The sequence below is a fragment of the Ostrea edulis genome, chromosome 4, assembly GCF_947568905.1.
Source record: "Ostrea edulis chromosome 4, xbOstEdul1.1, whole genome shotgun sequence".
NCBI classification, from domain to species: Eukaryota; Metazoa; Mollusca; class Bivalvia; order Ostreida; family Ostreidae; genus Ostrea; species Ostrea edulis.
In genome coordinates, this window is record NC_079167.1 from 83,329,643 (window position 1) to 83,473,821 (window position 144,179).

The window sequence follows — 144,179 nt, forward strand, 5'->3', positions numbered from 1 at the left end:
ATACACTACACTCAAGCTTACACTCTGTATGACACCACGTCACAAGATGGCAATTTAAATGTTTTGTGAAATTATCTGTATCGATCGATGTGTTTGTCTATCATCGTAGCTCAGTGGTTAAAGCATTGGGCTGGTGAACCGTAGATCTCGAGTTCAAATCCCGCAAAGTATTTTGTTCATATGTGTTGAAATAATTTGTTTTGAAAATCATGTTTTTATCCAAAGAAGATGGGTTTAAAATTGAAAAATACATATATTTAAAGTGTACCAGGACCTTCATCGTCTGCAATACACACTTACGGATGTACCAGGACCACTTGTCTTCTGCAATACACCCCTCACTTATACCACTGCTAAATAACCAGGGTGTACAAGGACCTAATATTCTGCAATACACCAACCACCCTTACAATATGGTCGCATCCAGCGCACAATTATTCCAGAATCAAAATATATGGAACCAAATATACAGTTTTTGTTCTGACCATGAATGAGTATATCTCGAGCATCCCTAAACAAAAGCACGTCTTTCACATAGGCCTTATAATAACGATCGTGATCGAACAACATGGGCCAAAAAGTGGCGGAAGTGTACCATGTGCTTAGCAGCTATCGACATTTTAACAACGTAAAAGGAGTTTTTTTTTTTTTTTACCGAGGCAGCTGCCTCGGTTGCCTCAATGGAAGCTACGCCACTGATCAGCGGAGAAAGGGCCAAACATGGAACTTACAAATTCGAAAAATTCTACTGTAATCTCCCAATCGCCATGATCAATAAATTTGCTAATATAGTCTGCTTTATCGTCGAGAACTTGGTCTTGATAATCAAATAATAATCCGGAATCCCACGATTCCCATTTGGCAATTTCAAGAGAAGAAAAACTTGTCATTGTATTGCATACATATTATTCATCACGGGCGTCATGAAAATAAGTTTTCCCACCACTCGTGCCCGTTCCCTTGTGGTTACGTTTGGAAATTGACTGATTGTTCTTTGTAAACAACTAAAGGTATCGTCTATTCGTCTATCTGGAGTTGAAATGGAAAATAGCCTTGAATTCCATGTAATACCTAACCATTCAATGACTTGAGTTGGTTTAAATTCTGATTTTTCAAAATTGACCAAGAGTCCAGCATCTGACAACGTTTCTTGGATGAAAGTAGAGTCTAAAATACATTGACTCTCCGTAGAAGCAAACACCAAACCGTCATCTAAATATAATACGATCCTGATGCCACTTTTCCTCAAGAACTTTACAACTGTTTCTTTTAAAAAGCATTTAGTAAAAAATAAACGGAGCAGATGAAAGGCGAAAAGGAAGAGCAGTATAGCAATAATATTTGTGATTCCACTGAAATCCAAAATAAGTCTGATAATTTTTAGCTATATCTATGTGATGATATCCTGATTTTAGATCGAATTTGATGCAAACACAATATTTTTCGAAGTAATCTAGTGCTGTCGTCCAGTCTTCAAACTTTACACATTTATTTAACCTACTAAGATCAAGAATCAACCTCATTTTGGTCCTGTTTTCGGCGACACTCGAAGGACTGCAATTAAATGGCTGAAATGGAACTTATATTATACACCCTTTATTCAATAAGTCCGAAATTTCGGATGCAACAAATTTTGTGCTATGAATAGCTGACCTAATTTTCCTGAAAGAATTTAACCTGACCAGCAATGGTAGAATAGCCAGTACAACCTGTATACTTTATAGTCGGTTAAAAAGCTCTACAGAGCTTGTGTTTGACATGTTGAATGTATATAGTGCCGACTTTAAATAAAATTTACTTTACTTTACTTTATCAATGACTTTGTGGTTTGTTTTTTGGACAGTTGGTTTTCCAGTGTCCAGTAGCGAAACAGCTGAAGCAAACGTCACTGGGTTGTGGTTGACGCCTTGTGGGTTTGCCACGAAAGAGCTGTTGCTGGTATGAAAATGCTGTGCACAGTAGAATAAGGCCCAGAAGAAGCAAGTTGGGCTACCGAGCCTGCTGCCACCGCTGGTTGGGCTTTGTAGTTTCCATACGGATAAAAGCGCTTGTTCTGTCCTGCTTTTGTTTGAGGGCGCGGTTTTCAGCACTTCGGATTTTCTTTTCGTCATCCGAATTGTCCGCTATTTCTCTTGATTGATACTCGTTAACCATTCTTCAGCCTGCTGGGGAGGAATCAGCTATTCTAAAGTGTTTCTGTTGGGTTTTCAGTTTCCTTCTTAAATCGCCTATAATAGTCACCGACTCGCTGTCATTATTATCGAACGCTCTGAATTCTAATTTGTCCAAACTGTCAAGTATTTCTGCGTTGAAATCGTATTGTGCGCGATTCCCTTCGGATTTGATTTTAAGTTTCTTTGCGATAGATTCGGTTCGCTCCAATTTAAGCTGACCTGACAGATTTTGAAATTAAGTTTGTAAAACCCCCGTAACGAGCTTGACAATGTCTGAAATTTCTATTGAAGGGTTACCAAGAGTTTCTGCAGGCACTGTGTTGCTGTCGTTGTTCTCCAATAGGGACATATTTCATCCTCAGAATCGCCCATGACAGGTAGACTAGTAAAAGCGTCCGGACTGCACGAGAAAGAGCCTTCGAATGGCTTTACCTGTATGAAATACCTTACACGGGCCCTAACACCCCGTGCTATGAATATTAATGTCACCTGACTAGGTGACAATGCTAACAACCAATAGATGTTAGGAAATGATAAACACGTACACGTGTTTGGGTATCTTGAATAAATACATACATTAACGTGCCATTTACAGAGTATCTGCAACAGTTACTTCCCCTTGCTCTTTCACTTTTCTGGCGGGAAATTCAAAACTGCCAAATGGATCACAGATATGGAAGGTGAAGATAACAAACAGTTATCAATTTCATAACTCTTATAAGGAATACAAAATAATGATTCGGGCAAACAGGGACCTCTGGACATACCAGAGGTGGGATAAGGTGCTTAGAAGGAGTGAGCATCCCTTATCAACTGGTTACGCCCACCATGAACCCTGTCCCCCCCCCCTCTCTCTCTCTATATATATATATATATGAGTCCCATTGCTGGAAATATTGTTGATAAAACAAAAACAAAATGTCATCTTTTAACAATTCGATTAGGTCTACTTGACATTTGGACCAACCCTCCCTTTCAAGTTTGATATGACTGGATTATATCCCTAGTGCTTGGGTTTTGACATGTAGATAGTAGGCATCCTCCCTGGACCAATTGCCCCCCCCCCCCCCCCCCCCCCCCCGGTTATGAGCTTGTTGCTTTCCTCACGCAACCATTCACCCTCTCCTTCCCTGGTCATGGCTTCTGACCACTCAGTCCCCTTCCTGGTTAAGTTTCAGGACCACACCCCCTCCCCCAATTACGGGTCTGGACCACTTGTCCCCACAACCACACCCTTAATAGGCCTGCATGAATAGGCTAGCTAGCTCTTTCAAGATCCATAATTTCATGATGCTTCAAATGACTTATACTGACATTAAGATGAAGAACAATGATATTGAAATGTATACATTTAATCAATAATTTTATCAAACAATCAACATACTATAATTTCACTGTAACAATTTATAATGTATTGCACTGGTGTTTCAACATGTAACTTCAAAATAGACATCATTAACATGTATTCAATAATTACACAACCACCTCAACTGAACCAAATCCCAAGGAGACAGTCTTAATTTGTTGATTTACAGATCTGCTGACCTAAGTTTTTTTTTTTACTTTATTAAAAAATAAAATTGAAAAATTAATTTTAGAAGCTTACATTCATTTACAGCTTTGGTAAGAGATGAAGTGTTTATGTCCATCATCATTTGTACTAAACAGATGTGATGTCACAAGCAGATGTGATGTCACAAGCAGATGTGATGCCACAAGCAGATGTGATGTCACAAGCAGATGTGATGCCACAAGCAGATGTGATGTCACAAGCAGATGTGAGGCATTTCAACGCAGGCTTTTTTGGCTCCTGCAGTAAAATCTAGGTACTCTCTTAACAAAAAAAATATGTAATTCATGATATTTATGCATATTCTGATCGATATCACAAAACATATTAAGTAAACATAATGTTTAATTCATAGTTCTTAAAAACAAATTGCATCATATTTCTGTTTTTATTTTATTCTGACAGACTAACTCTAATAATAAAAATATCTGTAAACCAACAAGCTAAAACAACTCTCAGAGGCCTAAGCATGCTGTCTACCGAGACCTAAATAGTTGTAAGCTCTGTAAATATGGCACTTCTGTAAGTCAACAATACAAGGCCTAGATTAGCATATTGTCTGTTTCTTCTCAGTGACCCTCCAATTTGAACTGAGAGTGAGCAAGTATATAGGCAACAAAAATTATAATTAATGTAAAATAGAGACATTCAAAGACTATATCAATGATGGACTATACATTAAAACTGGAACCAGTTCACCGAGGGGAAAAGAACCCAGCCATGTTTAAATTGAGGCACTAGAAAAGGTAACATACATACAAGTACAGGTAATATAAATTCAGCCCCAACAAACAGAACACGGCATGTTTTAACTACAGTTCTGAGATACTAGTGAGTTCAAAATAAAGCAACAATCAATGTCCACACAAAAGCATGAATATTAACTTCCACTAAACAACTTTATATCATCTAATATCTACGACATTTTATCATCTACTGTGAACCTTGCACACTTCCACGCATACAGACACAAACAAAAGGGGGTTATCATTAATGTACTTGTACACATGAAAAATAATATATACAGAGACAAAAAATATACAGTATGTGCAAGCAAATGTTTGTGTATCTGATGCTGGAAAATCAAATCAAAATAAATACTAAAATTATGTAATCTAATAATATCTACATTCACCAATGTTTTGTTGTAATAAACTTTTTGCTGTTTCAATGTACAATTTGTATTTGTATTTTCAATGGAAACAATGTCCTTCCAACATGACATAAAAACTTTTTGATGTTTGTATTCTGGGTTATAACAACAACTGAAACCTGATTGTAATGTTTTATATCCTCCTAATACTAACATCCAAGACATTTATTCATCAATTAAATCAACAAAAAACACACCATCACTATATAAAACACCAATTTCAATGTGAAGGTTTAAATAAGATCCTCAAAAAGTCACAAGAGCACAAACAAAATATCACATGTAAAGAGAATGTAAATTTCATAACGCACATCATTCACTCAGTTTTTCATCATGCTACACTCATATCAGCAAAAATTTTAAATATAATCTAATCATTCAAAGATTTTAAAACGTGGAATGAATCAATGTTACTCCAGGGACATTTAACAATATACATATAGCACCCATATAAATACTTGTCTGGAAAATATCTTTGTTTGAGCATAGAATACTGTGAAATCATTAAGTCTTGTGGGGGCTTAATTTTTGTGGGTTTATCCTTGTCCCATTATTTTAAACCACAACAAAATATACAATGCTTCAATGTAGAGAAACCACAGCCTTAAAATTACACCCAAACAAAATGATGAAATTTCCACAATCCATGAAAATTGGCCCCCACAAATTTAAATGATTTCCACAGTTTACAATAAAACAATACAAGTCCTGTCCTTACAAGCCCCGTTTCTGTATTTTAACATTATAAGCCCTGTATCTGTATTTTAACATTACAAGTCCTGTTTCTGTATTTTAACATTACAAGTCCTGTATCTGTATTTTAACATTATAAGTCCTGTTTCTGTATTTTAACATTTTAAGTCCTGTTTCTGTATTTTAACATTACAAGCCCTGTTTCTGTATTTTAACATTATAAGTCCTGTTTCTGTATTTTAACATTACAAGTCCTGTTTCTGTATTTTAACATTACAAGTCCTGTTCCTGTATTTTAACATTATAAGTCCTGTTTCTGTATTTTAACATTACAAGCCCTGTTTCTGTATTTTAACATTACAAGTCCTGTTTCTGTATTTTAACATTATAAGCCCTGTTTCTGTATTTTGACATTACAAGCCCTGTTTCTGTATTTTGACTTTGCCGCTATTCATAAAATGTCTACTATTGAAATAATCCAACAAATTGTGAAAATATTTGATCAAAGGCTGCAATAATTTATGAGAGAACTAATCCATGCATTGTCCATTGATGACAATCAACAAATAAAGTAACTGGTACTACCATTCAACAACACTTAGGAATGTTTAAATTCTCAACAAATAAGAACTCTGGACAGCTTTGGACATTTTCACCAAAAATATTACTACTAAGATAAAAAAAATTGTCTCTGCCTTATACTCAACTGAGTGTAACTGTGGAAGAATAAAGTTTCATCATGAAAGTATACACTTAGTTTTGCTCATTCAGAAATATATGAGCATAATAAAAGAATTACAGTGTTTTAGATTTTTTCTCTTAATCCAAAGAATTTTTATGAAAAGGGCCACAGTGGGACTTTAAAACATCCAGCATGTTTAATTAATGGGTCCTGATGAGAGGGCGTTGGAAAACCTTGAAAATCGGTAAGGCACAAAATGTCGCCGGCGTTTGATACAAATAATGCCAACAACAATGAAAAGAATGAAAACAACAGCACCCAGTCCTACAATGATGTACATATACATCTTGCCCACCGGCTTTCTGTGTCTCTGAGCTGGAGTTGTCTTAGGTAGTGCAGTGGTCTTAGAAGTATCAGAAGAGCGACAGAGGTTAAAGTCCAGCTTCTCCAGCTCCGTGATGGAGCAGACGTGCGTCAACTCACACTGAGAGTCACACACCGGCTTCAACGTCTGGCTCACTGAGTTATAAACCAAGTATTTAGAAAACAATGCAGAGTTGTCTCCTTGGAATGAAAGGGCCAAGTCATGGAGGGACTTAGGATTCAGGTCAGGGAGGTGATAGACATCCTTAGCATCGTACTCCAATGTCCAGTTAACGTTCCCGCCACTCCGGATCAGCTGTGCCAGGTTTAGATAATACTGTCGATAGTTGAGGATGGTGCCGTCTCTCTTGTTGTACTCATACAGACGGATGGAGGGATTGTTGGCACCCACTCCAGGCAGACTACTGTTCCAGGGGGTCACAGCGGGGGCCAGGAACAGGGTACCCACAGGGGAACCTAAAAACAATAATGTTAAAATACTACAATCCAGCTCAGTTATAGCACGGATACTTGACAAGACTGCACCACAGGGGAACCTAAAAACAATAATTTTGAAATACTACAATCCAGCTCAGTTATAGCATGAACACTCGACATGACTGAATTTCAGTTACAGAGACAATGTCTGGACGAGAATTTCACAGTTACACAGACAATGTCTGTATGAGAATTTCACAGTTACAGAGACAATGCCTGGACGAGAATTTCAGTTACACAGACAATGTCTGGACGAGAATTTCACAGTTAACATAGACAATGCCTGTATGAGAATTTCACAGTTACACAGACAATGTCTGGACGATAATTTCACAGTTACACAGACAATGTCTGGAAGAGAATTTCACAGTTACAGAGACAATGCCTGGACAAGAATTTCAGTTAACACAGACAATGCCTGGACGAGAATTTCACAGTTACACAGACAATGCCTGGACGAGAATTTCACATTTACAGAGACAATGTCTGGACGAGAATTTCACAGTTACACAGACAATGCCTGTATGAGAATTTCACAGTTACACAGACAATGCCTGTATGAGAATTTCAGTTACACAGACAATGCCTGTATGAGAATTTCACAGTTACACAGACAATGCCTGTATGAGAATTTCAGTTACACAGACAATGCCTGGACGATAATTTCACAGTTACAGACACAATGCCTGGACGAGAATTTCACAGTTTTCTTCCATTGTCTTTGTTCCACTGGCCTTGGTTTGAGATGATGATATGCATGTACATGCCACAAGAAAACTTTGTGTATAGTATGATTGTGTAAGGTCTCTCTGTTCTAAAGACAACTGCAAGAACAATAACTTGACACATTTTCCCAATGACCTTCAGAACATGACCTTACATCAAAAATGTGACCTTATTCCAAAATGTGATCTAATTCCAAAGTGTGACCTTGTTCCGAACAATGGGACAAACCCTCCAGTCATCAATCTTCATTTCGTATATAACTGTATATAATGTGCCTAAGCTACGGACATTTGGCATGTCTTTATTTTCCAGGTAACCTTGACCTTAAGCAAATGATCAAGTGTAACAGGATCCCTTCATGGAAGTCTGCACTTTAAATCACTACTCATCATCACCACCATCCTCTTTTCCAGAAACCTAGAGTTATGCAAATTCATTAGGGTAAAGGTCATGGCATACCCTTACTTCCTGTCAGTTTGAATATCTAAAGTTGCTTTGTTGTTGAGTCATACAGATAAAAGGAAGGACAGAGATAGGAGGATTTCTACATACTTCCCTAACCTTTGTTTGCAGCGCATATGATTACATTCATATAGATCTGCAAGAACTCTTCTCCCTGAAATATTTCTATTTTTCCCCTGAAATCCAGTGTATGGGTAACAGCAAACACAAATGTTTTATCATAATGGATTTATATGTATTACATTTAATATTTTACAATAGTGTTTCTTTTGCCATAAAGTAAAAAATGTTTAAACATTTCATTTTGAGCAAAAGCTTGTAAAAAATATCTCGTATCTAATTTTTTCATCCTGCAACTGGTAACTACTCTATTGATCCCAAAATGGTAACGTAATAAACTAACATGAATTTACCTTCCAGTCGAATTCATTTTACCTGTTGAAATTACCTACCTGTTGAATCTTTCAGTATTCTGAAACTGTCTGTATGTTCATGTCCATAAATCTGAGCTGCTATGATATCCGAGAAAGTCTTTAAGATGTTGACATATCGAGTGTTGAATTTGTCATAAAACCACATTAATAATGTGTACTTCTCAAACAGACCTGGGGGGACGTGGGACAGAATGATCACCTGTGGAAAGGAAACAGTGACAAACAATTAATGAAAGGCCTCCACATCAATTCCCAGTCAAAACTTTCTTGATAACAGAATAAAAGCATGCTTTCCTCTTTGACAACATCATTTCTATATAGATATCCATGGAGATATTTATCCAGTTGATAAAGGGAGACAACACTTCAGAACATTGATATTGTAGCATTGATTACTAGGATACATATTACATCTATAATGTATTTAGCAATAAACACAACATATTACATCTATTATGTATTTAGCAATAAACAAAACTTTTTTACATGCACAATACAGAGCTGGCAGTCTGATTAAACCCCCCTCCTCCTCACAGACGAGTGTAAGGAGGAAGGGGGGGGGGGGGGGGGGTAATCAGACTGCAGAGCTGGGTTTTGTAAGTCTTCTACCCCAATTTTCACTGAGTTTTGACTGAAATTTTATTGAAAGATAAAGGTTTTCTTCTTCTCTGTACCTTGAGAACTTTTAATTCATGCCCTGTTACAGGTCTCCCAGGTAATTCATGCCCTGTTACAGGTCTCCCTCGTAATTCATGCCCTGTTGTACTTTGAGAACTTTTAATCCATGCCCTGTTGTACTGACCTTTTCTTTAGCTGTCTTTGCTGCTGTCAGAGTAGCCGTCAACCACTGGAACTGGCCAGCTGGGTCTTCAGCTTTACTGGTCAGTTTGTCCTGAGAGTAATACAGATTGGTGTTCAGCCCAATGACCCTCAGACCACGGTGAATCGCAGTAGTGTAATAGCCACCTATACAAAAATAAATAAAGTCTACCAAATTGCAAGATGTCATTTTAAGCCAGATAATTACTCTTTGACTCAAACATTGGAAGTTTTTAAAATAAAAATTTAATATATATTAATCACTTGATTATTTTCAAACCACTGAAATTTGCATGTCACTGTCATGTTATTTAAGAAGTCACCTACCAGTCAAAAACTGCTTTGCTGTATCATTGGAGAGAAGCTGATCAAAGTGAGCACCATGGAGAATGCTCCTATAATAGTTAGAGTCTGGTGCGGAGGGATATGCATCTTCAGGGTATTCATCATGATTACCAAGGACTGGAAATATGGTGATGTTCGGGAATACCGAGCGGAGATGTTGGGAGACGTTCCCGATGTTTTGTACCACCTTCTCGATGTTCAGTGTACTGTCATCAACATGTGGCACACTGTCCCTAAAGAATCACAAAAATGTTGGGAAAAGCAGTTAGTCTATAGTGGTTTACAATTCTTGATAAACACATAGGATATTTTAAAAGTAAGGGGATTCCATTGAATTAACAATAACATGAGCTCCACCTGGTGGGACATATCCCCTCACAACGAGTATCTACAAGCTTTTTATATGAAGTCCCATGGTGACCTTGACCCCCAAATCAATAGGGTTCTTCCTCTTCGGATGAGACCGCGAAAAACCAAGGTCCCATGTCACAGCAGGTGTGGCACGATAAAGATCCCTCCCTGCTCAAAGGCCATAAGTGCCGAGCATAGGCCTAAATTTTGCAGCCCTTCACCGGCATTGGTGACGACTCCATATTAGTGAAATATTCTCGAGTGGGACATTAAACAACATTCAATCAATCAATCTTCCTCTCTTGAATACAAAGCTACATGTTAAGTATCATCAATAGAGTAAACAAGAGGCCCATGGGCCACATCGCTCACCTGAGTCACCTTGGCTCATATTGAAAGATTTTTCCTATATATTCGCATGTAAAATTTGATCCCTATTGTGACCCCAACCTACTCCCGGGGGCCATGCTTTTTACAAATTGAATCTGCACTATGTCATGAAGCTTTCATGTAAATGTTAACTTTTCTGGCCCAGTGATTTTTCAGAAGAAGATTTTTAATGATTTTCCCTATATATTTGTTTGTAAAATTTTGATTCCCTACTGTGGCCCTATCTTACCCCCGCATACCATGATTTTTACAAACTTCAATCTGCATTATGTAAGGAAGCTTTTGTAGAAATGTAAACTTCTTTAGCCCAATGTTCTTAAGAAATTTTTTTTTTAAAACTTCAATCTGCACTATGTAAGGAAGTTTTTGTACAAATGTAAACTTCTTTAGCCCAATGTTCTTAAGGAGAAAATTTTTAAAGATTTTTTTTCTATTTATTAGTTATGCAAAACTTTGATCCCCTATTATGGCCTCATCCTAACCCAGGGGTCATGAGTTTAACAAACTTGAATCTGCACTAAGTCAGGAAGCTTTCATGAAAATATTAGCTTTTCTGGCTCAGTTGTTGTTGAGAAGAATATTTTTCAAGATTTTCCTTATATATTTGTATGTAAAACTTTGATCCCCTATTGTCGCCTCATCTTACCCTCCGGGAGCCATGATTTTGAATCTGCACTATGTCAGGAAGCTTTCATGTAAATTTCCACTTTCCTGGCTCAGTAGTTTTTGAGAAGAAGATTTTTAAAGATTTTTCCTATATATTTGTATGTAAAACTTTGATCCCTTATTGTGGCCCCATCCTACCCCCCAAGGGCCATGATTTTAACAAACTTGAATCTGAACTATGTCAGGAAGCTTTTATGTAAATCTCAGCTTTTCTGGCTCAGTGGTTCTTGAGAAGATTTTTAAATGACCCCACCCTATTTTTGTGATTATCTCCCCTTTGAAGGGGACATGGCTCTTCATTTGAACAAACTTGAAAGCCCTTCACCCAAGGATGCGTTTGGCCAAGTTTGGTTATAATTGGCCCAGTGGTTCTGGAGAAGAAGTAAAAAATGTAAAAAGTTTACAGACAGACGACAGACAACATGCGATCAGAAAAGCTCACTGGAGCTTTCAGTTCAGGTGAGCTAAAAATATGGTCTGCAGAGCAACTACAAACTTTTTCTATAGAGTCTCATAGTGACCTTGACCTTTGAATCCTAAAATCAATAAGGTTCTTCCTCTCTTGATAACAGAGCTACATGTGAAGTATCATATCAAATGAGAAAAAAAATATGACTTGTTTGTGTTTACAAACCTTTTCTATGAAGTCCTGTAATGACCTTGACCTTTTAATATCAATTTCAATAGAGTTCTTCTCTTGATAACAAAGCAAACATGTAAAGTATCAAATCGACTGAACATAAAAAGGAGTCTGTTGAGTATCTATACATTCTCTGTGCGACACATTCTCACCCACACATCAACAGTCTCGTTACTTTATCCCCGCTCACAAGGAAATGCAAGAGGATATTCATTGTCTTTATAAGTTTATGAAGAAAGAGTTTAAGATATATGTATTTCCTTAATCTATTCATGTGCAGGAAATGATTTTAGCAGTCCTGGTAACATTATCACCAGTAATCAAAGGGCTCCATCAAATGAACATTAACTGCTTTATAATACATCTTATAAGTTTATCAAGATAAAATCGTTGCATTTTCCTTAATCTTTTCATGAGCAGGAAATGATTTTAACAATTCAATAACCTAGTAATTTGAGGGCTTGATCATATTTGCAAAATAAGGGTTTCCAATCTGAAGTTCGGATCAGAAATCCTTGGCTTGAGAAGAGATTAAGAATAAGTTTTTATGAAAAGTTTAGAAATTAATAGAAGAATTTTGCAAGCCAGTGATATCTATACTGCACGATTGCATTGGAATAGTTCTAGAACACACCTTTTAACCACTGATGATGAAAAATTATAGATTTTTGAGCCAACAGATCGTGGAAGTCTTGTGCAAAGCACTTTTCATATTTTTTTTATATACTTACATTTTCTTTAATTCCTACAAATCAGATCTAGTTTATTTATTTCATAACAAATAGAATTTCATGCTGAGCTTCATTTACTCACTCCAATCATGTAAAATACATGCAAAATAAACTTTATCATTATACCTCAGAATGTTTTTGCTATATAAATGTTAGGTGAATAAATTTGCTATTTCTTCTGGATAACGCTAGCCGTGAAATAGTTTCTGAACTATCTCACCCTAGGGAAATAGTCTTGAAACTATTTACCGGATGCTTTATTTTCCCGTGTTTTCTTTTCTGTGACGTCAAAGTCTGATAGTTTACCACTCCGATCACCTTGGTCGATTCCATCTAGGCTAATGCTGAATGTTAGTTTAGTTCACTTTGGTATGTCTGACAAGTAAAGTCTACTTCGGTATAATAAAACACCTATTTGCTGACTATTCGGACAATAGCAAGTTTATTATCCCCCTCTACAGCAACTATTTCCCTCGGCTGCATCTTGGGAAATAGTTGCTGTCTTGAGGGACAATAAACTTGCTATATTGTCCTCATAGCCGGTCAATAGGTGTATAACATGGTAATCTCAGTAGTGAACACTAACTGGGGGGTATCAGACTGAAATAAATCTGTAGATTGTCACCTAAATTTGCTGAGGTAGCAGGTTTGTCAAAATATCTGTCTATAATTAGGCTAATTTCTGAATAAGAAATATAATAGGTCTCCATGGTAACACTAACCCTGTCCACAGAATGAAGTCGGGGTCAGGGTGGATGTGTTTCATGGCTGCAGTGGCTGACTGAATCAGTTGCCATGGTGAATCGCAGTGATAGTTTCCATAGATACTGTTGCTATAACTGCCTTTTGACATGAAATGACACATTTTCGACGGGTCCCCTTTTGTGCTGTAGTTGGCATCATAATGAAAGTCCGTCACTTGCCAAAAGTAACCTGAAATACAATCAGCAAGTTGTATTGTTATGATTCAATTCTGTAGGGTTATTTGTGAGAACAGTGAGGGGACATGTCAATTAATGTATTAAATTAAAACTCGCAGCTATAATCAGATATGTCATCTTACATTAAAACATTTAACAGGTTGGGAACACTTCCCCTATAGCGAGATATTCTCGCTATCCCTCTTTAGCAAGAAATAAACATTACCACAAACAGGTGTTTTTGCGTCTATATTGAAAATAATGTCAAATCCCGTGAAACGCTGAATAAGTGCGAAACACACTCAACATGATGCAAATTGTTTCTATGAAATTGTCAACATAGTCATGGAATTGCATGTCAAAGTTGCTGCGTAAGAGGGAAGCAGTCTGAAATCCAAAACACATCGTGAGTGTTTTTGTTCTGATTAATATATTTGCAGAAGTATCACACATTTTAGCACTTTTTCTTCTTTTCACGTGAAACACGAAGAGATGTATTCCAGTCCACGGGTGTTTTTCTCCGTTGTACGGGATATATTTATTCTCGCTAGAGAGGGATAATCGCGTTTTAGCGAGAATATCTCGCTATAGGGGAAGTGTTCCCAACCTGTAAAAATGAAAACACAAATAGAAAATTGTCACTAGCGCTCGCATTATTAGCTCGCTATACGTACCTGTATCCACAATGGCGGTACATACTTCAACGACAGTTCCCACAAATAACACACTCCTGAGGAGGTTCATTCTTTGCTAAGTTAAGTTACTGCTGCAGCTAATCCTTTGGTTCAAAGATTCTACTTTCACATTCCGTCACTCAGAATGAAAACAAAGTTCAAGGTACAACAGAAGAGTTCTTCAAGGGGCAAAAACTGCTGGAAGGTTTTATGTAGAGTTGTCGTTCGCTTGTGTGAACGTGAAATTAATTTTTTATTATAAATTTCAAGCCAGAATTAATTTATTCAGGTGTCTGTCAAAAAAAAAATAAAAATCCAAATTTTAAAAATTATTATAATGAATTTAATAACATGATTTTCTTCATTAGACCAATGTGTAAAAACAAATAAATTAAATAATTTTTAATTTTATATTGCAAGAATATTTGAAATTTACATTACCAAAAGCTTACAGATCTCTACTCACTAAACTATGACTAAGTGCACACATCCTCAGTATTGAGGTTGGGAGATACTGTACACCTCCAATTCCAAGATCTAATAGATTTTGCAAATTCTGCTTGAATGAGGTTGAGGATGAGAAACACTTCCTACTATTTTGTACAAAATACGATCACTTAACGAAAAAATACTCAGAACATTTGGGTGATTTGAATGCAAATTCCATTAAAAAGTCTCATGAATCCTGAAAATTACACATTCACAAAACATTTTTGTCAATATTTGAATGAGTGTTTTAATCCAAGGTACACTGAATTGATAAATCAGGACAAATGTGTATTATGTTTTATATATATACTAGTATATGATGTTAATTTATGATGTTCGCCTCAAGTTTGATAATTTAAAATCGTCAATGAAGCATTTGAATTTGAATTTATAATCTGAATGCCAAATTTATAGTTTGTAACTACATAATTGTATATCAATCATTTGAAATAATAGCTGTGAAGTAACATATATGTAACAAGAATTATAAGGGAGAAAATGCGATGGACCAGACTGCATTATCTGAACCTGGGCCCCGTGAATCTCAAGTCAGGTGAGTCAAGTCAACCAATTAAGCTTATTATTATCTGGTCATCTAACCGCTACATGTACATTCCTCCCTCCTTACATTGCCTTCATCCTTAAAGACACAACCCAGATCCCTTTTGCCCCTTGCAGGACTTCTACCTGCAAGTCCAGGGGTGGTCAACAACACCAAATGTAACAGGATGGGAGAAAGTGCATCAGACCAGACCAGGATTCAAACCCGGGCCCCCTGAATCTAGTCAGGTGCTCTACCAACTGATAAGAGCCATCTGACCGCCAGTGATTGAACCTATCTGACTGCTAAACATAATTAATAACTTGTTGAAATGTTACTTGGGAAGTTTTATCATTACTATATAGCAAATTGCCTCTTTGTTCATTTGTACAGATAAAAGGTTAAGATCACTAGAAGGGAAATTCCTTTCAGGTGTAGCGGTCAGCCAGGTTTGATCGCTGGTGCATGGCCAGTTAGCTCATTGGTAGAGCACCTGACTAGAGATTCGGGGGTCCTGGGTTCAAATCCCGGTCTGGTCCATTGCATTGTCTCCCTTCCTGTTACATTTGGAGCCGTCGACCAGCCCCTGGAACTGACAGGTGAAAATGCCTGCCAGGGGATTAAGACCCTGGGTTGATGTCTTCAAGTGTGAAGATATTTAAGGAGGGAGGAATGCAGCGGTCAGCCGGGTTCGATCGCCGGTGGCCAGTTAGCTCAGTTGGTAGAGCACCCGACTAGATTCAGGAGTCCCGGGTTCAAATCCCGGTCTGGTCCGTTGCATTTTCTCCCTTCCTGTTACACAGGTAATATATAACTAAATTTCTAAGTTAATTCTTGTCAAACTTTTAAGTATCGTACTTTACAAAAAAATCAGTTTACAAAGTTTGCGAAGTTCAGCATCACTGAAATGGGGATTTCCAAATTCTATTTGTCCATGATTTTGGTTAAAATTTCCTTGTTCTGTCAATTAAAATATTAGAAATGAAATCTTGTATAAAGATTGGATCCCTATATTTGTTTTTAAGAAGTTGAACTCCTAGGAGATGCAAATGAGTATGTATGTTGCCATATAACATCCGACTTGAAGTGGAGTAACCATATTAATACCATCTGCGGGAAACCTAATAAGACCTAAGGCTTTCTCTGTCGAAACTCAAGTTTGATAAATTTGCTTACATATCTTTTTAAAAGAAGGAATGTACAGGTAAAAGGTTACTGGATATCAAAGGACTAGGTCACTTTGATACATGTATGTAGTGCAAAGTGTCTAAGTAACATTTAACCATCCTTGTATTGTATAAATTCAAGTTTGTTCACAGCATTGCCCCTGAAGCCATGTACTAAAGTTAATATATTCCTTTCATTAAAAATACAACCCCTCAGGTGACTAATCCAATGGGCCTCTCGTTCCACTTCGTCTTTTGTCCACGAAGCATTGGGTAATGATTCAGCATGTAATCATTAGTTACTGATCATACACTGTATATTTGGAATTATAGCTGAAAAGGATTTAATGAACTTAAATTTTGTGAAATAACAAAGGACCCAAGTTTGGTTTAACTGACTAACAAGGAATCCATTGCTACACAAACAACCTGTTCAGCAGAAACCACAACACAATACATGTATCACACAAACTCAATTCAGTGGTAAAGAAAACAAAAGTCTTGATATGCATCAAATTTATTGGCATTTCAATTATTCACACATGACTGATTTTGTAAATGTTTGATGAGATTCAACTCAGATTATATATATATATATATATTCACTTGTAACAGAGGGATCATGGTATCTGGTACATTAATACTGACCCATAATTTGAAAACCAGCACAAACTACCGAGAGAGAAACACAATGCTTCCAGGAGAGCGCCTTTCCCAGTTAAGATAAAATATTTCTCTATAACATACTTTCATGAGAACATAGATGTTGTCTTTAGCACTTCAAATTGGAAAGATTCCTAGAAAAATGGTTTGTACACAAATTTTCACAGCCTGGAATTCTGGGATATTGATCCTATAAACTGATATGGCTTCATATTATGCTGAGCAAATGACGAATGAAATTGATCGTTCCTTTGTCTTCTCCTCGGAGGATCATCGCATGTAGACCAGCATAAGACTAGGGTTTTCTAAATATGACTTCCACAAGTTGGAGAAGCGGGCCATTGTTGCGCCCTCTATGATCCGGTGATCAGCGGACCAACTCACACACATGAGCTGTTTTTTGATGATGTTGCCCTGGTCATCAAAACGAGGTAAAGTCTAAAAGATCAAAACAACAGAGTACAGGAATCGGCATGTAAAGGCCACCAGAATAAATGATATGGTTTTCTTTAAAAACTAAGTTAAATGGAGAGAAAAAAATTCTTGACACTAGGATGATAAATTCTTTTGATGTGTATCTATTTATCAATTAATCTAAAGATATAAAGTACCAGAAGTTATGTTGATTCTCACAAAGAAAAGATTAGCAAAAGATGTAGAACTATTATATCTGTATATCAGATCCCAAATATCAAATTCTTTTACTTTTAATATTAAGAACTGTGAAAACCAAACAAATATTTAATTTTCAGGGTACATTTTTCATTTGAACAACTTTATAAAATAGCCTACCGTATGTAATATAAATTGTAGAATTTTGTTAAGTTGGTCTTATCATGTGCATGTCTCTACAGCTTTGTAGTAGCTTTTTTGGAATTTTTGTTAGAGTAAAAGATTGATCATTCTGTATTTTGTGAGAACATGGAATTTTTGTTAGAGTAAAAGATTGATCATTCTGTATTTTGTGAGGACATGGAATTTTTGTTAGAGTAAAAGATTGATCATTCTGTATTTTGTGAGGACATGGAATTTTTGTTAGAGTAAAAGATTGATCATTCTGTACATGTATTTTGTGAGGACTAACCTGAAGCTTTCCGAAGGCTCCAATGGCCACCTCCGGTGGTAATATCACAGGTCTAGCATACGTTCCTCCTATCTGTAAAACACAGATAGAAACCCAAGAAATGAACACAGAAAGCTTTATATATATAACTCTAAATGGTCTGACACTCCAAAGTTCAATGGTGCAGGGTAGAGTAACGTTTGTGACGTCATGTTATTATGACGTCATGTTTGTTTTGAGTGCAACTCTGAGCAAGCTCCAAGAATACTCAAAAAATCTTGAGCATGTACTCCATTTAAGCATGAGAATAATTTTGTAAAAGTTTTATAACCTTTGCTTTTGAGTATGAGTAGGATTTAGAGCATGGAGTTTGAGTTTGAGTATGAAAATGTGGTCAAAAAAGTTTTATAACTTTTATAACAGGCACGAGAGATTTAAGATTTACATGGACGATAGCAAGGGCATGGTATTGTGAGAACGGCAAAACACTTCGACCAAACATGCTGTAATATTCATTATCATTAAATTTTATTATTTGTAATGTACATGTAATAAATTCCTGGGGGGAGGGGGTAATGCTATAATGCAAACCATTCTATGCGATTTCGCGTTCGAAAATTTTGTGTTTATTAACATGACTACTAAATGGTAATGAAATAAGTGTTTATTATCAAACTATTTTGCATTGATATTTTGGTGAAACAACACACGGTTGGTAGTCTGTACCGAAACACTGTGTGCATTCAGTTTTGCAAACCAACGGACTTTGGCGTGTCACTCCATCGCACTTTGGTGTGCAACACTTTGGCATATTATTGAGTACCATTGGACTTTGGTGCATTTGTCTCACACCATCACACTTTGGCGTGTCACACCATCGCAATTTGGCGTATGAGTGTGAACCATCGCATGTCACACCATCGGGGTTTGGCGCAGACCATCACACTTTGGCGTGACCATTGCACTTTAGAGTCCCGTCGCACTTTGGAGTCCTACATATCTCTTATATATATATATATACTAACCAAAACACACAATGTATACAGGGACAAATATTGAGTTCCTCCCCATCACACTGCAGTAACCAAATAACCAGATTTTCCAGTCTACAGGTAGGAGAGATAAGATGAGTTCCACCAGATTTTGAAAGTTAAAACATGCAATACTTGCCTACCCCACCCCTACCCCCTAAACTCAAGACTTGGGTACATCAGGGAATAAATACATGGACAAGAAGATTTCAACAAGTACTCTTTCTAAACAAAACATGTATATGACCTTTGAACTCTGTTATACTCACCACTCCAATATTTGACAAAGAGAATGTGCCTCCTGTCATCTCAGCATTGGTCAGTTTTCCTGCTGCCCCCTGGGATTGAAGGCGATTGAGCTCTATAGCGATGTCGTAAATACTCAGGGATTGGACGTTCTTTACACTGGGGACTACCAAACCTTCCGGCGTATCCATGGCAATCCCAATATTATGTGCTGCCTGCAGAATTTAAATTTAAGTCAAGTAAATGAATTACAATCCCTTGAGCAAAAACATATAAATTTAAGAACTTTCCCCAAAACTTCTACAGAAGATTTTATATACATGTATATACATTTATTTTTTTTTACCTTATATGTAATATTTTCACAGTCTGTATCCACAATAGAGTTTAGGATAGGAAATTCTGACAAAGCTAATGATACAGCCTGCAAACAAAAACAACAAAGATAAAAATAGTCAAACAAATGATCAGAGGTCAAACATGGTAAAATTCAGGTCAAACATGTAGTCAGATTCAGGTCACATAGAGTCAGATTCAGGTCACATAGAGTCAGATTCAGGTCACATGTAGTCAGATTCAGGTCACATAGAGTCAGATTCAGGTCACATAGAGTCAGATTCAGGTCACATGTAGTCAGATTCAGGTCACATAGAGTCAGATTCAGGTCACATGTAGTCAGATTCAGGTCACATGTAGTCAGATTCAGGTCACATAGAGTCAGATTCAGGTCACATAGAGTCAGATTCAGGTCAAATGTGGTCAAATTCTGGTCAAACACAGTAAGTCTGATTAAGGAGGAACAACTTATCGTCATTCTACTGGACTTCCTTTCAAGACACAAATGCATGACTAAGCATCAGCCATATATTCTTTGAACTTTTAAAGTTTGTTACCTGTATCTGACTAATTCTGAGAAACTGAATTTCTGTATGTCACAAATTCGCATTCCACAGAGGTTTTATTTCTTCTCTGTGACCTTTTACTAAAACTTTGAATTTTCACTAAATGTTTACGTCATGTTTAAGTAAATTCTAACTTTTAACCAGTCACAAACTGATGGGCATATGTTAATTTTGAGCCCTGTATTTAAGGTAACATTGTCAATATCAGTCAAACTGGTCAAAAGAATCAATTATTTTATATTACAATAATTTCCAAAATATTACACTCCTTTAAACTGTTTTTATTACAGCAAAATATTTTCTAATTTTACAGATTTAATAAATGTGTCATGGAACTAAGTACATACCTTAATGATGACAGGCATGTACGAGAAGCGGATCTCAGACTTGTCCATGACACTTCTTATGTCATTACGGAGATCTACGAGTTTGGTCATATCGACTTCGTCGTTGTAGCCGAATGTCGGAATGTGTGCAGCCTCGGTCATTGTTTTCACCATGGCTTTTCGGATTCCCCTGATCACCTCCGTTCGATCGGTTCCTAAAGCGACAGTCTCCCTTTTGACTGGTGAGGGTACAGGAGAGGGCTTCTGGACTGGGGGTGACGTTGATGGAGCCTTTTTCTCCACTGCAATTCAACAAAAGCAACTTTAATATTTATGTACACATACTTAGGACACATAAACTTTCTTGCAAGTGTTTTTTTATCATACAAATTTTCATGGAATTTGAAAACAGATATGTTGGGGAAAAGTGCATATTTTTAAACTGAATTCCTCACTGCAAACATTGAGCATATTGCAGACATGATTTAATTGTTACTTCATTTGTATTTCTCAGAGATTGATACATGGAAAGAAAAGATGACAGATAATAAATTGTATCATTTCTGACATCAAAATATTTTCATGGGTTGGTCACAAAAGCATACCTGGCTTTGGAGGTTGTGTTGTCTGCTGGCCTTTGATGTAATTTAAGATGTCTTCTTTTAAAACCCGGCCATCTTTACCAGAACTGGGTACCTGTTTAAGGTCGATCTGTCAAAACAAATGATCAAAAAATTTACATATTGTTAACTTAATCAGTCAAAACATAGAATAGAAAGGCTTGGAGCTAAATAAGATATCTAGACAAAGTATAGATGAATTAAAATGAGAAATTGTGACACCAAACTGCTTATGATCCATCTATAATACTGAAACACATATCAAATATCATTCTTAATGCTTAACATAATTTAGAAACTGGCAAAATACACCATCTGTGTTTGTTACACCTAGATCTCTACATGCCAGTTACTGGGAGAAATTTTTCTTTTCATGGGTCAAAAATTATGAAGTAAAACTACTGTAGAATCACTCTGTATTAAGGTCAATAAATATTGTAGATTCATTTTGTATTAAAAGTCAAATTTTCATCTGAGAAAATGAAGCACTTTAATTCATGGGGATTCATGTAATTGATGAGATGCTATCCCTGTTGTTTGTTTTTGTTTGTGGATATTAAAATCCATACCTTAAACTAAGTTCTTTACATCAATATGGTTACACGGAGTCTTGATTGTGAGTCACTTTTTTCTGCTTGATTTGAATTTGTAAGTAACCACAAAAACAATAAGTACCCCAAAAAACTGAATAGTCCACGATTTTATTTTATCTACCTTGTTTTCCATGGCTATTCTCCTGACAGCAGGTGTGGCCAAGACATTCTGACCTTTCAACTTGTGACCTATGAACTCATCCTCTGATGAAGACGTGTCAGTATCACCCGACTCCGAACTTGAACTTGAACTGGCTGAAAATGAAAAAAGGTTGTATATAAAAAGTAAACGCTGATAATTTGTTGCTATCAATCTCTCACTGTCAGTATTGTTTGTTCGTCTGCTTTCTTCCTTACTGCAAATTTTTATGAAACTTCAAACATCTATGTTTAATGTATAGACCCACATAGGTGCCATGACAATTTGATGTTGATCTCACACAAATTCCACACAATAATTTCACAGAATTCCACATAATGAATCGATTAGACAAATTCTGGTGTGCAGTCTCACCCTTAATTAACAGTAGAAAGTAAGTTTGAGTACATTAAAATCCATGTAACTAAAATTTGTGAAATATAGGGCACTGCAAATCATTTATATTGCTTGAGACACTTTATATTTTGCTTTGTCTGATTTCTCAGTAAGACATCATAACGAATGTTACCTTATGGCAACAACAAACATAAATGAATCATCAATATTGCCTCTAAAAATGAATTACATTACATAGATATTTAAAAATACTGTTCAATTACATTTTATAGATATCTAATAATAATGTTAAAAATCATGTTTCATAGATATCTACAAATATTGTTAAAGTTCATTTTATAGATATCTAAATATATTATTAAATTGCATTTTATAGATATCTACAAATATTGTTAAAGTACATTTTATAGATATCTAAATATATTATTAAATTGCATTTTATAGATATCTACAAATATTGTTAAAGTACATTTTATAGATATCTAAATATATTATTAAATTGCATTTTATAGATATCTACAAATATTGTTAAAGTACATTTTATAGATATCAAAATATATTATTAAATTGCATTTTATAGATATCTACAAATATTGTTAAAGTTCATTTTATAGATATCTAAATATATTATTAAATTGCATTTTATAGATATCTACAAATATTGTTAAAGTACATTTTATAGATATCTAAATACATGCATATATTAAATTGCATTTTATAGATATCTACAAATATTGTTAAAGTACATTTTATAGATATCTACAAATATTGCTGAATTACACTAGATCAATATCTGATTACTAACATGAAGATCCATCGCTGACTTCGATGTCTACTAGTGGCTGTCCAACTAGGGCAATATCATCAACTTCATAGTAGATTCGCCGGACATATCCATCGTATCGACTTGTGATTGTCACTGAAGCTTTGTCACTCTGGACCTCGCAGATATTATCGAACTGATTGACATGATCCCCGACAGTCACAAACCTGAAGCAGGCCAATATAAAAGTAAACATAAGGTAACAAGGAAATCTACTGTATCACAAACCTGAAGCAGGCTAATATAAAAGTAAACGTAATGTAACAAGTAAATCTATCACAAACCTGAAGCAGGCCAATACAAAAGAAAACGTAACGCAAAATGTAAATCTATCCTGCTTGCAGAATCTCTTGTATGAAATTAATACAAATAAATTTATTTAGATCATAATTTAATCAATACATCATCATGATGAAACTGAACAATTTCATAGCTACAAATAGTTTTGGAACGGAAAAACAACCAATCTAATTAAAATCAGATCCTAAAATACGCTCACAATCGCTACAATAGGATCTGACATAACCCCATAGGTCATGTCTGCATGACCTTTCGCTTGGAATATTCATGAGAAGAACTATCAGCCAGTCAGATTGCGCCATACAGACAATGATGGCTATTTAGGCGGTTCCCGGCAACTCGTAAATAAGTTGCAGTAATCTCTCTCACGAAGTTTATTCCACATATTTATAAAATTGTAAATTCTCACATAAGAAATTTTAAACTTTCTCAATAATGCCTAATCTATTCCGTTCATACAAACAACAAAACGAACGATATAAAATACACCCAAATGAAATTAATTGTGAATTGCGATTCATGCATAAATAGGGATGGGTACAATTTGAATAGTTTTCAAGATGGTTGACTTGATTAACACGAGGAATACAACGCCAGTCGACGTAAACAGTGCATTGTGATGTCACATCTAGCGACGATGTGTTTTCTTTCAAACCAAACAATTGCAGCCATTTTCCTTGAATTGTGAACACCAACAATTTCAAAGGCGACACGCTATTTGGCTAACATAAAGTTCACATGATTCCTAGTGGGGTTATGTCAGATCTTCTTACACAGAGTATACAATGCGGATCTAAGAAGTATGATTTCAATTAAATTGGAAAAACAGGTCTATGAGCCTCACTGTTCACCTGATAGCTGCACTTTCACATGTAAAATACTTTAAATTCCTATTGTAATCTAAAATCTAAATGTATTCATTTATAATTTTTAAAGAAAATGGGGTCTAGTTAAACAAAAACAATAGTACATGTACAGTATAATTTATCAGACCTAGCACACTTTATCAGACTGTAATATTTTCTATACTTTGAAATAAAGAAAACAAACCAACATGAATGACTTGCACTTGGTAGTTTTACTTCGACAACACCTGAACCAAAACCACTTTATACTTGTATTACATGATTGCTGGAGAAAAATCCATGTAAAAGTTAGTGATAAAACGATTGTTACCGACAATCAATTGAATTGATCGTATTTGGCTCGTGCGGGGAAGAGCCAGAGTGGACTCCACATTGAAAAGTGGGAATTCAGTGACACCAGCTAGTGTGTATGCTGCACATATCCATAAAACTAAATAGAAATAACCCCAAATTAATAAACGTTTATTAACTACATGTAAATACCGATTATATAGATCATTGATCGATACAATTCTTCCGATTTTTCAGCACTACTAACATTTATTTTATTCATTTTCTTTTCATTAGTGTCCTTATGCTACCACCATAACCCTGGGGCCATGCTGTGACCATAAAAGCATACAAAAGTCCCTAGATTACTGTTTTTAAGTGGTAATATTTTGTTCCAGTTTTTTTCTTCTCCAGATCAAGTTTTCTAGTATTAGAATGTCATTTTCAGTTATTTTTAATATAATAATGAAAAGAATCTGAATATAACAACTGTTACATGGATTTTTCTCCAGCAATCATGTAAAACAAGTATTAACTGGTTTTGGTTCAGCTGCTATAATATAAATGTAGCCCCATTCTAGCTCTGAAGTCATTTCTTTTAAAACAAAACGTAATCTACTAACACCACACGAGGATTCTTCCATATTGATTTGACAAACTATCTGTACCCTTGTGATTCTAAGAAATTTCCATATATTTTTAGGAAAACCTTTGAACCTCTATTGAGGCCCTACCCTAGAACCCTGGATTGTGGTTTGAAGAGACCTTAATTCTTTATTTTTAGAAGCTTTCATGCAAGATTTGTTTTGAGTGAAATTTAGAAGATTTGGAGGTGCTTTTCCACCATATTTTCATTACTTTTTAAAAAAAAAATTCATCTCCCTTTGGAATGGAGACTAGTTCAATATGAACCCTCTTTACCAAAGACTGATTCCTGCTTAGCTTGGTTGAAATTGGCAAAGTGGTTCTAAAGTCTAGGAAAAGGTGTAAAACAAAGTTTACAAATGACATGCTGCTAGATGACAAACACACAAACGCTGATCAGAAAAGCTCTGACACTTGAGATTTCAGCTCGAGTAAGCTAATAAATATTGATCTAATGAAAATTTTCACATATGCTTTAAACGCCTCTAGTTTAGAAGATTTCCTGAAATTGACCAAACTGAGCTACAATCAGTATAATACTGACCATTCCTTGATGTGGACCTCTCTAATGCCCTCCCCAATGTCCGATAGGTTGAACTGTTCAATGTTTCCAAACACCACTGTCAAATAAAAAACATGAACTTTATGATTATCTGTCCATGGTCAATATCGGGATCCAGTTATTGTAATTAGATTATCTGCCCAAGGTCAATATCGGGATCCAGTTATTGTAATTAGATTATCTGCCCATGGTCAATATCGGGATCCACGAACTCTCATACCCAACGCTCCAACGTTGCTTGACAATGTCTCACATAATGAATGGTAATGCTATGCATTACTGCAAGAACAGGACAGATGGGCTCGAAAATTCTAAATTCAAAAGGGGCATAACGCCCAGAAAAATTATTGAATCAGAATTTCCTGAGAATATGCACATCTACACAGTGTGTCCTTATTAACTACAAAGTTTCACAAAATTCTGTTGAGCGGTCTCAGAGGAGTTGCGCTGACAAGAAAGGGATTGACGGGTCAAAAACATTATACCCTCAGCAACTTTGTTGCGTGGGGTATAATTAGATTATCCGCCCACGGTTATCACAAAAATATTGATGATGTTAGGAATTCAAATTAAATAAATGTTTATTCGGTATATACATACATACAAATATACATACATAGATACCAAGGATAACCCATGATATTTCCAATGGGGTCCTTTGATGCACGGATGTTTGTGCTAGAGGGTCATTTATGTGGGAGGAAACCAGAGTACCCGGAGGAAACTCATGTATCCGAGCGGGCGACCACCATACCCTCTCACATACAACCACTGCCTATCATGGGGATCGAACTCGGGTCACAGCGGTGAGAAGCGAGAGTGCTAGAGCGCTACCTCTGTGCTACCCGGACATCAAAATGACAAAAAGTACGATATCAGAGTTCTGAGTGACTTTTACAATATAGTTTAGTATTGTGCATGTTTTGTATGCATCTTTAAATATCCACTCGAATTACAGACCTTGAAAAGCAATTAATAAGAACCATACATTATTTGGGGTGGGTGGGGGGGGGGGGGGGGGGGGTGGGGGGTGGGGGGTGGTGTTTACATTCAATGTGCACAAGATGAAATGTTATGCCCCATCTGTGGCAGAGTCTATTTGTGGCAAATTCAACTTTTAATTAACCTTGACCATTCGGTTTGAAATTTAGTGTGAGATCTTCATCCTGTATATTCAAAAGTTATGACAAAGATAAAACATGTTAACGTTGCAGGAGAAACAGACGGACAAAAAGCAGGCCTCGATCCTTGATCTTAGAGGCATAACTTGATAAGCTTATCTTGGACATCCCTCTTATAAAATCCTGTATGTCATTCTTATTGAAATGACCTTGAACACCCCTCTTATAAAATCCTGTATGTCATTCTTATTGAAGTGACCTTGAACACCCCTCTTATAAAATCCTGTATGTCATTCTTATTGAAATGACCTTGAACACCCCTCTTATAAAATCCTGTATGTCATTCTTATTGAAATGACCTTGAACACCCCTCTTATAAAATCCTGTATGTCATTCTTATTGAAGTGACCTTGAACACTCCTCTTATAAAATCCTGTATGTCATTCTCATTGAAATGACCTTAAACACCCCTCTAATAAAATCCTGTATGTCATTCTTATTGAAGTGACCTTGAACATCCCTCTTATAAAATCCTGTATGTCATTCTTATTGAAGTGACCTTGAACATCCCTCTTATAAAATCCTGTATGTCATTCTTATTGAAGTGACCTTGAACACCCCTCTTATAAAATCCTGTATGTCATTCTTATTGAAGTGACCTTGAACATCCCTCTTATAAAATCCTGTATGTCATTCTTATTGAAGTGACCTTGAACACCCCTCTTATAAAATCCTGTATGTCATTCTTATTGAAATGACCTTGAACATCCCTCTTATAAAATCCTGTATGTCATTCTTATTGAAGTGACCTTGAACATCCCTCTTATAAAATCCTGTATGTCATTCTTATTGAAGTGACCTTGAACATCCCTCTTTTAAAATCCTGTATGTCATTCTTATTGAAATGACCTTGCACATTTCTATAATAGAATCCTGATTATCATGGTACAACTTTATAACCTGAGACAGCAATACCTAAACTGGAATGGAACTGCCTGGCATTCCATGTCGATTGCTCATGTTTTGGTCGAGCCCACTTTCTGTTTACTACAGTTCTAAGTTGTCTCCCTTGAACCTGTCAAGAAAATGAAAGTATAGTAGCATGGGAACTCCTTTTCATTACAGTTTGGACATTTTTTTTAATCAAAAAATGGTATACACACAAATATAACAAGGACACTGACACAAACAGGTAATATAATTTCTGGGGACTAGCAAAATTCTACCTAGCCAAAATTCAAAGAAATGAACAATTACACAAGAAATGCAGAGCACTTATGAGAAAATGCAATAATACATGCCCTGCCAAAGATCATTTCTTTAAACATAAAAAGTAGACTAATGATTACAGGGTTTTTTTAAGGTCTTGAATTCAAGGGCCAGGGCCTTTCCAATTGGGAAAAATAGCGACATTTGCTTGAAATTGGGGAAAATGTTTCATGCAAAGAAATAAGGAAAAACCCAATTCAGAGTGCTTTAAGGTATAATTGGGCTCCTTCTGACTTTCATTTTGGTCAAAGCTTACCTCATTCCAATAAGCAGAGGTCAAAAAATTAGGTTTACTTAAGAATTTTGAAGCAAAAGTTGTAATCTGTGGGCCTGTGAAGAAGATTTATGAACGATTTGGCTACTCTGCTTGATTTGTTTTCATTGTTTGGGAATTTCAAAGCAAAAATTGGGAAAAATACCTGCATTTTAGCATTTGGAATGGGGCCTTATTTCGGCCCCCTACAGACCCTAAAAAAATCCCTGGATTAAAGCAACATTATGCCAGCATGTGATAATTAAATCTTGGATACATGTTAACTGCACATGAAGTATACCTGAAAAATTCTCATTATCAAATCATGAAATAACTATTGCTTTACACACAAGAAGAGATTTACTCGGAATCAGCAATCTGCATTTTTTTTCTTCCTTTGATTCCTTGCACAGTTGCGAAGGTTTGAAATGTCTCCAACCTGTTTAACTAGAAATTACTACTTATATTGAGTTCAGCAACCAGTGCAAAGCATTGGTTCATACTGCAAGCTCCAATGCGGAAAAAGTCAGAACTGTAACCAAAAAAAAAGTCACAATTCTAGAAGTCCCTCATCAAAAATGGCTGAGTTCTCTCAAAGTCACATCTCCTAGATCTCAGGTTATGAATTTCAATTTCATCCTAAGCACACCAGAATATCAGTAAAACTGATAAATGCTCCCTGACAAGTATGTAACCAATGAACTACTTGTGGTCATACGAAGAATTACTTGATAAAGACACATTTCTACTTGTAAAGAAAATGTTTAGTGCTCAAACATGTAAACTTGTAAAGGAAACATTTTAAAGTGCTCAAACATGTAAACTTGTAAAGGAAACATGTTTCTAAAAGTTTGTTCAGCAAATGATTAGTGCTCAGACTTATGATTGCAGGCTTCTAAATAAAAAAAAATTGAAATGGAAGCCTTTATGCATACACAAGCAATTATTTTGAGTGACCTTGACCTTTCAAAACTGTCTTATACAAGCCAAAAGATGAGTGACCTTCACCTGTCAAAAATGACCTTGAGTGACCTTTGTTTAAAAAAGTTATTCACACAAAGATTAACAACTGTTGAAATAAAAAAAAAATTCAAATACAAAGTACTTGTTCTGGGTGACCTTGACCTTTACAAAATGACCTTTATCCACAGGTCATACACACAATGATGAATAACTGCTGAAGTATTGTTGAAACAAGGTTTTATCAGTATATACAGATATTTACTGTTTTCTTTTAAATCAAATATCCTATGTTCGGCATACATATATGCGTGGGGTATCATGGAAGGTCATAATACAACTTATGGGCAGCTTAAGTACAAAGTGCCTATTTGTATGCACTTAGAAATGTAAAATACTACATGCTACTTCATCATTTTAATTTTGGACCCCTAAAAAATACATGGGGGTGGAACCCACTAGGCACTTCAATTCCATGTGGAAAAGTTCTGGATCCGCTCAAATATCTGTAGTTGCGCTTGCTCTAACGGTATCTCTGTCAATATTGAGCATATTATTCAACTGTGAGAGCAATTTGCACAACAATAGGTTCTGAATAAACTCGGATTTAATTAAAGGTGATGTCGTACCTGGATATCTTCAGTTTAAACTTTATATTTGACAAACTAAATAATAAACTCTCTGCATATCTAATATTTAGTATATCGCTGTTTTGTCTCTTGCATAATTTTTATAAATAGTCAAACAAATAGCATATTTGTTCAGCATCTGCAACCATGTCACTTTCCCAAACTTACAATGCATCGACCTTGTTGAATACATTTTCTGTACAATCTCCTTGAAACTAGAGAGGATGCCATTGATGTAGTCTCGTTCAACCAGACGCTCGGAGATTTACGGTTGAGCGTCTGGTTGATCGAGACTTACGAAAGCCGATAGGTGCTAGAATATAGTTAACTAGCGGCCGCTACTTATTCTATCTGGTGGCTGCCAATTAAAAAACGCTTTAGTTCGTACTGCTGAGTGATTATTTATTAAAGATCTAGAATAGTACGCAGACATGTAGTATCGGTTGTTTTTTTTTTTTTTTAAGTATAGGGACAGTTGGGTGAGAAATTGTCTTCTACAAGCAGAAAAGTATGGAGCGCCAAATTAACATAAACTCAAATAATTGAAGAAATCCTCAATTATTTGAAGATATCATTAATTCATTTGATGCGCGCAACAATTTAATTAAAGATATCTTCAAATAATTATTGATATCTTCAATTCTGAATTATTGCGCGCATTAATTGTTCCCTTTAAAAGAATTGATGGCGCATTAATTCCTTATACAAAAACATTGTAAATAATTAAAGATATCCTCAATTGAATTAAAGAGATCATCAAATTATTTAGGCTATATCGAGCTCTAAATTAATTATTGCGAGCAATATTTCTACGAAATTGATGCTCTCATCAATTGAATTGAAGAGAACAATAATTGAATTGCTTCCATTAATTGAATTGATGCGCGCATCAATTGAATTGAAGAGGACAATAATTGAATTAATGCGAGCATGAAATCAATTATTGCTCTCATTAATTGAATTGAAGCGCGCATTAATTCAATTTATGAGAGCAATAATTCAATTGATGAGATTAATAATTGAATTGAAGCGCGCATTAATTCATTTGATGAGAGCAATAACTGATTTAATGCGTGCATTAATTCAGTTAAAGAGAGCAATAATTGAATTGATGATATCTTGAAATAATTGAAGGTATCTTCAATTATTTGAGTTTATGTTAATTTGGCGCGCCATAGAAAAGGAACCTTAAAAAACCTTCTCTTTTGCCCAAACTTCATACTCCAAAATTGGAGGGAGGGGTGCTCCGTTCGTCCTTCAATTCATCAGTTCATCCATTATTACATTTCTACCATTAATTACTACATGTACCACCAAAATAGTGGGATGGAGGCCAATCCTCCAAATATGTCTTATTTTACATGTATGTGAAAATACCCAAGTTTGCATGTGAAAATCACAGGCACCTGAAGTGTGGATAGCTTGTATAGATCTTATGTACATACCACCACCCTCTTCTAGAATGAAATCAATTGTATACAGAACCAATAATTTATCTAAAATGTTCTTTCCCCACCCATCATCCCCATAAGTCGTTCTGAATAGTCAGTTTCTACCTTCTGTAAGCTTTTGAGATGACCACTTGTGAGATACTAATGTATGGATGCGACTATTCAGAACGACTTATGAGGGTGATCGGTGGGGAAATAACATATTTTGGATAAATTACTGGTTCTGTATAGGAATAATTTCATTCTAGATGGGGGTATGCACATAAGATCTATACAAGCTATCCACGTTTTTGAACAGGTGCCTGTGGTGAAAATAACGGAAAATAAACGTTATCAAAAAAGTGGAGGGGCAGTCTGATTAAAACCAGCCCCCCTTCTCCTATCGTCGTCACGACGATAGGAGAAAGGGAGCTGGTTTTAATCAGACTGGTGGAGGGGCAACCCCCAGTAGTTCTACGTGCATGTTACGTTGGTATATTTTTAAGTACACTTGAAGATTTTCTCGTGCGCGAATCTGTCAACATTTGATATCATGAATATCTAAATAACTATGTAAATTAACACCACAATCGACAAACAATAATATTGAGAGAGAGAGAGAGAGAGAGAGAGAGAGAGGTTGAACAACTGACGGCCGCCAGATAAATTAAGTGGCGGCCGCCAGTTGATCTATATATAGTGACCGCCAGATAAAGTGGCGACCGCTAAATAAATCAACTGGCGATAGACAGATAAGTGAAAGGTGAATATAACGAACAGTTATCAATCTCATAACTCTTATAAGCAATATAAAATAAAGAGTTTGGCAAACACGGACCCCTGGATATACCAGAGGTGGGATCAAGTGCCTAAGGGGGGGGGGGGGGTAAGCATCCCCTGTCGACCGGTCACACCCGCCGTGAGCCCTTTATCTTGATCAGGCAAACGGAGTTATCGGTAGTCAAAATCAGTGTACCAAGAACGACCTAACAATCGATATGAAAGAAATCAGATAGCACTTGACCCAATGATAGGTTGTATTGGCAAACTAACTAGATTGTTATAACGACCATAGAATTTACGAAATGCTGACTTTAAAAGAGACTGTTAATTTGAAACCCCTGCACCATCAACTTGTTTGTCAGTAGCCTGACTCGACTAAAAAACTGATCATACGCAGAACAAGTTCTTGCGTATCGAATCAGTTGAGAGATATAAACACCATATGCAAGTGATAATGGAATATTGCTGCATAAATATTGGAAGTTGACGATGGAGAAGCTAAAATCACCCCGTTTATCATAAAGTTTAGTTATTAGTTTGCCGTTGATATATATTTTTAATAAAATATCTAAGTATGAAGCAGAAGCGGACGACTCTGTGGCGTCTTTTATTTCGAGTTCACAGGGATATATGCATCAAATCGACATATGAATGAAAATGATTATTGTTAATAGATAAAACGTCGTCGATATATCTAAATGTAGAATTGAAGGCCAGCAGCAAGATACTTTTTCTTTTCACGTAGATTTTAAAAATAAATTCTGCTTCATAAGAATATAAAAACAGGTCAGTTAACAAAGGAGCATAATTCGTGCCCATGGAAATTCCAACAGACTGTTGGAAGACCTGATCACCAAAGACTACGAAGATATTGTCAATGACGAACTCCATCATATTTTTTATTTCAACTTCAGAGTACTTGTGCGTGGAACCAGAGTGGTGTTTAACAAAGTAATATTTTGGATGACTGGTCAATAGATCTATATATGGATATTTCCGTTTTCCATTTTTGTTGAAGAAGCAATTGTCTATGATGTCAAAAAGTCTAGTCTTTAATTTATCGTGAGGAATGGCCGTGCAAAGTGTTGAAAAGTCATACGTATTGATGTTGTTGATTTGAGATAAATTTTGCGATTTCAATTTTACTAAAAGTTCTTTAGAATCTTTTAGAATCCACATTTATTTACACCGCTAGTGGCACAATGCGTTTGAAGTTTTTCCTTCACAGCTGTTAATATTTTCGTGAGGAGCAAAGATAGAGGCTTGGTAGGACACTTACTGGATCAAGCAATGTATCTTTGTTTGTAAAGGTTTTTCTTAATGAAGTTTAGAAATCCAGCATAGGTACGGTAACTCATATTTACCCTACCCATTGACTGGAATATTTTTAATGTGTCTGAAACCTTTCTTTTATTTCTTTGAGCCAACTGACTCGTCAGAGTAACAACTGAACACAGTAATAATTATAGGTAATTCAGAGAGAGAGAGAGAGAGAGAGAGAGAGAGAGAGAGAGAGAGAGAGAGAGAGAGAGAGAGAGAGAGAACGTACATAGTAAACATATAAAACATTAAACATCAATGTGACACTCAAAAATTACCCAATTTCAACAGGTCGCTGACAGAACTAGTAGTTAATAATTGAATTAATTTAAAAACATTTGGTCTAGAATAATAATACTTTTTAAAAAAGTCCTGAACTGAATCATGGTTTTGAAGAATTTATTTTTTTTAAGGGCAGTTGGAGTATAAGTATGATAACAAAAAGTGGAATTAATGTCAAGTTGGTTTAAAATACAAGTCGTAATAATGAGTCGTACAAACAAAGACAAAGTTGTTACAAGCTTTGTCAGCTGAAACCAAAACATATTCCTCGTGTAATTTAACCAATCTAATTCTTTTATCACTTCTGGTTCACTAAACATAATGATAGATGGTACATACTTTTGTTTTGATGTGTCTAATGCGGGATTTTAATATTCCTCTTACACTTTTAATCAATTCTGACAATGTATCAATTCCTGGCACCCATTGGCTTCCGTACATTGATCCTTTTTTTTTTTCATTTGAGGGACACTAAAATTCAAAATCGTTTTTAAACTTAGTTTGTAGTATATCCCCACTGTGTATATATATATCGCATCTAAGAAATAAAAAATTGTATTTCTGCTGCTTTATCATATAGATGAAATAAAATAGATAAAGTTCTCCTGGAACAAAGTTTTATGTTACTATATGTAGCCAGCTATCCAAAACTGCACTTGACAATTCCATAAAGTTAATTAAAAAATTGTATTGACATTAGTGTGACATATATGTCAGATACACTTATTTATATAGCCTGTCCGTGTCGTTCATGTTATTGGATATACTTGAGGTAAATTAGTGCAACCCAAGGGGTAGATAACTCTAATGTTTACACACATGGAGTTTCCAGGATGATATCAAAACTAGCAGCTGTTAATACGAATGCCATGTCGTCCAAACTGAACAATCTTTTGACTTATTCCAACTTTGTGCATGCTGTGTCGGGAGCCGCAGTAAGTGTTGCTTCCTTGCAGACTTGCAACCTTATGATTATGTAAACACCTGTAGTTAAAATTATTCTCTCTAAAACTCGTTAGAGAAGTGGGATATGTACGTCTACATCTACGAAGATGAAAGATGTGCCTGTCCATCTCACCTAAGAGAATATATAGTTTAGATATGCACATTTACTATATACATGTATTGTGAAAATTTTCAATTTATTTATTGATTCACCAAGCATGTTGGCATACATGCAATTGAGATATGTAATTATTAAAAATTTATAATAATAAACTAGATACATTACTGTTCATATACAGGGTACATATCTTATATGTAAACATATTTATATATATTTGACATGTACATGTGACGTTAAACTGTATACACATATCCAATTGCAATTTGATATTACATATTATCATATAACATTATAAATAGCACTTTACTTAAATTTGTTATATACTGTGAGAGTGGTTGTTTATTTACAACTCTTGTTGACATGTATATATAGTGCTGTTTGTTATTACATGTATTTTCCTTGCAGGGCAGTGTGATTGCAATGAGTGTATTTTACCCTTTGGAAACTGTTAGAACAAGATTACAAGGTAAATCATATCTGGGTGTTCATACCGTCATGCTAGATAGATATTCTATCATTACAGTGATAACGTCCCACAGACCCACTGGTTTAACTGTGGTGAGGGCCTGTTCCGAGACACGAGCAAGGTTTAATTTTGTATTAGCCATGTGGGTAATAATGCCTTAATTAGTTTAAAATTCAGGTGACCACATTAACCACAGATGAACTTGCTTGCCCACTGCTTAAATACATACAGGTGAGGTTTGGAAACTTGACGATTCTGTTAGATTTGCTGGTAAAAAAATCATTGTTCCACAAAACTCAATTCAAAAATAGCCTGTTGCATTGTCCAGCACAACACATGAGCATTATAAATATAGAATTCCTTAGCTCATCCGTTCTTGTTTTCAAAAGCCAAATAATTTTGTTCACACCTCTCAATTCAGAATTTTGTATTAATCTGCCAATTCTTAATTGGAAATGAAATACTTTTATTGTATTTTACTTAAGTAATTCTGCCTGTTATTTATTTGTTCCACTTACAGTTTTTCACAAATGCTGACTTGACATAATCATCTAGCAATTGGGACATGCACCATCATTAATTTTTACAAAAATACTCACTAATGGCCAAGTACCTATGATTGAATCATCTAGTAACCAAAGCAAATGTACTATACCATTGATTTAAAAACATTTTGTGGAGTGTATGGTTGAAGTTATAGAATTTGTGTCCAATTCCAGTTGTTCATTAATGCCAATAAAATGTGTTCAAATGAATTAAAAGCATGATTTTATTGTCTTGAACATTTTTATATTGATAGCTTCATCTATCTATAATGTTTCTGTCTTCTTTCAATCTGACACCATTCTTCAAATGCATACCATGTTCTCTATCCTTAAAAAATCATTCAAATACTTTATGTCAACATGAAAATTAATTTTAGTTCAAGCACCTAATTTTGTATTTATATTTTTATCATCAATCTATATATGATATATATGCTATCTATCTATCTTGTGTATTTTATTTCTTGACAGTACATGTTGGTCGACAACCCAAACACACACCAATGGAAGCCATGGATATTGTTAAAGATGAAGGCATGTAAGTTCTACAGTCTACAATTATTAACTTTTGATGAAGTCTACTCCTGACTATACAGACTTGGTTAAGTCCTACAGTTTACAATTATTAACTTTTGATGAGGTCCACTAGTGACTATAGTATACAGACTTGGTTAAGCTTGACCGAGGCTGTAGGCCGAGATCAACCAATATCCAGTCAGGTCCTTATAGTCACAAGTAAACCAAATCAAAATTCAAAATCTGCTTCATTGGATGATTAGGGATTTTACAGCAGTTTTCACATTCTTTTTTATTCGTTCAACAAATGAAAAAAAAAACGTGCATGATAAAACCTAAAAACTGCATATAACAGTAATAAAATTGTAGCAGTTGGCCTGACTAGAGATTCAGGGGCCTGGATTCGAATCCCAGGGCTTGAAGCTAACTTTTTATGTCACCAGTCCAGCTGGACTGATGGGGTATAATTTCAACCAGTCCACAGAAAAAATTTACCAGTCCAACAAGTTTTCCAGAAATACTTAAACATATTTCGTTAATGTTACTAAAATGAAATTTAACTCAGTATGCCTCAGACAATATTGTAACACTTAAATGTGGGATTTATATTTACAAATCAGATTTGTCTGATATCTACAGATCGAAGCATGCCAAGTGTGTGTATAAAATTTCATAAGTATATTTTCCAAAATGATGCTTTAGAAAAATAACCAGTCCCATTGGACTGACTAAAACAAATGTCAATCAGTCCGCCAGACTTTTAACCAGTCACAGACTGACGGGCATATGTTAATTTCGAGCCCTGAATCCCAGTCTGGCCCATTGCATTTTCTCCCTTCCTGTTACATTTAGTGCTGTTGACCACCTCTGGACTTCAGGTGAAAGTCCTGCCAGGGGCAAAAAGAATCTGGGTTGTGTCTTCGAGGGCGAATTTAAGGAGGGAGGAATGTAGCAGTCAGCTGGGTTCGATCACTGGTAGCCAGATAGCTCAGTTGGTTGAGCACCTAACTAGAGATTCATGGAGTCTGGGTTCAAATCCCGGTCTGGTCCATTGCATTTTCCCCCTTCCTGTTACAAAATGTATTCTCAATATTTTACATTGTAGTTGATAGTGATTTGATTGAATAATTTAATTAGTAATATTGTAATACACTGTGTTTAGTGAAGCCATTGATTGCTTTGAATTTGACTTATCAATGCATGCTTTAAAATGTGCAATTTGATTGTTGAATAAAAATGTCAGCAAATGTATGGTTGGTCAGGAGGGAAATCCTGAATAAACTTCCCAATGATAATATTGAGGTGAACTCACTCTGAGGTACACATCACAGAAGATCATCTATACCAATCAGAAAGCATAAAAATTCATAATCATTTAATAAAACAAATTGTAGATTTCTGTACTCATCATATACATCTTTTATCATTGTTGAGCGAAATGTGTTAATTTGTCAAAATAATTTGTAAGGTACACAGTGTTGACTTTTATAATCTAATAGTTCTCACTTGCTTTAGATCCTCACTGTATCAGGGCCTGTTTCCTGTGCTGGTCACACTCTGCTGTTCAAACTTTGTGTACTTTTACACTTACAATGGTCTTAAAACATCTCTACTGGAGGAAGGAAGCAAGCCCGGGCCAGTGAAGGACCTCCTAATGGCGTTTGTATCAGGTATGATTGGTGAACCCGGTAAACAGGGGTCTTATGTTGCTAGGTGTTACATGTCAATTTTAAGATACCAGTGGAAATTCAACAATGCCTTATTGGAATTGACGTAATATTCCAAAACAGTCAATGATATTTCATTTTTCTGGAAAAATACAAAGCATCATAAAAATATTGCTTATCAAAATTTTGAAGAAATTATCCATCTGACATCTTTTGAATGGAAGTGAAGTAAAATTACCTTTGTGACGCCTTATTCTCATTAAGGTCAAATTTAAATTCTGCAAAGTTACAGTTATTTTTCCTTTTATGATTTTTAAATTAAAAATGAAATATTATTCAGAATTCATTAATAGTATAGGAGTCTGAAGGTATTCCACATGAAAGCAGATTTATGTGAGATTTTTATGCTTATGTGATTAAAATTTACCTCTCTTTAAGTCTCTTACCTTCATACACTTTGTAAAGTTAAACTTAAATGTTCACTAGGATACCAGGTAACCATTTCATTAGGATAATTATACCAGGTAACCATTTCAGGTGTCATCAATGTTCTGGTCACAAATCCGCTCTGGGTTGTCAATACAAGGATCAAACTCCAGGGACTCAAATGTGGTACTGCCAACTTTAAATCTACACCCACTTCTGGCTACAAGGGAATTATGGGTAGAATTTTGCTTTTGTATCTATTTAGAACTGTGAATTAGTATTAGTGAAATTTATGGAAATTTTCTTAAAATGATATTCCAGAATTCTGGACATTCATCTCGCAGAATTAAAAAACTACTCTTACAAAGAAGTTATCCTATGGAATTAATTGAAAACGGAATTAAAAAAGCAAAATCACATAAAAGAAAGAACCCCCGTTACAGTGGAAAATAATTCCATTAATTGTGTCATGAAATATGTTTCAACACAACCCTAAAAATCCGAAAGTTTTTCAAATGATCAAAAATAACTTTTCCATCTTAGAAGCCAACCCAAACATGAAAAAAGTTTTAGAAGAACCCAAATCATCAAAAGTAAATGACAAAGTCCTTCACTTACCAGTGCCTGTTTTATCAGTGATACTAAAGAAACTCCTATCATCAAAAATGTTTTTTGCTTTAACAACCAAGAAATGCAGTTTGAATCACGGTAATATATGAACAAAGCAAAATTCTCGAGCATGCGCAGAAGGGTTAATTTATTCCTGGCATGGCATGTGACGAACTAACCCTTCTGCGCAGACAGTTTAGTTGCAGAAGGGTTAGTTTATGCCTGGCATGGCATGGAACGGACTGGAACTGCGCATGTCGTCACTACATGAAAACAGAGAAATGAACTAGCCCCCATACCCCAACATTTCATTTGTCTAACAGACATGATGAAACACAACTTGTTAACAATAAAATAAAACAAAGAATCAAATAAACACCGAAAACCATTAATAAGATTACATTCAAAGCTTATAAAGCGTAAAACAGTAAAAAAAACAAAGAATCAAATAGACACTGAAAACCATTAATAAGATTACATTCAAAGCTTATAAAGCGTAAAACAGTAAAAAAAAAAACAAAGAATCAAATAGACACTGAAAACCATTAATAAGATTACATTCAAAGCTTATAAAGCGTAAAACAGTAAAAAAAAACAAAGAATCAAATAGACACTGAAAACCATTAATAAGATTACATTCAAAGCTTATAAAGCGTAAAACAATAAAAAAAAAACAAAGAATCAAATAGACACTGAAACCATTAATAAGATTACATTCAAAGCTTATAAAGCGTAAAACAGTAAAAAAAAACCCAAAAATTTCTAATTATTCCGAACTTAAATAACACCCTGTTTTACAGTAAAAACGCCAATGACATGTGTTAGTTCCAACTTATTTGTGTAATTACCTGCACCAGATGCAGCGAAAATTACATCGGTCAGACAGGAGACACCTTAATAAGACACTGCATGACCGTTTACCGACAGCAGATCCGAGAACCTAAATATCAGTGTAACCATGTAAGCGAACGCATCAGAAATTGCGCCAAAAACATTAATCCAAATTTTATTGTTTTTCTAATTTATAAATTCTACAAAGACACAGCACAAAAAGAATATTAAACAAAGAAAAACTATTCATTCAAAAATATAATCCATATTTAAATTCTACATAAGTTATTGATTTAGTTTTATGAATTATAAGTTTTTTTATTTCCCAGCATTTATGTAATATTACAATTTTCCCATATTATTTTACAGCCGTTATATTATGACTTCATAGTGAACTCTACTATAGCGTAACAATTTATTGGGGCTTTTTGATATCATTTTACAATCATTGTGTACACATGTAACTGAGTAATATTTATATACTCCCAAATAATTGATGAAACTTGTCAAATATACTCAATCGGCTTTGTGATATTTTTGATATATATATTTACAGTGTATCATAGACTTGGTAATGATTATGCAGATTTTTCACTGCATGATACGGGTGATGTCACAATAGCCGATATAAATGACCGGTCCGAAAACTTATATCACATATCAGACTGGCGTGCAAAAATGCATAAAAAGACGGTAATTACATATTCGCTGATCATAACAATCAACGTATCAATGTTTTTACCATAATGGTAAATCAATGTTTTTACTGTAGTACATTTGTAAATCAATATATGAGAGTTTTTTACCATAGTTAATTATAATTGATATATCAAAGTTTTTACACGTACCATAGTTAATCAATGTATCAGAGATTTACCATTATAGTGATCCAATGTACCAAAGTATTTATTAGAGTAAAGCATTGTATCAAGGTTTTATCACTGAAAAGTACTGTATCAAATATTCCTTGATCTGCCTTTAAAATGCACAAACGTAACCGGGACCCGCGTGCGATAACAAGAATATTACTTTATAAAATTAGCTTTTGGACTCCATATCAAATTTTAAAAAAAACCACATATACATAAAAGATACTACTAGTATCCTGTATCAGATTTAAAAAAAAAAACACATAAAAAATACTATTCCGTTCGTATAAAATATTTAAGCATGAAAAAGTGCAGCATATGATAAAATTAAATAGAATATTACATGTACATGCTACAATCCATATCATATGTCATATCAGCCATCAGGCCCCATATCAATCCTCGGGCCTTTGGCCCTCAGGCTGAACTTTCTTTTTCAAACAAGAAGTGAGATGGTTGTTTCAAATGATCGCAGTGAATCCATTTAAATAGAGTTGAATATGTATGTATGATTACAGATGGTCTCTGGAAGATCATATCACAAGAGGGTGTGTCTTCCCTGTGGAATGGAACCTCAGCATCCGTCATGTTAGCATCTAATCCCTCCATACAGTTCATGGTTTATGAGACGGTGAAAAGATACTTTCAGCAATTTTTCAAATCAAAAGTAAGTGGTTATATTCCCTGTTCAAAGTCATCAAGTCATATTAAAGTGATAAATAGTTACTCCAAAAAATAAAATTACATGTATGATCGATGTATGACACAATATATCTGAAATTTTGGTTACAAATATAATATGGTTTTATATTCAACAGGAACTCAGTGGATTTTTATACTTCATCATTGGAGCAATATCAAAAATGGTTGCCACTGTAGCTACATACCCCTTGCAAATTCTACAGTCTCGCTTTAGAGTAAGTGTCAATTCTACAGTCTCGCTTTAGAGTAAGTGTCAATTCTACAGTCTCGCTTTAGAGTAAGTGTCAATTTTACAGTTTCGCTTTAGAGTAAGTGTCAATTCTACAGTCTTGCTTTAGAGTGTCAATTCTACAGTCTCGCTTTAGAGTAAGTGTCAATTCTACAGTCTTGCTTTAGAGTGTCAATTCTACAGTCTCGCTTTAGAGTAAGTGTCAATTCTACAGTCTCGCTTTAGAGTGTCAATTCTACAGTCTCGCTTTAGAGTAAGTGTCAATTCTACAGTTTCACTTTAGAGTAAGTGTCAATTCTACAATCTCACTTTAGAGTGTCAATTCTAGTCTCACTTTAGAGTGTCAATTCTACAGTCTCACTTTAGAGTGTCAATTCTACAGTCTCGCTTTAGAGTGTCAATTCTACAGTCTCACTTTAGAGTAAGTGTCAATTCTACAGTCTCGCTTTAGAGTGTCAATTCTACAGTCTCGCTTTAGAGTGTCAATTCTACAGTTTCACTTTAGAGTAAGTGTCAATTCTACAGTCTCGCTTTAGAGTGTCAATTCTAGTCTCACTATAGAGTGTCAATTCTACAGTCTCGCTTTAGAGAGTCAATTCTACATTCTCGCTTTAGAGTGTCAATTCGACAGTCTCACTTTAGAGTAAGTGTCAATTCTACAGTCTCGTTTTAGAGTGTCAATTCTACAGTCTCGCTTTAGAGTGTCAATTCTACAGTCTCGCTTTAGAGTAAGTGTCAATTTTACAGTCTCACTTTAGAGTAAGTGTCAATTCTACAGTCTCACTTTAGAGTAAGTGTCAATTCTACAATCTCACTTTAGAGTGTCAATTCTAGTCTCACTTTAGAGTGTCAATTCTACAGTCTCGCTTTAGAGTAAGTGTCAATTCTACTGTCTCGCTTTAGAGTGTCAATTCTACTGTCTCGCTTTAGAGTGTCATTCTAGTCTCACTATAGAGTGTCAATTCTACAGTCTCGCTTTAGAGTGTCAATTCTACAGTCTCGCTTTAGAGTGTCAATTCTACAGTCTCACTTTAGAGTAAGTGTCAATTCTACAGTCTCGCTTTAGAGTGTCAATTCTACAGTCTCGCTTTAGAGTGTCAATTCTACAGTCTCGCTTTAGAGTAAGTGTCAATTTTACAGTCTTGCTTTAGAGTAAGTGTCAATTCTACAGTCTCGCTTTAGAGTGTCAATTCTACAATCTCGCTTTAGGGTAAGTGTCAATTCTGCAGTCGCTTTAGAGTAAGTGTCAATCTTACAGCCTGCTTTAGAGTAAGTGTCAATTCTACAGTGTCACTTTAGAGTGTCAATTCTACAGTCTCGCTTTAGAGTGTCAATTCTACAGTCTCGCTTTATAGTTAGAGTAAGTGTCAATTCTACAGTCTCGCTTTAGATTAAGTGTCATTTCTACAGTCTCGCTTTAGAGTAAGTGTCAATTCTACAGTCTCGCTTTAGAGTGTCAATTCTACAGTCTCGCTTTAGAGTAAGTGTCAATTCTACAGTCTCGCTTTAGAGTAAGTGTCAATTCTACAATCTCGCTTTAGAGTAAGTGTCAATTCTACAGTCTCGCTTTAGAGTGTCAATTCTAGTCTCACTATAGAGTGTCAATTCTACAGTCTCGCTTTAGAGTGTCAATTCTACAGTCTCACTTTAGAGTAAGTGTCAATTCTACAATCTCGCTTTAGAGTGTCAATTCTACAGTCTCGCTTTAAAGTGTCAATTCTACAGTCTCACTTTAGAGTAAGTGTCAATTCTACAGTCTCGCTTTAGAGTGTCAATTCTAGTCTCACTATAGAGTGTCAATTCTACTGTCTCGCTTTAGAGTGTCAATTCTACAGTTTCGCTTTAGAGTGTCAATTCTACAGTCTCACTTTAGAGTAAGTGTCAATTCTACAGTCTCACTTTAGAGTGTCAATTCTACAGTTTCGCTTTATAGTGTCAATTCTACAGTCTCGCTTTAGAGTAAGTGTCAATTCTACAGTCTCACTTTAGAGTAAGTGTCAATTCTACAGTCTCACTTTAGAGTAAGTGTCAATTCTACAATCTCACTTTAGAGTGTCAATTCTAGTCTCACTTTAGAGTGTCAATTCTACAGTCTCGCTTTAGAGTAAGTGTCAATTCTACTGTCTCGCTTTAGAGTGTCAATTCTACTGTCTCGCTTTAGAGTGTCAATTCTAGTCTCACTATAGAGTGTCAATTCTACAGTCTCGCTTTAGAGTGTCAATTCTACAGTCTCGCTTTAGAGTGTCAATTCTACAGTCTCACTTTAGAGTAAGTGTCAATTCTACAGTCTCGCTTTAGAGTGTCAATTCTACAGTCTCACTTTAGAGTGTCAATTCTACAGTCTCGCTTTAGAGTAAGTGTCAATTTTACAGTCTCACTTTAGAGTAAGTGTCAATTCTGTGGTCTCGCTTTAGAGTAAGTGTCAATTCTACAGTCTCGCTTTAGAGTGTCAATTCTACAATCTCGCTTTAGAGTAAGTGTCAATTCTGCAGTCGCTTTAGAGTAAGTGTCAATCTTACAGCCTGCTTTAGAGTAAGTGTCAATTCTACAGTGTCACTTTAGAGTGTCAATTCTACAGTCTCGCTTTAGAGTGTCAATTCTACAGTCTCGCTTTATAGTTAGAGTAAGTGTCAATTCTACAGTCTCGCTTTAGATTAAGTGTCAATTCTACAGTCTCGCTTTAGAGTAAGTGTCAATTTTACAGTCTCGCTTTAGAGTGTCAATTCTGCAGTCTCGCTTTAGAGTAAGTGTCAATTCTACAATCTCGCTTTAGAGTAAGTGTCAATTCTACAATCTCGCTTTAGAGTAAGTGTCAATTCTACAGTCTCGCTTTAGAGTGTCAATTCTGCAGTCTCGCTTTAGAGTAAGTGTCAATTCTACAATCTCGCTTTAGAGTAAGTGTCAATTCTACAATCTCGCTTTAGAGTAAGTGTCAATTCTACAGTCTCGCTTTAGAGTGTCAATTCTACTGTCTCGCTTTAGAGTGTCATTCTAGTCTCACTATAGAGTGTCAATTCTACAGTCTCGCTTTAGAGTGTCAATTCTACAGTCTCGCTTTAGAGTGTCAATTCTAGTCTCACTATAGAGTGTCAATTCTACAGTCTCGCTTTAGAGTGTCAATTCTACAGCCTCACTTTAGAGTAAGTGTCAATTCTACAATCTCGCTTTAGAGTGTCAATTCTACAGTCTCGCTTTAAAGTGTCAATTCTACAGTCTCACTTTAGAGTAAGTGTCAATTCTACAGTCTCGCTTTAGAGTGTCAATTCTAGTCTCACTATAGAGTGTCAATTCTACTGTCTCGCTTTAGAGTGTCAATTCTACAGTTTCGCTTTAGAGTGTCAATTCTACAGTCTCACTTTAGAGTAAGTGTCAATTCTACAGTCTCACTTTAGAGTGTCAATTCTACAGTTTCGCTTTATAGTGTCAATTCTACAGTCTCGCTTTAGAGTAAGTGTCAATTCTACAGTCTCACTTTAGAGTAAGTGTCAATTCTACAGTCTCACTTTAGAGTAAGTGTCAATTCTACAATCTCACTTTAGAGTGTCAATTCTAGTCTCACTTTAGAGTGTCAATTCTACAGTCTCGCTTTAGAGTAAGTGTCAATTCTACTGTCTCGCTTTAGAGTGTCAATTCTACTGTCTCGCTTTAGAGTGTCAATTCTAGTCTCACTATAGAGTGTCAATTCTACAGTCTCGCTTTAGAGTGTCAATTCTACAGTCTCGCTTTAGAGTGTCAATTCTACAGTCTCACTTTAGAGTAAGTGTCAGTTCTACAGTCTCGCTTTAGAGTGTCAATTCTACAGTCTCACTTTAGAGTGTCAATTCTACAGTCTCGCTTTAGAGTAAGTGTCAATTTTACAGTCTCACTTTAGAGTAAGTGTCAATTCTGTGGTCTCGCTTTAGAGTAAGTGTCAATTCTACAGTCTCGCTTTAGAGTGTCAATTCTACAATCTCGCTTTAGAGTAAGTGTCAATTCTGCAGTCGCTTTAGAGTAAGTGTCAATCTTACAGCCTGCTTTAGAGTAAGTGTCAATTCTACAGTGTCACTTTAGAGTGTCAATTCTACAGTCTCGCTTTAGAGTGTCAATTCTACAGTCTCGCTTTATAGTTAGAGTAAGTGTCAATTCTACAGTCTCGCTTTAGATTAAGTGTCAATTCTACAGTCTCGCTTTAGAGTAAGTGTCAATTTTACAGTCTCACTTTAGAGTGTCAATTCTGCAGTCTCGCTTTAGAGTAAGTGTCAATTCTACAATCTCGCTTTAGAGTAAGTGTCAATTCTACAATCTCGCTTTAGAGTAAGTGTCAATTCTACAGTCTCGCTTTAGAGTGTCAATTCTGCAGTCTCGCTTTAGAGTAAGTGTCAATTCTACAATCTCGCTTTAGAGTAAGTGTCAATTCTACAGTCTCGCTTTAGAGTGTCAATTCTACAGTCTCGCTTTAGAGTAAGTGTCAATTCTACAGTCTCGCTTTAGAGTAAGTGTCAATTCTACAGACTCACTTTAGAGTAAGTGTCAATTCTACAATCTCACTTTAGAGTAAGTGTCAATTCTGTGGTCTCGCTTTAGAGTAAGTGTCAATTCTACAGTCTCGCTTTAGAGTGTCAATTCTACAATCTCGCTTTAGAGTAAGTGTCAATTCTGCAGTCGCTTTAGAGTAAGTGTCAATCTTACAGCCTGCTTTAGAGTAAGTGTCAATTCTACAGTGTCACTTTAGAGTGTCAATTCTACAGTCTCGCTTTAGAGTGTCAATTCTACAGTCTCGCTTTATAGTTAGAGTAAGTGTCAATTCTACAGTCTCGCTTTAGATTAAGTGTCAATTCTACAGTCTCGCTTTAGAGTAAGTGTCAATTTTACAGTCTCGCTTTAGAGTGTCAATTCTGCAGTCTCGCTTTAGAGTAAGTGTCAATTCTACAATCTCGCTTTAGAGTAAGTGTCAATTCTACAATCTCGCTTTAGAGTAAGTGTCAATTCTACAGTCTCGCTTTAGAGTGTCAATTCTGCAGTCTCGCTTTAGAGTAAGTGTCAATTCTACAATCTCGCTTTAGAGTAAGTGTCAATTCTACAGTCTCGCTTTAGAGTGTCAATTCTACAGTCTCGCTTTAGAGTAAGTGTCAATTCTACAGTCTCGCTTTAGAGTAAGTGTCAATTCTTCAGACTCACTTTAGAGTAAGTGTCAATTCTACAATCTCGCTTTAGAGTGTCAATTCTGCAGTCTGGCTTTAGAGTGTCAATTCTACAGTCTCACTTTAGAGTAAGTGTCAATTTTTCAGTCTTGCTTTAGAGTAAGTGTCAATTCTACAGTCTCGTTTTAGAGTGTCAATTCTACAGTCTCGCTTTAGAGTGTCAATTCTACAGTCTCGCTTTAGAGTAAGTGTCAATTCTACAGTCTCGCTTTAGAGTAAGTGTCAATTCTACAGTCTCGCTTTAGAGTGTCAATTCTACAGTCTCGCTTTAGAGTAAGTGTCAATTCTACAGTCTCGCTTTAGAGTAAGTGTCAATTCTTCAGTCTCACTTTAGAGTAAATGTCAATTCTACAATCTCGCTTTTGAGTGTCAATTCTGCAGTCTGGCTTTAGAGTGTCAATTCTACAGTCTCGCTTTAGAGTAAGTGTCAATTCTACAGTCTCGCTTTAGAGTAAGTGTCAATTCTACAGTCTCGCTTTAGAGTGTCAATTCTACAGTCTCGCTTTAGTGTAAGTGTCAATTCTACAGTCTCGCTTTAGAGTAAGTGTCAATTCTACAGTCTCACTTTAGAGTAAATGTCAATTCTACAATCTCGCTTTAGAGTGTCAATTCTGCAGTCTGGCTTTAGAGTGTCAATTCTACAGTCTCGCTTTAGAGTGTCAATTCTACAGTCTCGCTTTTGAGTGTCAATTCTACAATCTCGCTTTAGAGTAAGTGTCATTACATTTAATATGGAATTGGACTTTCGTGAACTGTGATGAATATTTTGTAAGAATTTGTTAAAACAGTATATAATTTCAGTAGTTAAGAAATTTAAAAGTTTAGGATATACATGTATAAAAGGTGACTGCCATTTTGTTAGCTGTAAAGTCTTTTGGTTTTGTTTCATTGAAGGCTGGATCCAAAAAGTCTGATGATTCCAAGAAAATCACTCAAAGTTTGTTGAATATAATCAGGTCAGGAAAGCAATCTTTTATCGCAATTCACCTTTGAATTAGAACGCTTTACCCGGTATAGTATTGCGTTGTGTGACGACACAATTGAATGAGACGATTGAACAGTTTGAATGACATGTTTGATGTAATACAGCAAGAGTTTTCATTGGCCGATTACAGCCCGCCCACTTTCTCGAGCGGATTCAGTGTAGCTGGAGAACGGTACATAGCTCTCTGAAAAGATCCACCTCTTATAAAAACCTTCGATTTACGGGTCACAAAAAGCTGCGGACGGTTGAGGCCTAAAATCGGTGTATTCTTGTGTTGCTGTCTCATAAACTCAATATAAAAAAATCTTAACATATTTTCCTACTATATACTTGCGTCCAAACATACCTTCAAATATTTATTAAAGCCACACACCACCCGAAAACTCGCAGCTTCAAATGATTTCGTTTGTTGGCGTAGCCATGTTAGGTAGCTGGTCAATTCGAACTCTTGCTATTGGTATCTATTCATAAAATCGGTTGTAAGTTATGTATTCGCTCTTCATTTATTATCAACACGAATAATTAATAGAAATTAAAACATTTTTGTACCAGTTTTTGTAAAGGTAAAATAAGCTCTAGATGAACGAAAATGCTACATAAGGACATTAGATGGAGACCGGTCGGCGCGGCCGCTCATGACTAATGAAAGCCGCACTACCGTGAGTTTAGCTATTTGAATAATTATCATTTAATAGGACTGGGGTGGTATATTATTTAAACAATTTAGCTAAAATATTTGTGGGGTATTAGTACACATCTAGACGCTATTGTGCCAATATGGAAATGAACCGGGATTTCGAATTGACTGGCTACCTAGCAAAGCTACGTCTACGAACGAAATCATCAAAAGCTGTGATCGAGTTTTTGGGTCGTATGGGGCTTTAATAAATATTTGAAGGTATGTTTGGACACAAGTATAGTATGAAAATATGTTATGATTTTTTTTATATTAAATTTATGAGACAGCAACACAAGAATACAACTTTTTCTCTTTCTTCCTTTGAAGTTTTTTTTTCATCTAGCATCTGGCCGTCATGTTTTCAAATGCTGACTACTCCCGTATAAGGGAATTTGGGCGGACTTATACATATGGACCAATAAGATTTCTGTTGCATTTCGCAATTGTATTACAAACAGATTCAATTGTGTCGTCACACAACGCAATACTATATCGGCCAAAGCGTTCTAATTCAAAGGTGAATTGCGATAAGAAGAAGAATTACATGTATTCATGTAAACTTTGAAAAAGTTTTTTCTTCTTCAGAATTTAATATATGATGTAGGAACCTGATTAATAATGAATCCACTCAGGTGAAAATACCAAAGGAAAACATTTAGATATATAGAATAAACCCCATGCTCTTTAATCTTAACACTGGAGTTTTTTTACACAGGAGTGAAGGCTTCTTGGGATTGTATAGAGGTATGGAGGCTAAGCTTGTACAAACCGTACTGACAGCAGCCCTGATGTTTCTCTGTTACGAGAAAATAGCTGCCTTCATCTTCAGAATCATGGGACTTCAGATGTGATCATTGTGCCACAGTTAAATGGATACCGGTTTATGATGTTGTTTTAGAGATATTTAGTTGCCATGCGTTGATACATATTTTATTTTTCTACTGATGTGCTATTCATTTTGTTGAAAATGATGAAGACCTTTGTGTACTATCTCCTGTAAACATTGTTTAGTTTTCATTATGTCATCAGCGTAGCTATATAGATATTGTCGTATTAGCGCTTTCCTCTGGAATTGCGGGTTCAATTCCTACTATAGCTACGGTAAATTACTTTTGACTTGACACTGATGGAGAGGAGACATTATCAGTTATTCTTCCTTGTACAGAGGTCTCCCTTGTACAGAGATTCTTCCTTGTAGGAGTGGTTCCATTCCCACTGTGGGACATGGAGACCGATCCTACCAATGAAACTATATAACAGACGTGCCTTGTCTTAACAGGTGTGTAATGTAGCAAAGTTTCGAATTCAGTAACATTTGGTGCCAGAAACAAACAACAAATCTTGGTCGTGGAAAGATTTTGTTAAAGTTAGTTGAATTTATGATGTAGGAACTAAATTGATAAATTAACGGGGCCAAGGAAGAGCCCTGTAGTAGCCAATTTGTCTGTTGAAATAACTTACATACTCTGAATTCAGTATGTATGCAATTGATGGTCAGAGAAAGACACCAATAAATTTTACCTTTCTTCTAGCTTCACTATGACTTTATCATTAATTTTCTGATCAAAAGTTGTCTGTCATTGTTATAAACTTTTCACATTTTCAATATCTTCTCACAAGGCTGATTTCTATCAAACTTAATACAAAGCATTCTTAGGTGAAGTGGATTCAAGTTTGTTCAAATGAACCTGGTCGTACTCCCTTTTAAGGGGACATAGTACTATGACGTAGTACAATGTGGAGTAGTTGTAGGTGTGTGATGTAGTACAATTATAAAGTAGTTTAGGAGCATGACATAGTACACTTTAGAATAGTTGTAGGTTTATGGCATAGTTCACTATAGATTAGTTGTAGATATATAACATAGTACAATAATAGAATATTTGTAGAGAAGACATATATGTATAAGAAATAAAGTTCGCGTTTTTGTGTGTTAAAGCTACGAGGTGGAGAACTGTTGTTTTGAATTATAAAAGCCGAGGAGTTATATTTCAAAGAACATACACGAAAACCAGAACTTTATTTCTATTCTACTACAGCTCAGAACTATACAGCCGATCATTTTCATATATATAGATACGAATTAGGTCATTGAGTGACGTGGCAGTTTCCGAAACGGCCTACATTGTTTTTTGTTGACGAAAAAGGTGAGATGGTAGGGGTATTCTAAATCTATTTTGAAAAAAAGTATTTCAGGTATTTAGTTTGATGTTAACGGATTCTTATCAACTGTTTTGAATACACAGTTCAAGAAAAACGCGTCTGTGCATCGCCATGTGTACATGTGTATCGCTCTCGGAGGTTTATACTGAATGACAAATGTTCTTCAGTCAATTATGAATTTGTTTTCAAATATATATTGATAGATTTTAATGATTATAAAATTGAATTATCAGTCATCGATATAACTGTTGTGTTCGCAAAATACGAAGTGCAAGCGAGATGAGTATCAATATTCTCATAATCAGTTGTTATGTTTGAAGGTATATCGCAGAATAATGACCGCGGCATTCCTTTGATCTTTGCAGTGACCGTGGTAGAGTGTAGAGTAATTGTAGATCTATGATGTACATTATAGAGCAGGTGTAGGTGTATGACACTACAACAGAGTTGTAGATGTAGGACATATAGTTCATTTTAGGTACATGTATATAACATAGTTCACACTATAGATTAATTGTAGGTGTGTGGCATAGTACAATATACATGTAGAATCGTTGTAGGTGTATTATATAAACAATGATTTCTTGCAAAATTCAGGTTTAGGGGGAGTGATCAAGGATTATAATATATAGACAGTGATGTGCAGTATCAAAGTTCATATCATTGATTCAGATATGTTATTGAACTTTTTCATGTGACCTCATAATGCAAACCTATTTTCATGCTGAAAGTCAAGATGTCGGCACTGGCTTATGTAACAGACTGGTTTGTTCCAGCTTGTGGATGGAAGATGAGGAGAAACTGATTCTTTATAATTATGAAACCGCACACAACTCGGGCATATGTCAATTCATAATGTCATCTTGTTGAAATCAATACATGTATAAAGCTAGAGACAGTTGTTGACTCCGATCCTGATTATGCGCAAAAGGCCTGAAGCTGATAAATCAGCTTAATTCCGCAAATTAACAATCTGTTCATAAATATTGATGAAGTGTAAATATTTCCAGAAATCCCACGCCCATCTGAGATACAAATGGGAGTTCTCTGTCAACCTTCGGCCAAGTGACATCACTTTGTTTTAAAAAATGTGACAATGGAATGAGTTAAATCTCTAAGTACCACGTGTTGCACTTGGCTGTACCGCTATTATCGGGCTCATAACTTTTTAGACCTTCTTAGCACGTTTGATTTTCTTTTGAGAAAGTGGTGCACTGAAAAGAATGAGCCATGAGTGATCAGTTTGGTGATTTGCTGGATGGTGACGTCTCCCAACGTTTAAAACTTTGTACCCCAGGAGAACCGGAGGCGGACTCCAGTGATGTTCTTAAAATTCTACAGTTTTTTCTAGCACCAGATCTACCTGAAATCCCTTCATGGGAACAAGGGCTAAAAATCGCGTTCTATATCCCACCTATTTTAGTAGATGTTGTGGGAAATAGTTTGGTTATCCTCATTGTGGCTTTGAACAAGAAGATGAGAACGACCACAAACTTACTGATTTTGAATCTCAGTGTGTCCGACATAATGGTGGCCTGTTTTTGTATGTGGATTCACTTGGCCACACAACTTCAGCAGGGGAATCTGTGGCCCTTTGGCGCGTTTCTGTGTAAAGTGACGTCTTTTGTTCAAGGTAATTTCTATTCAAATAATTGTTCTTAGAATAAATCGAAGAAAAAACCTGTTACATGATTATTATGATTAGCCAAAATTATACACTATTATGTATAGCATAGAGGCATTTTCAGGGTTTTGGTTGGGGTTTTTTTTTGTTTTGTTTTTTTGGATTTAAATTTTTATTTTTGTTGTTGTTGGTTGGACAATATTTATTTGAAAATTCAGCACAATGCAGTATAGTCATTAAGCATAATACTGAGTGAATTCAACACAATGCAGTATAGTCATTAAGCATAATACTGAATGAATTCAGCACAATGCAGTATAGTCATTAAGCATAATACTGAGTGAATTCAACACAATGCAGTATAGTCATTAAGCATAATACTGAGTGAATTCAACACAATGCGGTATAGTCATTAAGCATAATACTGAGTGAATTCAACACAATGCAGTATAGTCATTAAGCATAATACCGAGTGAATTCAACACAATGCAGTATAGTCATTAAGCTTAATACTGAGTGAATTCAACACAATGTACTTATCATAACAACATACAAGAGAGAGAGAGAGAGAGAGAGAAAATGTTTCAGCTTTAGCCCAGTGACAAATAATGACAAATTCATTGAATGCCCCTGGCTATTTGACAGAACTTCATTAACACAAAATGTCCATATTTCTAGAAAAGACACCCCCATCAACTGATCTTAATTATTGTCATTTCACTTTTCTATTCATCAATAACCATTTGATGCGCTCACTTGGAACACTTTACAAAGTACTTGGGGATCAAAGTGGGCACATCTAAGGCTATATATATAGTTTAAGACTGCAATAGACCTGGTCGGAGCACCGCTGATTGACGAAACCACTTCGATACTCGTATATGCATGTATTTTCATTCACTAAATGTCTTCGTGTACTAAACCTTTCTTGTTTCATCGTTTTCATTTCTCGATAAAGGCACTGTGACGCATAAGTTACCGTTCAACTTGATATAACCCATTCTTATGTGTATAAAAACAAAATCATTTCTATTACAAAATATAGATTTAAAGCAATTGTTTAGATTATTTGTATAAAAATAACCTAGATTTTATCCCTTAATTCCATATTATTCCCCAAAGAATAAAATGTTCTACATCTTATAACTGAACTAAACAGTTCGTGTGACCTGTATGCGTAGAATTATATTTTCATCGACATCGCATGAAACCATCGATATTTTTTACTCAATCTATAGCAGGTGCATGTCATGCTGTGAATTTATTTACTTGGTGAATGGAAAAAGTACGAAAGCCTTGTGAGATCAAAGTGAACGTTTTTTTTTTTTTTAAAATAAGTGACCAGATAAAATATGAGATAAAAAGTCGTTAAATGAGATAAAAAGTCGCTATTATGAGGTAAAAAGTCGTTATTACAAGATAAAAAATCGTATTAACGAGATAAAAAGTCGATGTCAAGAGTTTAGAAAGTTTTAATAGAGAAGATAGAGAGATATGACGTCAGTAATGCGGTAAAGTCTTCACGAAGAAGCTTTGGTACCATCGTCGGAAACCCGAGATCGGGCGCATTCCTTGGGAGGTCGAAATTAATCAAAACTGCAACATGATCTAGAGTGACCCACACAGAAACTACATACTTGTAGCAAGTTTCAGCTTGCCTATATGCAAGTACGCAACTGCATACACATCATTTGCAGAGAGAGAGAGAGAGAGAGAGAGAGAGAGAGAGAGCAATTCGAAGAAAATATCTCTGCCGTTAGTGCAACCGACCGTGGATTTCCGACGATGCTTTGAAATAAACACTATATTAAAGTTGGGTTCTTTCTGGTTTCTCGAAAATAACGATAAAATCATGGATTGGCATTGCAGTGGGTCGGTCGGCTAATTTTTTATCCATGACTTCAAATCACTACCTGACTTCAAATCACTACCTTCATAAATGTTTGAATGCATTATGATATAACGGAAGAATATTGCAGAATTCCAAAAGTGTTTCCTAAACGTTTTCATAATCGGTTTTCCAAATGTAGCGCACATTACATATAACTAGTTCTAACTGTCATGGGGATTGTTACGGATGTTTTCCAAACGCCCCCCTCTCTTAAAAAGTGCTGCCATTGTACGTTAGCACAACCAATCGCCTTACATTCTAAGTGACTGTAGTACATCTACCTATGATACCAATTCCATTCCATTTTTCTCATTCATAATAGGTTATTTGAGATTATTGACATTTCTGTCAATGGGATGGATGAATGTCAGTTACTGTACCTATACTGGATTCCTAAACTTCACAAAAATCCTTACAAATAAAGATACATTACGGGATCCAGTAAATGTTCTACCAAGCCCCTATCCTTGCTCCTCGCGAAAATATTAACAGCTGTGGAGGAGAAACTTCAAACGTTTGCCAGAGGTGGTGGAAATCAAATGTGGATTCTAAAAAATTCTAAAGTTTTTTTTTTTTTTTTTTTATAAATTTGAAATCGCCAAACTTTTTTCAAATCAACAACATCAAAACGTATGACTTTTCAACACTTTACACGACCATACCTCACGATGAATTAAGGACTCGACTTTTTGACATCGTAGACAGTTGCTTCTTCAACAACAACAAAAATGGAAAAGAAAATATTCGTATATATCTAGTGATCTGTCATCCAAAAAATTACTTTGTTAAACACTATTCTGATTCCACGCACAAGTACTCTGAAATTGAAATAAAAAATATGCTGGAGTTCCTCATTGACAATATCTTCGTAGTCTTTGTTGAGTCTGTTGGAATTCATATGGGCATGAATTGTGCTCCTTTGTGAACTGACCTGTTTTTATATTCTTATGAGTTTCCTCAAAAGCTTCTTCATGAAAAGAAAAGGCATCTTGCTGTGACCTTCAACTCGACATTTAGATATATCGACGACGTCTTATCTATTAACAATAATTATTTTCATCCCTATGTCGATTCTATATATCCTTGTGAACTCGAGATAAAAAAAATAAACACCCCAGAGTTTCGTACTTACATGTAGATATTTTATTAAATATGAATATTAACGGCAAACTAACAACTCAACTTTATGACAAACTGGATGATTTCAGCTTCTTCATCGTCAACTTCCCACATTTATGTAGCAATATGCTTATATCTCTCAACTGATTCGATACGCAAGAGCTTGTTCTGCGTATGATCAGTTTTTAAATCGAGGCAGGCTATTGAGAAACACGTTGATGGTGAAGGGGTTTCAACAGTCTCGTTTAAATTCAGCATTTCGCAAATTCTATTGTCGTTATAATGATCTAGTTTGCCAATACAACCTATCATTGGGTCAAATGCTGTGTGGCGTGTTTCATACCGATTGTTAGGCCGTTCTTGGCACACTGATTTTGACTACGGATAACTCTGTTTACCTGATCAAGACATAGGGCTCGCGATGAGTATGACTGGTCGACAGGGGATGCCTACTCCTCCTATGTACCTGATCCCACCTCTGGTATGTCCAGGGGTCCGTGTTTGTCCAACTCTTTATTTTGCATTCCTTATCGATCGAGTTATGGGATTGATCAGTGTTCATTATCTTTACCTTTCATTGGCCAATCAAAACTACCCAATCATAATTGAACGCACATGCTTGCGCGTGTGCAAAAGTGATTTTGACAATGTCACTAAGTAGAGAGTCCAAACATTTATCTGCCAACTTAATTTCAAAACATTCCGCTGAAATCTCAAAATGTTATAAATCAATACCTTTCTAAAGAAGTGAAAAATTACAATACACGCGCATTCACGCGCACGCAAAGATTTTGAACCATTCTCTGACATGACACCATTAATTAGGCATTCATAGTGTAAACCTACAGCGGAAAAAATCATTTTGTTTTAGTTAAAAAGTCAAGGCCATTTAAGTACCATAATGAAAGAAAAGCAATACACAGACCTATAATTCAGCACTTTTGTTGATGTCATTCAACAGGCATTTGTATAATACACCTACAGTATGAATTTCATAATATTTGCGTCATATAGGCACCTGATCCCACCTCTGATATATCCAGGGGTCCGTGTTTACCCAACTTTCTGGTTTTGAGATTGATCACTATAAGAAAGATTGGGTGATTTTAAAATCGTTCATAACGACTTTTGATCTCGTAATTACGACTTTGTATCTCGTAATTACGACTTTGTATCTCGTTATTACGACTTTGTATCTCGTTAGTACGACTTTTGATCTCGTAATAACGACATTTTATTTGTATCATTTTTTTTTAGCGCTTTCAAATTGACCTCACAAGGCTTTCGTAAAAACGAATACGATTTGTCATTTAAATTTCATAATACCCACTCGCTGATGCCTATTCGGACCATTTCTTCACAGACACTCTACGTTTTAAATTTCTATGATAAAAAAAAGTATTCCTATAAACAAACTGTGAATAGTTTGTTTATAGAAATATATTTTTTATTATAGATATTTAAAACGTCGAGTGCCTGTGCATTTCTTACATGTATATGCTGAATTTAATTATACATAAAGGCTCTAGGGGTAAAGGAACTAAACAGCAGGCTCGTGTTCTATGTGCAACGCTTATACCCAAAATACATATATATCCATAATACATATATATCCATAAGTAAGAAGTTTTACCAGTCACCAACAGTATACATTGTATATATGTGTTATTTAAGACATGACTATGTTCTCTGTCCAGTTACGTTTCTGACGTCCAGTGTGTTGACGCTGACCATTATTTCCCTGGACAGTATATTTGTTAATTAAGACCTATGTTCTCTGTCCAGTTACGTCTCTGACATCCAGTGTGATGACGCTGACCATTATTTCCCTGGACACTATATTTGTTATTTAAGACCTATGTTCTCTGTCCAGTTACGTCTTTGACATCCAGTGTGCTGAGGCTGACCATTATTTCCCTGGACAGTATATTTGCTAATTAAGACCTATGTTCTCTGTCCAGTTACGTCTCTGACATCCAGTGTGATGACGCTGACCATTATTTCCCTGGACAGTATATTTGTTAATTAAGACCTATGTTCTCTGTCCAGTTACGTCTCTGACATCCAGTGTGATGACGCTGACCATTATTTCCCTGGACACTATATTTGTTATGTAAGACCTATGTTCTCTGTCCAGTTACGTCTCTGACATCCAGTGTGCTGACGCTGACCATTATTTCCCTGGAGCGATTTCTGGCGATAGTGTTCCCACTACGACAAAAAATGTCCCACAGAGCAGTGATAGTGGCCATCACGTGTACATGGATAGTTTCAGCAGGAACGGCCTTCCCTTACCTACTGGTGAAGAAACAGACAGAGCACCAATTCAAAGATGTATTACGATCGCGATGCAGGGAAAAGTGGCCATCTTATAACACTGGACTGGGCGAAGATGGGTATGGTTTATATCAAATATTATCACAAGTAATTACATTTACCAAAAATAAAATGGAAACACTCTTATATCGTGTGTTTTCATGATTGGTGAAATAGAACGACCACAAGACTGAGCATTTATACATTGAAATATTTTTGCTTTTAAAATCTTCTAAAGAAAAAGGTTGTAATGGTCAACAATAGACTACAATTTGTCAAAATACTATTCATTCATGTAATGTAATGCAGACTTAAATGTGGTCCAGGGTTCAAATGATTTCTATCTATCTATCTATCTATCTATCTATCTATCTATCTATCCATCTATCTTTCTTTCTTTCTTTAAAGAAAAGACAACAACTGAACTTTAAAAAAAAACTCAAGCTATTGTCTAAATTAAAGGCACTTAAAGGATATATCGCATATGTTTCCAAAGTATACAAATTTATATACATGGCTTTCTTATGCAATAGTTAGTGCGCCGAAATATTGCGATAACTATTCACACCCCCCAAAAAAAATGATAGACGGGTTACGGAAATCGTTGACCTTCTTTGACCTTTCGTTGAGCTTTCAAGTTAAGATTTTTGTAATTGCTATATAATTTAACTAGTTTTATAGTATCTTTATTTCTTATTTTAAGAACTTCTAGTATTCATTTAATCCACATGTCACAGAAGATATAAATGTTTGTTAGGCATACTAGAAACTGGGTAGAACTCTCATTGGTCCGAGACAAAAACAAAATTGTGCCTATCATCTTCAAAATATTCTTTTTGAAGTAATGATTGATTTCAGTTTTAACAAGTGCGCACGAAAATTTCTCTTACTCTTCTCTTATAATGATTTTCTCCGGTTTTTTTTCAGAAGCAAATATTTTGCAGATCCTCTGTCTGTCTGTCTGTCTGTCTCTCTCTGACTGGCAAGTGATTAGATTTTAAAACGTTCAAGGTTGCAGGACTTGACATTAGTGTGGTACCATGTCTCTTGATAGCAGTTTATGGATATCAAAGCTGCTCTAATATGCACACTGTTAACAAATTATGTTTTTTCTCACATTATCACCAGTGTGAGATCGACTTTTCTCACATTATCACCAGTGTGAGATCGACTTTACCCATGTGAGACAGCCATGTGAGATTTTTCTGTCTCACACTGCTGTGACGTCATTTGATTGTGACGTCATATATTTTCTATGATTTACGTTACACGGTGAAGATTTACGTTACACAGTGAAGTAAAAATATTTTGCATTGTTATCTTTAAATTTTAATGTAGTATAGCTTTCTGGTGGACAACCTTGGGTTTTTTAGTTTACACTTACAGTGTAAACCATTTTCGGGTATGATCTTTCTGCCTATCTAATTAGTTTTTGCATCGAAGTTCAAATGAGGATTTTGATAATCTAAAATTTTCTGAAAGCTCCTAATTTTATGCACTAAACTGTAGTTAAAATGTGAGAAAAATAATCCTTCATTATTTACTCATGTGGGATAGGGAAATTCCACCTCTGGAACAAGATTCGCTGTCTAGGACTCGGCAAAGCCTCGCCCAAGACTGCGAATCTCGTCCCCTCGGTGGAATTTCCCTATCTCACACTCGTACTAATGAAGGATTCTATTAGTCTTTACCATTCTGTCAAAGCTGCAGACAAACTACAAATCCAGACATACAAGCGTAGTGTGCACACACTGCAGTATATCATTGTGGGCCTTACAATGACTATTTCATTAGGTCACCTGAGTCACTCGGGTGACCTATTGCCGTTGGTCTTCGTCGTGCGTCGTCCGTTATCAACTTTACATTTTGTTCTTCTTAAAAATTACAAGGTCATTTGTTACTATTTTTGGTGTGAAGCATCTCTAGGATAAGGGAAATATAATTTGTGAAATTTATGACCTTATTACCCCTGGGGCCTCATGGGCTGGGCCAAATATGCTATTAAAGGCCATATTTTCAAAAATCTTTTACTCTACCCCCACACATATAGGAGAAAAACTAATGCATGGTTATAATGTCCATGAAGCCCTCTATCTAAATTGTAAAATTCATGACCTCTGGGTCAGGGTTCAGGCCCTAGGGCGGGGCCAATATGGCCACATAATAAAAATGTATTTAAAAAATTCTTCTTTATTCTCACAGTCATGGGAGATAAACAAGACCCATGGTTATGATGTCCGTAATGCCCTCTTCTTGAATTGTGAAATTCCCGGCCCATGGGCCAGGGGTTCAGGGGGTGGGGGTGGGGATGTCAAAATGATTTATATGCTTCAAACTTCCATTTTCCCTTTTGTAAATAAATAGAAATTATAGGATCATAAATATATGCACAAAGGGCTCTATATTTAAGTTTTTAGAATTGAAATATGAAACTCCTTGTATGGGCTATGATACTCAGGTGACCGTTAAGGCCCTTGGGCCTCTAGTTCTCTACATAACATAATTGTTTTTGGGTTTCTAATGTCCTTTCAAATTGACTACTGTGTATGATGTAATTTCAGCACGTTTAATTGAAATGAAGTGACAAGTACACTCAAAGTCACACTCACAGTGCACAAATTGTTATGAAATCGGGCACCTGCAGCCCTGACCTGGGTGTGAATACAATTCTACAATGTAACATTCCTGACAATATATATGGGGAAAACTGGATAAGAGATGTGGTTGGATAGCGCACCCAAGCTATTTCGGAATTTCTGTTCAGTGATACCGACCTGTTACAAGAAAGCCTATGGGATTCCACTCACAAGTGAGCAGCACCAAAAGTTGGTTAATTCTTGTACCCGTTCACATTGAGGTTAGAATTTCCCTCATGTGACTGAACATTTTGCCCACTTTCATAAATTACTAAACCATTTTATGTCAATGACGTCACAAATCTGCAAAAGCGCATTTGTTTGCTTAATTAAATGCTCATTGATTTTTAATGCATGAATAGCAAACGTTGATTCTTGCCAGTTTGCTAAAGTTTGAGGATATCTGAGTTTTCAGGGCTGATATGAATGCAGAACACGTCCTTATTAGTTTTTTTTTATTGTTATGAAACAAGGAGTTATCCCCAAGTTTTTTTTACAACAATGATATAGTTCTATCCAAAAATATTATTTAGGGCAGAAAATATTCACTACCGCACATAGTCCTTTACATGTATAATAAATCTTTTCAAGATGATGAAACTTAAATAGATTTCAATCCATTTCGTGATGAGTGAATCAGACAGAAAACTCACAATCTCTATCCAAAATTGCTGTTCGAATCTCGCCTCGTTGTTCATTGTTGGGTCAACTCTAAGTACAATCTCTACCCAGAGTTGTCTTCCCATGTTCCCACTGATAATCAGACAGGGTGATTGTGTCACTGTGTTAATGAAGATTTAAAGTAAAATTTCTGTCAATAGTACAAAATATGCACTGCCCAACGGGTCATTGAAAATAACAACATTTGAAGACTTAAAAATAGTTTTTAAATTTTAAATTTAGAATCAGTCAAAAAGGTAGGCAGTTGATATCGCTGCCTTGTTCTTATTCACTCTCTTTGCCGGTTGGAGCTATCGTTTAGAAACTCCGGAATCGATAGGTGACCGACGTTCTTAAATACCGTTCTCAGTTAGGTGGAAGAGATGGAGGAAGAGAAAGAAGAAACGAAACCAAAACCATCAGAAGTATGCATACTTGTATTGTTTAGAGTAATCCGTCCCTTGGGTGACATTAATGAAAATGTATATTTTCGCTTTATCTTGTGAGGATCAGAGTACCGTAATCAATGTGTTAGTGTACATAATATTTTTTTCATGTATCTACATATTTTTTCGTTAAAAACCACTTTATTTGAACCATTTTATGTTTGAAAAATTAAATAGATCTTGTATTCCAGTGAGCTCGAAATAAAAGACAACACTGAGTCTTCCACATCTGTTTAATATTTGGATATTTCATTGCACATAGATTTTAAGAGCAAACAACTCAGTTCTATGAAAAACGGGATGACTTCAGCTTCCCCGTCGTCAACTTCCCATATTTATGTAACAATATACCATCATTACCTGCATTCATATCTCCCAAATGAGTCGATACGCGAAAACATGTTTTGCGTATGATCAGTTTTTAAATCGAGGCAGGCTATTGACAAATATATTGTTCTTACAGGGGTTTCAACAGCCTCGATTAAAGTTTCGCAAATTCTATGGTGATTATAATGTTCTAATAATTTAGTTCCCGTTGGTTTTCAAGGTCAATCGTAAAAGTTCTTAATCACAGGAGGGAAGTTCTAAACTCAATATGTAGGGGTACAAGAATTAACCGACTTAACGAGACATCTAAATCATTTTTAATATTTCATAGGGGGATAGTAATGTACCGAATAAGGTCCTTTGATATAGATATTAGCCCCTGTTATGAACTAACCATACTTTGCTTTTCGTAAATAATGACAGAATATGCAAATTGACGTATAATCATCGCAGGTTACTGAATCCGTTAAAATATTTATCTGTTTATCAAGTGCCATCCACGTCTTCGTGCAGATTCAGCAGTGCGATACTGATTAATGCGCTTTTCTGTAAGCTATTTACCAAGCGTAAACGTTTTCGTGAAATCAATGAAATAATGAAACATTTTTTATATAAATATCACCTATCATCACTTATGTCGCTTGCGTCATCTTCCAGCTGCCCTCGATCGCCTTTTGGGATGGATTTACATATGATATTGATTGAATTATTGTATAATTATCGCATGTTCATTACTTAGTCAACAACTTTAAATAAGGCCATTCATTTTCTTGTCTGGGTAGTGTGCGAAATATAGCGATTGACTCTTGCCTCATGACAGAACCTTTTTTAACTCATGCATGTGGATGAGATGTAGAGAAATCTTGTTTTGAAATATAAAAGCCGAGGCGTGATAGACCAGGTATTTCAAACAACATTTCGAGGCCGAGACAGTTATATTCTGCACAAGAACTTACTTCTATTCTACGTGACGTCAGGCCTATGTGTTTTTTGTTTTGTTTTTGCTGACGAAAACGGTGAGATGGTAGGGAATACTAAAATAAAATCTATTTTGAAAAAATTCAAATATTTAGTTTGATGTTGACGGATTGTATCAACTGCTTTGGATACAAAATTTAAAAAAAAAACCCACACACAAAAAACCAAAATATACCTACGTGAAAACTGTGAATCGCCCATCGTCGGAAACCCACGGTTGATTACGCATCGTTACTCTCCCCATCATGATGAAGCGTAATCAACCGTGGGTTTCCGACGATGTGTATCGCCATGTTTGTTTACATCACAAAGTCGCCCACTTTGTGACAAACGGGATGATTTCAGCTTCTCCATCGTTAACTTCCCATATACATGTATATTTAGCAATATTCCATTATCACCTGTATATAGTGTTTATATCTCTCAACTGATTCGATACGCAAGAGCTTGTTCTGCGTATGTGTGTGTGACCGGTCGACTGTTAGGCCGTTCTTGGCACACCGATTTTGACTACGGATAACTCCGTATACCTGATTAAAATCTTGGGCTCACGGCGTGTTTGCCCAACTTTCTATTTTGTATTGCTTATAGGAGTTGTAAGATTGATCACTGTTCGTTATCTTTGTCTTTCATGTGTGTCGATCTAGAAATGCAGACGATTGATTTATATTTAATGACAAATATTCTTCAGTATATTATAAATTTGTATTCCAATATGTATTGATAAATTTTTATGTTATAAAATTATAAAATTAATAGTTATCGACTTTATTGTTGTATTAGCAAAACACGATCGAGGTGCAAGTGATGTGTAATAAATGATTTTCTCATAATCAGTTATTACGTATGAAGGTATATCGCAAAATAATGACTGTGACATTCCTTTTATCTTTGCAATAATCGTGATATATGAAATATTGGAATTCCCATGGGCACGAATTGTGCTCCTTTGTTAGCTGACCTGTTTCTATATTAATATGAAGCAGAATTTATTCAAAAACTTCTACGTGAGAAGAAAAAATCTCTTGCTGTGGCCTTCAATTCCACATTTAGATATATCGACGACGTTTTGTCTATTAAATATAATAACTTTCATTCTTATGTCGATTCGATATATCCCTATGAGCTCGAAATAAAAGACACCACAGAGTCGTCAACTTCTGCTTCATACTTAGATATTCTATTGAAAGCAGACATTAACGGCAAACTGACAACTCAACTGTATGACAAACGGGATTATTTCAGTTTCTCCATCGTCAACTTCCCATATTCACACAGGGGCTAAAGCCCGTTTTGGGCCCGAACTCTGTGATACCATAAATATAGATTTTTTATATGTGTTAGAGTTAGACCCCTTTCTATATTTATGGTATCACAGAGTTCGGGCCCAAAATGGGCTTAGCCCCTGTGCATATTCATGTAGCAATATTCCATTATTACCTGCATATGTTGTTTATATATACTACTCAAAATTTGATAAGGATCACTAGGTTATATGTGTGTAATTTACCACTAACATAACAAAAGACATAAATTTGACCCAGAAACGTGTTTACTCAGGTTATGAATGAAAATTCATGAACGGCATGAACTTTCATCAATACGGAATGCTTGAAATCTGATAACAACACCAAATGGCATTTTATTACAAAAAGTTAACAGCAAACCAGAGAAAGAATTACACAGTTTTTGGGGATAGTCCATCATTACACTTAGTCGATGAAGAGTCAATATCGGCTTTGGCCTCCCCTTGAATCAATGACGGCTTGACAACATCGAGTCATGCTGTCAATAAGCACCCGGATGTTTCCAATGGGAAGGTTGTTCCACTCTTCCACGAGGACTTTTCCGAACTCTGCCAAAGCCGTGGGTTGTGCTCTACGGCGTGAAAGGGCAACCTGCAGCATGTTCCATACATGATGATCAATCGGGTTCAAGTCTGGCGAGCGCGCTGGCCAGTCCATACGGACAATTGTCTCCTGCTGAAGGTACTGCTCCACCACCCTGGCGCGATGAGGACGGGCGTTATCATCCATCAGGATGAACTCAGGGCCAACAGCACCAGTGTAGGGTCTGACGTAAACATTGATGATTTCATCCCGGTACTGCACCCCCGTCATTTTTCCTCTCTCCAAGACATGAAGATATGTTCTTCCATCCCTGCTGATTCCACCCCAGACCATGATGGAACCACCACCATAACGGTCATGTTCACTGATGTTGGCATCATGGAAACGTTCACGTTGTCGTCGCCACACTTGGTGCCTCCTGTCTGTAAAGTCCAAACAATACCTGAACTCATCGGTGAACAGAACTTGAACCCGATCGTTCTGTGTCCAAGTGACGTGATCTTCAGCCCAGTCCAATCGCTCCCGCCGGTGTCGAACAGTCAGAGGGACTCGAACACATGCCCTTCTCGAGTTGAGACTGCATTGTGAAGCCGATTCCGTATCGTCTGAGTGGACACATTCACCCCCGAGGCGTTCAGGAGGTCGTTACGTAGGCTGGTTGCTGTCCAGAAGGGATGGCGTCGTGCCTGAAGAGCCACAAAATGGTCTTGGCGTTGGGTTGTCGACCTCTGACGATCACCCCCATGTCGGTGTGCTGCTATACCAAACGTTTGCTGTCGGTTCCAGGCCCTGTTTACAACACTCTGGCTGACGTTTAGTGCATTTGCAACGTTGTGAATAGCCAGCGTCAAGCATTCCTATACATCTGCCCAGTTGTTCTGTCGTCAGGCGACGCCTTACACGTTGAGGGGGCATTGTGTTGATAAACGTAGTGTAAACACTCAAGTGAGTTTGAAATTTTAGAAAAAATCAGACACCGATGCCTGAGTGAAAATCGTGCAATGGTAGCAAAAGCAAAAACTGTGATGAGAAACGCATTTCCCATGGCATGAAATGCACGTGCAAGTTTGTTGAAGACGTTTTTGATTTCACTTGGACACAATATTGCCAGTTATGCAGTAATTAATATTTTAAACATAAAAATATCTATGATGCTTATCAAATTTTGAGTAGTATATCTCTCAACTGATTCGATACGCAAGAGTTTGTTCTGCGTATGATCAGTTTTTAAATCGAGGCACTCTACTGACAAATAAGTTGATGGTACAGGGGTTTCAACAGCCTCAATTGAAGTAAGCATTTCGCAAATTCTATGGTCGTTATAACGATCTAGTTCGTCAATACAACCTATCATTGGGTCAAATGTTGTCTGACGTGTTTCATACCGATTGTTAGGTCGTTCTTGGTACATTAGTTTTTACTACAGTTAACTCCGTTTACCTGATCAGGATATAGGGCTCACTGCGGGTGTGACCGGTCGACAGGGGATGCTTACTCCTCCTAGGCACCTGATCCCACCTCTGGTGTGTCCAGGGGTCCGTGTTTGCACAACTATCTAATTTGTATTGCTTATAGGAGTTATGAGATTGATCACTGTTTGTTATCTTCACCTTTCATGCAGGTCAAATGGGACAAAAATTATCGTCCCAGTTGGAGAAAAGAAATATTTGAAAGCGACATATTCTTCTTATGTATTTGCTGTTGTGTTGATGGTGTGTATGTATGTGTGTAAATTAGGATTTGAGAATTTGATTCACATGCACGCACGCACAGTCGGGACGCCCACTCTCTCTCTCTGAAAAGGAGGCAGTGCGGTATTGTTAGATACTCTCTCTCTCTCTCTCTCTCTCTCTCTCTCTCTCTCTGGAAAGGGGGCAGTGTGGTGTTATTAGATATATGATCTGAACACTCTTTAGTTCGATCGGTAGAGCAGTGGAAAGTTATGCCAGAGTTTGATCCGCAGCAGAGTCTGAACATTACAATATGAAATAACATTCATGTCGATCATAAATCTCGCCTGTTTCATTCTGTAGATCCTGCAAAACAGATGAGCCAGGAAAGAAGCTATATTACACTCTCACCTTAATCATCATGTACGTCATACCCATTTTGGTAATGGGAATCACCTACACTATCATTACCGTGACCCTCATCAACCGGAAGGGACCCGGGGGTAAATCCACCTCCTCCGTAGACAGAGCCAGGAAAAAGGTACATATTTGCATAATTCACCAAATGACAAATTGACTCTGGTGAGGAATTAGAAAGATTACTGGGTATACATGCAATTTCCGTAATAATGATATGTGAAGTGTGAATGGACCACCTCCGCTCATCAAGGGTGAACAGAGGGTAAATGAACCGCGAGTCTTGACTAGCGAAGGTGGGAGTGGGCAGGTGTGCTTACTCCTCCCATCCCCGTGCTTACTGGATATTAGAACTTTCCTTTCCTAACACCTCCCCTCTCTTCGACCCTTCCATTTAACCCCTTCCTAAAGGTGATATTGACCGGTTAACGTGACAAGTGTTGATACCATTGTTGTGATTGTTTCAGGTTATTCGCATGTTGATTGTGGTCCTGGTATCCTTCGTCATCTGCTGGACTCCACAGTGGGTGTTCCTGATGTACGACGCCCACTACCCACCTACAGGAGACACACAGGTGAGAAATGTTGGGACAGCTCTCAAGATTGTCAACTCTCTGTTTCCATAAAATCTACTAAACTTCCAAAACTAGTCAAGGAGAACATTTCCCTAAGTACTCTATATATCCGTGATGAGTCCGTACTTTGTATATCCGTGATGAGTCAGCACTTTCTATATCCGTGATGAGTCAGCACTTTATATATCCGTGATGAGTCAGTACTTTATATATCCGTGATGAGTCAGCACTTTCTATATCCGTGATGAGTCAGCACTTTATATATCCGTGATGAGTCAGTACTTTATATATCCGTGATGAGTCAGCACTTTCTATATCCGTGATGAGTCAGCACTTTCTATATCCGTGATGAGTCAGCACTTTCTATATCCGTGATGAGTCAGCACTTTATATATCCGTGATGAGTCCGTACTTTATATATCCGTGATGAGTCAGTACTTTCTATATCCGTGATGAGTCAGTACTTTATATATCCGTGATGAGTCAGCACTTTATATATCCGTGATGAGTCAGTACTTTATATATCCGTGATGAGTCAGCACTTTATATATCCGTAATGAGTCAGTACTTTATACATCCGTGATGAGTCAGCACTTTATATATCCGTGATGAGTCAGTACTTTATATATCCGTGATGAGTCAGTACTTTATATATCCGTGATGAGTCAGTACTTTATATATCCGTGATGAGTCAGTACTTTATATATCCGTGATGAGTCCGTACTTTATATATCCGTGATGAGTCAGTACTTTCTATATCCGTGATGAGTCAGTACTTTATATATCCGTGATGAGTCAGTACTTTATATATCCGTGGTGAGTCAGCACTTTATATATCCGTGATGAGTCAGCACTTTATATATCCGTGATGAGTCAGCACTTTATATATCCGTGATGAGTATAATGGTGACATGACAGGATTTGTTGGTTTACAGACGTTCAATACATGTATTTGTTTCAAGTATATTGATTTAATGGAAATGTCAAATAAAGCTTTGATGTCTTCCATTCAATGAAAAAGATTTCAGATTGAATTACAGATGCATATGTACACATATATCTGTGAATCAATATGGGTATAAAACAGAACCAATGTTATTATTTACACAAGTCAACAAGACAAAGAAGCACAAAAATGCATAAGTAGGTGTAACAGCCATATGAATAATGATGAAAATTTATCTCATATAAAACTAGTCCAGGCATTGACTAAATCATGGAGTATTATTGCAAAGATGATTGGACTTTTCTCTTTAGAGATTTCCTATGAAACATTTGGCAATAATTTAAGAAACTATTATTAAAATAAAATATCTAATCAATTTGATAACATAAAGCAAACAAATTGTGGAAAACTTGTATTTTATGACCAAGTATACATTACCAAAATCTTACAAATCTCTACTCACTAAACTAAGACTAAGTGCACATCCCCTCAATATTGAGGTTGGGAGATACTGTACACCTCCAATTCCACGATTTGATAGATTTTGCAAATTTTACTTGAATGAAGTTGAGAATGAAAAACGCTTCCTATCATTTTGTACGAAATACGATGAATTAAGGAATAAGTATTCAGAACATTTGGGTGATTTGAATGCAAATTCCATAAAAAGTCTCACGAATCCTGAAAATTATACATTCACAAAGTATTTTTGTCAATATTTGAATGAATGTTTTAATCTGCGGAACACTGAATTAAGAAATCAGGACATTGCCATTGTGGTTAATCTGAGATTGTGTATCCTGTTATACCAGTACTAATATATGATGTTGATTTATGATGTACACCCCATGTTTGGTAGTCGTCAATAAAGCATTTGAATAAACAGGTAAAATATTTTTCCTCTGATACTTATATTATCATCTAAACTGTAGGTACTGAATGGTGTACTTTCCTCTGATACTTATATCATCATCTATACTGTAGGTAATGAATGGTGTACTTTTCAGAGGCCTCCTTACTTCGTTGCGCTGAAGTACGTCGCTCTGTACATAGCCTACAGTAACAGCGCCATCAACCCAGTCATGTATGCCGGCTTCAATGAGAACTTCCGGCGGGGCTTCTTAGATGTCTTCAGATGTCGCATCTGGAACAAGAAAAACAGAATACATTCAGGTGATTCTAAAGAAGAAAAAACATGTACCTGTACAGTGTCTTTTAGAATTGTGGTTTGCGAGGAGGAAGTATCGATGAAAATTAGCTGTTTAAAAACTGGGCTTGTTTCTAATGTGGTATCAGCTCTGATAATTTTAGCTGTTAGGAAATTTTTAAAATTTCAAGTAATTCAATGTCTGGAAAAGGTTAGTGCAGATTTCCCTATGGGGTATTGAATAATCCGGATTATGTACTTTGTCAAATGTTGCGACTCCGTGGTCAGATCGCTTCGGAAAAAACTGCCCAAATGTTCATGGGATTCAAATTTTCGTCATTTTGAGGAGCGACCACCTCTTCTTCATCTTCCGGGTTCTTTTTTCTCCTTATGATTTGACTTCACGAAAATTGGTGCATTGTAAATTTCCATCTCAAAATTTTTCCGAAGAAGATAGCGACATATCTAAATGGAATCTGCATAATTGACTGCACGAAATAGTCTGTCCTTTTACAAACAGGTGACATTTCTCTGAGAATTACAATGAAAATTGATGGACGTTACCTCACCGCTATATCCGTCATCTTAAAGTACAGAGTCTCTATCGTGCGAGTTATGCTAACAATGAATATTCTGTGTAAATGTTATCATAAAACATATTTCAAGCAATTTAAAGTGCATCAGCAATAACTTCTCTTAATTCAAGGAACGTGGAAATAGTAACGGGACATCTAATCACGTCCTCGATGTGTTAGCTTGGACATGAATCAATAAAATTATAATCACCATGATTACGTATCAAAAATTGATTGAGGGTCTTTCAAAGATTTGTTTGAGTTGCAACTACGCAGAAATATAATCTGATTCGAGGGTGGTCCAAAAAGCTCATTTACAGGCCAGGGTTTTGGTATACATATTTACTATGATATTTTTAATCGGCATGAAAAATAGATATGCAAAATGTAAATATGTTTCGACAGACGGGATTATTTTCTAATCATTACATACAAAATAACATAGAGCACATGACGTCATATTTTGACGCCAAAATCATCTATCATTTATTCAGAATTAATAGAATTCCAATGGAAAATGAAGTGTCATTTGAATCTACCGAAAAAAATATCGATGGAAGTTTAAGATGGAGCATTTTAATGATTATGAGTATTGCCCTGCCTGTCTATATCGGTATTTGTACGTCTCCATAGAGCAAACGACTATCACTTCGAATGCGTTTCCAATAGTCAATAGTCATTGATATGGAAGCTGATTTGTGCCATTTTATCGTTTTGTTATTTCGAGGTGAAAAAACGTCAAAAAGAAAAGACGAAAAAATGTAAAATGGCACAAATCAACCACCATAGATTGATGCGATTATTTTTAGAAATTTAACAAGTTTCCTTTATAACGATTGGTTGTTGATTGGCAATCACATGGCCCCGGTCTTGAGTCCTCATTTCAGTTTACTCTGTATGAAAACTCTACATATCGAAGGCAAACATTTAGACGCACATCAGTAATCGTTTATAAATAACCATACTCTTTTTGAAAATAACAGAGTATTGAAAATGTATGTAGGAAGAAGTCTACTGGAAACATAATGGTATTCAATGCAGAACATTCAAACGTTCCATTAACCATGAGTTATTCAATACCGGTATTTCATCTAACCTTGTGCTAAACAATACCGGCTATATCAGCATGGTGTTTCATCTAACCTTGCGCTAAACAATATTCAACATGCCTTGGAATGTTCACAAGTTCGTGGAGAGCCCTCGTACTACAGTGTAATGTACAGGGGGTTAGCCCGTTTTGACCCGAAACTCATTGTAACTATAGATCTATATTTATGGTTACAATGAGTGTCGGGTCAAAACGGGTTTAGCCCCTGTGGTGTATGGGCTGTATTCGACATTTTTTCAGAAAGAAAATAAAATCTATCAGAAATCTGCATTAAATCGGGAGGTGTGTCCTTCTTTACCCTCTCCTATACCCGGTATATGTTTTTCAGATATCGGAAATTCGACAGTTGCTCGAGGGTCCATGAGGCACAGAGGAGGAGTCATGAGCGGAAAAACAGCGGTGACGACAGTGCAGACAACAATGGAGGAAAACGCGCATGTTTACGGCTCTACCAACGACTGATGAACATTAGATAGACATTGTGTTGACTGATGAACATTAGATAGACATTGTGTTGACTGATGAACATTAGATAGACATTGTGTTGACTGATGAACATTAGATAGACATTGTGTTGACTGATGAACATTAGATAGACATTGTGTTGACTGATGAACATTAGATAGACATTGTGTCGACTGATGAACATTAGATAGACATTGTGTTGACTGATGATCATCAAATGTAGACATTGTGTTGACTGATGATCATTAGATAGACATTGTGTTGACTGATGAACATTAAATATAGACATTGTGTTGAGTGATGAACATCAAATATAGACATTGTGTTGACTGATGAACATCAAATGTAGACATTGTATTGACTGATGAACATCAAATGTAGACATTGTATTGACTGATGAACATCAAATGTAGACATTGTGTTGACTGATGAACATCAAATGTAGATATTATGTTGACTGATGAACATAAAATAGACATTGTGGTGACTGATGAACATTAAATATAGAAATTGTATTGACTGATGAACATCAAATATAGACATTGTGTTGACTGATGAACATCAAATGTAGACATTGTATTGACTGATGAACATCAAATGTAGACATTGTATTGACTGATGATCATCAAATATAGACATTGTATTGACTGATGAACATCAAATATAGACATTGTGTTGACTGATGAACATCAAATGTAGACATTGTGTTAACTGATGAACATCAAATGTAGACATTGTGTTAACTGATGAACATCAAATGTAGACATTGTGTTAACTGATGAACATATGAACATCAAGTGTAGACATTGTATTGACTGATGAACATCAAATGTAGACATTGTATTGACTGATGATCATCAAATATAGACATTGTATTGACTGATGAACATCAAATATAGACATTGTGTTGACTGATGAACATCAAATGTAGACATTGTGTTAACTGATGAACATCAAATGTAGACATTGTGTTAACTGATGAACATCAAATGTAGACATTGTGTTAACTGATGAACATATGAACATCAAGTGTAGACATTGTATTGACTGATGAACATCAAATGTAGACATTGTATTGACTGATGATCATCAAATATAGACATTGTATTAACTGATGAACATCAAATATAGACATTGTGTTGATTGATGAACATCAAATATAGACATTGTGTTGACTGATGAACATCAAATGTAGACATTGTGTTGACTGATGAACATTAAATAGACATTGTATTGACTGATGAACATCAAATGTAGACATTGTGTTGATTGATGAACATCAAATGTAGACATTGTTTTAACTGATGAACATTAAATAGACATTGTGTTGACTGATGAACATCAAATATAGACATTGTTTAACTGATGAACATCAAATATAGACAGTGTGTTGACTGATGAACATCAAGTGTAGACATATATTGACTGATGAACATCAAATGTAGATATTGTGTTGACTGATGAACATTAAATAGATATTGTATTGACTGATGAACATCAAATATAGACATTGTGTTACTGACAGATACTGAATTTAGACATTGTGTTGACTGACGAATACTGAATGTTGACTGACGGACACTATGTTGCCTGATAAATACAGAACGTAGACATTGTATTGACTGAAGGATAATTGATGCATATATTGTATGTTGACTGATGGACACTGTATGAATGTAGACAGTGTGTTGACTTATAAATACTGAATGTTGCCCTTGTGTTGTGTCATGCTAAAAAATCTTGCTCAACTTCGTCGGGTTCTCTCTTCAACAGTTAGTGACTAGCTGACCGATACAACTGTATACATAATAAATGTATGTTATAAAGTATATATTATACTTACAAGTTCTTATGCCCTGGCAGGCACTTTGAGTAGTATTTTAAAATATCAAGTGTTATCAGAGACTTGGGTAAATTAAACTTATCTAGCGAAAACTGCTTTATGTAAAATCGCTGAGTGAAAAAAAAAATTAAAACAGCTATGGGACTCGGACGGTTCCAGGAAATGTTAATGGGTGGTGGTGATGGTGGGGTGTGCGACCCGTCCCAAATTTATACCCCTTCCAAAAGGAATTTACAAACTTTAAAATGGCCATTTTGTTAAAAATGTTCAACCAATGGGGATGGAGCTCGTACCCCCCCCCCCTCCAAGACCCGCCTCTGGGATTCGACCTAATTAATGGTTTAATTGACAGTCAAAACCCTTAATCCATTGATCTAGTCAAAAGAAAACACAAAAAATGACATTCTCCCTCTTCAAAAAATGTGACGTGTTCTTTGTTTTTACTTGATTTCCTAATTGAATATACATGTACATGAAACTGCATACTTTATTTTGCAAAGTACGAGTAAAAGGGGAGCAACAATGGCAGGCTGAAGTTTACGGTATGCATAAAATTGAGCATTCAGACAAGAATGACGATGTACACAACAACTTGTGATAAAGCCAACAAACACTATTAATGACAGAGAGAGGAGGGTGATCACAAGATTTTATATCTACATTGTATTACAATAAATTAACACATTCAACAAGTAAGCAAAACATTTTAAATTAAATTATTGAAATTTTGAACTGCTGACTAATGGGATAACAATTGTACCGTTTTGAAGAGGTACAAATGAAATAAATCAGTTTGTCGACTTTTTAAAAAATATTACATAAGAGGAGTAAAGGCGTAGATAAACAGGAGTGTAATCATTATTGTTTGTCATGTGTGTAGGACATATTATCTACTATAGTATTGTCTAAAACCTACTGGATAAAGGCACTTCCGGTTGTTGCGTGCAAGTTAAAATAGAAGAAACCAAACCACGACGTAACCTTGTGTGGAGTGAATATAAATAAGTTCTGCTTACTTTTTGGTATTTACACAACTGTGAAATACTATGATAAATGTATATGATAGTAGCTCAACTGCCTACATTCGGGCCGCTTTTATATACGTGTACATCAAGTTTTAAAAGTTATTGATCGCACATGGGGGTGGATGAAAGGTGAAGATAACGAACAGTGATCAATCTCATAACTCCTACAAGCAATACAAAATAGATAGTTGGGCAAACACGGACCCCTGGACACACCAGAGGTGGGATCAGGTGCATAGGAGGAGTAAGCATCCCCTGTCGACTGGTCACACCCGCCGTGAGCCCTATATCCTGATCAGGTAAACGGAGTTATCCGTAGTCAAAATCAGTGTACCAAGAACGGCCTAACAATCGGTATGAAACATGTCAGACAGCATTTGACAAAATGATAGGCTGTATTGACGAACTAGATCGTTATAACGACCATTCATTCCAGGTAAAGATTTTAATGGATGCTGTGCTACTGTAGTATACCTCTCCTCTCAATGCTCTCTATTAGTATAAGACTGGGTCCTTATCTGTCTAAATCTGCAGAATAACGCGCTAATGTTGGCCTCATATCACATTGTCCTTCCTAACTGTACAAAGTGAGCTGAACTATACGCAGACAATTAGAAAATTGCACACGTCTCATAAAAAGTTCAAGATATGAGAATGTCAAGAGGGTTAAGAAAGTGGAAAATTTGAGCTGAAACTGAATGCTCAAAAAGAAACAATGCCCAAAGGCGTGTTACAGACTTTGTATATATAGGAGCGACAGCGTGGAAAGATGGGGGAGAGTGAAGACAAGAATGGGCGCGAAATTAACATCAATTCAATTATTGTGCGCAATAATTTCATTGATGTATGGAGGGCCAAATTAACATAAACTCAGATAATTGAAGATATCTTTAATTCTTTACTTTCAGAGAGCAGCATACAATTCAATTAAACAGAACATTAATTCAATTATAGATATGCTGTACGATGCACGCTACAATTCAGTTGAAGAGAGCAATAATTCAATCTTTACATGCATGATTTGAAATGATGTGCGCATTGATTGAATTAATGCTCTCATCAATTGAATTGTAGCGCGCATCAATTCAATTGTTGATATCATCAATTCATTTGTAGAGAGCAACAATGCAATTATAGCGATCATCAATTCAGCAGAATAATTAATGTTATAATCAATTCAATCAATCATGAGCGCAAGAATTCAGAATTGAAGATACCATCAATTATTTGAAAAGATATTTGATTGAATTATTGCGCGCATCAAATGAATTAATAATATCTTCAAATAGTTAAAGATATCTTCAATTATTTGAGTTTATGTGAATTTGGAGCTCCATATTGATGCGTAAATCAAATCAACTATGCTCTCTTCAGTTGAATTAATATGCTCTCTTCACTTGAATTGTAGCGTGCATCGATTCATTTGTTGATATCATTAATATATTTGAAGAGAGCAACAAATCAATTATTGCTTGCATAAATTCAGCAGAATAATTAGTGCTATCAATAAGTCAATTAATGCATGAAATAATTCAAAATTAAGACGTTGCACGTGGTACTGGTTTTACTTTGATACATGCAGAAGAAAATGCTTCCGCAATGTTCACACAGATATATAAGTTTTGTGGACTTTTTTTTTAAAGATTTACATATCAATGGCAATTGAAGGAAATGTATAAAATATACTTCACATACATTCCATGAGCAATATCAGAGTTAGATATACGCAGATGTCGTCATTTTTCGATGTCCAGCGTTACAGAAAATATCGTACTCATGCGCGCGCATATCATTACATGACTGTGTGCCAAATAGCGTAAAAAATAGTATAATATTTTGACGTCCTCATATAAAAACGTGCCTTAGATGGAAATCGTTTGCTCAATGGCTACAGAGAGCGAGCAGAGAGAGAATTGGATAGCTGACTGGAATAAATGTGGCTAACGGCGGGAACACAAGATGTCACCGAGTTGTTTGTTTGTTCATTTGTTTTACATCCTTCGAGATTTTTTGATTTTTTTTTTTTTTTTTTTTTTAATATCAAGACGTCACCAGCTGTAGGTGAAGTACCACAAATCAGTGCCGTAGCAGTGATGGTTCTTTATAATGCCAAAACTTACCGTAAAACGGGACCTCGGTTTTTAAAGTATAATCCGAAAGACTCGCGACTCTCACTTGTAAATGGCAAGCAGGGTTCGAACTTCTAATCCATGCCCTCCAGGTCACAAGTTGAATGCCACTGCGACTGGTTGGTAAGACTGGCCTATGGAGCATTAAATCAACACAAACTCAAATAATTGAAGATATCTTTGATAATTTGAAGACATAATCGATTCAGTTTTTAAATGATTGAACTGATATGCGCATCAATTCAATGTTACTGTTCTGATCAATTGAATTGATATGCAATAATTGATTTGATGAACACACCAATTCAATTGTTTTCAATTCATAAGAGCAATAACTGAATTGATGTGCGCATTAATTCAATAATTGCTGTTATCAATTCCATTGATACGCGCACCAATATGGTGGAATTCTTGCCCGCAAAATTTAATTTGGAACCCGTATAAATGATTGGATGATCTCTTTAATTCAATTGAAAAAAATTAATGCGCGTCAATTCTTTTAAAGACATCAACAAGAGCTCCTGAATTTGATTGTGGATGTTTTGAATTCAGGATATCTCTAGATATTTAGTTGCTCTCTCTAAAAGAATTATTGTGCGCATCAATTGAATTAATGATATATTAATTCAGTTGAAGAGAGGGATGTTGCTAAATGCGCGTAATAATTCAGAATTGAAGATAGCATTAATTACATGTATTTGAAGAGAATTTAAATTGAATTGTTTCGCGCATCAAATAAATTGGTATCTTCAAATAAGTAAAGGTATCTTCAATTATTTGCACTCCATACTAGACATGGGTTTCTTAATTACTCATGGGAGCGAGAAACAATGACTGCAGGGGCGAATCCAGGAATTGCGGTTACGGGGGCGCCACTTTATGAGGCAGGGGGTCTGGGGGCGAATCCCTGGTGGGGGCCCAGGGATTTTACAGTCTATTTAGTCTTTTGTACTATTTTCTATCATTTTTTATGAGGTGAAATTAATAAAATGACGCAAATTTTAAAGGTTTTTGGAAAAAATTAAGTTCTCCCAATGAAGTAATTCAAGAAATCAATAGATTTTGTCATTTATTTCTCTGGGAGTGGAAGAAATTATTGCTTCTTACATTGTTTAGTACATTTTTCTAAAAAAGATACCACGATTTACCTTAAGTTTGAAAATTTTAGGGGGGGGGGGGATGCCGGCTGCGCCCCCCCCCCCTTAAATCCGCCACTGGACTGTGTGATACTTAGCACCAGCATATACAAACCATAACCAACAGAAAGAGATAATACCACGCAAATGGACTGTGTTGATAGATAGAAGGGAATGTTTCATAGTTTGCAGTTACCAACCTCCTTGATTTGAACAATGGTGTTGTAAATATAACAATTACAATTTGTACAATAGGATGGGACTCAATTTCTTAAAAGCCCTGTCCTTTCTTTATTTGGAAGTTTAATTCAATGATAAAAGATTATTTAGGGGACTGCAGATCAAACGGGGCAGAAAAGGATACCATATTATTCTGAGGTTACAGCTCTGAGAAAATTTACTACATCGATCCGTGCTATCTTAAAGTGAGACGAGGCGGCGCCCAGCTGTCCTGTCTGACCCTACCTCGCGCTCTCTCCCTCACCCCACCCAGTGCTTTCTGGCTATTAATCGGTACATTCTCCCTCCTTCCCTTTCATCCTGTTCTATTTTCATCAAACTTGTGCAGGCTTTATCTATTCGAAAAGGATGTTTGGATTTTTCAGATGTACGAAATAGCATTTCTGCAGCGTCCATTTAGTACAACATATCGTCTCCGCTGAACTTGATGTATTGAGAAAAATAGAGGTATAGAGGTATGTGTGGAAAACACCACTGTTCCTTTACTTGGGCCAAGTGCTATTGCTAGGCTATACCATTTTCAAAAAGTGTCCAGGGGCGGATCCAGGAATTTTTTTTTTTAAAGAAGGGGTTGTTCTATCATTAATTTTGGTTTTCAAAGAGGAATGTTTCAGAGGATACAATCCCAGCTCCCACCTTTATGGAGCGCCAAATTAACATAAACTCAAATAATTGAAGATATCTTCAATTATTTGAAGATATCATCAATTCATTTGATGCAACAATTGAATTGATGATAGCATTAATTCTTCAGCTGAATTGATGCGCGCTTTAATTGAATTAATAATCCCTTCAAATGAATTAATGATATCAACAATTGAATTGATGCACGCTACAATTCAATTGAAGAGAGCAATAATTGAATTGATGCGGGCATTAATTCAATTATTGCTCTCTTCAATTGAATCAATGATATCTTTAATTCATTTGAAGAGAGCAATAATTCTTTTAGAGAACGCAACTATAAAATTAAAGATATGTTCAATTCAACAAATCCACAATTGAATTAATGATATCTTTAATTGAATTGTTGCTCTCTTTAAAAGAATTGATGCGCGCATTAATTCCTTATACAAAAGCATTGTAAATGATTTAAAGATATCTTCAATTGAATTAAAGAGATCATCAAATTATTTACACCGAGCTTTAAATTAATTATTGCGAGCAATAATTCTGCTAAATTGATGTTCTCATCAATTGAATTGAAGAGAGCAACAATTGAATTGAAGAGAGCAACAATTGAATTAATGCGCGCATCAAATCTATTATTGCTCTCATTAATTCAATTAATGCGCGCATCAATTGAATTGAAGAGAGCAACAATTGAATTGAAGAGAGCAACAATTGAATTAATGCGCGCATCAAATCTATTATTGCTCTCATTAATTCAATTAATGCGCGCATCAATTGAATTGAAGAGAGCAATAATTTAATTAATGCGCGCATTTTAAAAATCAGTTATATTGCTCTCATTAATTCAATTGATGCGCGCATTAATTCAGTTGATGCGCGCATTAATTCAATTGATGAGAGCAATAATTGAATTGAAGCGGGCATTAATTCATTTGATGAGAGCAATAATTGATTTAATGCGTGCATTAATTCAATTAAAGAAAACAATAATTGAATTGATGATATCTTCAATTATTTGAGTCTATGTTAATTTGGCGCTCCATACACCTTTGTCGTTCTGCCACGGTGCTAATCAGGAAGCCTTCACTCGCCGCCCCTTTGAACTTTTCTGGACCCGCCCTTAGGGTGTCATATTGATATTTAAAAAACAAAATGATTGCGCAATACAACAATTCGAATGAACAAAATCATAATTCTAGTTGACTTATTTGTTAATTTCTTATAGAACCCTCGATCGCAACTTTTAAAAGTTCCGGTAAAAAATTGAACCGTTATTAGTACGACTTTTAGTTTTACTTCCAATATGTCAGCGCCCTGAGAAGACGCGACTATCGCATTGCACATTGCTAATTTGGTACGTTGTATGTTTACATTCGACTTTTTAAAGACCGTTTCCTTTAATATACATAATTTGATAGAAAAATCATGACTATTTTCCTAAACATACAGAATTATACTAGGATTATGAAGAGTAACTAGATAAAAAAAAAAAAAAATCGTTTACAAATTACATGTGGCAATAATCCGAGATTCCTCTGACTCTTACCCCCGCTTTTATATTGTGACATGGGCATAATACTGTTATCTGCACCGCGATAAAATGTAAGATTTATTTTTCCTTTAGTAAGAGTTATTTGCTCTTTAAATTTGGTTTATACCGTTAAATTACTAGAGGAATATGCAAAATTTCAAAGATTTGCATATGGCACAATTAAAAGAAGCATAAATTAAAACATGGTGGTGGGGGATGGTGGTGTATGAACCTGAATTACGGAATAAACTGTATATTAAAGATATGCGGTGCAGATAACGGTATTATGCAGTGACCTGTGCACAATATAAAAGCGGGGGTAAGAGTTGGAGGAATCTCGGATTAATATGGCAAGAAATAAGCACTCCAATTTTAAGTGATACTTTTGTACCCAAGGTTACATGCTCTATATTTTTTGAGTAAAAATATACATATATGAGTTTGAGGTAAATTTACATTTGAACAAATTTATGTAATAGCTAGATATTTACACATACTTAATTACTAACATAATTCAAGTAAACAAATGGAGTACTCTTAATAAAGCTTTCAAAACACATTGAATCACCAAATTAGTCCAATCAACAAGATGCTTACAGCCAAATTTCGGTATGCAATTGTTGTGATAGCAAAGTTAAGTTAATGCTACCTTTAAAAATGCTTCTCACAAAATTATCGTATGTGATGATAAATTCCTCACGTATATTTAGGAATCTACAGTACTCTTAGCTAATACAGATACAGTTATGTACAACACAAAGAATTAACTTAATTTTATTATTGAAATCTGAATATATACGTACAATTTGAAATATTTTATTTCAGCTGGTAAAGTCTAGGAGTTTTGTTGCAAGAATGAGTGAAAAAAGAGGAAAGAAACGACCAAAGTCATACTACATAAAATGTGCCAACAAGAAACCAAAGAGAGATGTATGGAAACTGGAAGCGGGGATGAGGGGATTCATCATAACGTGTAACAACAATGAGAAGGGGGCTGTTCGAGAGGCATACAACATCCTGAATGAGTATGCTGATAAGCTCTATGGTCCAGAGAAGGTGACGCTTGACTAAGAGCATTGTGTTAATCTTCTGCATTTGTGAGAAATGATTATTGTAATTACAGAATTTTAGAAATGCACATTGGACAAATTGTGTCATTGTCAAGTATATCAATCTCCTCTGAAAAAAGTTTAATCGTTTTACATAAAATGCGTGTACAATGCTAACTCTCATTCTATATTCTGAAAAGGATATGCCCGACTCAAAGAATGATGAGGACTTGTCAGGAGATGAAGAGGAGGAGGAAGACATCGAAAAGGCGATGATGAAGGAAGTGAAGGAAATTAAGGAGGCCAAGCTTGCACAGAGACGATTCCAAAACACCAATACAAGAGCAAAAAACTGCATCTTCATTAGGACCACCCTACCAGACCCTAGTCAGTTAGCTCACTCCATACTCTCTGATTTGTCAGAAACAAAGGTACAAAAATCCAGGTACGCCATTCGTCTGCTTCCGATATCAGGTAGTTGTAGAGCAGAGGAAGGTGAAGTGAAAAAGCTTGGGAAAGAACTATTTACTCCAATCTTTGAGACTCCATTTGGAAAGGGATTTTCTTTTAGTATAGTTGTAAAAATCAGGAACAATAATGGCCTTGGGCGTGATTCGGTTATTCCGGCTTTGGCTGGTATCATAAAGGAGTTGAATCCTTTGCACCGAGTGAATCATGATAAACCAGATTATGTCATATTGGTGGAAGTCATTCAGTCTGTGTGTTGTTTGGGGATAGCAGAGGACTTCTTCAAATTCAAAAAGTACAACTTGCAAGAAATAATAAAGGGAAGTGCTGAGAACAAAGCTGAGCCAGCAGAAATAAACAAAGAAGAAACTGTTCAAGCATTGAAGGATAATGAGGAAGAAAGTGTACAAGCAGACGACAAAGAGAAAGTTGCAATAGAAGTCCCAGAGGACAAAGAGAAAGTTGCAGTAGAAGTCCCAGAGGACAAAGAGAAAGTTGCTGTACAAGCGCCGGAAATTTTACAACCCAACAAAGCAAACTTAACTCAAGATGATGAGGAACTTAAAGAGACAGAGGGACAGGAAACTAAAGTTACACAGAGCAGTGCAACAAGAGACAAAAATTCCGAGGGAGAATCAGTTTTAGGCACGCTAAAAGTAAATGAAGAGATTACAGCAAAAACAACCACAGATTGTAATGATGTGTCTGACGATATTGTACCAGTAAATGACCCCAGTGAGAATTCATGAGCAAGTTAATGTTTATTATTGTTTGAAATCAGCAGTTTACCAGTCTTTCGTCAGAAAAGTTTTTAAAATTTCTATAGCACAATTTCTTAAATTCAGAGATTGTATTCTTGAGATTTCATGCGTTATGAAAGTTTAAAATCTCTTTGTATTATGACAATTAACAAACAAGTTTCACAACTTGTGTTCATGTCTGATCATTTAATATACATGAAGTGTTTAGAACAAGTTAAAGATTATCTGTAAGTAAGTAAATAAAAATGCAGATAAATTTAATGGTACTCTGATTTTCTGTCTATACCTATTTTACATGATGCAGTGATTAAGAAATATTTTGATTTACCAATGTTAGTGAGAAACTTTAATTGTTTCAATGTATATTTAATTCTCAGTAAATCAACTGGACATAAAAACCTTTATGTTTATATACAAAATACAGATATTTGAGAAGTTAATGTACTTTATGAAAAGTATGCCAGTATGAAGCATTGCAGTTCAAACCCAGATGTATTTTCATTTCTTATATTTATGTGATAGTGTTATTTTGATGTTAATTTGATATTGATTTCAAATTTCTTTCAGTTGTCATTGAAAGTTATAAAAAATTCAATTGCACTTCAAATAGGTACACATTATTGAAAGTTATCATCAAATGACTCGGTCACATTCACATTCTGCTGTCATCTCTTTCAGAATTCCCAGCTATCAATATTTGTTAAGTACTTCTGTATTCATACACGCATTGTGTATAACTGCAGAGTGTTCATGAGGAAATGCTATTCTCTTTAGAGAAGTGGACAAGCATGGCCTTCATCCACACTACAAGATGTAGGCTATGCCTGTCCACTTCTCAAAAAAGAATCATTACAATCTGTAACGATATCGGAGGCAAAAACATTCAAAATGTAAATAATAAGGAATAAAACAATCGAGACATTTGTTAATTTTTGTATAGTTTCCCATAGTGTACTCCCATCATACATGTACAAACAACTTTAACATTTATTCATGTACCATGTTATGAATTTTTGGAGTTATCAATTCAATGGAATTCCCAAAACACTCGTTTCAAAGTCAAGCATAACTGGATTTTGATGAATTCTGTTCTTCCAAATAATTGCCGAACTATCTTAAGTATTATCACTCCCTGCTGGAGGGGGTAACCATCCATCTACAGTGGTCATTAAAATCAACGAAAGAAAAAGTTAAAAACGACAGAGTCCTCTGAGTCACTGAAGAGTCGGATGTTGAAACTGTCCCGAGTGTTGGTCCCCACTCCTCCTGGTAGTGTGATCTAAGGCCTGGATCTTATTATCACTGGTTCTGGAGTGTGGTACACGGAGCAGAGAATGTGGTCTCTGGTCAAGGCCTGGATCTGATTATCACTGGTTCTGGAGTGTGGTACACGGAGCAGAGAATGTGGTCTCTGGTTCTCATAGTTGACTGATGAAGGTAGTTTGTCAGCAGAAATGTCCACTATCATGTATATCATAACTACCTGAGCTGTTTCCCTGTGAGCTTGGAGTGGTTGCCACTGGAGTTGCTGTATCTATAAATTATACTGCTTGTGCATTGGTAGTCTCCACTCGCAAATCTAGCTGCCCTGCTTTAATTTTCACCATTTCTAACTTATTGATTGATGGTCTTTGCTGGGCTCCACACAGTACTAGCATACTGGGTGGTTGGTGTCACTAGTGTGAAGTAATACTATACTGTGTTTTCATGAGAGTTGGGCATCTGCTAATGTTCCTTCCTAGAAAGGCTGGACTGAGGTGGAATTTGCCTTCTTGGTGTTGGATCTTGTCTATGTAAGTGTTCCAGCTAAGATTCTTAGTGATGGTAAAGCCGAGGTACTTGCAGAATCCACTGTGTTCAGTGTATGGCTATATGTATGGTGTATTGAGCAAGCAGGGGAGGACTTCTGAATGCCAACTCTCACTACTTCACACTTGTCAGGGTTTGAAGCACACAAGCCAGTAGTAATTCTCCCAATCCTACTGTTTGTCAGGGTCTCTGTGCAAGCTTGATCTTCTGATGGTTTGATGCATCTGTACTAGAGGCCAATCTAATTAAAATCGGATCCTAAGATACACTCACAATCGCTACAATATACACAGAGTATACGGCACGGATCTAAGAAGTCTGATTTTAATTAGATTGTACTAGAGGCAGTCATTTCAGAAAAGCCTGGTGGTTGATGTTACTGATGATAAGTTGTTGATGAATATCAAGAAGAGGAGTGGTCCTAAGACAGTACCCTGGGGGACTCCAGTAGTCGCTATTGTTGTATGTTTTAGGAGGAAGCTGCATGATATCCATCCTAGTAGAGTCCTCTAATCCTGTAATGGTGCAGTTTCATCAGGAGTCTATTTTGGGGGACCTTATGGAAAGCCTTTGGGAAATCAAGCAGATACAGTCTTGTACACTGTACATGCTCTCCAATATCTAGGCTCTATAACGGGGTGTTTACCGACAGGAGGAGTTGGGTCTCAGTTGAACTCTTCTTCCGAAACAATCTAATTAAAATTAGATGTTAGATCCGCTCACATATTCGCTACGTTTGTGTAGCGAGTATATGAGCGGATCTAACATCTAATTTTAATTAGATTGCTTCCGAAACCCATATTGCCTATCTGTTAGAAGACCATGGTCATCAAAGTGTAATTCTAGATTCTGGGAATATCAATTATACTTCTTCAAAGGACTGGTTCACGTTTTATGAAAAAAAAAAAAATTTTGATGTTAAAAAATAAAAATATAAGTCGTTTATGTTGCCAGCAAAAATTCTGAATGCAAAAATAAAAGCAAGTATTTTAGCCTTAACTGTTATGTAAACAAATACTTGAGTCGATCTTTATGTTTTCAAACAAACCAGTGAAATGTTGATTTTGTAATTTAAAGCAACTTAATTTTGCACAGTTACAAATTTATCTTTTGGATGACTCATTTTACTTAAAGAATACTTAAAATGTGATAGATAAATAAACTTAGATCAACTCGTTATACCGAGATAACTAACTCATTATGACGAGATAAATAACTCGTTATAACAAGATAATTAACTCGTTATAACGAGATACAGGGGCGGATCCAGGAATTGCGGTTAGGGGCGCAACTTTATGAAGCAGGGGGTCTGGAGGCACCCTTGAACCCCCAGTGGGCGAGGGCCCCGGAAGCTCTTGGATTTCACATATTTAATAGGGCTTGAAATATGTCTCCGATGCAGTAAATTTGACTAATTTCTGTTATTTTTAATAAGGCAAAATTAATAAAATGACGGAAATTTTAAGAGTTTTTGGAAAAATCTCTCAATGAAAGTAATTCAATAAATCAAAAGATTATGTAATTTATTTCTCCGAGAGTGGAAGAAAGTATTGCTTCTTTTATCATTTACATTTTTTCAAACAAGGGACTACGATTTACCTTAGATTTGAAAATTTTAGGGGGGGGGGGCTGCGTCCCTCTTAAATCTGCCACTAAAATACTAACTCGTTATAACGAGACAGGTTTTTCCCCCCACTTTTAAAAAATGAGCCTATCCGGCTTGAAATCGTAAGATATTTATCGTTAATATTAAAAGTGAAAAACAAAATTTGGGGTGAAATCGTGAGTCTGTCCAATTTCCAAGAAAAGCTGACTATAAACGACGAGAAGACGTTGAAACCACAGGGGCTAAGCCCGTTTGGGCCCGAACTCATACATATTCACAGAGTTCGGGCCCAAACGGGCTAAGTTCCTGTGGTCGAAACATAAAAGGAATGTACATCCGACTGGATTCTAGAACGAATTGTCTGAGATGTACAGACCGGAAGTTTTAGTTTCTATCCTTAAAAGAAGTCAAGACAAATTACAAAACCTTCCTAATAGTGAACCATGTACACAAAGGCAGAAATTGATTTAGAAACTCAATTAGATAAGGTGTGTGTGTGTGATACTTTGCTAATGTATTGATGGTGCTACCGTTAGAGCGAGCGCAGTTTCAAAATTACACGTACATGTTTCAAAAAATATTTTGAGAAATTAATAATTATGATGGGCTCAATATCCAAGCCACATCTGTTTGGGGTTTAAATGCAACCCTTGATCTATTATGGACAATGATTCCTTGATTACCTACGCAATTATGGTCTCCTAATTACCCGTACCTGACACCGTGTTTACTTAGTGGCACGCGCCTCACGGTTACTGTGGGGTTCACGGTGTCACCACAGTATCGGGGTTCAGTGTCACCACAGTATTGGGGGTTCACAGTGTCACCACAGTATTGGAGGTTCACAGTGTCACCACAGTATTGGGGGTTCACAGTGTCACCACAGTATCGGGGTTCACTACAGTATCAGGGTTCATGGTATCGTCACAGTATCAGGGGTTCAGTGTCACCACAGTATTGGAGGTTCACAGTGTCACCACAGTATTGGAGGTTCACAGTGTCACCACAGTATCGGGGTTCACAGTGTCACCACAGTATCGGGGTTCACAGTGTCACCACAGTATTGGAGGTTCACAGTGTCACCACAGTATTGGGGTTCACATTGTCACCACAGTATCGGGGTTCACAGTGTCACCACAGTATTGGAGGTTCACAGTGTCACCACAGTATTGGGGTGGGGTGGGTTCATGGGTGTCGCCACAATATCGTCACAGTGTCACCACAGTATCGGGGTTCACGGTGTCACCACAGTATCAAGGTTCACGGTGTCACCACAGTATCGGGGTTCACAGTGTCACCACAGTATTGGTGGTTCACGGTGTCACCACAGTATTGGAGGTTCACAGTGTCACCACAGTATCGGGGTCCACGGTGTCACCACAGTATCGGGGTTCAGTGTCAACACAGTATTGGGGTTTATGGTGTCGCCATAGTACTGAGTAGAGGTTCAACATTTTACATAGGAATGTATGGGAAAATTGTTTGAGAACCACAAGATTCAATATGTAAAATCAATATATAAACTTCTCTATGTAGTGTAGATTTGTTGACATCATGTTATGTTATGCATTGCCAGGGTAAGGCCAGTCAATGTTTAATATTGGAAAATGCAACTGCTGCTTATTTAGTGTGCTTGGGTGAGTGATATGACCCATGTGTCTATACCTTTTTTGGGGTGGGGTGGTGTGGTGAAAGAAATCATAAGTATCTACTAAATTAAGCAAAGATTAACTTGTATGCCAATTTTAATTTGTCTCCGTAAAGCTATATATGCAATTTTGATATTAATTTTATTTATTTTATATGTACAGATATTTGGATTGCTCAGTGCAGAAGTAAAGATAATTGCACACTTGACAGAGGAAGAAATACAAAAATGGGTTCAGCAGTCAGGAATAACATTAGTGAAACAAATTGAAAGTGACCATTACACTGTCCATGGAAGCTGGAAATCCCTGCTAAGAGCAAGATCATATCTGGTATCAAAACTTTAAATAAACTTTTGAAATGCATTTACAAAGAATGTTAGTATTGTCAGTAATGTATATGGTAAATGACAATTAGCATGCAGGTATTTACCATTGTAATCATGTTGTAAGTTAATGAATCATACAGTCATGAATTCTGTGCATTTCAATTGTTTATGAAATGCTTGGTATTTTGAAATAATAACTATTTAAAAGTTGCCCATATGTTATCATGATACATGAGATATTCTTGTGAGATTCTATTGTTTCGTGTTTAGGAAAGTAAATTCAAGGAAGAGGAACCAGTAGAAAACATATCGAGTGAAATTCGCGATGGAATGTTAAGTGGTAAAGGTGGGTCTGTAAAAAACAATTCATTGTACATAAATATTTTAAGTACATGAACTTTGTACATCTTTCTGATCCACAATTATAGTCTTATCTTAAATACTACCATTTTTTTTATATTCCCAAGAGATTGAAATTCATTCCACAGAGAAGTTAATTTTTATGACCTTGCATGAAATAACTGTGGCCACAAGCTCTTGATGTTTTAAATATATTTAATAAATATTAGGTCCCCCTTTGCCCCTTTACTGATTTTTTTGCATTTGATTAGCAGTAGACAGTATTTGATGCTTGATTATCGCCGATCAATGGACTTAATTTCCTGTTCACCAGGACGATGTGAGAGATAAGACGTTGACAGAATTGTTGCTCTCTGATCTCTCCCAATATTTTCTAAGAGAGCTACAGTTCTGCAGCTGCATATAAGTTGTTGCTAGACAGTATGGGTCTATTGAACTTTTTTCCGAAATTGCAAGTGATGCAGCTGGTAAGAAAAAGCCAAGATGGTGGCGTGATATATACCTTGTGAATAGTTTGTTTACAGAAAGGCAATTTTTTAAATTGTATATGTTGTGTTGAGAGCCTGTGACTGGGGCATATCGTGTTACCCTTTTCCATCCTTCTATCATACTTTAGTTTCTGTTCATTACACAGAAGCACATGTTCAACTGAAGGAGATTGGTGTATGGATACATATTGAGAATATTATAGGTCAAGTTCTTATATGGTTCTGGTGGAATAATTTTTGACAATTGTACCCCTTGGACTTAAAAAATTTCAAAAAATATTCACAGTTTCTGCCCATTATCTCAGGCACGTAGACGTTTTGAATTGTTTAGAATATAGATATATTATGAGAAAATGCACTTCAAGTTACTAGTACTGCCGCGGTGGTCTAGAGGTAGAGCGTTTGCCCCGCATGCGGACGGTTGGGGTTCTAATCCCAACTGTGACAGACCTAAGTCTTTAAAACTGGTAGACTCAGTGACAGTTCCATTGACAAATTCTCGGCATCAGGTGTGAATGTCATGGGTCCTCGGAGATAACCTTAGAAATGGATGTCCCGTGTCACAGTAGGTGTTGCACGTTAAAGAACCCCCACTGCTCAATGACCGTAAGCGCCAAGCATAGGCCTGAATTTGAAGCCCTTCATTGGTATTGGTGACGTCTCCATATGAGTGAAAATTTCTTGAGAGGGACGTTAAACAAGATTCAATCAATCAAGTTACTATGATTTTTTTGGGCAGATTATGTTAGGCAGAGTTATGCCCCTTTGACCTGGAAAATTTTAAACTCATTTTCTACTCCATGGAAATTCCGAATTGAAATATCGAATATAAAGATATATTATGAGAATGCACAAGTCAAGTACTTGTAAGGTTCCAGTGGGCCTTTTAGCAGGCCCTTGGATGGGATATCCATGTCACTCCAACACATCATATATTCATGTACTTTTAGTTGTTGATTTTTTTGTCTTCTAGATGATGTGATGCATGAAACTCTTAGTGATACTAGAGGAGAGACAAGTGACCTGAATGATGAGTGTTTAGTCAACCCTGACACGGAGCAGATTGAAATTGAAGACAGCCAATATACATGTACTGATGGTGTGATTAAAGCGTTTCTCTGTAAAGTATGCAAGGTGCAGTATCAGACATTCTCTCAGTTGGATGATCACAATCAAGAAAAACATGATCTTTTTACATGTGATATTTGCTTGAAGACATATGCAAAGAAACGGTATGTGCAACAACACAAAAAGAGGCACACTCAAGAGAAAAAGTTCCAGTGTGGTGTTTGTGGATTCAAATTTTTTGAACAGAGCAAATTGAAAAGTCACATGGAAATTCACAAACCTGCTGCAGAAAGAGAACTTCCTTACAAATGTAGTGTGTGTATGAAACAGTTTCACAACCGGACAGGCTGGACAGAACATATGAACACACACACTGGTCAAAAACCTTATAAATGCTCAGTATGTAATTCAGAATTTGCCCACAGTAGTGCTCTGAAAAGACATGAAGCATCCCATATTCCATACGAACCAGTAAAATGTGACCTCTGTGGTAAAAAATTTAGATACCCAGATAAATTAAGAGCTCACATGATTCTCCATACAGGTGAAAGAAAATATGCCTGTCAGTGTGGGAAAATTTACACAACTTCCAATTCCCTGAAACGCCACCAACAGACTTGTAGTGATGCAAATCCAATGTTATCTCAGAAAGTCAATGTGTACCAAGCACCTGCAACTCAGGATATCCTGTACATGTGTGGATTATGTGAAAAGCAGTTTGATTCTCTGGAGAATGCCGAGTCCCACCTCTGTAGTAGTTGTCAATAAATAATGTTTTAATGGAAGATTGTGGAATTACATATTTGTTAAAGTTATAAGGTAGTGTGAAGTGGACTATACAGAATTGTCTTTTTGAATCACATCTTCACATTTGCAGTTTCCTCTTGTGAACCACTGAGTTAACCAAAAGCATTATAGGGTGAAAGATTCAAGGTTGATCAAATGAAGAGCTATGTGCTCTAAATCCCAGGAATATGGAGTTTAAAGTGAAAAAAATTGGGGTGGGGTATATTTGAAAACATCTTCACATGGGCAGACACAAGAACCACTAGGCCAGAAAAACTAAATTTTTCATGAAAGCTGTTACATAGCAAAGATTCTCAGTGGCAGATTCAAAGAGGGGTTTGGGTTTTGGTAAGTCCCTGATATTGAAGCGAATGTGTATTTTTGAAAAGCAAAAAACAAAACACATTTAGAAAATGTAAAGGAGACACTTCTGTACAGGGTACAGGAGCTTTGAAGGGGGGGGGGGGGGGGGGGGGGGGCTTTCTCAACAGGACTCTGCCCTGGACCTGCAGGATGCCTTAGGCATCCCCATATCAGCAGATCCCTTTCTTATCTCATGGTTCCCTCTTCCACTAAAAGATCTGCTAAATTTTGCTATTTTGTTAATTAAATCTACTCATGTGTGGAAGCTTTCATGTAAATATCCACTATTCTAGCCCAGTGGTTCTGCAGATGAAAGATTTCCCCTATATTAGCATGTAAAACTTTGATCCCCTATAATTTGAACGAAGTTGAATATGCACTATATCGGGAAGCTTTCATGTAAATATAAACTTTTCTGGCCCAGTGGTTCTTCATCATAAGATTTTTAAATGACCCCACTCTATTTTTTTCATTTCTTGATTTTCTCCCCTTTCAAGGGGGCATGTTTCTTCATTTGAACAAACCTGAATCCCCTTTACCCAAGGATGCAAGTTCGATTGAAATTAGCCCAGTGGTTATAGAGAAGAAGTTGAAAATATTTTTAAAAAGTTTATGGACAGACAGATGGAAAAAATGTGATCAGAAAAGCTCACTTGGGCTCAGGTGAGCTAAAAACACCTACAAGGTGCTAGTTCATACTTATATTTCCAGTTTCCTTCATCGATAGAAAATTGAATGAGATGCACCACATGCTATTTATAGCAACGTCATTGGACAATGATCATGTTTATATTCAATAAGCAAAGTAAATGACATTTTAGTGTAATAGTGAAATGTATTTTTCCATCTTCAGTTTCTGGTTACGTCAATAAATTTTCTGAAATGATATACATGCATGACATTATTATTAAAAAGATGAAGTTCCTCATAGACAATATCAATTTAACGTAGTCTTTGGTGATAAGGTCTTCCAACAGTATTTTAAAATTTCCAAGGGCACAAATTGTGCTCCTTTATATGTAATCAATTTATTAAAAAACTTCTACATGAGAAGGAAAAAACTCCAACTCAACATTTAGATACAATACATTGACAACGTTTTATTTATTAACAATACTTACTTTCATTCACATAAGCCTAATAATCAGTTTGATATATCTCTGACAGTGAATTCGAAATGAAAGACACCACAGGGTCTTCCATATTTGGATATTTAATTGAACATAAACATTAAGCTAACAACTGAACTTTATGACAAACTTCAGCTAGCTTCGTCAACTTCCCATATTGACTCATGATACTGTCTTATTGATTTGACTATGAATTAGGCCTACTCTGATTACTTGATCGGTCCACGGGGGATGCTCTCAATTTTGTATTCTCCATAGGATTTATGAGTCTCGATTGAAGTCAGCATTTTGCAAATTCTATGGTTGTTATAACGATCTAGTTCGTCAATACAACCTATCATTGGGTCAAATGCTGTCTGACATGTTTCGCATCGATTGTTAGGCCGTTCTTGGCACACGGATTTTGACTACGGAAAACTCTGTTTACCTGATCAGGATATAGGGCTCATGGCGGGTGTACTGACCGGTCAACAGGGGACGCTTACTCCTCCTAGGCACCTGATCCCACCTCTGGTCTCTCCAGGGGTCCGTGTTTGCCCAAATATCTATTTTGTATTGCTTGTAGGAGTTATGAGATTGATCACTGTTCGTTATCTTGCACCTTTCATTGATTACTGTTAATCTTCACTTTCGGAAGGTCGGTGGTCTTTTCCCAGGTACATTGTATCTAGGTTCTCTCTTCCACCAATAAAAACTGGGCGCCACTAGATAACTGAACAATTGTTGAGTGTGGCGGATAACATCAATCAATCTTCACTCAATGGCACCTGAATTTCTGTCAATAAGTCGCTTGAAATAAAGCCAAAGATCGAAAAATCCTACCCCCTCTATATATGAATATATTTATATATTTTAAATGTATTTATATATAGAAGGGGTAGGATTTTTTTTTATCTTTGGCTTTAATGAGCGACTTATTGACAGAAATTCCGGTGCCTGTGCTTCACTTTTTCATTTTGTATCTGCCGCCATTGATTTTTATTTACTTTTCGTCATGCGGTATCCTAACAATTTAGCCCAATGACAAATTCACCCACACAAATTCAAACTTCGTACCATAAAAATTCAATATGATATTTTGTACCATTTGAATATTTATTATGGCCATCCCATGCTAAATGGGGGATATCCCACACTAAAATATCTTGGATTAGATACTGAAACAGTTAAAGGTCTTGGTGCTAAAAGGTAATGTGTCGAAACGTCCCACCTACCAAGTAGAGGGTTACTTGCCCTTGCTGACACACAGGCCAGATTGCTTACGGCAAATAAAAAGAATTCTGCAGTTCTGTCATTTGGGAATCTGAAACTTATATCATCAACATAGTAAGTAAAGTTTTGCACTTGAACGTGTTTATTTGATGAGAAACATTTAAACCGATTACTGCGATTAGGCACGGCCCTAGCTTAAAACTAAAAGTGAAGTTACGGGACAGTGGGCCTACTGCTATTATAATTTCTGTGGAAACGAGGGGGTTATTTATATTCGGTCTTTCCTATCTCCCTCAAAGACCGAATATAAATAACCCCCTCGTTTCCACAGAAATTACTGCCGTGTCAAAAGTTTGTCTCGTTACGAAATGGTTAAACTCTTATGTTGATGCATATTTCGGAGACTAATGTCGAAGTTTATTCAATAGAAAGAAGAAAGGCCCTTTTTTACATACATATGCCTCAAGAGAAATGCACAACGGGTAGAGGGCTGGGTATATGCATACACGACAAGAATTTTATTATGAAGCAACGATTGTATTGAAGGAAAAAAATTTGTTTCAGATGTTCAATACAAATGTCCCTTCATGGGGATAAAATATGCACACCCATTGATGTTTAAAGATTGGGCCTTCTTGTGTCTTAAGTTCTGTGTATAGTAGTCTATATTCCGGAAATGTTGTGCATTGCTTTGATATTTCATAGAATATGCAGCATTTTACTGTTCCCAAACCGAATAATATAAAATGATGCTGACATGTTGCTGAGGGGTGGAAACTCGGAAAGAACATCAAAGACAACACACCAGTTTGACTTGAGGGATGACTTGAAACTTAGTTTTGAAGAGAACAGAAAATTTATTTCCAAATACTGTGAAAGGAATCTTAATTTTTACTAGAATTTCCTGAGAAGCTAAAGACAGAATATTTGATTTTTAGGTCAATGCTTGTTAATTTAAAGATTAAAAGATCTTTGGCAAAACATTCATTTGATTCTTTCATCTCTCTCAGACTAGCACTAGCTCTTGCAAACATGTATATATACCGAATAAACATTTATTCTCTTGTTGGAAATTACACACCCTAGTCTGTTACTGTTCAATAGCCTCCCCTGATCGGGACTGCTACAGGATTTGAAATTAGGGAGCAAGAGTCTATTAAAGAGATGAGTAGCCTTCAAAACGTCAAGGGGAACACACCGGTAAAACCCCTCCCCATACCTTGAGAAATAAGAAAATAAAAACCTTATGTGATCACCATATTAGACTGCTAATTTTGTATCGATACTACACATTTTAAAACATGCAGTATTAAAATGATTTTTGTGACTATGTGAATGAGTTACATGTAGATTAATATACTTGCATTTTTACATTAGCTTATGAGACACAGCTTGATAACTTTCTCGAGGGACACCCCACGTCTAACAGTTGTTTAGGTCAATTTTACATAGTTTACCTGGTTTAGGATGACAGTTAAATTATACAACAATAAATGTACATACCATTATGATTTGTAGTTTTGAACACAATAATGTACATACCATTATGATTTGTAGTTTTGAACGTTTTAAAGGAAGTTGAGGTCATAAGAAAATTGAATTCCTAATCATTCAGGTGCAGTATACATGTAGTCCATTTCCAAGTCACAATGGGAGATGAAGCAGCTAGCAATGTAGTGGAGCCAGCCTATTGTAAGTGTTGTCTACTCTGTGTGTGGAATCTGTCTGCTATACTGGCTGTGGAGTCATAACCCGGTCTAAAGCTTATACTTAACATACAAGAAATTGTATTCTGTTGCAATAAAGAATGAAATATGTTGTTTACAAAACAGAAAGCTTGATTTAGATATGCATAAATTGGTTACAAATACTATATATTGGGTAATTTTGATATGCATGAAATGGAGGGGGTGGGGGGATTCACCAAAAATGAAAGCACTAACCAAATCAATACACTTTTTTAATGAATATGAGAGAAAAAATAAAGTTCAAATATTTCAAACTACATTTTTTTTAAAAGAAAAATTTGCTAAATGTCCTTTATGCCAAAATTGTTCGATGTATATGGTAATTTTGGGTTGCGCAATATACCCATATGTATATTGATGATACCCATATATATTGATGAATATCTATTGCATATACCCAAATGACCAATTACACAAGGAATTGCTAATTGAATCTTTTCTTATTCAGTAAGTGATGAAAGAAAAAAGGATGGCTTTGTGCATGTGATTGTCAGTGCTAAAGGTTTGAAAACTGGCAGGTCAATGAAAGGACTAAAATTCATCAGAAAGGCAGAAAATGCAGAAGTCAATGCAACATTTGAAGAAAGGTACTTTTAACAATATAAATTGTAATTGTAAGAGAGAGAATGCAATGGAACAGAACAGTGGCCCTTATCACAAAATATCTTACAATTAAGATGAACATTTTAAAATACTGTAATTCTTTTATAATTCTTCACTCATATATTTCTGAACGAGCAACAACACTTACTACATGTGTATAGGTGAAAAACAGTCATTCTTACTCAGTTGCACTCAGTTGAGTATAAGATAGAGCATTTTTTTTATCTTAGTCACAAGATGTTTTTGTGAAAATGGCCACTGGATTTGAACCTGTATCCCTGAATATCAGATTATCTAGTGAGGTATTCAACCAAGCTATCTGGCCACTGGCGATTGAAATCAGCTGACTGCCGCATTCCTCCCTCCTTAAATGCGTTTGCCCTTGAAAATTTTATCTATTGGAAGGCACAAGTTATATGGGCTGGTCTATGGCAGCCAATGTAACTGGAAACTATAACATGTAACAGACCATGCAGGAATTTGAACCTAGACCCCTTTAATCTCTAGTAAGGTGCTCTACCAACTGAGCTATCTGCCATCAGAAATTGTAGCCAGCTGACTGCCACATAATGTACATTTTTTTTTTTACTGAAATTAATGACATTAGAATTTATGGCACTTGTAACAGTATTCAGAAATTCTCTTTAATTAATGCATTGAAGTTAATGAGGCAGATGATTGGTATTTAGTGTAATTACATGCATGTATAGGCACCTGGTGACCTGTATTACAGATCATTTGAAGTCACAGTCACTGGGAAGGCTAAAGGAGACCTGAAGGGGAAGTGCTACCAGCTGAAGATCAAGAAGCTACCGTATGATATTGTCAAGGAAGACAGTTATATGGAGGTACAAATAGCAACTCTGTGTAGATGAGCCTATTTTGGGGGTAGGACTGTGTCGATGAGCCTATTTCGGGGGTAGGGCCGTGTCGATGAGCCTATTTTGGGGGTAGGGCTGTGTCGATGAGTCTATTTTGGGCGTGTCTTGCCGAGCAATTTTGGGTGTGTCTTGCCGAGCCAATTTTGGGTGTGTGTGTCGATAAGCCTATTTTGGGTGTGTGCATCGGTGAGCCTATTTTGGGTGTGTTTGTCAATAAGCCTATTTTGGGTGTGTGCATCGGTGAGCCTATTTTGGGTGTGTTTGTCAATAAGCCTATTTTGGGTGTGTGTTGATGAGCCTATTCTGGGAGTGTGTGTTGATGAGCCTATTCTGGGAGTGTGTGTGTGTCAATGAGCCCATTCTGGGGGAGTGTGTGTGTTGATGAGCCTATTCTGGGAGTGTGTGTGTGTCAATGAGCCTATTCTGGGGGAGTGTGTGTGTTAATGAGCCTATTCTGGGAGTGTGTGTGTCAATGAGCCTATTCTGGGGGAGTGTGTGTTAATAAGCCTATTCTGGGAGTGTGTGTTGATGAACCTATTTTGGGTGTGTGCATCGGTGAGCCTATTTTGGGTGTGTGTTAATGAGCCTATTTTGGGTGTGTGTTAATGAGCCTATTCTGGGAGTGTGTGTTGATGAGCCTATTCTGGGATTGTGTGTGTTGATGAGCCTATTCTGGGAATGTGTGTGTGTGTTGATGAGCATATTCTGGGAGTGTGTTTGTGTCGATAAGTCTATTTTGTTTCAGGGGGCTGGGGTGGGGGGTGAGGAGAGATACATTGTACATGTTACTAACTTTATGGGATAGACACTACATTTTGTTGTTTTGTGGAGGCTGGTTGATCTATCACAGCTACACCAGTTTGTATGTCTTATTTCCATGAAAATTTCATATTTATATTTACAGGTTGAAGATGACAGACTTGTACTGTATTTGAAAAAAAAGGAGAACAAGTCCTGGTACCCTGAACTGGAGTCGGGGTTAGAGACCCAAGAAGATGAAGATTAGAGATCCAAGGGGGGGGGGGGGGGGGGGGGTGGGGGGGGGGGGGGGTGGGGTGAGAAAAGGGACTTATGATAAATGCAAACCATGCATTCACCTTACTGAGCTCCGACTCAAGACTATAAATTCCTAAATATATGCGAGGAATCTATTATTGTGTAATTTTGCGAGAAGCATCACTTGCAAAATAAAATTACTTGCTTTTATATTTTTATTGTTTATATACATGTAAATACTCTTGATCAACAGAGCATTTGTGAAATTATGTTTTTGCGATTTGACATCCGAGTCATTTTGCGATATCAAGTACTCGCGTATACTGAAGAATCTACAGTTTGATACATAAATTTCATTGTTAGAATATTTAATGTTTGATGTCCCTTTAAAACACAGGTTTTGTTCTGGACTGTTATGTGCTGCGATACACAGACTTGTTACTATATATACATAAGGGTTGTACTACCAAGTTGTTATGAATTCATATTATATTTACTGAAGCTGCTGTTTATAGTTAAGATTAATGTACACATGGTTTTTTTGTAAGTACATGTATCTGTCAGGTGTTTAGTTTTCTGATTTTAAATGGATTAATCATTGTTGATTAAGTTTTCACTTTTTGTCAAATGCAAGTAAAACTGTGTTAATTGCAGTTGTTGTCTTACTTTAATAATAATTGTTTGTTGCAAAACACAGGATACAGGGTATGATACTGTACATCAATATAGATTTTTTTGTAAATGTGAAATTAGATCTGCATGTATAAGGCTACAATGGATTAAAATTTTAGTATTACTGACTGTATGTAGAGAGAATAGATGGCAGCAGATGTCATGAAAGTGTTTTTTCCCTGCAGAACAAAGTGGTAGGTGATACAGAAATGCAATTGTGTGTTCATTTTTAAAACAATATATATAAAAAAAAAACATGGGGGGGGGGGGGGGTATTTTTTTTAATGGCATTATTAATCACAGCATTTGCATAATAGTTATTGTGTTGATATCAATTATGAATTAGCAACATTATTTTTTAGTTTTTTATTACACTTTTTGATCTTATGTTTATTGGTAGAAGTGCAATAAAGTATTTCAAATTAGCTGCAACTTGTTGTTTTTGAATGGATGAAATATATAAAATGTGTATTCTGTAGTTGGTTACAGAATGTTGACTTTTCTGTTCGTTATATTTTCCAGTTTCTCATTACAGAGAATATGCCCCCCCTCCTTCCCCCTAAATCCACCATTCATTCCAAGGTGAGATCACCATGCTTATACTGAGACAAGGTACACTTTCCTTCCAAGAGATATCTCTAAACAAGGTTTACTAATAAAATTCAAGATATAACCCAGACAAAATGTTTTCATGCATAATTGGTGTGACCTATTTTGGGGTTGCTAATCTATTCCCGAAACTAAATCAAATGAGAAGATCCTAAGCACAACATGATATGGATGCTGAAACACTGTTAAGAGAAGCAGATTTCCAATCGTGAATGCCCTAAAACAAAGAACAAGTAATTAATGAAGATTTGCATATTTTAGCTCAACCATGAATTAGCACTGGCTTTATCAGCAAAGCTACTAAAATATGAATCTCACGAAAATAAGTATATGTACAGTATACATGTATGTCACTGGCCAGCAGAATGGGCACTAAACCTCCGTGGCTGTCTACAGTGAGTACAGCAGAACGGGCACTAAACCTCCGTGGCTATCTACAGTGAATACAACAGAACGGACACTAAACCTCCATGGCTGTCTACAGTGAATACAACAGAACGGGCACCAAACCTCCGTGGCTATCTACAGTGAATACAACAGAACGGGCACCAAACCTCCGTGGCTGTCTACAGTGAATACAACAGAACGGGCACCAAACCTCCGTGGCTGTCTACAGTGAATACAACAGAACGGGCACCAAACCTCCGTGGCTGTCTACAGTGAATACAACAGAACGGGCACCAAACCTCCGTGGCTGTCTACAGTGAATACAACAGAACGGGCACCAAACCTCCGTGGCTGTCTACAGTGAATACAACAGAACGGGCACCAAACCTCCGTGGCTGTCTACAGTGAATACAACAGAACGGGCACTAAACCTCCGTGGGTATCTACAGTGAATAGAACAGAACGGGCACTAAACCTCCGTGGCTGTCTACAGTGAATACAACAGAACGGGCACTAAACCTCCGTGGGTATCTACAGTGAATAGAACAGAACGGGCACTAAATCTCGGGGGCTGTCTACAGTGAATACAACAGAACGGGCACTAAACCTCCGTGGGTATCTACAGTGAATACATTTGCCAGTTACACAGTAATCTTGATCTTTGGGTCAATCATGCTTCTCCAAGTAGACCCTGAGAGAGAATTCAGAACTCCTCCAAATCAAAATCAAAGCATTTTTAATATTCAAGTTTATAATATAAAATATCACTTAAAAACTACACAGTAAACTCTCTCATTATCACAGTCACAAAAAACATGGGTAAATAGGATGCAGAAATGGAAGTGAAAATTACCTTTCTTGAAATACATTTTGGTACATGAAAAATGTATACTATAAATACCAATGTGTATTTATATTGGTAGAATTTATATCCTTAAGAAATTTGTGACTTGCACTGGATTAAAAAATAAGTTATTTATTCATTATTGTGCCACACTGTAGCATCAGTTTGTCATGAATAAATCCAATAGTGCATTATATCAACATTTAAAATTGCCTAAAACAAATACATGTACATTTGAAAACACTGAAGTTGTAGTTTGGGTGGAGAGACCTTAAACGGAAAAATCAACAACATTCCATTTTGTGAAGGAACTTACAAACAGTACACATTGGAAACTGATGTAACGACACAAGGTAAGAATTCATGTACTGTATTGGAAAGGGATAAATTGTGAATGTATTGTATCGCAAAATCAACAAAATAAATCTCCTTCAACACTAAGACTACTGTTACATTTAATACTATATATGAATACATGCAATAATTGCAAATAATTTGGCAGTCTAGATCCAGATACAAGATACTATAATTTCGATAATCCACTAATGCAAGTGAATATAATTTTTGTGTATTTTCAAAACATTTGAACCTGTGAAAGTCCTATTTCCACTTGCTAAATTTAGTTCTTATAATACTTTTTGTTGCTAATGTTCATCAGTATAAAATCAATTAAAAGCTTGATAAATTTCTTGGACAAAAATCAACAATGCTAATCTAATGAAAATAAAGAATCCTGTAAATTTCCACATCCACAGTATGGAGGAAATAACAAATGGTTACAGAAATACATAGTCTACACAGGTTTAATCTACACTGTATATAGGACATTATGTATTCTTATCATTCTAGTATACCATCTACCAGATATACCCCCCTTTGACTTAAAAGTGGTATAAGAGAGTTTAGTATACATCCATTCTCCTATCCTGCTTCCTGTCAACCAAATACTGATATAAAACGTACATGTACTTTCCCGTTGATAATGTAACAATTCCTCCCCCAGAATACCTCTTTTGTGATAACAGGTTTTGAGAAAATGATGTTATCAATATTTTTACGATTCCACTGTAATATCACCATGAAGTATCGGTAAGATTAGTTTTCTGATTGTCACTGGGAAAGTTCTAAAGCCATAGACGGGATATATTCATAATACACAATTATACAGGGGGAATAGAGAAATACATATGCATTGTCATTAATGAACCAAACACAATGAGGTTACAGATAATTCGATCCCAAGGAACAGATCTTTCACACAGTTATACCCTAACTGTTGGGTTTTCTGTCATTTACACCAGCACCGTCTTCTGAGACAAATCCGCTGAGTTTCGTCGAGGGGCAATATCATCTACCATTCCCACTTCCTCCAAATCATACAAGACTTCCAGTATACAGGCTGCACTCCAAGCCTGGGCTGGGCAACTGCTTGGGCAAAACTGTAAAAACAAATACACTGGTTCTGAGTACTGTAAGACAAAGGTGAATGACTTCATTTTTGTTACAGAGAAAATAATTACATGTAGGTCACTACTGAAAACAGTGCTGTAACATATTGAGTACATTCTATCACAAATCTAAGGCACTATTCAATAGTACAAGTACACACCCTGCCATTGGAATTTGTCAGTTCTGGAAGAGACTGCCAGGGAGATGCCATTATGTGTTCATAGTGAGGAGTGAGTCGAGTCTTGATGAAGCTAACAGTGCTCTTCAGAAGCCCCTTCCTCTTGGATTCCAGTATCTTGGCAAAGTATAGCTTTGCTCTGAGAAAATATCCAAGTGGCCATACCCATTCCTGAAAGATATTACCAGTGAGGATGCTCTCTAATATTAAGTGTCACTTCAATGTTGTCACTGCTGCAGTTTTATTAGTGTGTACTTTTGGACCAGCATGATATGTTACTACAAGGTGATTCTGAGTCATTCTTTTTTTAAAAAATATAATTTTTTTAAAATTATTTTTCAACATTCTGTAATTAGTTCATGGTATATCTTCATAATATACATGTAATATAGAATTACAGAAGTGTTTATTTCTTTTAGAGAGAGAGAGAGAAAGAGAGAGAGCTATGCAAATATTTGGTTCCATCTGTTTCAAAGGGCATCAAAATTTTCAGTATCACCACTTTCATAAGATATGAATTTTTGTGTTTCATAGAATAACTTTAACAAGAGAAATGCCAACGTGACATAATACGCCCATAGATTTTGCTCAAGGAAAACATATTCTAGTGGGATTCATATTTTAGTGAAGTTAGTACTGTCCTCTGTGAGCTAATTCATTATTATGCTTGTAGAAATGGATATCAAGATATAGAGAGGGATAGCCTTAGAATGCGCTACTTCATAAATATGCTGATATACCACACACCTTTGCTTGAAACAGTTAGTGCTAAAGTATAAGTACAGGTACAGTATACTAAAATGCAATATTTAAAACACAAGTCTATAAACTTACTATACCAGATTAGTAACCAAGCCAAATCATCTTCGGTTTGTATCCTGCCATCATGGTGATCAAATATACCAAGTAATAATATCCAGGAGCTTACGGTTCGGTTTGTATCCTGCCCACAAGGTTTTCCTAATAAGTGATACTACGACCTTGACCTTGAAAAACAATAGGCACCTTCCTCTCATCATGATGATCAAATATACCAAGTTATAATATCCTGGAGCTTACGGTTTGGTTTGTATCCTGCCCACAAAGTTTTCCTAATAAGTGATACTACGACCTTGACCCTTGACCTTGAAAAACAATAGGCATCTTCCTCTCATCATGGTGATCAAATGTACCAAGTTGTAAAGTCCTAGGGCTTATGGTTCAGTCTGTATCCTGCCCACAAGGTCGGGACAGACAGACGGACGACGCCATACCATAATATGTCCCGTCTTCGACGGGCGTATAAAAATGATATTGCAGAACGCACACTCAAATTTTTCTCTGTACACCTTGCTGTATAAATATAATACTTTAACCAAAGGATGAGTCATTCTATTACGCCCTTTGATATTAAGATATAGCGCTGGTGGTGTTACACTCTGCACTTAATGGCCAAGTCATTCTATTAAGCCCTTTGAATAAAGATACTGCACTGGCAGCGGTTCTCTCTGTACTTACTGGCCCTTGGTGATAATTGAATCCATGTGCCACTTTGCAGTCATCTGTGTCATTTGAGTTGTCATAATCTCCAACATACGCCCAGTCCCTACAACGATGATGTAGCTATGACTACGATACATAAACAATAGTATATAGCTCAAGTACTATACATAAACATTAGTATATAGAATGTACTCAGATCTTTAGACTCATGTAATACATAAACATTAGTACATAGACTGTGCTTAAATCTCTAGACTCATGTAATGCATACACATTAGAACATAGACTGTGCTTAAATCTTTAGACTCATGTAATACATAAACATTAATACACAGATTGCTTAAATCTTTAGACTCTTGTAATACATAAACATTAATACACAGACTGCTTCAATCTTTAGACTCTTGTAATACATAAACATTAATACACAGACTGCTTCAATCTTTAGACCCTTGTTATCAATCACTTACAGATCAAGTTCTTGCTCTACTTTCATTTTGGAATTTCATACAAAACCTTTTCACAATTTCTGCAGACACTGAGCTGATATTAAGCATCAAGTTGTGAAGAGTTACATGTACAAGTCAAATATGTCAATATTTACTTTTATTCAATGTGACATGCATGTAGCAGATTTAATTGTGAATATTCTACTGCCTGCCTGCATGGTCAATTCTGTTATTCTGAATTTTATTCCCCTTCCAAAGTAGAGAAAAACGTTGATATATGATATACATTTAAATATCTCTAGGGCGTTTAAAAAAACTTCAACATATCCAGGAGTTCAAGATATCTTAACCTGTCCGCTGATTTCATTCCAGTGACTTCCCTTACGTTTGTATATGTTCATTTGATGCACAACACTTGCACTATAAGTAACAAATGATATTGGCTTCTGTTATGTATATCGGAGAAATAAATAAATTAAAGTAGTAAATAAATTCTAAGAAAATTGCTTTCGATTCTTTTATATAAAACATTTTATTGTGTATGTCTAGAATACAATGACAGTGCAGAGCCCGTTTTGATATTGGTTTTCAAGCTTGAAGGGGATGTAGCTATTGCGTTATAGTTAGAGAACCAATCATGTAAGTAACAAAAAAATGGGGTTTTTAAAAAATGGCCATTTTACTGTCTGTTTCTCTCTGTACATTGGGAATCACCTGCCTCTACTGTGTGGGTTTTTAACTTTCTCTGGTTGGAAGCTTGTGTTCATGTTGTTATACATGTATAGGTATGACCAATCTACTGTGAATGAAAAATGTATAACAAATGCTGTAAAACAAAATCAATTTGTCCAGACGTGGTCAACTGATGTGTTTAGTTCTTCTAACAGTACAATGTACAGAATTTTTAGTTCTTCTAACAGTACAATGTACAGAATTTTTAGTTCTTCTAACAGTACAATGTACAGAATTTTTAAAACAAATTTTGGTCTGGAAACCTATCTTGAAAAACTACTGGTCTGGAAACCTATCTTGAAAAACTACCTAAGAAACTCAGCAGCATCTTTTTGAAATTTTGTACCACAAACCATCGCCTCCTAGTAGAGACTGACCGATGGTTAAGTATACCGTATAACAAAAATTATGTGTATTGAAGATGAATATCACTTTGTGTTTATAGAATGCAGTGCTTTTTCCAGTATAAGAAAAGAATATCTACACAGAAAATATTGATATAATGAAATTATGTCAACAAGTAATGTTAATAACCTTAAAACCTGTGCATGTTTATTCTAAAGATATGTGAATTAGTACTAGTCTGTTCTCTTTAACACACAAATTTCATATTCATGTAAATATCTATGTACAGTGAAACTTCTCTAAACCGGCCGGCTGTCGGACCGAAAAAAAAACGGCCGGTTTAGAGGGGTGGCCGGTATACCGAGAATTTAGCATTTAGAGACGTTTCAGCTCAATTTATTTTTTAGATATTTCATTGACAACACAAACCATATAATATGGTGTTCAAGGACTATTATTTCACTATTGGAAATAAAACAAAATAATTTACTAACATGTTTATTTTCAATTTATACCACTAAAACTATCTAAAAATGAATAAACATTTTTACATTGACATGCATAAATAATGGAAAACATTCTGTTTAAATAAAACTGCATTTGATATATGTATAGAAATCTGTAGACTAGCAGCATTTATGTAGAATTTCGGCTTATGATTTCATAAACAAAACAAACACATAGCCATTTGATTGCTGCAATTAATACACAGAGTAGGTACTGCTCACTTTGATATGGAGATCTCTGATCAATTATCAGTGGAGATCAAACTAGTCCGCTTGTACCTACAGGTAATTATTACGAGAAATAGTCTTGCTGCAATCATCTAATTTTAACTTAAAAAACGTGATACGTAAAGAAAACACAGAGGTCTATTAATGGCCTATTATTGGAATTCCTCTTACCTATAAAAACTCTGTTTACGTCCATTGCTTATATCGTTAACAAATTTGTTTTGACGTTTTTGAAAAGTACAGTAGTAAATATATAATTTTAATTTTGATGTTTCTTAGGAATTTTAATATGGAGCGCCAAATTAACATAAACTTAAATAATTGAAGATATCTTCAATTATTTGAAGATATCATCAATTGAATTATTGCTCTCTTTAATTGAATTAATACGCGCATTAAATCAATTATTGCTCTCATCAAATGAATTAATGCGCGAATCAATTGAATTAATGAGAGCAATAATTGATTTAATACGCGCATTAATTCAATTATTGCTCTCTTCAATTCAATTGATGCGCGCATTAATTCAATTAATGAGAGCAATAATAGATTTGATGCGCGCATTAATTCAATTATTGCTCTCTTCAATTCATTTGATGAGAGCATCAATTTAGTAGAAATATTGCTCGCAATAATTAATTTAGAGCTCGGTATAAATAATTTGATGATCTCTTTAATTCAATTGAAGATATCTTTAAATCATTTACAATGCTTTTATATAAGGAATTAATGCGCGCATCAATTCTTTTAAAGAGAGCAACAATTCAATTAAAGATATCATTAATTCAATTGTGGATATGTTGAATTGAAGATATCTTTAATTATATAGTTGCTCTCTCTAAAAGAATTATTGCTCTCTTCAAATGAATTAAAGATATCATTAATTCAATTGAAGAGAGCAATAATTGAATTAATGTGCGCATTAAATCAATTATTGCTCTCATCAAATGAATTAATGCGCACATCAATTCAATTATTGCTCTCATCAATTGATTTAATGCACGCATTATATCAATTATTGCTCTCTTCAATTGAATTGTAGCGCGCATCAATTCAATTGTTGATATCATTAATTCATTTGAAGAGATCATTAATTCAATTAAAGCGCGCATCAAATCAGCTGAAGAATTAATGCTCTCATCAATTCAATTAATGCGCGCAATAATTCAGAATTGAAGATATCATTAATTATTTGAAGAGATCTTTAATTCAATTGTTGCGCGCATCAAATGAATTGATGATATCTTCAAATAATTGATGATATCTTCAATTATTTGAGTTTATGTTAATTTGGCACTCCATATTTTAAGTGTATGGAAACCCCCCAAAAATCATTTATTTATTGAAAATTATCATTAACAGTCATGGGTTTGTTGTTTATTAACTGCCGCTTATATCCATGGTGCAACAATATGGCGGATTGATTGTATTCATTCAATATGTGCATATCTGTTTATAACATTTCATACAGAAATTTGAAAGGGTCACTTGGATTAGCCAAGCACCAATTAACACCCTGGACAATAGGTAAACTATAGAACTTATACAGGCCACTTGTGTTTTTCACACCTCCAGTAGATAATTTCCCACCTGGCCAGTAGGTCAGTCATTTTTCACACCTGGCTGATCTTAATCATCCATCTGGCCAAAATTTTCTAGTCTTCAAATAGTGGCGGGTATAAGGGTAAATTACACATGTTTGTTAACAATTGTACTTTAAAAAGTGGCCGATGTCCGGTTTTCAGGGGTGGCCGGTTTTGTGAGACTTTCTTTGTAAGGAAATGTTAAGGTTTCTGCCGGGACTTTGAAAATCGGCCGATATTCAGGGAGAAGTTTCACTGTATATATTTCACTTTTTGCATGCCTATGTATCAAAATAGGTACCGTATAAGTTTTACATGTACATTCCTCTGATGTAATCTGTATTATACATGAAATTTCTGTATTGTACCTCATGTACCACTTTCATTGTGATTTGAGCGAATAAAAGTGAATGAATGAATGGTGGTGAACCATTAGCAGCCTCCAGTTTGAACAGGTGTGAATACTAATGTGAAAGTGAGGAGTAATAAGACCAGGTATATCTAGTAAAACAGAAAATATACTGCACTTCAAGATAAACCAGGCAGAATTAGTGGGGGGAGCAAGATTACTGTATTTGATATATCTTTAAAATCATTTACAATATATATAGAGAATACGGTCAGGACCGGCCATAGACTTCCACGTAAGTGGGGTATTCGAGATACTGATATGTGTCACACAGAATTTCTACTGACCTGGGATCTAGTGTTTTCATTCCCAAAGATCCAAGCAGTACATCTTCAGCCTGTGCTAGCGCTGTCCAGGCATACTCTGGTGGAAACAGCTGGGGAGCCTGCAATGATTTTGAAAGTCAAGAAATAAAATTGATGGACAGACTGCTTCCATGGTTTTATTTGAAATCTCTGGCGGTATTGATAGTTGTAGAGCAAGTGTAAAAACATGGGTCATTAAAAATACTTCCAAGTCAAAGGACATGGAGCCATACTATACATCTACTACTGAGTGAGCAGCAGGATGGATATAAATATCTAGACACAACATGCATCGTAATCTACACTACCACTCTTAAACAACTAATAGCATTCATGTGGATAATTATTCATAAATTTCATCCCAACTGCAACACACGTAGAAAGAAGATATAACAAGTCTCATTACATTATAATGGGGAAATGACCCCCAATCTGAATTCATAGCATTGTAATACCATATTAAGCAAGTAAAACATGGCATAATTTGATTATCTTTACATTTCTAATGTTTTTGCCTTCGAGGGAGCAAGGACTTTGAAATTCCTCCTATTTGTTTCTCTATCCCTAATTCATGCCATACAAAATTTGGTCAGAACTGGTTAATGGGTTTTGCAAATGTAATTTGAAATAAATTATAATGCACATTTGAAGATGGATGCCAGTATGTCACCTGGCTGAGTGAACTAACCAGTATGTCACCTGACTGTATGTCACCTGACTGGGTGAACTAATCAGTATGTCACCTGACTGGGTGAACTAATCAGTATGTCACCTGACTGGATGAACTAATCAGTATGTCACCTGACTGGGTGAACTAATCAGTATGTCACCTGACTGTATGTCACCTGACTGGGTGAACTAATCAGTATGTCACCTGACTGGGTGAACTAACCAGTATGTCACCTGACTGGGTGAACTAATATGCTTGATCAAAATAGGACACACGACTTACCACAACCATAGCAACCGGGAAGTTTGGTCTGAGCTGAAAATCTGCCCAGAATGGTTTAGCGAAGTACGAGTCTTTGTAAAAACCTCTTCTGTTAATCAGCTCAGGGTGGGTCTCATATTCAGCAGTAGGATCCACATTTATCCAGAAATGCTTCTCAAAATTGTCTTTTAACAGCCTAGACCATTCTTTAAATGTCTTTTTTGTAGAGACTCCTAAAAAAAATTGCAAATCAGGTTAACTACATTTTCAACATGATTATAGAAATTTGGAAAACATTGTTCTGGTGTTGTGGTACAAATCTAGCTGTACATGCATGCAGTGTTACAGATTTACCATCTTTGATGATAGAAACTCCATCATAAGGGTAGATTTTTTGGTCAGCTAAATTTTCTAACCAGGTTAATGCAGACATACATAGCCCTACAAGTTCCACAGCTGAACCACTCCTATATTAGGAAATTGAAAAGATAAATTCAAGAAGAGCTATTCATTTTCAAAATGTTTTATTTTTACAAAATATTTTTATCATGAACTTTAATACAGTAGAAGTTTTCCAATCGATTCTATATTTGATTGTGTTTACCTTGGAGTGGCAGGTTTTCCTTTTGTCCCAGCCTTAACAGAGCTTCCCATCTTGTCCATCCAGGTACCACAATTACGCTCGTTTCCTCCAAACACAAAGCCCGTTTCCCAGTCCACTCCTATTTCATTATTAAATCCTAAAAATGGAAAATAATATTCATCTCATCCGACTACTGTGATGATTCTGTGAAGGTTCAAAAATATCTGAAATAGGCTGGGAGTTGGAGGTGAAGCCTCAGACACTGTAGAAATTTAGGATTCAGCAAGCCTAAAATAAACCTAAAAATGTGTACCAAGGAGTGAGAAACAGTAAAACTCTATTTATTTCTACATGTTCAAGTTAACGGGTGGGTCGTACCTGGCTTTATCCCATTTTTGCTTTTACAATGAAACTGTTTTAGGCACTTCTTGTAGAAGTGTGTGCATTTCCATCATCTTCATTTTTGACCTTGTCTTTCTATTCATTTGTACAGATGTAGTTCTTGCTTCTTTCTGACTTTGTTTCTCTCCAAGTCCTTAAGTGTAACTTTATTTCAATCACAGTGACTTGCTCTCATTATAAAAATATTGTAAACAATAATCTAGTCTAACATTAAAATATAGTATTGTCTACAATATTTTTAACAGGAGCAAGTCCCTGTGTTTCAATACAGTGTCTGTCACTTGGAATGAAAATCAAACTAGCGGACACTGCCGGACAACTTTTGTAACTTACCAGGCAAATTTTTGTTGTTTTATTTTTTTGTATGAAGCTTTTAGAATAAATGTTGATCAACTGATTTCCATAGTTTATATTTACAAAACACATCCCCCTGGTTTGATCCTCTTCCTTACATTCTCTGACATTTTCTTCCCTTTGACATCCCGTGATAATTTTTACCATTGCCATAATCATGACTTTTTAACAGTTTTGTCAACAACTTTCGTGTTTGGACAAACCACAATGCCATTGTAGGATAGTGATCAGTTAAAAGCTTCACAGTACACACTCTGATAGGACAAATGAAACGTTTCAGAGATTCAGAATACAGACTACACAACCGGACTTTTTCCAACTGTACAAAACAGAAATAGATTGCTGTAAAACTTGGTCAAAATATTGGAAATCACTCATGAATATTAGATTCCTGGATTCATAATAGCAGAATTCCACTAAATAGTGGAACAGAATCATCACTGCAACAACCAATTTTTCATTTTCATATACAAGTACTCTAAATAAATAATTCTGGTGCAATAACTGCCGATATCATCCAATTCTAAACTTAAATCATCCTACAAATTCACCTTCATCTGACATCTGTTCATCAATTGCTGTGCCAGCATTTCTTTCTCTGTACTTCAGTCCTTCAGCATGTCGTTGTAAACCTTCCTGAATGACCTGATGTAATGGTTGATCCTGTAAAAGTTACAAATGCTGATAAAGACAAAGCTCTGATCAATACGAACCAGTAACATTAAAATTCTGTCCTTTACAGAAAATTCTCTATCTTTAATATGCTCTCTAAGGCACTGTTATGGTATGTTAAAATTTGACTTACATATTGTCCATCAGGTTCATGGACAGTTGAATCGTCACTTGGATACAGTCGAGCCACTTTTTCCTCTAGAATATCTGTTCCCCTAAAGCTGCAGTAGTCCTGGATGGCTTGGAGCCACCACCAGAAGGCATCACGGCAATTAAAGCGAGCACCTTTTCCCTCGTTAAGTAAATTAGGAATTAGGCCATGTCGTAAACAACCTCCATAAGCCATTATTATCAACCTGGTAAAGACAGTCAGACGTATAAATACATAAATATTTTCAAAGAAACTAAAATCACATTTCCCCCCAGGCTTTTATTTCTTCACAGTAGAATTATTTAAGTTTTAATTCTAACCACCAAGTAATTACATTAAAAACAATGCAACAAGATTCTGTTTTACAATTACTCAATAAAAATCCTAATAATCTCAAATAAAACAGAATTGGAAGACATACTTAGCATCATCATATCTGCCTGTTAGCAACAGTAAACCTCGCAGAGAAATAAACGTATCTCTTCCCCAGTTCCTCATGTAACCACTGGCAAAATGGGGAAATCCTAATGTTAGAAAATACACACATTAATCAGGCGAATAACTACTAGGTCTACAGGAATAGGGCAGAATAATTTCACGACAACATGTAGTTGGTTTTCATACCAGCAGCCAATGACAGAGGATGATCTACGTCAACATTTGGAGTTGTTGATTTCATAGTCAGAGATAACTTGGGAAGCTTTGCATTCTTGACATATCCACAGAACTGAAGGCTTCCCAAGGACAGCATCTGTACAAAGGTTGAACCATCCTGGATGAACCTGCAAGAAAATCCTGTAATCAAGAACATGTTCATATGGATGGATAAAAGTATGTATATACAAAATCTTGTAATCAAGAACATTTTTATAAGGAGAGATAAAAGTATGTATTATATACAAAATCTTGTAATCAAGAACATTTTTATAAGGAGAGATAAAAGTATGTATTATATACAAAATCTTGTAATCAAGAACCTGTTCGTAAGGAGAAATAAAGTATATACAATGCCTTGTCTATATATTTTGCATGTAATTACCAATCATTTAAATATGTTCAAAATTGAAGCAATACTTTGCATTTGATGGTTTTCAAACACAACAAAATATGGAAAAAATTTCATATACATGCAAACACAAGACAAAGGGAAATCTTTCATATCCACTGGAGCTGTCCTGAAACTGATCATGTTATTCCAAGTACATAGTACTTTTTTAAGATAACCTTTACACAAGAAACTATTTATTTCGTGTTGTTCACACAGCCATCACCACAGTACAACCACTGTGTTCACTTACTCAGACATGAGCTTTGTGGTCTGGTCTCTCAGTACTACATATGCCCCTGTAATCACTGTATCAAAATAGCATGGAACCAAGAACCTAGGGATGTCGTTTAAATTTCCCAACACACCAGCAAACCACTCACCAAGCTGAAAGACGAAAATGTGCAGTGTAGAATGTTGATTTCATAAAATCAGTTCATAGAGAACAATGATTTGTATATGATTATAAACCAACACATCTCTATAAAGTAAGGCAAACGAACATACCAACTTCTTTTGTATTGTACTATGATATAAAGTATCTCTGGATACTAACATATCAAGTGTGTACATACTTTAAAGACATTGTGATTTTGAAATGTTCTAAGCTTTTAAATGCAAATAATGAAATATCATTAAGTTTAAGGATTCTTTTCTATAAAAAGAAAGAAATTTATCATATTACATATTATAAATCATTCAGTTATACTACTTTAATTTTTATAGTTTTACTTTGAAACACCTCAACATTTAGTAGTTTGAAAAGTGTTTCGTACAGATGTACAGAGTACTTGTACAATGTAATCATTTATTACAATCCCATGAGATACGTTAAACGAGAAGTTTGTACATAGAAATACTAACATCTCGAGTGTTTGGGTGAACTTTCAACCTGTTAGCCACATAATCTGACAACCAGTTTCCTTCCCTCAGGTTATTACATAGTGGATGTCCCAAGTCATTGTTTGGACGCACATGTGCCAACACAGCCATTAGTCCTGGAAAATAAACAATTCTAGTGACGTCTCTGAAAGTTTCATGTAAAATAAACAATTCTAGTGACGTCTCTGAAAGTTTCATGTAAAATAAACAATTCTAGTGACGTCTCTGAAAGTTTCATGGAAAATAAACAATTCTAGTGACGTCTCTGAAAGTTTCATAGAAAATAAACAATTCTAGTGATGTCTCTGAAAGTTTCATGTAAAATAAACAATTCTAGTGATGTCTCTGAAAGTTTTATTGAAGATATCTGTAATTAATCTAGCAGTTCCTAAGATACCTTTTCTGATCTATAATTAATCTAGCGATTCCTAGATACCTTTTCTGTTTTATAATTAATCTAGCAGTTCCTAGATACCTTTTCTGTTTTATAATTAATCTAGCGATTCCTAGATACCTTTTCTGATCTATAATCAATCTAGCAGTTCCCAAGATACCTTTTCTGATCTATAATTAATCTAGTGATTCCTAGATACCTTTTCTGTTTTATAATTAATCTAGCGATTCCTAGATACCTTTTCTGATCTATAATCAATCTAGCAGTTCCCAAGATACCTTTTCTGATCTATAATTAATCTAGTGATTCCTAGATACCTTTTCTGTTTTATAATTAATCTAGCGATTCCTAGATACCTTTTCTGATCTATAATCAATCTAGCAGTTCCCAAGATACCTTTAATCATCATTTACCACATCTCATTACTTGGCAAAAGAAACAAAAAGCATGACCTACCTCTTAGTCCACAGTAAACCATGGGCCCATACCCAGGAATGTCGTAAGCTCCAAAGCCATTTCCATCAGCTGCCTCCTCAGAATCACACCGATATAGCACAATATTCAGATCCGATAACGAGAGTTTACTGACAATTGCGTGGAAATTACTGCTGTCGAATGTCTTATCAAACATAGTCCTCCCACTGTACGATCTCATTAAATATCCAAACTGGCTTACTCCACGGCGAATTTTTAGAATTGCATTCTTAGCTTTGTGTGGAAGAACCTGTCTATTAAATAGAAAAGCATATCTTGTTCATACCTTTAAAGACTGTAAGAAGCATAAAATTTTATTACCAGAATATTCTTATTCAGAATTGAAATAAATTTAACAATCCAACCCAAATGCTGCTCTACAAAATGTGTTGCTCTTCAAAATCGTAGAGTAAATCATTAAAATTTTTACAACCAATATTAAAGGATAATAATTTCTGACTAAAACAAAACTGACTTACTTGAAAACTACCACAGAACCCGGAGGAAAGGAATGGAAGTCCACTTCTGAGGAGTCGCCCTGCTTCCTTATTTTGATTGATTCACTTGCACTGGTTTCTAACTTTTCTTTTATGTCCAGATAGTAATTTGGGAGACCATTGATAAAATTGGGGTTCTTTTCGTACTTGAAACCTTCAGTTTCACTAAACTTGGCTTCAAATACTATTTCTGTTATTTCTCCTGCAAATAAATTTGATATGTTGCATGTACCTTCAACAAATTTTGATTTAAACTAAATTATCTTCCCAAAGTCTTGACTGTTTTTTTATTCATTGAAACATTGTAGAGTTTATACAAATTATACATGTACAGTACTTCACATTTTACAATGACCATGATTTTTTAAAATAAAGTAAAACCATGCTTTAAGTGTGAGAGAAAAATACGATTTAGGCCATAAAATATTAATTAATTTGGTTTTCAGGTCTACACGCATCTGTTTAAATAATGTGCATTAAACATTCTTTACCCTTTAATGAATAAAATTCCTCTCAAGTGCTCTCCCTATGCCAAAAAAAAAAAATTAAAAAGAATTTTTTTTAACTCTCTCTCTGTAAAACATTTAACTGGTAGAGTGTATAAGACTTTTCCAATGCTTGCACTACGCTGGAACCGTTAAAAAAACCCATCCTCCCTCATCTCTCTATGGCAAATTGGCCTAAGAACCAAATAATTAATTTTCTTTGGCCTTCTCATATAACTGTTGTTCATGACCACTGTATTTCTGTTTCTGATAAAACTGAGCACCTATTGGGATACATTCTGTAACATACGAATACTAACCATCTACGTGTAGTGGCCTAATGTAGCCAGTTTCCTTTGGATTTTGTGGATTTTGGAATGCTGTTCGAGCCACCATGACATATGACTCGTGGTTATGGGGATTGTGTCGTGTTATTGCTACCGTGTCGTGCGACAGCTGATCTACATACACCTACAGGAAATATAAGAAAGATGGATAGTGCTGTGCATGAAAATTCTCCTCATACATGTACATTGTACGTCATGTGCAATATATAAGCCAAAATCAAAGTTACCTCAGAATACCCAGTTACACCGAGGTGGTAATGAAGTTTATTTAAGATCTTCTTCCCAGCTGTGATTCCAAATTTATCATTCATAAATGGTGGCTCTGGAAAGTCCCAAGTTGCCCAAGACATATACAATCTCTCCTCCTTCACAACATGAATCTGTGAAGTTGTGTTAAAAAAAGCATAATTGATTATCAAACGACATAAACTGGCTCTGCGACAGCTGTTGATTCGTGAAAGAGTTTACTAAGATTATGCTGCTATAATTACTAATACTGCTGTTCTTACATGATGTGGAACCAGTTGATCGTATCCTCGGTTACTGCCTGTAGCACAGCAAGCCATGGAAACAATGGCTGCTGATGGAAACGGGTCAAACGGACTTCTTCTCTACAAATGAAGAAATGTTTGTTTAAATTTACAGTGCCAAAAACTTTTATTTCAGACATTAAAAAAAAATTTGAGTACTGCAAATACTGAATATATGGCTTTAATCTTAGTGTGATGCAGTTTAAACACTTCTAAAAGCACACTCCAAATCACACACATGATCAAAAAAACTTTCAAATAGTGAAATACCTGTACAGGTAAACTTCGATATCTCGAACTTGTTAGGACCAAAGAAAACCTTCCGAGATATCCGAGGGTTCGAGAAATCAAAGTTAATGAATTTGACACCAATACTGTGTCAAATATGTTGCATGTCAGCGGGTTTTTTCCTTATATAACTGGTACCGATAAATGGTACCATTCCCAATGCCAAAAACCGTACATTTTTCCCAATTTTGAGACTAAAAATTCCCAATTTAATTGCCGAAAAATAGACATCTGATATCGTAATTCACTTTGTCCAAAATGTTGTACGAGTTAACTAAAATGTTTACTTCCGGTATTAAATCGAAAGTACAAAACATGGCAGTGCGCGTGTTGTAGAGCTACGATTATTTTAAAATGAGCCTAGGGCGATTCTTTATGTCTCACAACAGGAAATATTACCGTAAAAAAGTTTGTAAGGAGATGAATACTTCTTGTTTTGTTGTCTTTTTCCTTTTCTTTTAGTTGAAATCATTTGCTGATACATTGGTAGAAAATTCCCAATTTGTTCGATTTTGATGCTATTTTTCTCTATCGAATCAGTACCGGTACCAGTACCAGTGGGTAGAAAAAAATCACTGCATGTTTTATTTGACAGGTAAATAAACACACCTTTTAAAAGCGGTAAAGTTTTAGTTAGAAGTTAGGGATTCTTTTTGATACGTTTGCATTTGCAGGTATATTGTATATCTATTACTTTATTTGATACTGCAACACTTACATTTTACGAATTTTGGTCGTTTATCATAGCGATAATCAGTTATCACGTTCAGTTCAGTATTTCTGATACCCGGATTTGTGTTACGCTTTGTAAATCATAAACCGATCACTGTTATAATGACAAAGACGGAAATGGGGAAATATTGCTGCATTGAATTTAGTGTCTTTTTCGACTTCTGTTATAGTCTGGAACTTTGTTTCCATTGTATGAACTTTATGATTCCTTTTTATACCACTGCCAGATAATCCAACTATACCCCGGGTTGGATATCGGGTCCTTCGTTACATGTAGATTGCTCATTAGATACTGAAGATTTTGAATTTTGGTGCTGATATTTATACTTAAAAATAAGGTCTTTTATTGTTTAATTCTTGATTTCTATATCACTTTGATGTGTTTATTGTTTACTTTGACTTGTAATAGCATGTGTAAGTGTCTATTACGACAAAATTGAATTCCTATTTCAGTACTCGTCCCCTTGTTGAATTATTGTGTCATCTTACGTATAAGTGTGCATGTCATGATCACCTCCAAACACCTAATCTGCATAAAGCTCCCAAATCAATAGCTTGGGACTAATGAGGCGTGATTATCGGCAGTGGTTTCATGAAGCCCATGCTAGACCCAACAGAAATGTCCAACAGGCTGTAAAATTAGCATAATGGGATGATTGTGTACTTCAGGTGTGAACTCAATGAAGCGAGAAACTCCTTGGACTTCGAGATAACATGTGATTTTAGCACTTGGGACAGTAAATCCTTTTCGAGATAAGCCAGGTATTCGAGATTTCCGTGTTCGAATTACCGTTTTTTTTTAAAAAATCATGAATATAGTAACACTGGCCGGGACTGTCGACTCACTTCAAGACATCCGTGGTATTCGATATATTGGTGTTTACCTGTATATATATTTCCTCTTTTTACCTACCTCTACTGGACTTTCATTGTCATGAGTTTGATCAAAGAAGAGAGCATGGGCAGTGGTGGGCAGCAGGGGCTGTACACGGGGCTGGATGAAGGATCCCACTGAAGTACCCCCATATTTGTACACCAGTCTGCCCTGGTCGTGACAGTCGCTGGCACTCATTGCCTCTAATAACAATAATAATGATCTTAATTCATAGATGCATACAACAAAGATTGAATGCAATTCAATAACATTCAGACTTATTATCCTCATACATGTCCCAAAACTTTTGTTTTACCTCGTATGAGAGAGTTAATTCCGAGTTTGTTCATAAAAATATTATCCACACTCTCATTCCCTGTAAACAACTCGGCCACTACATACAGGTCTGGTCTAATCTTACGAGCAGCATCCAAAACATACTGTAACAGATAAAGAAAATTCAGTCATTCTCTTAGCTAGTTCTGGTTATGTAGATAACAAAATTTGCCCAATAAAAATCAAATTTGAGAAGAAAGGCTGTAAGAATGAGAGTATCATGAAGGTATAGAACATCTACAGAGGAATTATTGCATTAGATGTGTACCTCAGCCACGTGGATAGGTGTGCTGTGACAGTTGTCTAACCTCACTCCATGAAATATTTTAACCATCGCCTCTGTGTAGTCCTTCATACGTTGCCACAAATAAGGACAATCCTTCGGCTCCTTACCGTACCTAAGTTTACAGCTGTCTCCCCAAGGTAACAACTCTCGCCGCAGGTAAACAGTCCTGTCTGTAAGATATTTCAAATGAAGCAGTTTTTGGTATAAACTTTAATCTAATTCTTTTCACGTTTACAGTGCATGGGGTTAAAGGTCAAGTTACCTGGGTCAGCAAAGTTTTTGAGAGGATCATCTCCCATCACCCATCCATTGACAGCCATGATAAGCTTCCCAGAATCCCCATCCATATTAACTTCCTCTGATAACACTGTGCCATCGTAGGACTCGGGTTGTACAAAGTAACTGAAGATTAAAATGAATGCCAATTTAAAGTATATCTAAGACAATTTTTAAATAAACAAGAGATGTTTGTAAAACATATATGCCCCCCCCCCCCCTCCTGTGCAAAATTGAAAAGGGTTATACACATGTATCATTTAATTGATAGTAGTATCATCAATTTAAAATATTGAGCAGACAATATCTTCCTATGCCAAGAGTGGATTGATCATGTGACCTAAAAATCAATAGCGGTCATCTACTCCTTATGCTGTACCAAGTTTGGTGTCAATCAAGCAAATAATTCTTAAAATATAGGAAACAATATATCACTATGCCCAGTTTAACCCTTGACCTTTGACCACATAACCTGGAAATCAGTAGGGGTCATCTACTCCTTAAGATGTACCACTGCACCAAATTTGATGTCTGTCAAGCAAAGGGTTCTCACGATATTGAGATAACAGTATCTTCCTATGTTCAGTTTGACCCTTGACCATGTGACCTCAAAATTAAAAGGGGTCATCTTCTCCTGAACATGTACCAGTGTACCAAGTTTGATGTCTGTAAAACAAAGGGTTTTCAAGATATTGATTGAACAGTGAGTATATTCCTATGTACAGTTTGACCCTTGACCTTGTGACCTCAAAATCAATTGGGGTCATCTTCTCTTGAAGATGTAAAAGTGTACCAAGTTATATGTCTGTCAAGAAAAGGGTTCTCAAGATATTGAGCGGACAGTATATTCCTATGTCCAGAGTGGAATGACCCTCGACCTTTTGACCTGAAAAACAATAGGTGTCCTTTTCTACTCATAACCAACCCAAATAAGAAATATCATTACGATCAAGTGAATGGTTCTCAAGATATTGAGCGGACATGTGGTCTACCGACCAATCGACAGGTGCAAAGCAATATGCTCCTCTTCTTTGAAGGGGGGCATAAAAACAAAATTGAAGTAAATAGAAAGAGAATTTACTTTTATCTCCCCTAGAATATAGGCATTTTCAAAATAGAGATTCACCAACGCGATGGCTAGATTCAAGTGTGCAGTAAATTCCAATGAAAGCAAACCTTAAATTATTCCTCTTCTACACTGGCAACACAATTATAGTTCAAAGCTAATATATACACTTTGATACTTTAATAAGCATTCCTTAAATTTTTAATATATCCAAACTAATTCAAATAAAACTGATAAAGTAGTGGCAATGTCATACTTCCACATCAGAGGTTCCTCTGCCGTGACCTTCCCCACTCTCGGACCATGGCCATCCACAAATCTGTATTTAACATTGGCCACAAAGTTGGAGATAGCAGCATTTATATGATCTTGCATTTCGGCAAATTTGTGTCTGTTGAGCTCTTCAAGCTTGGCTCGAAACTCTTCACAACATCTCTGGATGCGTTCTGCCCTACTGGATACCCCTGGTCTAAACACAAATAAAAGCTGTTTAAAATATTAATACATGCATGAGGAAGCTTGAATATTAATAAGAAAAAGTTGTACCTTTGTGGTCCTAAAGAAAAGGAAGACTCTACATGTATAGATTCCTATGTAAAACTTTAAAACCCTCTTGTATAATAATTTGATATCTGTTATAAAGTTACCCTAGTGGTTATTGCAAATTTGGTCAAAATTGGCCTACTAGTTCTCAAGAAGTTGAAAATGTGAAAATGTGAAAAGATTACAGACTAAGGACAAACTTAGATGAAAAAGCTCACTTAAACTTTTAGTTCAGATAAGCTTACAAGAGCAGATTTATGCTAAACATGGTAGCTAGCAGAGATCCATCATTGTTAGACAAGATTTCTTGGTAACAAATGTCATAATTATTCCTTAGATCAATCCCATTAAACACCCTGATTCCCTCAGATCTAGCAACACTGCACTAAGGGTCACATTCTAGTCACACAATACAAGGAATAATCTGACAATCAGTACTTAAACCCATTAAAGTATGTCTAAATTCGTAAATGCCGAGCTACATTTAACCCTTTCTCCCCATTTAACTCTAATAACCACATGTTTCACATTTGATTTAATAAGTATATATATCTGAAGTAATTAATAGGACTTTTCAAGTTATTGAATGTTACAGACACTGACAAATAACATATCCACAATTCAGCCTTTCTCAAAACAAGTATGCACAACTATTACAGGACTCACTTTGTTCTATAATTTCCCACAGCTTTCACAATGCATCCTAGTCCTTTCTTTTCTGTTTACATTCTCAAAGGTATCTAATATATTGTACCAATTTTTTTTTCACAAGTCAGATTATCTGATTTGTTTGGTTGATTAAAGGTCATGACCTTAGGTCACAGGGATGTGACCTTCAATGCGATGATTTAAATCATTGTGTTGCAGGTAAACCAATCAAAAGGGTCTAATCTTAATTAGATTATCCTTATTTCCATCAGAAATAAGAGGATACCTGTCAGTGTTATACAAATGAAGAGCTGTGTCCATGTCGACTGTGCTCGTATTCCTTCGGAACTGGGGGTCCTGAATCAATTCAAGCTGTGGTTTAGATGATGAGACACATCTTGCCTCTATAAAACAGAAAATCACGTACAATATAAATTTTAAACCTAACACCACACTTGAATGAAAGTTTTCTATTCATCGATTATTTACATACCTTCAATTGCCCTCTTAAATTCTCTGAGAACAGCCTCAATGTCCATTGTATAAAACTCATGTAACTTGTAGTATGGAAAAACATCTTCATGTAAAACTCTGTTGATTGCCTAGCATTGTCAAAAAAATATGACATAATGTACACACAAAACACAAATTTTTCTTTAGAAAGTTTTCAAAGTCTCAACCAGCATGACATCAAAATGCTGCATACATGTGTCAAAATCTAAAAGAATTTTTAGCCCCCTAAATTTTTGCTTTCCACAATCATCGAGTGTATTGGAGAACATGGTTTTTATTGTTACTACATATGTATCTCTCAAAATGACAGACAAACATATCATGGTTTCCAATGCACTGGATGTTTTTGGAATGATTTTTTTTTTTTTTTTTTTACTGAAATTGACATTACTAAATTTGCCTGCGCGCCTGTTCTGTGTTATAGTACAATTGATAGCTGCAGAAAAGTAACATTAATTGGCCGTTTATATCTCTGGTAGATAAGCTGACAGGAAAATGGCAAGTCAATGTGATAATATTTAGGCACATTTTAAAGTAAAGCTGTGTGAAAAGTAATGTGATGAAAACCTTCTTAATGGCATTCATTACACTTCATTAGAAGCAAAACCAAAGTCAAGGCCAATTCTTCAAGTTATATGAAAACTTATTGTCATTACAGAAATGGTTAAACTGTCCACAACACCTTGTATTTATGCATGAAATTATGAGAAGGCATACATTATGATGTCCAAATGATTGGCAAGAAACAAATGGAGAAATGAGATCAAGGAATCTCAAGGTCATCAGATTGGGGTATGATTGCTCAAGGTCATCAGATTGGGGTATGATTGCTCTTACTATGATGTAATTAGACATGAAGTTTAATGAAGGCTTCTTTAACAGATTCATTGGAAATGGGCTATAGGCAGATTGAAGATGTTTGAAGACAGGTGTAAGTATCTTCCCTGGATGAAGTTACCTCTAAGTGTTCCATACGGTCCACAATGTCAGGAATGCCTCTGGATTCGTATTTTCCATCCCCTACATCTATGCTGAAGTGAAGGAGAATTCGATCGACTAGATACGCTGGCCTGAGATGGGGGGAGTTGACAAGATTGTATCCACACTCTGGGTGTTCTCTAAGCCAAGGAGAATCATTGGCAGTGTGATTTAACACCAGATCAGTCATAGACAAGATCTTCCAATTTCTCACCATTTCATTCACAAGTGTTTCTACATCATCATACCCATAAGTCTTATTTTCTGTGTTAAATATTGGATTCAGACATAACTGATTTCGGATTGAGTAAGCAGAGTTGGATTGACCTAATTCTTGGATAGGAGTGAAATGGATCATATTATATCCGGTCTCGTAGGACACTTTGAGCCTCCCCTCCCATTCAGGGAAGGGACCTAGAAGTTTGGAGATGACAGACTGACACTGAATGCTGTCCAAACTCAGTTCTTCGTTTTCCTCATCTTCACAGTCATCGGTAGAAAATGACAGGACTGGGTCCACCAGAAAGTAGCCCTCCCCATCTGCATGTTGTTTGTCTTTACTGTCAAAATACAGTGATGTTAGAGTTACCATACACTTAGGACATGTTCCATGAAAAAGGCTTGTATTGACTCCCATTTGGAATGTTTTTTCAAAGTGCCAAACTGTGGTAATTTTTTGTGGTAACTAAAAATATTAATACTCAGGATGAAGAAAATGTAAAAAATAAAATTATAAAAGTATTCTTTCACTTTTAATTTCATTTTTTTAAAAACGGTTACTAACGTCACATTTTTATGACGGAACACTTGACGGAAAATGAATTAGCAATTAATAAATCTTCTGTTTACTAAATAAGTTATGAAATTATTTAACTACATGGCTCTCTTAATGAAAGGTTTAAATGTAATCTATATACATTACATCGAGACCAATGTTTGTTGTGCTTTAATAATGACTCCGAATCTTTTATTTTCTGTCAATGCTAATGTCGGTTCTTGACGGAACTTTTTTTATGCTAATGTTATTGTTTGACGGAACAAAATCTTGCAGAACTTTTTCGCAGTGATGTATATCATGACAGAGTACAAGTAGTTTCCCATGATGAGTTTTTATTGCAATAAAATAGTCTTTGAATTCATAAACCGGTAGTTTGACGTACAATTTAGTATAAATAGAACGATTTCTTATGCTAACGTCACATGTTGCTAACATCAGCAATTTTGACAGAAAGTCTATCGCTTGAAGTTTTACGTAAATCTGGATACCTCATTCACTCAACCTGCCATTCAATTGGAAAATCCCATTACAACGCCCCTTGCAGGGAGAGGTGTAATAATAATAAAGAACCACAACTCTTACAATGGTTTGGTAAAGAAGTGTGCTAATGTCACATTGTGTCGGGTAGAGTTTGACAGAATGATGTTAGACCAAATATCAATGTAATTTCTTAAGTTAAATATTTTGTTTAAAGAAAATAAAATCTGTTCCACAATTTCATTATGACTTTTAATGCTTAATTCCAGAAAAATAATCAAAGCAAATTGTTTTGCAGTACATCTCTATGTACATATGTACATTAGTGCTAACGTCAATATGTTTGACAGAACGAAATTTACAAAAACTGCTTACTTTGAATTTACTTTTGTATAATTTGTTTTCATAAATAGTTTGCAATTTTTTTAATAAAAATTAAGTAAAAGTACATACATTTTTTTTACATCTTTTTCGCCCCTTGTTTTCTTATTTAAGTTGAAATAAAGTACCTGAGAAGGTGGGTACCACTTCTCACGGGAGTTAATTCTGTCAATTTTTCTCATATTTTGAACATTCACACACCAAAATAATTTTAACAATTTATGTGTGGCAAAATATTTTTGATTTTATAATTAACTCTAGTCCATTCAAGTTTGTAATTAAAAACATTCTTTACTTTTTGAGCATATTTATTTTTAAATACGGAGGGGAAAAAATTGACGGACATTTTATGCTAATTTGGTGGAATATGTCTTAGGCATTAAAGACTTGCTGTATGAAAAGCCATGCATACAAATTGTATCTCATTACGATGCTTCTGTTTGTGCCTATTCATCCGAGATACAAAAAACAGAGCAATATGACTATTTCGTTTTCTTGTACATTTATAAAAAACAGAGCAATATGACTATTTCGTTTTCTTGTGCATTTATTAATAGCAAGCACTTCCTTAGAAAATACCTGGAATGAAAAAGTGGCCTATATATATTCCTTTAGTTAGGAATGTATTTAGTTAAAATATATCTTGTTTATAACTTCCTTAAAGCTTTATATCTGTAACAAAATAAGCAATAGGAAATGTTCAGCATAATTTGATGACTCGGTGCAGGTTATGAATAATCCCAGGTATGACAAATAAGCAGAGTCAGTGAATTTACATCTCCCACTTCAAATTCTACTCATTCAATTTGTGCATTTGAAGGAAACGTTTCGGTTGTAATTTAATCATACTACAACATGTATCAGAGATATCTGTTTATACTTCAGGGGTAAGATAAAAAAATCAATGAGGGATAAAAATTTTAATTCAAGTAGTTGAGGGACAGGGGGGTACAAATCGTTTTTTTTCATAAGAATTAATGTGAAAATTTCTTTCATAAAGAGCAAATATTAATTGAAACATAACAAAATTAAAACATTAAAGATGGACAGATAGACCAAATTAAATATTTCCTTCACTTCTGTAGACATGGGAGACAATAACAAGCTGTAATACATCATTTTATAATATATGATGTTCCAAAAAATTGAAGTAACTATAAAATTTCCAATGTTTCACACTGACTCAAATACAACCACTTCAAAACACGTTTTTAATTCACATAAAATTCATGACACAGAATGAACAGGAAGTTTGACGGATTCAATGAGACAAACAAGATCAGTTAGATAACACAGGAAGTTAATCAGTGTACTTCACAATTCTCTATTCCCTTTATGTTTTTCATCTACTGGTTAATGACAAGCCATTTTTTCTCTATACTAATGTTTATATAACTCAGTAATTACTGTGACATTTAACAGAAGCATAATAAGACCATTTGCAGTTGTCCTTGTCACGACAAGTAAAAGGTCCAGAATTCTTTGGAGGAAAAAAACAAAAGATATTGAAACACTTCATGATAAACAAAATCTGACTGTGTTACATGTACATACAACATAAAACTGATACTGTGTTAAATTAACAATAGTTTGTGCCATCTACAAAAATATATGTTGTATTAGGAATAATTTTCTACTCAAAACACTGCACTTGAACTTTTTATCTGCGTTACATGTAATGAAATATATATGGTACCTTCCATCTGCTGTGAAGTAATAGTTGAATGACCCTGCAGTGTTGATCTGAGCCTCGGCATACACATCATGTCGGTCAATCTTAGAACCACTGGGGCTGTTCCACTCGAGCTCTGTGTACTTGGTCCGATCAAACGGTACACTTTTATTTGTGGGGTGATTGGAAAATATTCTGACAGGACTCACAAACAGTGAAGGTCCCAAGTTAAATCTTAGGATCCATCCTGTTAAAAAATAATTGTGACTCAAGTGTTTTGCAGAGTTTGGTAATACCGATTTTCACATTTAATTGTTACTTGAAAATGATCTCATATTTTCTGCATACACTCATACATGAGACTGAAGATCCTCTTATCCAGAAGCAAGTTCACTGTTCTGATAGCAACAAATAATCAATCATAATATTCTATAATGATAGTGCATTTAACACATGCATAAGTGCAAAATATGTGTGATTATAAGCAATACATTATAATCTTTACTACATGGTAAAGAGAAAATAACAATTATATTTTACATGGACATGCATTTGTATTTACAAAGTTATTACATATATGAAGTCACTTATTAGAGAGTTATATTCCTTTTCTATTGCAATTCCAGAACTTTAATTTGATGACCAAAACATTTTAATTACCCCCCCCCCCCCCCCCATTGTTTCTGTGAAATATGAATGTAATGTATACAGTACAAGGCTATGTGCTAGTTAAATTATTTTGCTGAATTAACGACTGGTAGATTACACATGTAGTTAGGTTGCCTACCTTTCTGTAGTCTGTACAGAGTTGTCTCCCTGTTTTCTCCTCCATTGAGAGTCAATACTCTGATCTGCTTTGTATGCATAGTTTCTTCTCAACCCTAAAATGGAAAATAAAAGCAGGGTATATATTATACAAGAATTCTTCTTCTGTGAGGTAAAATTTTATCATACCCATTGTTCAGCTTCTGATTTGATGAATATTTTATATCTATAGGTATTAATTCTAGGTATCTCTCACTTACTCTATGACCCTTCATTTCTTCCTCTCTCTCTCTCTCCACCAGATATGGTGTTTATTCTTTGTTTCATAGACAACATATCTGGCATAATCTGATATTGACACATTGTCATTCTAGATCAAAATTAATTCTAACATGTCTGATGCCTTATAGATGGATTCTGGCCTGTAGGTTATTAAACTTTTTTTATCACGCTTTCGTACTCAAAACTCCGTGCTCTAAATCGTACTCATACTCAAAAGTGAAGGTTATAAAACTTTTATAAAATCTTTTTCATACTAAAATGGAGTACATGCTCAAGATTTTTCGAGTTGCTTTGGAGCTTGCTCAGAGTTGTAATCAAAACAAACATGGTTGAGTTTGAGTATGAGTTCGATAAAAGTTTTATACACACTTTATGTGCAAATATTTCCTTTAGTTCTTAATCAAAAATAGAATTTGTGTAGCGACATAACATTAATGGAGCGGATCTCAGATTTGATTTTAATCAGATTGTGAATACAGAGGTTTTAATATACATCATAAATAAGATTATATATATATATATATATATATATATAAAAAAAAATAAAAATATGGATATGTATGTTCTAAGTAAATTTGAATTTCAAAAACTGGAAATAAAAATGTCTTGCTTTTTCTATTGTATTCATTTTGTATTCACCTCATTTTGGCCCACTAAATATTGAAATTTACACCCTATGCAGGCTATCACTGTCAAATATACATGTAAACACTCAGACTTGCATAATTACAACTTAGTACATCCTTCTCTATAAATTACTTTATTGAACATTCAGAAATATTAGTTTTGGATTATAAATTATAGAGATTTCAGAATTTGTGAAAGATCATAATTAATAATTTTTGTATTACACTGTACCAGGAAAATTTCACTTCATTTTACTTCTGCCCATTTAGCCTGAAATCCTTTGTGGGCAAATTAAAACTGGGCTAATTCAACAAAATCTGTTATAGACCGTATTACTGAATTTTCAGTACAAGTCGAAGGTAGCAAAATAGCTCTGGTCTGGACAAAATTCAGAACAGGGAGAAATTCCTTTATTCAGTGTATCAAGACCAAAATAACATGATGTAAACCACACCCAGTACAGAGAATCAGTTAACTTAAGCTATACAATGTCTCAAATGGGTGATCTTGTTTTATTTTCTGTTTTTATCACTTTACATTGAAATCATATATATATATACTTGTTGTGGTGAGAAATCCAAAATTTTACGGTCAGAAAAAAACCAGAAGCCAAAATAAGATCCAGAGTCAGAATGTCCTCATCCTTCTGAAATTCCATTTTATAATATTCAATATTTGTACTATTTGAAAGCCTCAAAGGTTTGCTATTATCGTGACAGAGATTTATCACTTGATTACAAGTTACAGGCTACAATATAATTCCTTTGAGCTCATTTTTTATTTAATATATTCAAGGAGCATAAACAGGAGAAAATTCAAATTTGAGTGATTAAAATATAGCTCTTTGAATCTACACTTAAAAATATGTCAACCAACCGGTACTTTCCACAGGTGCTTGAGGACAGGACACAGCACTGTAAGATAGTTCAATGTGGTATTTTTTGATGAAATGTTTATGTTTATTTTCAGAGTTGTACCATAGGATGAAGCAAAAATATGTCATACACAAATGATGGACTAAAAAAGAGTCACAAGAGACCCAGGGGTCAACATTCTTGGGGGTGGGGGTGGGTGCTGTGTCCTGTCCTCTTGAACTTACTTCAATATCTTAAATTTGAAAGTACACTGTACTTAAAACTAGCTGGACCAACAACATGAATTATAGATTTAAAAACTGACTCCAAGAACTGTCATGTGGCATTGTGCAAGAATACCAACTTTGTAATTCATTCATCGGATTTCTCATTAATTCATTTCGAATTTCAAAATGTGTCTATTCGTAACTGGATACATGTCTATAACATAACGAGTTAAATGATGCATACTTTTACAGATCTATAAAATACAGTTGATTATTGTAATTATGTAATTGTCCAGCTCCTGACCTGCTCTCCTCTCCAATTCAACTCATGGAGTTTTGTATGCAAAAAAGGTTTGATTTGAATTATATATATATATATATATATATATATATAATATATGGAACTTATTTCAACCCAAATGGAAATTAAAATTGAATTCCCAATTAGGACATAAGTAACTTTTATTCAGTTCAAGTTTTTTTTTTTCCAACCAAAAGTATATGTATGTGGATGGATGGGGATGTTGCAGTTACAACCTCAGTGACCCCCTTTTAAGATCATTCACTGCACTTTAATCATTAAGAATTCGAAAGTCATAGGAAGGTATATTGTGATAGGAGGGACTTTTTTGAACACATCAGTTTTCTATGCTCTATAAGAATTGAGAAATGTGCACGAGTTTTAAAAGCTCCAAACCACACTGGGTCTAATACCCATGAGAATTAATTATCACTGGTCTAATGACTTTTTAAATTCATGTAATTCCCTGTTTAGAGTGAAGACATCTTTGTGAGCCAAGTGTCTCATTAGATGAGAGTAAGTGAATTGGACACTTGGCTTGTGAAGAATGATGAGTGAAGATTGACAACCAAAATAACTAATTCATTCTTTTTGTTCCCAAGCAAAATTATATGTAACAATCAAAATTATATTTTTAAAAGCTGATAATCAACAGCATCATGGTTTTTAAATTCTAATTAGGCCTATAATCATGGAAAAATTGTGATGTAATTTATTCCTTGTAGCACAACTAACTTGGAGAGACGAATGTCAGACTAAAACTGCAAATCTATGGTGTAAAACATTTTAAAAATCTTATTTCACGTATTTCAGAAGAATTGTATACTTAATTTTTAATATGACAGTGAAATGGAAGGAAATATGCTGACACGTTTGTTTTGTGTGGTCTTTTAAAAGTCTTTGACCTACATTGCAGTACTGTACATGTGTGTCGCCGTGTATATTGAGTGGAGCCAATATGACAGAACAGTGACAATCAAAATGCATGTCATGCATTTACAAATGCACTGCATAATTCGAACATACCCAGTAAATTAAAAAAAAAAAAATCCATATTCCTTAAAGTAGTTGGCCTAATCATCATTATTTACAGTAAAAACATTAAGTAGGCAAACTTTTATTTTATATTTTTTTTTAGATCCACCACTCTACATTGCAAACTGTTTTCAAGTCCACCATGATATGCAAAGAGACTTACTTACAGAAAAGCTTTACAAACAAACTCAAATTTTTACTCCTTACAAATTATTTCTTTTTCCTACCTGATGGGTGATCGACAATGATCGCATTGGAAAATGCCGTCTGCTTCTCGACTAAACGGCCTTCATTATGCAGGGTGACCGCATTCAAGGACTGCATCAATCATCCGAAAATAACAGTCATTCGCCAAAATAAATAAATAAATAAAAAGATAAAATAAACACAAAATTTTTATTTGATAATCGTTATTTGAATTATTATATTTTTTTTTTTACAGATTAATTATAAAAGAATGAATGAATAAGCCGCAACATAAGAAATATTTGTATAGCTACAACGTAGTTTCGAATACAGGGGTTGGGTAAAACGTTGGTAAACGTTTTTAAGCTAAACGTTTTTGAAAGTTGCGAGTGAAAAAACTTAAAATGGCTGTTACATTACACACTGATTATGGAGACATCAAGATAGAGTTGTTTTGTGAACAATGTCCGAAATCTTGTGAGAATTTTCTTGCTCTTTGTGCGAGTGATTACTACAATGGTTGTGTGTTTCATAGAAACATTAAAGGCTTCATGGTTCAAACGGGTGACCCCGAAGGCACAGGTAAAGGTGGCACAAGCATATGGGGAGATAAATTCGAGGACGAACTTTCCGACACCTTAAAGCACAACGTAAGGGGCGTGGTTTCCATGGCAAACAATGGACCAGACTCCAATGGTTCTCAGTTCTTCATAACCTATGACAAACAGCCGCATCTTGACTTGAAGTATACAATTTTTGGTAAAGTCATAGATGGATTTGATACACTTGATGAAATAGAAAAACAACCTGTAAACGAAAAGAACTACCGTCCTTTGAATGATATACATCTACTGAATGTGACGATACATGTTAATCCACTGGCAGGCTGATCAGTTCGGAATTTGACTTTCTTTGATGGATGGCAGCTTAGTGATATCAAAGTACATGTAATGACGGAGAAACTAAGAAAAGTGGCATCTAACATTCAGACTCATTTTGAAAATCAATGTATATCAGTATGATGCTTTCACATATATTAGTTTATTCACCAATCAAGGGCCCTCGGGGGGCATGTACATGTTAACATATGATTATAAATTTACATGGGGGAGGGGTCATTGTGCATGTGAATGGATTTGTTTGTTTTGCATATAATCATCATAAAGTGAATTATTTGAATTTTCGTGAGCTGTTTTTCTGTAGACATGTCGGTAATGAAGTTGGTAGAATTTTTCCACATCACAAGCAGGTCTTGCAGTGTTCGAAATTGGTTGAAAACTTGATATAGACCATGGGTCTATTCCAAAACAAGATGACATGGACCTCATTGAATTGGTTTAGACCCCAACATTGAAAAAAACGATCACGTCAAAACATTTCCATTTACTTCTAATGTACTTGGAAAGTATATTTTCTTTCCATAACAAAATCTTCCTTTCCTCATAATATTTATCAGACGTCAACTGACCATGTAGGGTCCTTTGGTATAACTTATTAGATATTGCTTTAAATCTAGAAAATCGGCATAGACTATTTGGTCTATCTCAATACATGTATATGGCATAGACCAGTGTCATTTGGCATAGACTAAGTCTATGGTTAATAATGGTCTTGGTTTGAATTAACTGTGCCAGGTCAGACTGGTAATAATTAAGTGCTTAGTTGAACATGTTGGTAGTAAAAGTTAATTATGGCTCTCTGGGGAGACCATATATTAAACTGAGGCCCTTTGTCAAAGTAGTGAACTAGTGCAATAATAAGAACTTTGAGACACTATATTAAATAGTATGCCTGGCATAACCTAGCATACTGGGACTTGGTTAAGGCAACAAAACAAAAGCATATCAATGGGAGCTTCCTCATCATCACAAGCCATAACAAATGCCCCGGTTCAGGTACCCCCAGACTCTGTAAGCATGTAACTAACACCCCGGTTCAGGTACCCCCAGACTCGGTGAGCATGGATAGTGATGGTGCTATCGCCCCGGTTCAGATACCCACAGACTCGGTAAGCATGACTAGTGATGGTGCTAACACCCCGGTTCAGGTACCCCCAGACTCGGTAAGCATGTACCTATCACCCTGGTTCAGGTACCCCCTGACTCGGTAAGCATGGCTAGTGATGGTGCTATCACCCCGGTTCAGTTACTCCCCGACTCGGTAAACATGGCCAGTGATGGTGCTTTGTAATAAAAGTAATCCATTGTATCCGAGATACACGTTTTCATACATAAATCTATATGTAATGAAAATCAGTTTGTTTTAAGTGTTAATTCATTGTAAAGGCGTTCACTAATTCTGTGCTTTACCAAATATCATGGCATGAAATTTGTCTCATAAAATGCAAGCCTGTTGCACCTCAAATTGTCGCCCCATCCCTAATCGTCATTGGTGACGATGTGGGATGACATTTCACCCCAAATAGTCGCCCGGCATCCCACATCATCGCCCTGGCGACAATTTGGGACGAGATTGCACTATTATTATATAGGGGCAATGATTTGGGATGCACTATAGTGCACCCCAAATCGTCGCCTGCCAATATTTTATTAATGTTTTGAGGATAGATTACACAGTATTTATTTCATTGTAATCCTTCTTACGGGGGGGGGGGGGGGGGGGGTTACATAGGTTTCACTTTGTCTGTCTGTCCACAATCATATCTCTGCTGTTTGTCAATTGGGCTGAAATTTTGTATGTAGATTACAAGTGAACCTCTGACACGCCTCCCCAACAATGAGAATTCTGGATTTTCAGCAACTCTGCAATATTTCTGGTGTTTGTGAACCGAAATGTGCTTCCCATAACATGAAATCTCTTGATCACGAGCTCAATGCACCGCAAGCTGTTATCATAGCAAACTATTTTCGACTGTCACTCTGGTGTTTGTGAACTGATTGAGCTGAAATTTTGTATGTAGGTTATTTGGGACTAAGCACATAGGTTTCATTTATTTGTTTGTTAATTTATTTATTTAAAGAAAGACATAGAAAGAGAGCACAAGTTAAACAGACCAAAAAATATTGAAAAATAAAGAGGAAAGGTAGGCGTTTCTCGAGGTTTTCACACGGTGTTTAACAGGCGTAATCTAATATAATCTGAGGTCACTAACAAATCTGCGGTGCACAAGACCTAACAACGCCATGATCAGCAGAATGACCCTACAACAAAAGGCAAAATGATTTATTGTCAGACACTTTCTCTCTTTGGAGGTAAAGTCTGGACAACAAAAACAATTTCATATAGAAAACAATGACACCACCACCACAACAAATATAACTCTTTCAATAGTAACAACACCACAACCAACCAAAACAACAAATACTGTGATCATAATAAATCTTTTTTTTTTTTAAATGATACAACAGAACAAGTAAAAGACGAAGTAGAAGATTAAAATGTTTTGCTTATAGGGTCCAGAGAACCTTTTGTGGTCATAGGTGGACCACAGAAAAAGAAAGAGGAGGAGAGGAGAAGGATTTAACAAACGGGGCCAGTTTGTATGTACATGAGGTTTCCAAATAGTTGCAGCAAGGGGGACGACTATTTGGGGGGGTGAGGTTATGCCCAAATTGTCGCCAGCGATTTGGAGTGTAACACTGCCACTAACGTGAAAGAGTGAACATTTTAAAAAGAATGATGACCATTGTATAATGGTACACTTCATCAGATGCCTTGAATATTAAAATCTTAATGTAATCACTGCAATTTGCAAATTTATGGGTTAAGGAGGTGTGCTACACCAGAGAAATTTGACGTAAATGAAAAGTGGAGGGTATGTACAATAATATTTTGAAGCTGAAAATTTTCAAATTTACTTTATTTTGTCAAAAAATACAGTTTTAGTGGAACGTAATCTGAAAAAAAAATTAAAACTCCTGCTGGACTCGAACCTCCAACCTACAGGTCAACAGTCGGTATTCTAACCTACTGAGCTACTCGAGTAGGTATTTAAATCGAAAAGGAAAAGCCAAATATTGCTGATATCAATTTTTTCATCCATGTTTTTAAAGGAAGTCGGCCATTATGACGATGTAGAGTACTACCTTAATCAAGTGGACTCTTTCATGCACAAAACTTTAGATAATAATAAAATGGACCTTGACCTTGTCTGCATCATGTTATGTCAAGGTCATCATGAACTTTCATCATGCAGACAAATATAAAAAGAATTCTTAAACCTATAGTTAAATCTTGCCGAACTGCTCTCCTTAGTACATTACTCTGCTAAAATAAAATGTTTACTTTTAGAATATGGGAAGTAATACACACTAAGCCCCTCCCCCAAAAAAAATTAAATCTGAAGGTGCAATCACATATATTTATTACTGAAAAATTGATTATTACATTATTCAAATATAATAAATAACAAATAACCATACAAGTCGGAGAAACGCATTGAAATATGTTAGTTTAAACACTTAACTATGAGTGAAAGAACCATGATACATACTGCAGTGAAAAAAAATCCGAAATAATTATCAGAATACTTATATACAACATACATATAACTCAGGATTACTTTCAGACAAAAAGAAACAACTTAACCTAACTTGAAAATTAATTCTGACTCACGGACTAAATTGCAAGTAACATACTAACTTGTTGAAATTTTCATCAACAGGTACCAGGTATGTTGGTTCTGCATGTTAATAACTGGTAATACTGATAACAGATGTTGCATCATCATTCCCAATCATGTGGAAGAAGACATGCATGCAAAGTAATCTTTACTCGCATCTTGTCGCGTCAATTTCAACTGAACCATTAGTGTGATCTTGCTCCAAAGCCAGCTGTAGACACACGATGATTCAAATAACTTCAGTGATGCATTCCACATCCAAAACTGAGCCCCCAAAAGTGTTACAATGTCCTTCACTGTCTGTCGTCTCTGTTCACTGAGACTGTATACAATATGATATAAAAATTCAAAGCATTTTCTTAATACAGTGTACTTAAAAGAAAAGAAAATTCTTATTGACATGCCCTTGTTATTCACAGACTTGGTTATAAAAATGCAAGTCCAAACATCAAAATAATAATTGGTAAGTAGAGAAATCTCCACTGTCTGTTTTACTACAAACAATAAATACTCTGACATACAGTGTAAACACTCTATATATTGTCCATGTTTATATACTTAGTGATATGACCTCTGCAGCTAGTCAATGAGCCTCTATGAAAGACAAGTCCAGGATTCCGTAACTTAACTCCATCTATTTGCAGCACACATTGTCATTTTCCATTTCCACTTCACACTCGGCACATCAATCCACACATGTAAGTTTGTATGGGAGACAAGATACACGCACCAAATACAGAACTGATAAACAATAAACACGTCAACAGGAAAAAAAGTCTACAATAAATTATAACAAGGACGACTGTAAATTGTCTGTATTATTTTTCGGTCATTTTCTTCTTTTTCACTAGGGCTATAAGTTCTGTTGCAGCATTGTTGTAGCCAATCATGGTACTAACAGCAGCCACATTCATGATTCCCTGAAACAGTGGAGTAGAGTTTTATACAACTATTCTTGAACATATTTAGTACAACTTCTGGCTTGAGAACCACAAGTCTGGCATCTACTAAACAGGATCATCACTAAATGAGAATTCATTTTCATTGAACTTTATCAAGACTAGTACACTCTAAATCAATGTGATGGCATTTCTACACAACATAGAAACAATTTTACATATCTGATAAATTTCCACCAAAACAATGTATAATCACTTTAATCACTTAACCTATCAATCGATCACAGTGAAGGAGAGTTATCTTACCTGACGTACAGCCAGTTTGAGTTCATCAACATCTTGTATGGCCAAAAGGTATTCCTGAGTCATTCCCCAGTTCTGTAATTATCAAATCAGAACCAGCATAAATACATGTACATAACACATCATTAGCACTTACTTAATTAAGCTTTAAAACAATGGCAAGTTTTGCATTTAATGATCTATCACAAAATATCAATGTTATAATTAATAGAGAGAATCTAAAGACCTACTGCTTTCACAGTGGCAAAGTTTAAATACCCACAAGGGGGGGGGGGTGTATCTCGAAAGTTCTATTGAAAATACTGACCATTGCAGTGGCTTCCACCTGCAGAAAGAGTTCTGTGAGAGCGCGGATGACAGGGGGCACCACGGAGCCACTGTCCACCTGGTCTTTGGTGGAGCTATCGTAGAGCTGCCACAGTGGCTTCAGACAACCCAGGTCCAGCTTCAGTTTCCCTCCTGAGGGGCACCTGACAATGATAACCGAACATTTCAACTGTCAATTAGCATTCAATTTTAATATGATTTTTCACCTGTCAATTAAGGTTCATGTTAACACAGTTTTTCAACTGAGTACACCAATTCTTCAGCATGAAAATCTGATGTTCACGTAAATGAGAAAACTGTAATTAAGTGATTATAAACTTTATAGTTACATGAAGTGAAGTTTTAATGTCTGTCGGGTCTGAGCTATACTTGTGCTATCAATCAAATGTAATCTTATATTCTGTATAAACCTCTAGTGGTATTGAAATGTACATGTACAACTTTTTGGAGAGTAAGTAAAAGATCAAAGATTTCTTTACTTTTCAAAATCATGATTACAAAACACAAATACGGTAGCTCACTATCACATTCTATAACAAGAGTCCCCTTCCTACATGTACATACTTATTTTATTTCAGAAATTGAATATTCTTTCTTAACATTTAATCAACAATAATCTAAGATCATCATAATGAAATTTTTTTATCGAATTTTTCATTTTTTCAAATAATTACAACTGTACATGTATATTCAAGAATTTAATATGCACTCAGTGTTGACACAAACCTTGAGTTCATATACATTTATGTACAATTAATAGAATTGATGCCATATTTCTGCACAATATACCAGAAGAAAATAAAGTTTATACTGATATCAGAAAAGAAGATGATTTAGATAGTGTTCCGCGGTACCCACCTGTTTTGTGTCTCTAGAATCTTCAGCAGGAGTTGAATTCCTTTTAACCTCTGCTCCCCCGTTTGTTTCGTTACCACATACACAAGTATCAACCATAACTCACTAATGTGCAGATTTCTGGAAAAAATAGAAAATAGCATCCATTCTGAAAATCCATAATTTTAGAAATACACGAATATTGTATTTCATTTTCGTTTTCAATAGATGTTTTCTCATGGTTACGACAGAACTCCATTGAACTTGAGACACTAACAGAGCTCCGTTGAACTTGAGACACTTACAGAGCTCTGTTGAACTTGAGACACTTACAGAGCCCCGTTGAACTTGAGACACTTACAGAGCTCCGTTGAACTTGAGACACTTACAGAGCCAGGTCTGTGGAGAGAACATTGCTGAGTATTACATATCCTGTCTGGAAACTGTCCCTGGTTCCCGCGGTAACGGTAAACTTGTATCCCCATGAAGTATTTCCTCCCCCAGAATTCACTGTGAACTCAAAGTAAACTACATCTCCTGTGTAATAAAACCATACATCCATGTAGTATCACAACTAAAGCACATGATAAGACTACATCAGATGATATAAATATAAAGCACATGATAAGACTACATCAGATGATACAGTATAAAGCACATGATAAGACTACATCAGATGATATAAATATAAAGCACACGATAAGACTACATCAGATGATACAAATATAAAGCACATGATAAGACTACATCAGATGATACAGTATAAAGCACATTATAAGACTACATCAGATGATATAAATATAAAGCACACGATAAGACTACATCAGATGATATAAATATAAAGCACACGATAAGACTACATTAGATGATATAAATATAAAGCACACGATAAGACTACATCAGATGATATAAATATAAAGCACATGATACAAATATAAAGCACACGATAAGACTACATCAGATGATACAAATATAAAGCACATGATAAGACTACATCAGATGATACAAATATAAAGCACATGATAAGACTACATCAGATGATACAAATATAAAGCACATGATAAGACTACATTAGATGATACAAGTATAAAGCACATGATAAGACTACATCAGATGATACAGTATAAAGCACATGATACAAATATAAAGCACATGATACAAATATAAAGCACACGATAAGACTACATCAGATGATACAAGTATAAAGCACATGATAAGACTACATCAGATGATACAGTATAAAGCACATGATACACAAATATAAAGCACATGATAAGACTACATTAGATGATACAAATATAAAGCACATGATAAGACTACATCAGATGATACAAATATAAAGCACATGATAAGACTACATTAGATGATATAAATATAAAGCACATGATAAGACTACATCAGATGATACAATATAAAGCACATGATAAGACTACATTAGATGATACAAGTATAAAGCACATGATAAGACTACATCAGATGATACAGTATAAAGCACATGATAAGACTACATCAGATAATACAAATATAAAGCACATGATAAGACTACATCAGATGATACAAATATAAAGCACATGATACAAATATAAAGCACATGATAAGACTACATTAGATGATACAAATATAAAGCACACGATAAGACTACATAAGATAATACAAATATAAAGCACATGATAAGACTACATTAGATGATACAAGTATAAAGCACATGATAAGACTACATCAGATGATACAAGTATAAAGCACATGATAAGACTACATCAGATGATACAAGTATAAAGCACACGATAAGACTACATCAGATGATACAAATATAAAGCACACGATAAGACTACATTAGATGATACAAGTATAAAGCACATGATAAGACTACATCAGATGATACAAGTATAAAGCACATGATAAGACTACATCAGATGATACAAGTATAAAGCACATGATAAGACTACATCAGATGATACAAATATAAAGCACATGATAAGACTACATCAGATAATATAAATATAAAGCACATGATAAGACTACATCAGATAATATAAATATAAAGCACATGATAAGACTACATCAGATGATACAAGTATAAAGCACATGATAAGACTACATCAGATGATACAAATATAAAGCACATGATAAGACTACATCAGATAATATAAATATAAAGCACATGATAAGACTACATCAGATGATACAAGTATAAAGCACATGATAAGACTACATCAGATGATACAAATATAAAGCACATGATAAGACTACATCAGATGATACAAGTATAAAGCACATGATAAGACTACATTAGATGATACAAGTATAAAGCACATGATACAAATATAAAGCACATGATAAGACTACATCAGATGATACAAGTATAAAGCACACGATAAGACTACATCAGATAATACAAATATAAAGCACACGATACAAATATAAAGCACATGATAAGACTACATTAGATGATACAAATATAAAGCACATGATAAGACTACATCAGATGATACAAATATAAAGCACATGATAAGACTACATCAGATGATACAAATATAAAGCACATGATAAGACTACATTAGATGATACAAATATAAAGCACATGATAAGACTACATCAGATGATACAAATATAAAGCACATGATAAGACTACATTAGATGATACAAATATAAAGCACACGATAAGACTACATCAGATGATACAAATATAAAGCACATGATAAGACTACATCAGATAATACAAATATAAAGCACACGATAAGACTACATCAGATGATACAAGTATAAAGCACACGATACAAGTATAAAGCACATGATAAGACTACATCAGATGATACAAATATAAAGCACATGATAAGACTACATCAGATGATACAAGTATAAAGCACACGATAAGACTACGTCAGATGATACAAATATAAAGCACACGATAAGACTACATCAGATGATACAAATATAAAGCACATGATAAGACTACATCAGATGATACAAGTATAAAGCACACGATAAGACTACGTCAGATGATACAAATATAAAGCACACGATAAGACTACATCAGATGATACAAATATAAAGCACACGATAAGACTACATCAGATGATACAAATATAAAGCACATGATAAGACTACATCAGATGATACAGTATAAAGCACACGATAAGACTACATCAGATAATACAAGTATAAAGCACATGATAAGACTACATTAGATGATACAAATATAAAGCACATGATACAAATATAAAGCACACGATAAGACTACATTAGATGATACAAATATAAAGCACATGATACAAGTATAAAGCACATGATAAGACTACATCAGATGATACAAATATAAAGCACATGATAAGACTACATCAGATGATACAAGTATAAAGCACACGATAAGACTACATCAGATGATACAAATATAAAGCACACGATAAGACTACATCAGATGATACAAATATAAAGCACACAATAAGACTACATCAGATGATACAAGTACATGTGTCACTTCAACGTTAGTTTTCAGTCTTTTAAGTTTAATATATGGCCTTTTTATAGAAAAGGCCTATTTTGTCACCCTTTGCTTAAAGCCCTGCAGTGTTTAAAGTAAATGTCTAATTTATCACCAGTTGCTTAGCGACCTGCAGTGTTTAGAGTAAATGTCTAATTTATCACCAGTTGCTTAGCGACCTGCAGTGTTTAGAGTAAATGTCTATTTCGTCACCAGTTGCTTAGCGACCTGCTGTGTAACTGACCTGGTATTTGGAAACTGGTCCAGTTGGCACCAGCAGAACCCGTAAATTCGTGGACATTTTGCTGCATATTTGAAGATGTGGAATAGACCAATGTATCTCCCTCTTTCAATGAACAACTGAAATATACATTTCACTACAGAAAATGCTTTCTATATACGTAAACAATATATTTCTATCTAAGAATCAAAATTTTACAACTATCACATAAAAAATATGCAGTGTAAAGTATAACAAGGAATGATTGTTAAAACTGACAAATTGCACTGATATTTGAGTCTGACCGTGATATCTTTGAATAAACTCCATTGATACAATATTTTCACCAGCGAAGCAAGTGGCATGTAAATATGTATTTATATAAAGAGTTGTCTTTTACCGTCCGTCAAATGATATTCGGAGACAGGAGGCCCCTGGGAGTTGGACCGAGTCTTTGCAGGCTGACGATTCCTTGTAGTGGTGGTCACTCTCCTTCAGAATGGACGATAAAGTAACTTCCTCCATAAACTGACCAGCGGTCTTGGCGATAGGCACTAAACTGTTTGGCTCACAGTATAGCATTACTTTCTCAACAACCTGTAAAAGGCATCTTGAAATAAGTTTTAACCAATCTTCCTATACCAACTAAAAGTTCCTTTTAACAGAAAATTTAAATTTTCGAGGAGTAAATTAAATATTCAAAATGAAAATGTCTGTAGCAGTTAAATTAACTGAACATGGCCGATATTTAAATCTGAATGACTGCCACTTGATGACTATTCATGCACATGTACCATTATGATATTTAAGATAAAATTCCTCAACAAGAGTTCCATGAGTGCACACCGTCAGACCCTTAAATAACTTTGACCTTACTAATACATATGCATCATATTTCAGCCTCTTTTACTACGGCGAGCTAAACTCTCTTGAATGCAAGTGATATTTGAACAAGTATTCTTTAAGTATTGATTAGCAATAAATGTCCCCTACCAGCCCCAAGTCAGGCCATCTGTATATATATGTGGCAGCGTGAATAATCATAGTACATAAAAAATTTATGCACAAGAATAAAAAGGCCCCATAACAAAAATGCCACATAGGACAGATTTAAATTCTGTATTTTTTATGTCTAAGGGCCACACCTCAGCAAAAAAAAAAATCAATGGACTGGAACAAACTTCAAACTTTATCAGCAAATTGTCATGATAAAGCAATGTATGAAATATCAAATGAATATCTGCAAGCCTGGTGAATAAAAGTGCAGAAAATTGAGTATTTGAGTTAATTTTCTAAGTCCATGGGCCATAACTCAGCAAAAAATCAATGAACCAGAACAAATTCGAATCTGAACTATAACTTGTCATGGTAAAGCAATGTATCAAATATCATATATGAATATCTGCAAGCATGACGAAAAAAATGTGGAAAACTGATTTGTTGGACTGACAGATGGATGGAAGGACAGAATGCAAACCTAGAGTCCCCTCCAGCGACTGATGCAGAGAAATGATAAACTGCAACAACTATTATGAAAGTATGCATGTTTTTTCCATGAATTTTTCTAACATTAGAAGTCAACAATGTTACATCTGTGCAGATATCAGCAGTATAAATGTTACATCTGTGCAGATATCAGCAGTATAAATGTTACATCTGTGCAGATATCAGCAGTATAAATGTTACATCTGTGAAGATATCAGCAGTATAAATGTTACATCTGTGAAGATATCAGCAATATAAATGTTACATCTGTGCAGATATCAGCAATATAAATGTTACATCTGTGCAGATATCAGCAATATAAATGTTACATCTGTGAAGATATCAAGCAGTATAAATGTTACATCTGTGAAGATATCAGTAGTATAAATGTTACATCTGTGCAGATATCAGCAGTATAAATGTTACATCTGTGCAGATATCAGCAGTATAAATGTTACATCTGTGCAGATATCAGCAGTATACATGTTACATCTGTGAAGATATCAGCAGTATAAATGTTACATATGTGAAGATATCAGCAGTATAAATGTTACATCTGTGAAGATATCAGCAGTATAAATGTTACATCTGTGCAGATATCAGCAGTATAAATGTTACATCTGTGCAGATATCAGCAGTATAAATGTTACATCTGTTAAGATATCAGCAGTATAAATGTTACATCTGTTAAGATATCAGCAGTATAAATGTTACATCAGTGCAGATATCAGCAGTATAAATGTTACATCTGTTAAGATATCAGCAGTATAAATGTTATATCTGTGCAGATATCAGCAGTATAAATGTTACATCTGTTAAGATATCAGCAGTATAAATGTTACATCTGTGCAGATATCAGCAATATAAATGTTACATCTGTGAAGATATCAGCAGTATAAATGTTACATCTGTGCAGATATCAGCAGTATAAATGTTACATCTGTTAAGATATCAGCAGTATAAATGTTACATCTGTTAAGATATCAGCAGTATAAATGTTACATCTGTGCAGATATCAGCAGTATAAATGTTACATCTGTGCAGATATCAGCAGTATAAATGTTACATCTGTTAAGATATCAGCAGTATAAATGTTACATCTGTTAAGATATCAGCAGTATAAATGTTACATCTGTTAAGATATCAGCAGTATAAATGTTACATCAGTGCAGATATCAGCAGTATAAATGTTACATCTGTTAAGATATCAGCAGTATAAATGTTAAATAGAATTACTCACATTCTGAAATCTGCTTTTACATTCCGTCTTGTTCAGTAGATCTAAAATACATGGGATCTGCTGGGGGTCCTTACATCCTAGTAACTCGGCTGTAATGACTGGTCCCTGGTTCGGCCACTGAGCCAGCAGACTGGCCAATACCTGACGAGCGTACAGTACAGACATGGCTAGGTTGACCTTCAGGATGTAGTCACGGCAACATGTCCGCCCGTGCTTCTCCAGTTCCTGTTTCAGGAGCTCACTGCTCTTGCTGCGTTCCTTTTTCTGCATGTCACTTTCGGAGTCGTTGTCGGGCGTGGGGATCAGTTTTTGGGATTCCATGTGGTCTTCTGCTGTTGCCTTCTCCAACACTCTGTTGAAACCAAGAATCCAGATGTTTACTAAAGACACTCTTTGGAACATTCATACCCTTTTCAATGTTTGAATTTATCACTTTATCTTAACAACAACAACCCCCTAAAATAAACCCCAGGTCATCCAGTGGAAATCTGTAAATACTTTGTATTACATATTTGAAGTTGCATTACTAGATCATGACCAATCATCTAATGATCATGACAGATCATCTCGATAACTCAAATGATTTTAATATTAATGTGGTATTGACTCCTGAAAATACACACATAAGTTAAATGAGAATCTAAGAAACTCAGGACCAATATTTTTTAATTTTAAAATCAATACATTCATACTCAACTCTTATGCAAAATGGGGTTAAAAAATACCGAATGACTTAAGTGCACAACATCATGTCATACAATGACGTCATACGGACTGCAAATATCCAATTTACACTGAATCGATCTAGCGTAAGATATGCCCTGGGACTTTGTCAGTGATTCTTTTATAAGGTATTGTGGAATTAAATATGCATTAATGGTCTTGCTGTCCTTATCCCGTTCAATCGTTTTTAAAAAAAAGAAAATTATTCCGGTCCGTGCACTTGATTGTTTCATTTGAAATATTTGAATCATTATTTATAATATAAACATTTGTACAGCAATAACAATATTGTGTAGACAATTCTCTTTATTCTCATACTAATACTATCTCAATTTATCTAGTATATTCCCTCCACTAAAGTTGATTCGCTGACATTTTTTTGTCCTGTAGTAAGCAATACTTAATGTCATAGTCTAACCTACCCAGTGCATGTCACACATATCATATACTTACACGAACAGGCTCAGAATATGTACAACGGAAGTTCTAATGGATATTATGCATTTCAATAATCTTATTTTCATCGAATCCCTATAACTTACCTTAATTCACATGCATACTTTGGTGAGTAT

The 144,179-nt window shown here is 35.6% G+C and overlaps 10 protein-coding genes across 14 annotated transcripts in view; 6 read left to right on the forward strand and 4 right to left on the reverse strand.

Annotated features, from left to right (window-relative positions):
* Positions 1-3,510: 3,510 nt before the first annotated feature.
* LOC125671510 (acid sphingomyelinase-like phosphodiesterase 3b) lies at positions 3,511-14,613 on the reverse strand. The gene is made up of 6 exons (XM_048907280.2): positions 14,292-14,613; positions 13,420-13,630; positions 9,902-10,152; positions 9,558-9,721; positions 8,774-8,954; positions 3,511-7,112 (listed from the first exon to the last, which is right to left on the reverse strand). Exons 1-6 carry the CDS (start codon positions 14,359-14,361, stop codon positions 6,469-6,471), a joined length of 1,521 nt encoding a protein of 506 aa, XP_048763237.2. The 5' UTR covers positions 14,362-14,613; the 3' UTR covers positions 3,511-6,468.
* A 2,375-nt stretch (positions 14,614-16,988) lies between these two features.
* LOC125671513 (lipoamide acyltransferase component of branched-chain alpha-keto acid dehydrogenase complex, mitochondrial-like) lies at positions 16,989-30,433 on the reverse strand. Its single transcript, XM_048907283.2, has 11 exons — positions 30,294-30,433; positions 27,990-28,089; positions 25,876-25,951; positions 23,233-23,417; positions 22,053-22,186; positions 21,324-21,429; positions 20,740-21,020; positions 19,837-19,914; positions 19,514-19,705; positions 18,235-18,306; positions 16,989-17,588 (listed from the first exon to the last, which is right to left on the reverse strand). The coding sequence occupies exons 1-11, from the start codon at positions 30,354-30,356 to the stop codon at positions 17,421-17,423; spliced, it is 1,455 nt and encodes a 484-aa protein (XP_048763240.2). The 5' UTR covers positions 30,357-30,433; the 3' UTR covers positions 16,989-17,420.
* Positions 30,434-34,728: 4,295 nt separating this feature from the next.
* LOC125671521 (peroxisomal membrane protein PMP34-like) lies at positions 34,729-50,236 on the forward strand. The gene is made up of 9 exons (XM_048907294.2): positions 34,729-34,875; positions 35,412-35,472; positions 36,489-36,555; positions 38,049-38,203; positions 38,738-38,863; positions 41,454-41,602; positions 41,754-41,852; positions 47,941-48,002; positions 49,426-50,236. The coding sequence occupies exons 1-9, from the start codon at positions 34,774-34,776 to the stop codon at positions 49,559-49,561; spliced, it is 957 nt and encodes a 318-aa protein (XP_048763251.2). The 5' UTR covers positions 34,729-34,773; the 3' UTR covers positions 49,562-50,236.
* A 135-nt stretch (positions 50,237-50,371) lies between these two features.
* Positions 50,372-73,335, forward strand: LOC125671515 (allatostatin-A receptor-like). 2 transcript variants are annotated; one of them, XM_048907286.2, is made up of 6 exons: positions 50,372-52,506; positions 57,645-57,903; positions 66,754-66,931; positions 67,275-67,382; positions 69,336-69,501; positions 71,487-73,335. In XM_048907286.2, the coding sequence occupies exons 1-6, from the start codon at positions 52,104-52,106 to the stop codon at positions 71,618-71,620; spliced, it is 1,248 nt and encodes a 415-aa protein (XP_048763243.1). In that variant the 5' UTR covers positions 50,372-52,103; the 3' UTR covers positions 71,621-73,335. The 2 variants fall into 2 exon arrangements, with proteins under 2 accessions (XP_048763243.1, XP_056019965.1); XM_056163990.1 differs by lacking the exon at positions 71,487-73,335 and having other exon boundaries at positions 69,336-69,885.
* Positions 73,336-79,896: 6,561 nt separating this feature from the next.
* On the forward strand, positions 79,897-82,836 carry LOC125671516 (THUMP domain-containing protein 1-like). The gene is made up of 3 exons (XM_048907288.2): positions 79,897-79,983; positions 80,986-81,216; positions 81,410-82,836. The coding sequence occupies exons 2-3, from the start codon at positions 81,016-81,018 to the stop codon at positions 82,424-82,426; spliced, it is 1,218 nt and encodes a 405-aa protein (XP_048763245.1). The 5' UTR covers positions 79,897-79,983; positions 80,986-81,015; the 3' UTR covers positions 82,427-82,836.
* A 3,371-nt stretch (positions 82,837-86,207) lies between these two features.
* Positions 86,208-90,529, forward strand: LOC125671518 (zinc finger protein OZF-like). 2 transcript variants are annotated; one of them, XM_048907290.2, is made up of 4 exons: positions 86,208-86,341; positions 87,665-87,832; positions 88,099-88,174; positions 89,650-90,529. In XM_048907290.2, exons 1-4 carry the CDS (start codon positions 86,297-86,299, stop codon positions 90,510-90,512), a joined length of 1,152 nt encoding a protein of 383 aa, XP_048763247.2. In that variant the 5' UTR covers positions 86,208-86,296; the 3' UTR covers positions 90,513-90,529. The 2 variants fall into 2 exon arrangements, with proteins under 2 accessions (XP_048763247.2, XP_048763248.2); XM_048907291.2 differs by having other exon boundaries at positions 86,213-86,341; positions 88,099-88,168.
* A 2,677-nt stretch (positions 90,530-93,206) lies between these two features.
* Positions 93,207-98,560, forward strand: LOC125671532 (uncharacterized). The gene is made up of 5 exons (XM_048907307.2): positions 93,207-93,349; positions 94,851-94,927; positions 95,432-95,570; positions 96,320-96,434; positions 97,372-98,560. The coding sequence occupies exons 2-5, from the start codon at positions 94,885-94,887 to the stop codon at positions 97,471-97,473; spliced, it is 399 nt and encodes a 132-aa protein (XP_048763264.2). The 5' UTR covers positions 93,207-93,349; positions 94,851-94,884; the 3' UTR covers positions 97,474-98,560.
* Positions 98,561-99,850: 1,290 nt separating this feature from the next.
* Positions 99,851-129,859, reverse strand: LOC125671502 (glycogen debranching enzyme-like). Its single transcript, XM_056163991.1, has 29 exons — positions 129,555-129,859; positions 126,024-126,117; positions 125,261-125,483; positions 121,909-122,488; positions 120,931-121,039; positions 120,724-120,841; positions 119,503-119,715; positions 118,167-118,306; positions 117,887-118,074; positions 117,599-117,722; positions 117,322-117,485; positions 115,368-115,469; positions 115,086-115,238; positions 114,832-114,982; positions 114,009-114,228; positions 113,512-113,783; positions 112,644-112,777; positions 112,033-112,166; positions 111,359-111,516; positions 111,156-111,258; positions 110,717-110,939; positions 110,463-110,574; positions 109,177-109,312; positions 108,927-109,039; positions 108,594-108,805; positions 107,624-107,721; positions 103,100-103,187; positions 101,585-101,773; positions 99,851-101,414 (listed from the first exon to the last, which is right to left on the reverse strand). Exons 2-29 carry the CDS (start codon positions 126,100-126,102, stop codon positions 101,268-101,270), a joined length of 4,683 nt encoding a protein of 1,560 aa, XP_056019966.1. The 5' UTR covers positions 126,103-126,117; positions 129,555-129,859; the 3' UTR covers positions 99,851-101,267.
* LOC125671529 (peptidyl-prolyl cis-trans isomerase-like 3) lies at positions 129,761-130,692 on the forward strand. The gene has a single exon (XM_048907303.2). It carries the CDS (start codon positions 129,918-129,920, stop codon positions 130,401-130,403), a length of 486 nt encoding a protein of 161 aa, XP_048763260.1. The 5' UTR covers positions 129,761-129,917; the 3' UTR covers positions 130,404-130,692.
* Positions 130,693-133,820: 3,128 nt separating this feature from the next.
* LOC125671499 (zinc finger ZZ-type and EF-hand domain-containing protein 1-like) overlaps positions 133,821-144,179 on the reverse strand; it is an 81,905-nt gene continuing 71,546 nt past the window's right edge. For all 3 annotated transcript variants that reach the window (XM_056163993.1, XM_056163992.1, XM_056163994.1), the window contains 8 exons: positions 142,885-143,236; positions 140,560-140,756; positions 140,184-140,299; positions 136,848-136,995; positions 136,483-136,599; positions 135,605-135,767; positions 135,301-135,372; positions 133,821-135,015 (listed from right to left, as the gene is read on the reverse strand). In XM_056163993.1, the coding sequence (XP_056019968.1) occupies positions 134,914-135,015; positions 135,301-135,372; positions 135,605-135,767; positions 136,483-136,599; positions 136,848-136,995; positions 140,184-140,299; positions 140,560-140,756; positions 142,885-143,236 (1,267 nt within the window). In that variant the 3' untranslated portion in view covers positions 133,821-134,913. The remainder of the gene's footprint in view (positions 135,016-135,300; positions 135,373-135,604; positions 135,768-136,482; positions 136,600-136,847; positions 136,996-140,183; positions 140,300-140,559; positions 140,757-142,884; positions 143,237-144,179) is intronic.

Coding starts and splice junctions, on each gene's coding strand:
- LOC125671510 (XM_048907280.2), bottom strand. CDS start 14,361: ATGAACCTCCTCAGGAGTGTGTTATTTGTGGGAACTGTCGTTGAAGTA. Junction 13,631..14,291: donor TACCGCCATTGTGGATACAG/GTACGTATAGCG, acceptor ATTGTATTTCAG/GTTACTTTTGGCAAGTGACG. Junction 10,153..13,419: donor GACTTCATTCTGTGGACAGG/GTTAGTGTTACC, acceptor GTGATTCTTTAG/GGACAGTGTGCCACATGTTG.
- LOC125671513 (XM_048907283.2), bottom strand. CDS start 30,356: ATGGCATCCTCTCTAGTTTCAAGGAGATTGTACAGAAAATGTATTCAA. Junction 25,952..27,989: donor GCAGTTCCATTCCAGTTTAG/GTATTGCTGTCT, acceptor TTTATTTGACAG/TGGTGTTTGGAAACATTGAA. Junction 23,418..25,875: donor GAGGTCCACATCAAGGAATG/GTCAGTATTATA, acceptor GGCCTGCTTCAG/GTTTGTGACTGTCGGGGATC.
- LOC125671521 (XM_048907294.2), top strand. CDS start 34,774: ATGATATCAAAACTAGCAGCTGTTAATACGAATGCCATGTCGTCCAAA. Junction 35,473..36,488: donor TGTTAGAACAAGATTACAAG/GTAAATCATATC, acceptor ATTTCTTGACAG/TACATGTTGGTCGACAACCC. Junction 41,853..47,940: donor TTCTACAGTCTCGCTTTAGA/GTAAGTGTCAAT, acceptor GTTTCATTGAAG/GCTGGATCCAAAAAGTCTGA.
- LOC125671515 (XM_056163990.1), top strand. CDS start 52,104: ATGAGTGATCAGTTTGGTGATTTGCTGGATGGTGACGTCTCCCAACGT. Junction 57,904..66,753: donor ACTGGACTGGGCGAAGATGG/GTATGGTTTATA, acceptor TTCATTCTGTAG/ATCCTGCAAAACAGATGAGC. Junction 66,932..67,274: donor TAGACAGAGCCAGGAAAAAG/GTACATATTTGC, acceptor TGATTGTTTCAG/GTTATTCGCATGTTGATTGT.
- LOC125671516 (XM_048907288.2), top strand. CDS start 81,016: ATGAGTGAAAAAAGAGGAAAGAAACGACCAAAGTCATACTACATAAAA. Junction 81,217..81,409: donor AGCTCTATGGTCCAGAGAAG/GTGACGCTTGAC, acceptor TATTCTGAAAAG/GATATGCCCGACTCAAAGAA.
- LOC125671518 (XM_048907290.2), top strand. CDS start 86,297: ATGTACACAAAGGCAGAAATTGATTTAGAAACTCAATTAGATAAG. Junction 87,833..88,098: donor TAAGAGCAAGATCATATCTG/GTATCAAAACTT, acceptor TTTCGTGTTTAG/GAAAGTAAATTCAAGGAAGA. Junction 88,175..89,649: donor TGGAATGTTAAGTGGTAAAG/GTGGGTCTGTAA, acceptor TTTGTCTTCTAG/ATGATGTGATGCATGAAACT.
- LOC125671532 (XM_048907307.2), top strand. CDS start 94,885: ATGGGAGATGAAGCAGCTAGCAATGTAGTGGAGCCAGCCTATT. Junction 95,571..96,319: donor AATGCAACATTTGAAGAAAG/GTACTTTTAACA, acceptor CCTGTATTACAG/ATCATTTGAAGTCACAGTCA. Junction 96,435..97,371: donor AGGAAGACAGTTATATGGAG/GTACAAATAGCA, acceptor TTATATTTACAG/GTTGAAGATGACAGACTTGT.
- LOC125671502 (XM_056163991.1), bottom strand. CDS start 126,102: ATGCATACAAAGCAGATCAGAGTATTGACTCTCAATGGAGGAGAAAAC. Junction 115,239..115,367: donor ATCAACTGGTTCCACATCAT/GTAAGAACAGCA, acceptor ACAACTTCACAG/ATTCATGTTGTGAAGGAGGA. Junction 101,415..101,584: donor TGACAAATTCCAATGGCAGG/GTGTGTACTTGT, acceptor TTGTTTTTACAG/TTTTGCCCAAGCAGTTGCCC.
- LOC125671529 (XM_048907303.2), top strand. CDS start 129,918: ATGGCTGTTACATTACACACTGATTATGGAGACATCAAGATAGAGTTG.